The 111,053-nt window shown below is 53.9% G+C and overlaps 1 protein-coding gene across 5 annotated transcripts; it reads left to right on the forward strand.

Moving 5' to 3' along the window:
* Positions 1 to 11,615: 11,615 nt before the first annotated feature.
* On the forward strand, positions 11,616 to 105,986 carry PALD1 (phosphatase domain containing paladin 1). Of its 5 annotated transcripts, none has more exons than XM_035714952.2 (20): positions 11,616 to 11,639; positions 70,134 to 70,347; positions 73,211 to 73,313; positions 74,272 to 74,451; positions 75,795 to 75,959; positions 76,952 to 77,112; positions 77,335 to 77,410; positions 78,128 to 78,279; positions 78,624 to 78,723; positions 78,880 to 78,984; positions 81,120 to 81,215; positions 81,649 to 81,777; positions 82,455 to 82,571; positions 82,689 to 82,844; positions 83,161 to 83,343; positions 84,442 to 84,582; positions 84,704 to 84,775; positions 86,742 to 86,882; positions 102,105 to 102,260; positions 104,225 to 105,986. In XM_035714952.2, the coding sequence occupies exons 2-20, from the start codon at positions 70,163 to 70,165 to the stop codon at positions 104,375 to 104,377; spliced, it is 2,571 nt and encodes an 856-aa protein (XP_035570845.1). In that variant the 5' UTR covers positions 11,616 to 11,639; positions 70,134 to 70,162; the 3' UTR covers positions 104,378 to 105,986. The 5 variants fall into 5 exon arrangements, with proteins under 5 accessions (XP_035570845.1, XP_025290112.1, XP_025290109.1 ...); XM_025434327.3 differs by lacking the exon at positions 11,616 to 11,639 and adding an exon at positions 28,228 to 28,249; XM_025434324.3 differs by lacking the exon at positions 11,616 to 11,639 and adding an exon at positions 28,778 to 28,898.
* The last annotated feature ends 5,067 nt before the right edge of the window (positions 105,987 to 111,053 follow it).

Below are 111,053 nucleotides of genomic sequence, written 5' to 3' on the forward strand. Positions count from 1 at the left end.
TCCAAGTACAGTCAGATCAGAGCTGGAATTACCTTTAAAGAAATAGAAATCCCTGCCCCTTGTCAGGCCCGAGCTGTTTCCCTCAACACAGGAGGCCTCCTCCTGCCTCCTGTCCTTTCTTAGCCTCCCCAGGTACATGAGCAGCTGGCTGGCTGGCCTTTGCTGAAATGCTAGGTGCTGGGCCCACCTCAGCTCCTTCCACAGGTTGCTCCAGCTCCAAAGAACCAAGGCTCAGCCCAGAGCTGGTGGAGACAGAGGAAGCGGGCCCAGCAGGCTCAGCCTGGAGCTGCAGACTTGGGGTAGGGGGAGGCAGGGTGGGGCAGGCCCACCCAGCAGGAAGGGGCCTCTCCTAGGAGAGACCTGGGCTGCATACCCCAGAGGGCCATGGGACCTGGACGATCTGTTCAGCCTGCAGATTGTTAGTTCCTTAAAGTGGGGATTGCCTTGTTCATCGAGTTTTCCTCACAGTACACATTTTAGTTTGGACCCGAAAAATCTTAGCTAAGTAAATAAATCAGTGAATGGAAATGTGTCCGGACTTGCCCCAAGATAAGTAGCACCTTGGGTGTTTGTTAAACCTATTGATTCCTGAGCCCCAATCCAGACCTCTAAGATTTAGGATTTGGAGACAGGGCTTGGTAATCTACATATTTCACAAGGGACCGGTGGTCCTTACCAGACAACTTTGCCAACCTGGGTGGGCTGGGGTTCTAGGCGCAGTTTGGAAGCCACCTCTCTGGGTTCAGTTTCCTCTTCTGTAAAGTGTTCCTGCGGAGACCACCCTTCATACAGGTTATATGAAGCGAATGGCAAAGTGCTTCACAAACTCTAAAACCTGATGTATTTGGAGAGCTTTATGCATGTTGGGATATGATTATGGGTGCTCCGTGGTTGTCCTTCAACTTCCCCAGCCTGGGGGCTTGCTGGTTCGGGATCATCAGCCCCAGCCATCTGCACCAAACCTTTCCTCAGAGGCAGAAGGCACCCTCACCCAGGTTGTGAATATATACGTAAAAACCAGTGACAGATTGTGGTTAGTGCAGTGGGAGTCCTGATGAGGACCTGAGAACCAAGAATGGCACAACAGGGGAGGTGCAGATAGCTAGCCAGAGGTACAAGAGTCTCCCCCAAACCTGGATCTCCCCAAGTGACCTCGGATCCTCATAGCCCCTGTTTAAACAGGGACATTCAGCCCAGAGCAGTCTTATCCACCAGGATGGAAAGGAACGAGAAAGAAGATATTTCTACTTCTCACGGTGACCAGAAGCTTCTTGAAATTCAGGATAAAGCTTATTCATCCATGGGACACACAGGAGGCGCTTAATAAATGTCTTAGCTAAAATGAACGATTATGACAAATAGCTGACACTGAGTACTTAATGCAATTAGTGGTCTGTTCATCACTGCACTGATTTTATCATTAGGCCCACTTCAGAGATGAGAAAACGGAAGAAACAAGGCAATTTGCTCAAGGCCACAGATTTACAGGTGGGAACAGCCAGTTTGTGAAGGGCAGGTCTGCGTATGACCCAAACCTGTGCTTTTAGCCCTGTTGCTTCCCCACAGATGAGAGGGTGACAATGTATCAAGACTTAAACACTCTCAAAGTCTTGCCTTTCCTGGGCCCGGGAGCTGCAGACAGAGCTTCTTGTGATGTGTATTGGCCCAGAGCCCTGTAGGGGCCTGGAATCACTCTCTGACCAGCAAGAGCGACTCTGTCAAAGCCCATCCATCACTGCCCTTTCTGCAGCTCTGGCACCTAGAAGAAATCGAATCTCTGTCACTTCTGCAGGACCAAGGCTGATACCTTTCTTACTTTTGAAGGGTATTTGTTCATCCAGGATCTATTGCCTGCAAGAAGGATCCCGAGTGTCCTCTTCCCAGGTGAGGAATGACATCTTCTCACATCCCCTGCCCCAGACGGACTGACCAACAGATTACCTGACCTGCGAGATAACCTTTCAGGGCCATCCCAGCTGGCTGGAGGGTGGGGAGCAAAGTCCCTTGAAGTTCTTGAATGCTTTCCATCAGACCGTCCCAGACCCTCCCTCAACGTGAGCAACGGTGTGTGGCATGGTTAAGTGCTGGAGCTGGGAGGTCAGGCTGCCAGGAGCCAGAGTCAGGATCCTTCTCCGTCACTCCCTGGGCTCTTTACACCAGCCACTTACCATACTTCCTCATCTGTAAAATGGAAGTGAAGGACAGTATCTCCTTGACAGGGATGTTGTAAGTAGTGAGTGTGTGTAAAGCACATAGTGCCTGTAGCATCTGGCCATTTGTGTCTTCATTCCTTTTTTTTCCCCCCAAGATTTTATTTATTTATGAGACACACACACACACACACACACACACACACACACACAGAGAGAGAGAGAGAGAGAGAGAGAGAGAGAGGCAGAGACACAGGTGGAGAGAGAAGCAGACTTCATGCAGGGAGTCCGATGTGAGATTCGATCCCAGGTCTCCAGGATCACGGCCTGGGCCAAAGGCAGGCGCTCAACCACTGAGCCACCCGGGCATCCCTGTGTCTGTTCCTTGAAGGGACCTCCTTTCCTAGTGCGTCCACAGCAGCTTAAGGGCAAGAGCTAGACTGTCTCGGGGGCAAGGCAGGAAGGCATCTCAGTTCTGCACACATTTGATGAGCATCTCCCCTATCCCAGTGTGACCCTGGCTGTCTTCAGTTTCTCAGCAAACCTCTGCGTTTCATGTGCTCCTTCTTCCACAGGCACGTTTTCATCGATCCCCCAAGTGAACTCCTACTCAACTCTCAAGACACAGCTTGAAAGTTCCCTTCCTCCACAGACCTATCACCAGCTCCCCGGCAACGTGGCAGGGGCCTTTTCTAAGTACAGTGTGATAGAGCCGTCGTCCAAAGTCTTGGGTGGCTGCCATTGGACTGTGGCCTCCCAAGAAGCAGGGATGGCTCCCGATTCATTTCTCCTGAAGCCGCAGCCCCTGGGTCAGAGCTGACTGTTGCTTGCTGTGATCTTCAACCCCCATGAATGACCCCAGTCCTAGGAACAGTAGAGAGGCACCTGGGTGGCTCAGTCGATGAAGCGTCTGCCTTCGGCTCAGGTCATGATCCCAGGGTCCTGGGGTCCAGCTCTGCGTTGGGCTCCCTGTTCAGCGGGGAGCCTGCTTGTGTTCGCTCTCAAATGGATAAATAAAATCTTCTTTAAAAAAAAAGAAAAATAGAAATGGTAGTAAATATCCCAACGCTGCGGATCTTGGAGGCCAACACCCAGAGCTGAGAAGTACCATCGAGGCGCCTCTGCAGAGCACATGCAGCTCGTGTGATCCAGAGAGAGAGAGACCCAGCCCTCCCCCCGACAGTGCCCCTGTACCCCAAATGTGCACCAGCCCCGGGGGAGCACTTACCCATCCCCCAAAGTTCAAAGCCATTCTTCCTCTGTCCAGGGTAGTTGTCCCCTTTCCTTATTCACGCAAGACACTCCTATTTATTTCCATGTCCAGCTCAAGGGTCTCCTCTTTTTTTTTTTTAAATTTTTAAGAAGATTTTATTTTATTTCTTCATGAGAGACACAGAGAGGCAGAGACACAGGCAGAGGGAGAAGCAGACTCCCTGTGGGGAGCCCGATGCGAGACTCGATCCCTGGACTCTGGGATCACGACCTGAGCCAAAGGCAGATCCTCAAGCACCAGCCACCCAGACCCCTCAAGGGTCTCCTCTTCCACAAAGGCTTCCTACATGGGCTCTCTCCCGCTGCAGGCTCTGATGTGGGCCACTCTTCATTGAGGGTTGAGGTCCTCAAGCCCTCAGGAGTTTCCCACCAGCAAGCCAACTGCCTGGTTCGCTTTGCATTCTTCAGAGTGTTCAGCAGAGGGCTTGGCACTCTGTAAGTGGAGGTTGAAAACCATGCCTGCAGCTGGCCTTGGCGTATAGCAATGTTTTGTCTACCCCCAACAGTGTTTTGAAAGGTTTTTGTTTAAATCATCAACACTAAAAATGCTTTAGATTTTTAATAAAATAGTTTGGCATTTTTATTTTTTATTTTTTTTAGTTTGGCTTTTTTTTTTTTTTTTTTTTTTTTTAGTTTGGCATTTTTTAAGAGTAATCTCTACACCTGATATGGGGGCTCGAACTCATGACCCTGAGATCAGGAGTCACATGATCTACCAACTGAGACAGCAGGGCACCCCTGAATGATATGGTTTATTTCATCATTTGGGCAATAGAAAGATCTTTCCCCTCATCTCAACATAGCAAATGTTCCCTAGAGCGGAACAGCAGCCGCCTTCTTCCTGGCAGGGTTTGTTCTCTAGTGAGCCATGGTCCCCATCACTCCTTAACTTATCACACCCCTTTGCCTGGCCCCCCCGAGACAGATGAATTTGAGACCCGTGCTGTATGCTGGATGAGAGGAAGACACTCTGGAATCTGTTAGGAGACAGAGACTTAGTCAGGAGTGTCCTACATGGGGACCAGCCCACAGACTTCGGGTACCTGGCCCACGTGGGATGAACTATAAATAATCTATTAGTTCATAAGTGCTTACCACAATGGGCTTGCATGGTCTAATTTACCCCTCCTGCCCCTGTGAAGCAGATGGGATATTTACTCCCATTTTACAGGTGAAGAATCTGTGGCTCAGAGCTTGCTCAAGAAGGAACACCTAGCAAGTGCAAAAGCTCTGACGGATCCTGAGTTATTCTGGCTTTGGAAGTGAGGCTGGACACTGCTATGTCCCAACACAGTCATTTGCTACTCTGCTTGCACAGAGAAGCCCTTCCCCACTTACCCTGTCTCTGTCGGCCTCCTGTAGTCGATCCCATCACCGTGTTCATTTTTCTCACGGGCAGAAATGAACCTGTTTTCCTGGTACTGTTCAGTTTTTGTCTCTTCCCTCCTCCAGCACCGGGCTTTAAGCTGGATTCTCTGTCCAGTTCACCACTGAACCTCCTATGTTTAGCACAGACCTTGACACCTACAAGCGCTCAGTACATATTTGTTGAATGCATATGTTTAACCCAGTCCCTGGACTGGGGGACCCAGAGGTAAGATGAGGACAGGGAGATCCAGTGGCCACTGAAAGGATATATGTCCCATAGGTCACTAGCTTTCTCTGGTTTCAAGTTCTTTCACCTCACTGTCCTGAGCACTTGGGGGGGGGGGTACACAGTAGATGCTCAATAAATGCTTAGGACACCCATCTTAGCATGTTAATGTCTTGGCATCAGCAAGAGAGTGCCTCCTTAGTGCTCCTGACTTCTTATGACCATGATTCATGTGAAGGAGCCTTCATGCTACCTTCTTGCCTCCATTGCTGCTCCAGATCCTTGCAGGAGCTGTGTGACCTGAGCAGGCCTGGCGTCACCCTTGGAGAGGGGGACTAGCCTGAGATGGTAAAGGGGCCAGGCCTGTCTGACTTGGAATCTGATGCTCCCTCCAGCCCAGGCTCTCCTTCCAACCCCTCCTGGGTAGAGCCCAGGCTCGGCTTGTACTTCCCACAGGGTCAGGAGGTGAAGGCTCCAACTGCCCTGGGAAACAAACAAAGAGACCACCAGGAGAATCCCTGTCCTCCCACTGGGAAGCTTCTCAGAGATTCCCACAGCCTGCCAGCCACCTCCTGCTTCCCACCTTCCTATTTCCTGCCACTGAGTCTCACTGGTGCTGAAGTTGAGCTGGAGTTTGATGACACAACCTAGCCTGGGGTTGGAGAGCCTCCAATGTGCGTGTATGTGGATGCATGTGTGCATGCGTGTGTGTGCGTGCATGTGTGTGTATGTGTGTGTATGTGTGTGTAGGGCAAGGAAAAGAATCATAACTAAGGGCAAACACTCAAGGGAGCATGTACTGTGGGAATAAGGAGTGCTTAGGGAGTGCTACCTGTGTGCCAGGTACTGGCTCTGCCGAGAGACTTACATGCACTGTGACTTGGGGTCTCCTAAAACTACCTAACCACAGTAGTCCCAAAGGGGCACTTATTAAAGATAAAGGGAGCCCCAAAAGTCAGGGTACACTTTTAGTGCCCTTTGAAATGTTAACTATGTTAAAAGTACCAATGATAGAAACTTAAAAAAAAACACCCTTCAATGGTGCAATTATGTTTCTTTTGTACTTATTTTTTATTTTATTATTATTTTTTAAGATCTTTAAAATTTATTCTTGAGAGACACAGAGAGAGAGAGAGAGGCAGAGACACAGGCAGAGGGAGAAGCAGGCTCCATGCAGGGAGCCCGATGTGGGACTCAATCCCGGACTCCAGGATCACGCCGTGGGCCAAAGGCAGGTGCTAAACCGCTGAGCCACCCAGGGATCCCCTCTTTTGTATTTATTTATTTATTTATTTATTTATTTTATTTTTATTTATTTATGATAGTCACACAGAGAGAGAGAGAGAGAGAGAGAGGCAGAGACACAGGCAGAGGGAGAAGCAGGCTCCATGCACCGGGAGCCCGATGTGGGATTCGATCCCGGGTCTCCAGGATCGCGCCCTGGGCCAAAGGCAGGCGCTAAACCGCTGCGCCACCCAGAGATCCCCTCTTTTGTATTTATTTTATTTGTAAATTTTCAATAAGACATTTAAAAAATATTTTATTTATTTATTTGAGAGAGAGAGAGAGAGCGCACAAGCAGGGGGAAAGGGAGAAGCAGGCTCCCTGCTGAGCAGGGAGGCGGACTCAGGGCCCCATCCCATCCCATGACCCTGGGATCATGACCTGAGCTGAAGGCAGGTGCTTAACCAACTGAGTCACCCAGACGCCCCAATAAGACATTTTTAATTAAAATTTTTTTGTTCCAGTTGACTTTTGCTGTCTTCCAAAAAACATTAGATGAAATTTCATTATTTGAAATTTAAAACAAGCTGCATGCCCATTAGTGAGTGGGTGACTGGATACACAGACTGTAACGGGTATCTGAACATTGGAATACGACTTGACAAGTAACTGTTGGTAACGCAATGAGGATTACTCTCAACGTAATGACGCTGAGTTACAGAATCCAGTATATGCTGGATGATTCTATTTCTATCGAATTTTGGAAAATGCAAACTAGTGATTGCAGAGAAGCAGGGCACAGTGTGGTTCAGTGGTTGTCTGGAGGAGAGGGGAGAGGAAGAAATTATAAGGGGGCACAAGGAGGGATCCCTGGGTGGCGCAGCGGTTTGGCGCCTGCCTTTGGCCCAGGGCGCGATCCTGGAGACCCGGGATCGAGTCCCGCGTCGGGCTCCCGGTGCATGGAGCCTGCTTCTCCCTCTGCCTGTGTCTCTGCCTCTCTCTCTCTCTCTCTCTGTAACTATCATAAATAAATAAAAAAAAAAATTTAAAAAAAAAATAAGGGGGCACAAGGAAAGTTTTGGGGGTGATAAATACATTTATTGTCTTGATTGTAGCAATGGCTGTATAGCATGTCAAAGCTTACTAAAATGCACACTTCAGATATTTGTAGCTGTTGTGTGTCAATTATACTGTACTAAACTTGTAACAACGGGGACTCCTGGCTGGCTCAGTTGGTGGAGTGTGTAATTCTTGATCTCAGGGTTGTAAGTTCAAGCACCATGTTGGGCGTAGCAATTACTTAAAAAAAGAAGATCTTTTAAAAAAAAAACAGAAAATAAAGTTGTCACAATGAATGTAACTCTAATAAGCCTTCAAAATACAAAAATTATTTTTCAAAATCCATAAAACTAAATAAGCACAAAAGAAATTTAGAGGCGTGCCTCGGTGGCTCAGTTGGTCAAGCATCCACCTCTTTATTTCAGCTCAGGTCATGATCTCATGGTCGTGAAATTGAAACCCACGTCGGGCTCCGAGCTCAGTGGGTAGTCTGCTTGAGATTCTCTGTCCCACCTCTCTCTAGAATAAATAAATAAATATTAAGAAAAAAAGAAATTTAGATAAATAAGCTTCAGTGTTCTTTGTAATTTGTGGCATTTATGGTTCTGAAAAAGAAATCCATCTAATAGACTCTACTTCTGCTAAAGCTTCCAAGGACACTAAGACGTTTGGAATACCAAAGTCTGCTTTTTATCCATGGACACTGCTGAGTAAGCATCGTTAAAGTCTCCCGTCTAAGAGTCTCCCAAAGAGCCTGAGCAGCTGCGGAAGCTCTTCATGGGAAGTTTGAGCTTTGAAACAAGCGATGGAAGTCTGAGGAACCCTCTTGAGCAATGGGGGATGCTTACCGACTGCATGGTCGTGAGAGATCCGGACACCAAGTGCTCCAGAGGCTTTGGCTTTGTCACCTAAGCCACTGTGGAGGAGGTGGATGCAGCCATGAACGAAGGCAAGGTCACACAAGGTGGATGGAAGAGTTGTGGAACCAAAGAGGGCTGTCTCAAGAGAGGATTCTCAAAGACCTGGTGCCCACTTACCTGTGAAAAAGATTTTTGTTGGTGTCATGAAAGAAGACACTGAAGAACATCATCTAAGAGATTATTTTGAACAGTATAGGAAATTTGGAGTGATTGAGATCGTGACTGACCCAGGCTGGGGCAGAAAGAGAGGGTTGGCTTTTGTAACATTTGGAGACCATGATTCAGTAGACAAGACTGCCCTTCAAAAATCCCATACTGTGAATGGCCAGAGCTGTGAAGTAAGGAAAGCCCTATCTAAGCAAGAGTTGGCTAGTGCCTCATCCAGCCAAAGAGGTCCAAGTGGTTCTGGAAACTTCGGTGGTGGTCGTGAAGGTGGTTTTGGTGGGACTAACAACTTTGGTCGTGGAGGGAACTTCAGTGGGCGAGATGGCTTTGGTGACAGTTGAGGGGGTGGTGGATATAGTGGTAGTGGGGATGGCTATAACGGATTTGGCCAGAGAAGTGACAGGAAATCTACAGGTTACAACAGATTTTTGAACTCAGTCCAATACAGTGGTGGCAGGGCCTACCTGCTACAAAGAAGACATGTTTTAGGCAATGCTCATGTGTTTTGGCAAAAAACTCGAGGACTGTATTTGTGACTAATTGTATAACAGGTTATTTTAGTTTCTGTTCTGTGGAAAGTGTAAAGCATTCCCACAAAGGGTTTTAATGTAGATTTTTTTTTTTTTTTGCACCCATGGTGTTGATTGTAAATGTTATAGTCTGCTCATGACACTGAATAAATGTGTCTTAAAAAAAAAGGAATACCAAAGTCTTCTAGGTCTGTAGACTCACTGGAGGAGTATGGTGCAAAACAGCATCATCTCTTTCTCTTTTCTACTCTCTCTTCTGTCTTTCCACAAACCCACGAGGTAGCTGCTTCTGGGCCTGAGGCTCAGAGGGGCTGGGTAAATCGCCCCAGGTCATGCAGGTAGTTAAAAGCAGGGCTGGGATCCAGGCCCAGGTGGTCTGACTCCAAAGCCTGCACTCCGGGTAACTCAGGCAGGGTGGTGGTTGGGGGGTTGGGGGTGGGGGTGGTGACACACTCTTATTTCCAAACTCCACCAAGCCCCGTGCCCTGTTGGCTACTGACCACAAGGCTGGCAAGATCCCAGGCTGGTGCATCCCCCACTCACATCAAAGGGCCCCGGGCTTCAAAGGCAGATTGAGGGGAGATGCACATACCTGGCTAGGTATGCAGGAAAGCCCAGGAGAGCTAATATGATTAACCAGGGACCCGGTGGGGCAGGAAGAGTCTTCATGGAGCAGACCATTCAATGGAAGGAACTTGAATACATTCTCACCCACTCCCCCACCCTCAGGATCTTTCACTCTGTGGCTACTCACAGACGCTGTAGACACCTGGGGGTTAGGGGTGAGCTGGGGGCTGTGCCAAATGCATGTCCATTCCATAGATGGAAAAACATGTTGGAAAACAGTTGTTACCAAGTTTGTGCCAGGCACAGTGTTGAGTGCTTGGACGCATGCCTCGTGCACAACTCCAAGGAGCAACCTCCACGTTGTATTATTATTTTTTAAGATTTTATTTATTTATTTATTTGCTAGAGAGAAAGCACAGGCAGGCAGAGTGGCAGGTGGAGGGAGAGGGAGAAGCAGACTCCCCACGGAGCAGACCCCCCTATGCAGGGCTCCATGCCAGGACCCTGGGATCATGACCTGAGCCAAAGGCAGACACTTAACTGACTAAGCCACCCAGGCACCCCCTTCACATTGTATTCTATAGGTATAATTATTCCCATTTTACTGATAGAAAACCGAGGCTTGGATTGCTTAAAGACTTGGCCAAGGTCACGCTGATATTAAGCAGCTGAGCTGGAACTGGAGCCCAGGTCCCTTTTGACTCTAACTTCCATTCCCCATCCTATCATTTGTAAGGGGACAAACAGCTAAGACCCCAGGGTGTTCTTCTGGTCTTGCCTTCACTCTGGTGTGAGGGTGGCGGGCACAGGAGGTGGTGGCACTGTGCCTTGTTGCCCACTTACTACATTCGCATCTTTGGGGGACAGGGACTAGGTAATCCAATGCTGAGATAATGTCCCCAGGATTTGAGGTGTTATAAATCTTCAAGACTTCCCCACCCACATTATCCTGTGGCTCTCATATCCATCCCCTACACCCTGATCACTCCCCTGACAGCTGACACTCAGAGGCTGCAGCCTCAGAGTGCTGCTCTTTGCCCACGGGTAAGATTTAAGATCACAGGACCCTTTTTTTTGGTTAAGATTTTATTTATTTATTTGAGAGTGAGAGCCAGAGAGATGGCGGAAGCAGAAGCAGAGGGAGAAGCGCACTCGCTGCTGAGCAGAGAGCCTGATGCAGGGCTTGATCCCAGGGCACTGACATCGCGACCTGAGCTGAAGGCAGAGCCACCCAGACACCCACATCACAGGATCTTTCCCTGCCTGTCCCTGCCTCAGGTCCTCAGCTGCCCTAGCAGGGCTGGAGGGGCTGGTAATAGAGACTGACAGGGCTCTGCCCTGCTGGGGTATCTAGCCAAGAAACCCCACCCCCACCCCAGGTGGGGGGATCCCAGACAGGGAAGAAAGTATTGGTTTAAATTCATACCAGTGGGGACCCCTGGGTGGCTCAGCAGTTGAGTGCCTGCCTTCAGCTCACGGCGTAATCCTGGAGTCCCCGATTGAGTCCCACATCAGGATTCCTGTATGGGGCCTGCTTCTCTCTCTTCCTGTGTCTCTATCTCTCTCTGTGTCTCTCATGAATAAATAAATAAAATTTAAAAACCTCTTTCTAAAAAAAAAGAAAATTCATACCAGTGAGACTTGTGTGTATGTTGAGGGGAGGTGAAGGGAGCTGGGACTCCTAGGACCTCCTCTCCGCTCCACCCAGACCAGTCTGACCTTGGCCAAGGCACGTGGCCTCGTGGAGCCTGTTTGCGCATCTGGCGCCGTTCCAGGGCCCTTACATCATGCCCCCTATTGCCTACCTCCTCTTGGATCCTGAGCTTCCAGGGGGCAGACGTCTCCTTTGACCCCTGCGCTCAGCGCCCTGTGTACAGTAGGTGCTAATACGTGAGGCCCAAAAGGGTACTCTTCTTACCGAGGGCTCGCTTTCCCCAGGAAGGCCGGTGGCTGTCATTGGGAGGTGGTGGCCTCGGCGAGGGAGAGGAGGAGCCGGGGCCTTGGAGTCAAACCTTGCGTGCCTGCCCTGTTCCCCGAGAAGGGTCTGGAAGGGATGTGAGGGCGCGGGGGGCGCGGAGATCGAGGACCGGACAGCGGGTCGAGCGCGCCCCCTCCTCCGTGGGAAAGCGCCGGGCGGCGGGCCCGAGGCCGCGGGGCGGTGAGTGTCCCCCGCGGGCGGGAGGGCGGCGGGGCGTCCCCTCCCCTCCCCTCCCCTCCCCTCCCCTCCCCTCCCCGAGCCCCAGCCCCGAGCCCCAGCCCCGAGCCGGCCTGAGCGCCATCTGGCGCCGCCCGGGGGGGCAGCTCCCCGGCCCTGCGGTCCCAGACGGTCTCGCCAAACCAGGGGCCCTCGGATGTGAGCTCCCCCTCGGGCAGCCGGGTGGTCAGCGGGGGTCGGATGGTCCCCCTGCACCTGCCGCATCCCCACCCTGGGCTCTGTCCCTTGGCCTCTTTCTGCTGCTGCCGCTGGCCTCTAGGGTTCAGGGCCATCTGCAGAGCCCCCACTTGGTGCGGGGCTGGCTCTGCGGTGGGGTCCCACAGGCAGCCTGGGTCACACACACAACCCTCCCCCCCTTTTTAAAGATTTTATTTATTTATTCATGAGACAGAGAGAGAGGCAGAGGCACAGGCAGGGGGAGATGCAGGCTCCTCACAGGGATCCCAGGTCTCCAGGATCACGCCCCCCCTCCCGCTGAGCCACCAGGGCTGCCCTAATCCCCCTTTTTGTCTTCAGCGCTTCCTGCCCCCAGGAGCTCCTGCCACCACTGGGCTCCCTGAGATCAGGGCTCTCCCCACCATGGTCCAGCCCCGCAGGAGCCGGGCTACCCGAGCAGCTGCTGCGGTGTGTCACAGGGCACGTGCGCCTGAGCCAGACCCACGGTCAACACAGGGCACAGTTGTCTCATGGGGTGCTCAGAGCTCTACAGAGTGGGCACTGGGAGGTCCTGGGAGTCCCCCTGAAGCTCCTGAAGTGTAAGCTTCCAAGGTCGCCCACCCTATTTTGTATTTGTATTTTTGTATTTTCTTTTAATAGCTCCCTCCCCCGGCAGTACGAGGCTCAGGCCCTACAACAAGTGATTTCTCTTGGGTACCTCCTCAGTCTGCGGTCCTCTGCCACGTGGGTGGGGGAAAGGTGGGGGTGGGGGATGGGGGTGGGGGTGCGCAGGCCTGGCAGGAGGGCCGGGCATGCAGACCCGGTCAAGGGGCTCATGTGACCACCCACGTGATTCTTGGCTTCCCAGGACTCCAAAAGGCCTGGCCCCCCTGGTCACCCACCCCCTTTGCCACCTGTGGAAGGAGCCAGCTTGGGCAGAGCCCTCATGTGACCTGGAGCTTCTCTGTGGGGCTCAGTTTCCCTCATCAGAGGAAGGTGTGGTCCTTACAGGATTGACTACAGAACAGGGGGGTGGGGGGTGGAGCAGAAGGAAGAGGCTCTGGAAAGCTGCTGGGTCGTTTGCCTCCATGCCCCTCATCCCACCAGGACACACCACTGTGCCCTGACACCCCATCTTTACAGCCACCCACCCCGATTCCCTTCCAGCTGCTACATCTTCTCACCGCGGAGTTGTTGACGGGTTCTGGCTCCGCACAATCCCTGCCTCCCAGGGTCACTCCTCACCCCCTAGAGTGCCTCCTGCTGTCCCCACCCACCATGCTTGGGTTGTGGGCCACTTGCCAAATGGTCCTGGCCCTAGTTGACCTCACACCAGCCTGTGACACAATTGAAACACTTCCCTACCCCCTGGGTTGCGTGCCACTTAGCTTCCCTTCCACCTCCCTGGTGTTCCCGCTCAGTCCCTGTCCCCGTTCCCCCACCCCCACACTCTGCTCCCATGACTCTCCTCTCTTCGCACTACTCGCTTCTCCTCGAGGCTTTAAAGCCCCCCCATACCAGTGGTGCCCTGCCTTTCTCTGCCCCAGGCCTCTCCTCTGAGCCCGAGGGCCTTGATCCACCATCCCCTGCTCATCTCCCTTGGGCTCCCTGGAGGCAACCTGCGCTTCCGCACCCCATCCAAGACTGAGCTCTGTGTATCTTGCCCACTGTTCCCATCCACTCAAGCCCCTCCCTCCACCCAGTTACTCAACCCCCGATTCCCTCAACACCCCACATCCAATCCAATACCAACCCCGCTGATCCTGCTTCCAAAATGGTTCTCTAGAGCCTCCCTGTCCCTCTCCATCTTCTCTGCACCCTGGTCCCAGCCACCATGGTGTCTCACCTAGACAACTGCACTGGCCTTCTTGCTGGTCTTCCTGTGCTGCCCCCCATGATCTACTCCCACGGAGGCTGCTGTCATAGGTGGGACTGCAGCACTTTCCTGGTGTAGAATCTTCAGAGCCTCCCACCGCCTTTAGGAGCACATACAAGCTCCTGAAGCTCCCGCCTGTGGGCCTCATCGCTCCCTGCTACACCAGCCATCCTTCGGGTCCTAGACTTTGATGAGCTTGCTTCCACCCCAGGGCCTTTGTCCTTGCTGTCCTGTCTGCCTGGAATGCTCTTTCTCCCACTCTACCTGGCAGACACCTGTTCCACTTCCAAGTCTTTGCTTAGATAAGACCTCAGAGAAGCCTCCCTCGGCCACCCTGTCCAGTGATGCCCCCCTCACGCTCCCTCTGAATACCCTGTAGCTTCAAGAGCACTTATTGTCAGTTCTAGTTGTGTCTTTATTTGTGATTGGTTTACATCTGCCATTGGTTTATGTCTGCCTCCTCGACCAGACAGTGAGTGCCGCCGTGCTGTTGACTTTACTGTCTGTGTTGTTCGGCATCTCTACGCCTAGTACTGGGCTTAGCCAACACCGTGGGCACCCAGGAGCTACCTGTTGTGAGGGAGAGGACAGAGGCTGGCTGCTGAGGCTGTCCCGTTGCTATCTGTCCAGCAGGTGGCCTCCCAGGACAGAACATGGGTCCTTCCATTCCAGGGCCACTCCTCAGGTCCCAGGGCCTCCCAGTTGGAGATCTAAAAGACAGGTACAGGGCAGCCCCGGTGGCCCAGCAGTTTAGTGCCGCCTGCAGCCCAGGGTGTGATCCTGGAGACTTGGGATCGAGTCCCACGTCGGACTCCCTGCATGGAGCCTGCTTCTCCCTCTGCCTGTGTCTCTGCCTCTCTCTATATGTCTCTCATGCATAAATAAATAAAATCTTAAAAAAAAAAAAAGGCAGGTACAGCAGGGACGCCTGGGTGGCTCAGCAGTTGAGCAGTTGAGCGTAAATAAATAAATAAATAAATAAATAAATAAGGCAGGTACTGGAGCCAGTCTGCCCTCCCTCCACACTTCTTTGAGACTTGTGACTCCACATCATGGTTATTTTTATTTTTTTTAGATTTACTTATTTATTTGAGGGAGCGGAGAGAGGGGAAGAGGGAGAAAGAGAATCTCAAGCAGACTCCTCACTGAGCGTGGAGCCCCATGTGGCCCATCTCATGATCTTGAGATCATGACCTGAGCCAAAATCAAGAGCCGGGAGCCCCACTGACTGAGCCACCCAGGTACTCACTTCCCCCACTTTTTTTTAAGTATTGCGCCCTGGTTGTTTTTGCCCACATCTCCTGCAGGGGTTTTGTGGTAACTTAAGCCAGAGACCGGAGCTAACCCATTTTTCCCCTTGGCGACAGTGCAAAGCTCCGTCCCTAAACTAACGATTAGTGGAAAACAAGGTGACTTGGTCCCATGGAAAGGCTGTTCCCTGGGTGGTTAATGTTAAGGCTGCGGAGCCTAGTTGCCGGGCCTCTAATCCTGGCTCTGTTGTTATTAGTTGTGACATTTGGGGTAAGTCAGTTAACCGATCTGTGTCTTCTTTTCTTTTTTAAATATTTTATTTATTTATTCATGAGAGACACACAGAGAGAGGGAGAGACACAGGTAGAGGGAGAAGCAGGCTCCCTGCAGCGAGCTCCATACGGGGACTCGATCCCGGGACCCCAGGATCACGTCCTGGGCTGAGGGCAGATGCTCAACCACTGAGCCACCCGGGCACCTGCTTCTGTAAACGTGAGACTAGCACTTGCCTCCTAGGGTCATTGTGAGAGCAGAATGAGGAAATACGTGGAAAGTATTTAGAATGGTGTGAAATAAATGTCAGGGAACAAGGGCTCAATTGAACAATTCCTTTCCCCCCTGCCGGGCCCCCCGATGGCAGATGCGGGAGGGACTGCCCACCGTGGCACTGGGCAGCACCGTGTGTGCAGGTGCACAGCACGTGTGCACACAGCCATATAGGAAAAAGCCCAGGAACAGCACCCAGCTCTCCCAGCCACAGCTCAGGCAGACCGAGGTGCCTCCCTTGCCAGGAGAGGGGAGCCCAGCAGATGCCCTGTCACCTTCCTGGCACTGTGGCCCCGCCCCCTGCACTCAGTGCCACTGGCTTGACAGAACAGGTTGCCATGGCAGCAGGTGATGGGGCCTGTAGCGGGACAGGGGCTGGCCTTGGCTGAGCTGTCTGGGTTTTTAGAAGGCGGTGGCTTCCTGCCAAAGCACAGGCCCTCCTGCTGCCCAGACGTTCAGCTGGCTTCGGCAGCCGTGGCCACACCCGGAGCCCACCACAGTGTCCCGCCCTGGGAACTGGGAAGCTGAGCGTCGCCGCTCACTCTGGGTGTTCCCCCAGCCCTGGGCACAGGCCCCCTTTTGCCCATTCCCCACACTTTACTAGAAAGGTCTGGCATGGGCCTTTCTCCTCTGCTCCGTGGTGAACCCCTTAGGAATTTGGGTTGTGCCCAAATTCCATAGTGGCCTGTCTGGCATGTTTGTGGGATGGTTGAGAAAACAAAAAATGAATTTCCTCTCACTACCTTGAAGAGAGTCAAGATGCGAGACATAATCTAGCCTGCTCTAGAGATGGCCTGTTCATCCCACAAATATTTATTAAGTGGCTTCCACCGTCTGCCAGCCTTTCCTCCAGGTGGAGTTAAGATATGAACCCAGAGGGACAAGTTCCTGCTCTCATAGAGCAGACATTGTCACAGTGGGGGAAAGACTTGAACAAGCAAACCGAGCAAGGGAAACATCTGATGGTGATGGGTGCCATGCGGGGATCATCCCAGGGCTTGGAATGAGTGGTGGGGTGGCAGGAGAGGCTGCTCCAAGGAGGCCACATTTGATCAAAGGCCTACGCAGATGGAAGGAAGGTCTGGAGGAGGAAGAGCATTCTAGGAAGAGGAACCAGCAAGTGCAAAGGCCCTGAGGAGGTCTCGTAGTTGGGCAGTTTGAAGAACTCAAACAAGTTAGGCTGGAACTCGGGGGGTGAAGAGGCTGAGGAAAAGACCACAGTCCCGAGCTGATGGGCTTTCCCAGATGTGTACGTCCCCGTAACCCCTACCTAGAGCAACACGTGGAATGCCCAGTGCCCCAGAAGATTCCCTCAGGCCCCCTCCCAGTCAGTGTCGCCCCTCACAGAGGTGACCGCTGTCTGACCTCAACCTTCACAGGCTAGGACTTCAGTTCCATGGAGGACATCTTTTGCCACCTCTTCATCTGCCGTCCTCTTACTCACGGAGTCTGTGGTACTCATGCAGGATATTGTGTGCGTAGTTCATTCATTTTAGCTGCTGGGGCTCTTCCATTATGACATGACACCGTGATTTGTTTATCTACTCTCCCCTGATGGGTATCTGAGTTGTTCCCAGGACTTTCTCACTTGGGGTGGGGACTGGGGGTCTCCTGGCCTTCATTGTCCTGACAGGTACCCGTTGCTCCTGGGCTGCTACCAGGGAGAAGAGAGGGGAGAGAGGTGTTGGGACTTTAGGGTCGTGCCCCCCTACTTACCCCCGCAGCCCTGGGGCTGTGCGGGGTCTTCACCTCCCACATCCTACTAGTCTTCCTTCCTCAGAGCTGGACCTTGGGACCTTGGAGGCGTTTTGTGTGGATGTGGGTGTGGGTGTGGGTGACTGTTTCCTCCACTCCGTGGGTTGTCCTTTTTTAAAAAATTGTGGTAAAATACACATAAAATTGATCATTGGAACCACTTTTAAGTGTATGGTACAGTGGCAGCAAGTACATTTGCATTGTGCAACCATCGCCACCGTCCATCTCCAGAACGTTCTCATTATCCCCAAATGGAACTCTCTACTAACTCAAAGAGGCTTTTGGAATAGTGGTTTTCAGAGGGGCGGTGGGAGGTGGCCTGCCCTGAGTAATCTGGGGGGAAGCCGAGAGGAAGCGAGGGAAGATGGAACAAAGGGATTTGTGGGGAAACCAGGGCCCCTGAGTGGGACGCTCAGCACGCTCTCCTCCAAGACCCCGCTGGGGCTTTCCTGACTGCCTGCACTGGGCTCTTCATTTCCTTCCTGCCCCCATCCCGGCTGCTCCCTCTCTCTTCACACTGGAATGGAGGGCATTTTAACCCTTTCACTGCCTCGCCCAGCAGCAGCTCGGCACTGCACCCCCACGGGCTGGGAGGTGGCTGCTGGTCCCAGAAGCAGATTTGTCTAGAGGTTTCTAAATGTTGAACATCAGCTTGGTGTGAAGTCAGAGCCAGAAGAGCAGCTTCCTGGGGGGTAGGAGGCGTGCTGAGTGGTGAGAGAAAGAAGCGCTTCATTCTCTTCTTGACCCTCTTGGGAAGGAGCCTCCTGGGGGAGTCTGGAGGTACAATAATAGTTAAGGTTTCTTCTGGTTCTGGAAGTTTCCCACCAGCTTGGAAGCCCTGGGCGTGTTAACAGCTGAAGACATCTGAGGCCCGGCTATGAGATGGGTATTTTTTCAAATATTTGAAAGAAAGTGGTACTTAGTGAAATGTGATCTGGTGGTCCCGGAGGGGAGGGGATAGGACCAGCTGAGGACTGAGGGGAATGATGGGAAGTGGGTGTCAGATTCATGTGAGGAAAAAGAAGAAAGACGTCCTCATGCCCATGCCTGTTGCAGTTCTGCAGGGAAGACTCTCTGGGGAGTGAGCTCCCCGTGCCTGGGGAGGATTACAGTCAGGCGGCAGTTTACTGGCTGGACACAGGGCTCTGGAGTCAGAGAGGCCTGGGGGCCGTTGGGTGAGTTCCTCAATCTCACTCTTTCTTCATAAAATAATAAGAGTAATGGGATATCCTTTTCAAAAGTGAGGAATGAGGTTGTGGATATGACATCTAACACAGTGTGGAGCACCTAGAAACCACTCCGTGAGGGACAGGGCTATTGTGGGGAGCACTCTTGGGTGAGGTGGGGAGTTCCATTAAATCCTCACCCAGGGGATCCTTCAGCCCTGATGTCTCATGGAAGGGGAACCATGGGGCTCATCCTGACAGAGTTCAGAGTTGTCTGAAGCTTGTCACCTGCCACCAGATAGGCAGCTGTCCACCTACCCACCACAGATGGGTGTGAGGAGAGTAGGAGATTACCTCTTGTGCTTCTGTGTACGACAAGAATTACTTACTCCATTTTACAGACAAGGCTGGAGAGGTCCCTTGACTTGCCCCATGTGGACTTGGTGAGGCAGGAGCTGGGGCAGGGTCTTGGGTCTCCGGAAGCCTGGTCAGGGTCCTGAACACCCAGCTTGCCTGGGTGTTACCCCTTGGTTTTCCACTTAGCTGGAGGGGTTGCCTGATTGTCTTCCTGGGAACAAAACTGGATGAGGGGCACCAGGCAAGGTTTTGAAGGAAGCTCCCTTTGGGCCTTAGGTGTGGAGTTTTCTGTCTTTGTCCCAGGAGGAGCCCCTGCCCGGGGCCTCTGGTGGACCTGCTGTCTGGACAAGGTGTGGCCTCAGGAGAGCCATCCTCAGATGAGTGACATCACCATCAGAGCCTCATTGCTTTGGGAGGTGGGAGAGGCAGCTACTTCCCAGTTTGGCTGAGAATAACCAACATGATAAATTCGAGAAAGCCCTCTGTAACCCAAAAAGCATTTTATGGACCTTGATCCCAAGCTTGGCATATGGTAACTACTCCAGGCTTGATTTTGTTCCTTGTTTTCTCTGCCAAGAACACCTCTTACAGGGAAAGCAGCTGCTCTGCAGTGGTGGCAGGGTTGGTCTGGCCAATATACACGAATTCATTAAGCTCCTAGTATATGCCATGCCCTGGGCTGGAACGCAGTGATGAGCACTGCACAGTCCCTTGCCCTCCAGGAGGCCTGGCGGTGGAAGGGACAGGTAAGCCATGACCAATGAGTCATGCAGGGGGGCGGGTGGCAGCCTTGAGGTGTGCTGCTCTGAGCTCCCTTCCAGAGAACTTGCTGCAGGATGCCCTAAGCAGACTGCCCCACTCCCTCCGGCTGCCCTGCCTTCAGGATCGGCTGCTGCATTCACACGCGGGGCACCATCTCCCTGGGCTGCTCCTGGCCAGTGGCTGAGCCCAGCCAAGGTACTGGCAGGGCCACATTTGCCAGATGAGGACTGCTTTACTGGGCAATCTTTGCCTTGGCTGCCCCCTGGGCCTGGCAGTGGTGCATTCAGGGCTGTGCCAGGTCTTGGCTCTTCCTTCCCATCCTCCTTCCTGCCTGATCCCCCCCACAACCCATTCATAGATGTCAGGCCTGCAGTGCATTCCGAATGCTCTCCCTCCTACTCCTGCCTCTCCCCAGTCTCTCACATGCATTCTCCCCAGTAAGGCTCTTGCACAGCTCACTCTGCCTTGCTGTCTGCTTTCCTGTGGGTCATTACTGACACATGGTATAAAGTGGTGTCGCTTTTGGTGGCAGGCCGGAGGGGACCTCAGATGTCCCACTCAATTGCTGGAGTAAGAGGGCAGCCAAGTGTTATGGGGAGAGAAAGGTGAACTTTGAAGTCAGGTGGCCTGGTGAGATTCCAGCTGTGTACCCCGGGCAGGTTAATTCACTTCCCCAAGCCTCAGTTTCCTCGTCTGCTAAAGGAGACCAAGGACACTCCTGCATCATGGGATGGAGGCAAGCCTTCAGTGAGTTAATGCACACGAACCGTGACACAGTGAATGCTCAGTGTCTGTCCTTTCCTGGAGGAGAGAAGACTGTGCGGAGGAGGGAGCAGGATGCCGTCTCTGAATCTGTTGCCTCTAGCTCCAGAAAGCACTCTGGATCTGGGGCGCGGCATGGGCTCCTCTGAGCCTTGGCCTGCACACTCTTAAGAGGAACTGGCATCACCATGGGCCGTGTCAGCTGCAGGTGGGAATGTTGCATCGGTGCTGATGGGTGGGGAAGGTACGAGCATCCTCGTACAAGGGCAGGTGCTAGAGTTGGCATGGCCAGTTGCAGCTGGAAAAGCGCCTCGGAGTTACTGGCTCAGTGGTTCCCAAACACCAGACATGACTACAGCCTTAGCACCAGCCAGCCAGGGGGGCTTTCCCAGTCTCCGGCCCTGGGGATCCTGGCGTGGGAGGACTGGAGTGGAGCCTAGGGGTCTGAGGTTGAACCTTTCTCTACGGCAATTCAGATGCACACATAGGCAAGCCAGAGACCAACTCTCCAGTCCTGGCCCAGGATTTGGCCCTGACTGCCAGCACAGTGAATGCCTGTCTCAGATGGCCTGGGGGGTGCAGGCCGGGCCCTCCAAGCCAGCAGAGCTTCAGTGGCCTCCAGTTTCTGTGAATATGCATGGCGTGCCATTATGCTTCCGAGTTTGTTTTGGAGAGGAACAGCCCCTAATGAGCTGGCCTGTTTCCCTGTGGCTTGGAGCGGCCCAGGCCCACTGCTGGGTGCCTCTAAGACAGCAAAGGGACACTGGGGTGGTGTCTGTCCTTTCTGAGAGGCCTAGTTCTAGGCCATTAGGGACAAAAAAAGAGACTGGGTCAGTTAGTGAGCTCCTGGTCTCTGGGAACAGTCAAGCAGAGGCAGGGGTTTCATACAGGGAATCCTTCTATGCCTGGCGAAGTGCATGGACTCGCCCTCTCGGCCTTTGTTCCTTTAAACTGCATTTATTACATCCGTTGTATGCATCCTGATGCGGGTGGGGGTGAAACGGTGTGATGTCGAGGGATTGCCTTAACATACTCCAGCGAGGAAACCCAAAGAGAAAAAGAGACAACAGCAGGTGAAGCAGGCACGGCAAAACCATGATAGTTGTCGCATCCGGGTGATGGGTACGTAGAATCGACTGTACTGGTGTCTATTTTTGTGCGTATAGAAAATGTGTAGAATAAAAACTAAAAATGACTTAGTTAACAGAACGTGTCCTAGATGCACAGGGTAAAGAAGTCTACGGCACCAAAGGACAGTGAGTGGAAGGCAAGTTGGCTGCCGTTCCTGGGGCCCATGTCCCCTGTGGGGGCTGAGCCCCCTTCCCAGCATCCTCCGCAGCCCTGCTGGACACCGAACGTGTATATACAGACCTATGAGTTCACTTTCCCCCCACCCCATTATTTTAAGACATATTTTAAGAGATAACAAATCACAGAGGCAGAGACACAGTCAGAGGGAGAAGCAAGCTCCTTGCGGGGAGCCCACTGCAGGACTCGATCCTAGGACCCCAGCATCACGCCCTGACCAAAGGCAGATGCTCAACTGCTGAGCCACCCAGGCGTCCCTCATTCTTCTTTCTCACAAGCACCCATGGTACTGTGTTTGACAAATGTTTTCACATAATGTACACATCCTGACTTCAAAGGACTTTGGTATTTTTCTATAGATAAACGTCGTTCCTTCCTATCCGTGGTATTATGTGGCCGATCGAGTTCTGTTTATTAGTTTGTCCCAGAACACTGCATTTTCACCCTCGCTCCCCATTTCTGTGTGTACACCTGGATGGTTGGGTGGAGCTTGCACAGGATTCCCTGGTTGGGGTCCATGTGACTCAGCCACTCCTGTGGAGATGGGCCCTGAGGCTGCCTCCATCCCTGCACCGTCCCAGACAATGCTGCCCTGACCGTCCGTGGCCTCGTCCACGTCTAGACTTTGCTCCCGGCTCTAGACATCCTTTTCCATCAGCCCACATACACCCGCCTTGTGTGCTAAGAACTCTGCGTGGTATTTCCCGATTCTGGATGCTCCGGAGTTGATCTAGCCATCTAGCCATCTCTCCTTCTCCACAGACGTTTTGGTGGTTCCCGATCTTTCACCGTTGCAAAGCGTTGACTAGCCTTGTGCAGTCGCCAATCTGTGCGTGTGTACACACGTAGGCGAAACTCCCGGAGGTGGAGCTGCTGAAGCAGAGTCTGTACATTTGTCATTTGGATAGACGTTGTTGGAAAGTGTGACAGTGCTCCTTTTGTGCCCCCCACTGAAGCTGTCTTCTAGCGCTACGGTTCTTGGAGGCTCAGAGAGGGTGAGTGACTGGGCTGGGATGACACAGCTAGTGAGTGCTGACACCGAGACCAGAGCCCAGGAGGCTGAGCCTGGGCTGGCGATCTTTGCAAGGCACTTGGCTGGCTCCTGTGTGTCCCGAGCTGCTTGGGGCCTGGGACCTTCCCTGTAAGTCTGAAGGCCTCGGTCTCTCCTGGAATGTGTCTGGTAAGCAAGAACCGCCCACTGGCCTGGTGAGGGATCAGCCCAGGAGCTTGTCACACGGAGGCCCTGGGAAGACGCGGTGTCCAGCCTCTGTAGCTCCCTTCGCCCCTGCCCTGCCCCCACCTTCCCTACAGCATCTTCATAAACGGCTCTGTCACAGTGAGGCATCCTTGGGAGTCCGAGTGGTGTTGCTTGGAGACAACTGGGCAACAGATCTGGGTTATTTAAAGGAGGGAGAGGGTGGGAGGGAAGGGGTGACAGCCTGTTTATTCAGGAGTGGACGATCTCCCTGCCCCAGGGTTTGGCAGACGCTGTCTCAAGCTCCCCCCACCTCCTACCTCATTATTCCCAGTGTCCAGGGCCTGGGATTCTGCGGGGAGACCCAGCAGAAGGCCACTGGGAGCGCCTCTCTGATAGTGGGGGCGGCGGATTCGCTGCAGGTCCTGGGGAGGCACTGGACAAGTGCTGGCTGGGGAAGGCAGAGGAGGGAGGACGTTAAGGCGAGGAACAGGCCTCGGAGGGGCTCTTCTGATGATGATGGTAGCCACAGCTACTACTATGTATTGAGCTTCCTCTCAGACAATGCATTTTTAAGAGCTTTAATTACCCAGTTGAGGTAAATGTGTCTATTCTCTCCCTCTTTTTTTTTTTTTTTAATTTATTCATGAGAGACAGTGAGGCAGAGACACAGGCAGAGGGAGAAGCAGGCTCCCTACAGGGAGCCTGATGCGGGCCTCGATCCTGCGACCGCACGTTCATGACCTGAGCCGAAGGCAGATGCCCAACTACTGAGCCACCCAGGCGCCCCGTGACTATTCTCAATTTATAGATATGGAAAAAGAGACTCAGAGGGGCTCAGAGCCTCACCTGAGGCCACACAGCTAACAAGTGGCAGCGACTGAATTAAAACTCAGGTCCATCTGATGCCCAAGCTGGAATGAAGCACTGCACGTGGCTAGAGTTGGCAGGGCCCTTGCAGCGCACCCACTTGCATCCTGAGCTGACCTGGAAGGTCGTGCTGGGTGCCCCCCATCCCCGCTCCCTGCGCAGGAAACACCTGGCTGGGAAACTATCAGTTTCTTTGTCGGCCTCTCCCACAGGTCTGTGAGCACCTAGGGCAGGGTGAGGTCTTGTTTACCTCTGTGCCCTGAGCCCAGGGTCAGGTGTATTGTAGGTGCTTAGAGAACATTGTCACATGGAGCTGGGGTGCTTGAGCAGCTCTCCCTGAGACAGGGTCCTCATGGTCACCCTGATAGCCCTGCAGGGCTGAAAGGACCGTGTCCTCCCCTGGAGCTTTCTCTGCCCCAGCTGGATAGACCTGGGCCCTTCGGCATTTCCCTGGGGCTGGGTTTCAGATCTGCACCCTCTGGCTGTCTTGCTGAGATCCGGCACCCATGTTCCTGGGCAGGTGTGGTCCGATCAGCCGGGAGCCCTTCAAAGCACAGGGTAGAGCTGTGAGGGCTGCTGGGTATGGGAGCACGGGGTATCTGGCTCTGCATGGTCTGGGACGCCCCACTAGAAGGAAGTTAACTCCTCATTGCCCTAGCTTTTCGAGAGAGGACACGCAAACTGAGCTAGGGTGGATCGTGGTGAGGAGGGTTGGAATAGAGCAGTGGGGGCGGAATGGGGAGGGACGGGCCAGGCGGGTGTGCAGAGGGACAAGTCCATACATGCATAGGTCAGGGCAGCCCGGGTGGCTCAGCAGTTTAGCGCCGCCTTCGGCCCAGGGCCTGATCCTGGAGACCCGGGATCGAGTCTCACATCGGGCTCCCTGCATGGAGCCTGCTTCTCCCTCTGCCTGTGTCTCTCTTTCTCTCTCTCTCTCTGTCTCTCATGAATGGATAAATAAAATCTTAAGAAAAAAATACATGCTTAGGTCCTGGGCTTGTGCTGCGGCTGGCACTGTCCCCTCATCCACCTCTGAATCCCACTGCACTGCCTTGTGCAGCTCATCACGGCCTCCCTTCAAATCGGGCCTTGGTATCCATCTAAACACGGTGGTGATAAAGGCTGCTCTGTGCCAGGGTGGTGCCGCGGGGCAGTGCATTCATCACCCTGTTTAATGGTGACACTCACCTGCTCGGGTGTCAGTCATCCTTTTATAGATGCGTGCCCGGAGGCTCAGAGGCCTCCATCATTTCTCAAGTAGCCCTGTAGTACGCTCTTCCTTACTATTCTCTTGTGTTACTTCATAGCATGAGTCCCTCCAGAATGATCTCACTTCTGGTGGTCCCAATGTTAAACCTATTTCTTACCTGGAGTCTCGGTCAAAAAAGTTGGAACCAGGTGTGTGAATTTCAGTCACAGGAGATGTCATCCCTGAACCCAGACCCAAAAGAGGGTACAACCAATAACATTAATGATCCTGCTGATGACTATGATGCCAATTGTTGAACATGTATCCTGTGCCTGGTAGGAGTGCTCAGGTCCAGGGCCCTGTGCAGAGGTGAGGGGGAAAGAGTCCAGAGAGACAGAGATCCTGTCAGCAGGGAAGACTGCTTGGAGGAGGTAAAATGTGAATGCAGCCTTTGAAGAACACCTCTGCCCTGGCAGGTTCAGGGCTGGGTCAGAGTGCAAGCTCAGGTGGCAATAATAGTAACGCTAGCCATAGGTGCCATCAGTGAGCTCCAGCTGAGTGCCAGGCACCCCTTCAATCCTCCAGACATTCCTGGGAGGCAGGAACCACTCACATCATTTTACAAATGAAGAAAAGGAAACTCGAAAAATGTGGGGACTTTTAGGGTAGGGATCTCATGGTGGTAACATTAGGGAGGCTAGATCCAGAGCTCTGCTCAGAGTCCATGTCTGTAAGCCCCAGGCCGTACACGGAAGGGGCTTGAACCGAAGAGGGGTGCTGAGTCCTGGAAATGGGGCAGTGGGCCTGGAGAGCCAGACAGGCACAGCAGGACCCCAGGCGGCCAGGGCAGGTGGGAATTGGTCTGTGTTGGGACTCAGACAGCAGGTGTGTGATAGGGAGGCTCAGGGGCCATCTGGCTCAAGGGGAAGACCGCAGGCTCTGAGACACCCCCCCACCCTGGTGGGCCCACCAGAGCAATGCCATGGGGAGCGAGGCTGGGTCGGCTCCCTGTCCTGACTCCGTCCCTTCCTCCAGCCCAACCTCCTGCGGCCTGTGGTGGGCTTAGCTGGGAGCAAGGAGCCGAGAAGCACAGGAGGGCCTGTTTCTCATCTTCCGCCAAGTCTCATCTTTGCTGTTTGAACTCAGCTCCTCTGCCTTCCGGCGAGGCATTTGTGTGCCTGTCAGGAAATAATTCTTGGCTTGAGTGTTCCCATGAGGCAACTGGGGTTCCCACAGTTTGTGTTTCTGTGCGGGGACTGAACATGAGAGTTCTCTTCCAAGAGCACCAGCACCTTGCCTGCTTGGGCCAAGGGGGCTGTGGAGGCCACTGGCAATTCTGGAATTGTGAGTAGTGGGGCTATTGGCTACTCTCTGTAACTCTGGGCTGCAGTAGGTTGGTTTGTTGCACACACACACAGGCTCACTTGTACGTCCACACTCGCGCCCATTGGACATTTGTGCACACATGCATACCCCTTATTCACGTCTCTGCAAACATGAGCTCATACATGAGCAACACAAGCATGTATGTATACACACAGAAGTGCCCACCCATGGGGCCCTGGCATTCTTTTTTTTTTTTTTTTTCCTGGCATTCTTTAGATGATAGGGTGATGTCTTGGGTGCTTATGCTGGGGTGATGTCTTGGGTGCTTATGCATGTAGAATGTGGGGTGGTGGTAGAACTAGCTGGTGGGGGTGCCGGCAGAGTGGGCATAGGTCCTGAGCCCTCTAGTGTTTGAAATCCTATTCTGGGACCATTGATCCTCTCCCAGGGACCTTTGGGCTTCTGCTCCAAGCTTCCAGATGTCTCAGAAGCTTCTGGGGGCAATTTAGGCTCAAAGTATTGGCGTAGGGATTCTTGCCTCTTGCTTCAGGCAGGGGAGGGAGCAGAGTGCCTTCCCTTGGGCATACCTAGGAGTTGCTCTGTGTCCCTTCCTTGCTCTCTTCCTCCCAGGTCCAGGGTGGGGCCCATCTGGTCCTGGGCCTTTCTTGTGGTTGGGAGGACCCTCAGCCCCATGACCCGTGGGGACTTGGTGGAACCTCAGGAGCTGGGGGTGGGCTGGTGAGGCTGAGCACTGTGGTCTGGATGGAGTCTGGGATGTGACCCTGAAATAGCTTCAGGCCTCCGGTCCTTTACCTCTGGGTCTACCCGCTGAGCCTTGAGGCTGTCTGTTGGAGCTAGAAGGGCTGTGATTGCTGGCTGTCCTGGGGACACCTCTGCCTTGGGCTTTTCTGCTTGATTCAACAAGAATAGTAGGTGCACACCTACTGTGTCCATGGTGAAAACAAATGAGTGAGTTTGGCACTGCGCTGGAGACCAAAAGACAGGTCAGAGTCAGAAATTTGTCTTCCAGGGGCTCAGTCTAGAGAAACAGACGGATGCAGACGCAGCCCCCAGCATCTGCTGGAGAGTGAGGGAGAGGGAGCAGCATGTATGCACATGTGTGTATTTGTATGCACATGCATGCATGTATGTGTGCATGCACCCGTGTGTGCGTGCTCATGCTCGTGCAGGGTATACCCTTACTTTAGTCCTGCCTCAAGGGGGCATTGTCCAGGAATGCAGCATCCTCAGGATGGCAGGCAGGGATATCGTGGGGAATCTGGCAGGGGGTGGGGTGAGTTATGTGGTTGTGGCAAGAGGAGAAAGGAGGGGAACGGTGCCCAAGGATGGAGCCTACCATGTGCAGCATGCTACCCCAGGCATTAGGCACCCCAGCTCTGGGCTTCTCAGCACCCCCTGGAAGGAAGCCAGGCGGGCTTATGGATGAAGAACCTGGAGATCAGAGAGCTTGTATCACGCATCCCAGACCACACAGCCTGTAGACTGTGGGCCTGTTTGAGCCTAGCTCTGCCCGATTCTGAAGGCTGTCGGGTGTGCTTCTCTGGCGGCTCCTGGCACATCTTGGGTGGGCAGAGGCCGGCCTGCAGCTGAGGGCAGGCCTTCCGGGGGCCTCAGTTTCCTCATCCACTAAAATAGGGTCAGTGACAGTAGTTAGTTCACAAAATCATTCCAGGTGAATGAAGCACTTGAAACGTGGGTGCTGGAGACCTGGTAAGAGAACCCCCGGAGTACAACAGTTCCTTTTGTCTTCATTTATTCCCAGGGCTAAGGGGGGGGGGGGGTAATGCGGGAGCTGGGTACCCCCTCCCAGCCCAGCGCCCTCGGCCTGATGTTGGAAGGAGGTGAGGCCACCGTGCTGGGGAGAGCCGGCTCCACCGAGGCCCCCTCCGGCCCGCGTGGGGGCGAGACAGGTAGTGACAGGTGAGGAAGAAGGATTTCCGAGCGCGGAGAGAGGGAGGAAGTGACTCACTAACCACAACAAAGCCGGGCTCGGGAGAGGAGGCGGCGGCGAGAGTGAGCGCACGTGGGTGCGGGGGCGGGGGCGGCCACGGGCCCGCGTGGGCCGCTGGGCGCCGAAGGGGCGGGGTCGCGAGTGTCACCGCGGGCGGGCAGGGGGACGGGGGCCGAGGGTCCCCTCGCTCTCCCAAGTTTCTGCCGCGCTCTTTGCTTTAAGCCTCGGGCCGAGGGGCGTCCAGGGCTGGGCAGGGCAGTCCGCCCTGTGCACGTCGGAGTGGCCGCGGCCCGGAGAGCGCCGTCGCCCAGGCTCAGGGTGCACAGCACAGGGCGGCACTTCTCGGGCTCCCCGATGCTCGTCTCGCCCCGCCGAGGCCGGCCCGGCTTCAGGAAGCGGAGCGCGCGAGGGAGCCGCGGCCGCCGAGCTCCCGGGGAGCGGGCGCCTGGGGGGGGGGGGGGGGCGAGGCGCGCTTGCTTCCCTCTGCAGCCCGGGAGGCTGGGTGCAGGGTTTGGGCATCTTCCAGAACAAGCCGAACTAATGACAAGGGAAGAGGAACTGGCTTCACAGGCAGGCTCCCCCGCCCCAAACTTTTCCTCCCCGCGGAGGGTGGGCGGGCGGAGGGAGGAAGCGGGGCGGAGAGGGTGGGGCCAGCCGTGCGCTCCCCGCCCCGCGGCCGCGGCCCCGGGAGGCCGATCCGGACGCGGCCGGGTGAGTGTGTCTTTAAATCCGCGCCCCCCGCCCCCTCGGCGGCTGGGCGGGGTGGGGGGGCTCCGGCGGGCCGGGGGCGGGCGCGGGGATTGGCGGCCCTGCAGGGTCCGCCCCTCGGCGTGGGGGGCTCGGGCGCGGCGCGGCGCGCGGCCGCGGGGGTCGGGGCGCGCATCTCCCGCCCCGCGCGCGGGCTGCGGTTCTCCCGGCCTCGCCCGGCTGCGCCCGGCCTGCCCGGCCCCGGAGCCGCCTGTGCCCACGGATGGGCTGGGGAAGCGGGGAGGAGCGAGCCCGAGCCCGAGCCCGAGCCCGAGCCCGCGCGGGGCGCGCCCAGCCGCCGCCCGACTTGGCGCCCGCAGTCCGGGCGCAGCGCGCCAGCCGCAGGAGCGCGGATGCCCCCCGGAGCCGCGGGCTGGCAGGTACCCACGCGGCCGGACCGGGGCTGGCGACGGGAGGGCAGGCCCGGAGTCCCCGGGGCACCCCTGGCCTTGCGCGGGGCTGCTCGGACCACCCACGCGCGGCCCCGGGAGCGCACGCCTCCTGGGCTCCCCTCCACACCCGCCCGGGATTAGCGCCCGAGGGAGAAGCGGGACCTGGATAAAGCGCGGGCGGTTCTGGAGCCGTTCGCCGGTCCCGGGCTGGGTCCTGCCCCAAGGTGCCCCTCGCACTGGGGTGAACGTGGGCGGGCAGCACTTGCACCCTTGGGGCCAGGCCGGGGGCACTGCCCTGAGCCAGGTTCCCCGCGCCCGTTGGAGGGGGGAGCCGGCTCGTGATCCACACGTGGGGGGTCTCCGGGCGCATCTTTAAAGGACTTGAGGCCCATGGAACGGCTTCGAGTTACGAGGGCCCAGTGGGCTCCAGCTTTGATTCTGAGCTCCTCTGGCCCTGTCCCTCTGCAGACCTGGGTCTCCCAGGAGGATCCCTTTTCATCACCAGAGGTTTCTCCTGAAGAGCCAGGGACTTGTCAGAAAGCAGAGTGGGGTGTGGGAGGCCGGCTGCACCTGCCACTGTAGTGGCCAGGACGGTCGGAACCTGTTCTTATCCCTTGGGGACTGAGAAATGGAAGAAAGCTTCATGGCTTCAGGAAACTTCTGGGATTCTTGACTCTTCCAACCAAAGGTCTAGGCACCAACTCCTTGGCTTCTGCGCAGAGCAGCTGGACCCAGTGACGGAGCACCTCTTAAGTGCCTGGCCCTGGCCTCTGCTGGGGAGGGTGGGAGTGTGGGAGGACTCCCAGCGTGCGGTCCTCAGGTGGCTCAGGCCTGTGGAGAGTGCAAGACTCACATACAGAAAGTTTGCTGATACAGGCGTTCCATACCAGGCGCAGACTGATAATAGTGGAAGTGCCAAGAGGCTACATGTGATTAATTGCTAAATGAGTGATGTAGGCTGCCATCAATGGGGGGGGGGGCGGTGGGGCAGGGGTCCTGGGATCCCTTCCCAGGCAATCATATGTATGTTTAAATCTATACCATACCCATCCCTCCCTGTTACCCTGCTGGTAGTGAGGACCTCTCCACCTCTGTGGACAGGGAGCAGCAGGAGGGATTCTCTTGCGTGTTTGTGCCCCCATCCCAGTGTATGTGTCCCCAGCCCTACTCTCAGCCCCCCCCCCCCCCGGGTAGATTTCTATAGAAACCCATTTGGTTTTTGGAGTCAGGCCGAGCTCGGGACTCTCCCAGCTTCCCTGGGGCCTCTGAGGTTTAAGGTCTGGGTCCAACCCTATAGGAGGTTCAGAGGCCAGCAGGGAGGAAGTCCTCACTTCATTTCTGAAGAGCCTCTATTGCCCAGGGCTGGGGATGAGGCTGGAAGGCTGGAGGCCCTGAGCCAGAGTTTCCTGTGAGCACAGACTGGCGGGCGCTCTCCCCTTTGCTGGCCATCAGGTATTGATGTGGGTATTGATGGAATTGGGGGTGCCAAAGGACTGGGCTGGCTTGATGTGGGTGGTCCCGGGCCAGCACTGACCTCACTCTGAAGTTCTGCTGTGTCTGGGGCTCTGCTCCCTCCCCCATCGTCCCTGGCAGGTTTCTGCTTTTCTGGAACACTTGGTGGAGGTGGCATTGTGCTTGAGCTCATGGCCTTGGGCACTGTTCTGGGAGAGGGGGCTGCCGAGCTCGCCCCGCGGCCCATGGCTGGCATTGTGAGCACTTGTGTGAATATACCACCCGCCTCCAAAGAGTCGGCACATGCAGGGGCACCCGGGCACAGGTGGGGGATACTGGTGCGCATGCTGGGGTTTACGGCTGTGTGGGCAGAGGCAGAGGGGAACTGGATGCAGACAAGAATGAAGACAGATGCAGGAAGGCAGCAGAGGTGGACCAGGCAGCCCAAGGGTACAGATGTGTGCGGGGCAGACCATGTGGACACCTAAGCGTGGACCACAAATGGGCCACAGACATGAGATGGATTACACCTTGGTGGGGACTTGAGCCTCCCCACAAGAGGCATATGTGTCGTGGGCAGGCATAGGGATGATGGGCATGGATGTGACCTGACATCCACAGACTCGGGGCCTGGAGTCACATGGAAGGAGCTCAAGTACCTGGAGCCAGATGTGGAGTTGGCCGTGGGCTCCTGGGGGAAGTGGACACATATATGTCAGGCCAGGACATGGTCAGGTGGGTTCCAAAGTATAGCCTGCAGTGTGCACTGCTCAGTTGCCCTTGTGACTCCGTGTGGCAGCGGAAAGTTGTCCCATTTTGGGTGGTGGTGGTAGTACAGGTGATCTGTGGTGTGGCTTTGTTTCTAGGCCCCCACTGGGGTTTGAAGACCCCACAGGGCTTGCTCTTCTCTGTTTTACTCTGAGAGTCATTTGACCTCCCTACTTCCTAAGTTACATGGCTGGGTGCATGCCCTCAGCACCAGGAGGGGCTCCTTGAACCTTAAAGTCTCATCTATCCTAGGTTTCCAGAAGTTTCCTGAAGTGAGGCTGTATGGCCTGTGTAGGGAAGGAACCTGGCCGGGGACTCTCCTTTGGAGCCCAAGCCTGAGGCTTTCCAGTGGGGAAGGGATCATTTCTCTACACTCAATGTGGGGCTTGAACTCCTGACCCTGAGATCAAGAGTCACAGGCTGAGCCAGCCAGGTGCCCCAGGAAGGGACCCTTCTTAGGGAAGAGAAAAGTCAGACCTGTGGCAGCAGGGGGGCCGCGGGGGGTGTCTTTGTTGAGACTGTTGCTCTCAGGTATGGACTGCCCCTCTCTGAAACCCTGGGCTTGGACAGGGAAGGGCCCCCCCCCCCCACCTTCTGGCTGTGGTCACTTCTGTTCTGTCCAGCCTGGAGATTAGAGCCAACCCAGAGTCTAGACACAGCCTGACACTAACTCACTGCGTGACCCTGGGCAGGTTTCTTAATGTCCAAATTGATTTACCTTTAGCATGAAACTCCTCATCTTTAAAATGGGGCCAGTAAGTCCCTAGTCCTTGAGGGTGTTTTGAGGACTAAATGGGAGAAAAGAAGAAGAAGGCGTACGGCCCAGGGTATGGCACAGAGTGAGTGCGGCCAGTGGATCTTTGATAACGAGCCTTCCCCTGTGGCCAGGACCCCCCAGAGCTGTTCCAGCGGCCAGCTGCCTGGCCTTGGGAAGGCTGGGCAAGTAGACACCTCTCGTTTGAAAGCTGGAGGGCTTTGTCCTCACCCCTCGCCCACCAGCCACTCCACTCCTTAGTCCTGCGGGACTCCACATGCAGGGTCAGGAAGTGGCAGGCAGGGCGTTGGGAAGCTTAGGCCTGCTGCCTGCCAGGCCTCTGGGAGGGGAGCCAGTGGTTTGCTAAGAATAGCCCCGAATCATGGCTCTGCCTCCCAGCAGGCAGCCGTGTGCCTCCCTGGTGTGGGCCAAGGTGCTTGCGGGGCCTTTAACGTTTCTTACGACTGGGACTCAGCACAGGGATGGGCCTGGGAGCAGCGGGCTCGCTCTGGGAAGAGGCTCTGCGGCTCTTCTTGGGTCGTTGGCTGGGGCCTGGAGAGAGAGAAGGCCTGGGAGGCACTGGTCATTAAAATCTCTGAGTTCTCTTCCACTCAGAGCTTGTCGGCTGCTCCCTGACCATCTTCCTCCCCACCAGGGGGTCTGTAGTGGCTAAGAACACTGGTTCTGGAACCATACCACTAGAGTCTGAATTCCGGGTCCTGGTCTCATTAGCTGTGTGTACCCTCTCTGTGCCTGATTCCTGGTGTAACAGGGTTAATGACCGTAACTCCCTTATAGGGACGTTGCAACGATGAAAGGAGGTGGTGCGTGGAGAGCCCTTGGGGTAGCATGAGGCTCATAGTAAGTGCTCACTAAACACCGAGTGCTGCTGTTATTTCCACGATTGCTACTTTCTCCAAGAGGGAGAGATGTGTGAGGCCTGGGTGCTTGCACAGTGCCTCATGGCTGGAAAGCCCTGGCATGCCTCCCGACTGGGGCTCCTGGCTCTGGGTTCAGTAAGAGGTGCGGGGGACCAAAGGTGAGTGAGAATGAGTCCCTGCTGGGTGACGGGGACACATACATACATTGTACCACACCCGACTGGCACCTTCCCAGGGCCTGTGCTAGCTGTGATCGCAGCTGGAGGGAGGGGATGGCCTGCCTGGGGGTGGGGCGATGCTTCAGGTGGGCTTTAAGGATGGACCAGAGTTTGCAAGGGTGAGGAAAGCCTCCCCAAGCAGAAAGAGAGGCCTATGCAGATGTGTGACAGATTGGTCCATGCCCCTAGAGAGGGGACCCACACTTAGCCCCTCGCCCTGTCAAGAAAACCCTTGTCCCTCCCACTCTGGGCTTGAGGCAGCCCTGGTTTCCCTGTTAGGACACAAGCTGGAGGCCCACCAGAATTCTGAGCCTCTTACTTCCCTTTTAGGAATCCCATTTGCTGTACCGTCATTCTCCAGAGACCCTCCTGCCTCTTGGAAGTGCCTGCCAGCCCTCTCCAGGGGCCCTTGTTCTTGAGCTGGGGCTCCAGACTGCTCCTGCCCCAGGAACATGCCTGTTTTTTGCTCCTAGTTAAGAAACCCATGGGTGAATAGGTCTCCCATCTTGGGAATGAACTGAAGCCTTTGAAAACTCCTTAGCTTTTCCTAAGGAGTGAATGTCTAATGGTGGAATTCTGGGACCTTGGGAAGCATTTATATATGTATATGAGTTATATACATATATATATTATTTATATAATTTTATATAAATAATATTATATATATGTAACTGATGTGTGGACTGGCTTTAGCTCCGAGGGGTGTCCCTTCTTGGCTGGGGTACTCCAATGAGAGAGGCATGGGGCCTCTGGGGTTACCTACATGTCTGAGGCAGGCAGCAGGGAGCATCTGGGAACTGGGTGTGTCATGCTGACCCTGTGGGCTCCCAGAGAGCTAGGGCTTTTGGAAACTCCAGGGAGGGTGTGGTGCTCGGAGGGCTGTGGGTCTGCTGCTGGGCCTCCCGCCCTCGCCCCTGAGGAGCAGCCCCACTGCTAAGAGCCTGCGCTGGCCCCATGCAGGAGGAGAGAGGTGGGTGCCCCTGGCTGACCTTGGCCTTGCCAGCCTCTGCTGCCTGCCGAGCCCCAGTCACTGCCTGTCTGCAGGCTGTGTGGCCTCTGTCCAGGCCTTCTCCAGAGCGCAGGACAGGGACTCTTGGATGTTTTGAAGATTGTTGGATGTTTAGAAAGCACAGAGGGGAGTTTCCTCATCTTTTCTTTTCCTTTTCCTTTTCCGGGAACTGTGGATTCCATTGAAGAAGTTAACCCTTTCCTGCTGGTCACAAAGTGACTGCCAGGGGTGCCTGGGTGGCTCAGTCAGTTGAGCATCTGGCTTCAGCGCAGGTCATGATCCTGGGGTCCTATGATCGAGCCCCATGTCGGGCTCCCTGCTCGTTGGGGAGTCTGCTTCTCCCTCTTCCTCTGCCCCTCTCCTTGCTCCTTCTCTGTCACTCACTCTCTGTCTCTCAAATAAATAAAATCTTAAAAACAACAGCAACAACAAAAAACTTCCAAAGTGACTGCCAGACATGTCCCCTTTGACTGCTGCCCTGTGGTTACTGAGTCCTGCCTCCTGGGGTCCCTGACGTGGGTGCTGACCTCTTAACTCTCGGGGACAGCCCTCCGTCAGGGCCCTGCCATCCAGGGCCTGGAAGACCTCATCCAGGCTGGATCTGATGACCGCCCCCTCCCCACCTGCATCCTGGCCTAGCGGTTCAGCCTCGATGTGAGCACCTGCTTGGCAGCCCTGCCCTTGCATGGAATCTCATGGGCTTTGGAGGTCTCCTGCAGGGGCCGCTCTGCTGGCTCACCCCAAGGCCTGTTGGGAAGCTCTGGTTTCCAGATGTTCCAGGGAGAAGGGCCCTCCCTGGAGATGGCCCTCCCACCCCCCGAGGTACAGAGCCCTTGAGGGAGGTGCAGTGCAGGTCTCTCTTCTCCCAGGCCCTGAGTTGGGCCTGAGGTGGATAAGCCCTGGACTGGCATTTCACCGCTGCCTTGGAGCCCAATTTCCTCATCTGCAAAATGGGCATAATAATGTTTTACCTTCCCTACCTTAAAAGAATTTTTTTTGGGGGGACACCTGGGTGACTCAGTGGTCGAGCATCTGCCTTTCGACCCAGGGCCTGATCCTGGAGTCCCAAGATCGAGTCCCACATCGGGCTTCCTGCATGGAGCCTGCTTCTCTCTCTGCCTGTGTCTCTGCTTCTCTTTCTGTCTCTCTCATGAATAAATAAATAAGATCTTTAAAAAAATTTTTTTAGGTGACATTGACTTGATATAAAATTAATCATTTTCAATTGTACATTTCAGTGGACTGTGCATTTACATGTCATTCAACCACTGCCTCTGCCAAGGTCTAAAACATACTCATCACGGCAAAGGAAAGCCCGGACCCACTGAGGAGCTAATTTCCATTCCAACCTCTTGCCTTACCTTAAAACATTTTTTTAAAATTTTTATTTATTTCTGATAGTCACACACAGAGAGAGAGAGAGAGAGAGAGAGGCAGAGACACAGGCAGAGGGAGAAGCAGGCTCCATGCACCGGGAGCCCGACGCGGGACTCGATCCCAGGTCTCCAGGATCGCGCCCTGGGCCAAAGGCAGGCGCCAAACCGCTGCGCCACCCAGGGATCCCCACCTTAAAACATTTTTAAAAAAGATTTTATTTATTTATTGGAGAGAAAGAGAGAGAGAGCAAGCAAGAGCACGAGCATAGGGAGGGGCCGAAGGAGAGGGAGAAGCAGACATCGGGCTGACCAGGGATCCCCATATGGGGCTTGATCCCAGGACCCTGAGATCATGGCCTGAGCCACTCAACCGCTCGAGCCACCCAGGTGCCCCTAAAAAAGTTATATGGAAGCATATGAACCATAAAATCCATGTATTCTCAGTGCACAGCTGCATGAGTGCTGGTAAGTGCCAGGGACATGCAGCTACCACCTTGGTCAAGTCTGAGAGCACGTCACCATCTGGAAGGTTCCTCGAGCTCTGCTGCAGCCAGTCCACTCCCACCCCTGGCACTGGGCCCACTTATATCCTTTCTGTCCCTCTGGTTTTGCTTTTTTTAGATTGTCACGTAAATGGACTCACATCATAGGTAGTCTCCTGTCTGACGTCTTTGCTCCACGTGGTGTTGAGATGTGCCCACATTGCTGGACGTTTCGGCTGTGCCTGCCTTTTTGACTGCTGAGTAGAATTTCTGGGTGTGGGGGGACTGCTTATCAGGTTCCCAGGGGATGCCTGCCTCCCCTGCTTTTGAAATTTTTTTTTTAAGATTTTATTTATTTATTCATAAGAGGACACACAGAGAGAGGCAGAGACACAGGCAGAGGGAGAGGCAGGCTCCCCGCAGGGACCCCGAAGTGGGGACCCGATCCTGGGACCTTAGGACCAATCCCTGGGCTGAAGACAGATGCTCAACCACTGAGCCACCCAGGCATCCCTGAAAATGCTTTCTTTTTTCTTTTTTTTTTTAATTTTTAATTTAATTTTATTTATTTATGATAGCCACACAGTGAGAGAGAGAGAGAGAGGCAGAGACATAGGCAGAGGGAGAAGCAGGCTCCATGCACCGGGAGCCCGACGTGGGATTCGATCCCGGGTCTCCAGGATCGCGCCCTGGGCCAAAGGCAGGCGCTAAACCACTGCGCCACCCAGGCATCCCTGAAAATGCTTTCTAATAAAAAAGAATATAAAGTAATTTATGAAAGATTCAAGTAGCAGCTTCGTACAGAGAGAGTAAAACAGACCCCACCCCTGCCCCACTTCCTCTCTTCGCCGGAGATAACACCGTCAGCGGTTTGCTGAGTATCCATCCACTTTGCTTCCGTGCCTCTGTGACTTTGTGTAGTGTTGATTTGGGGGTGTCAGTCACACTGGTCCATGACCCTGGGGCCTGCTTTTTCACTCCTTAGCCATTGCTCTTAGGGAGGGTCCCAGCACTGCCATTGGTGCTTCACGTACCCTCCCTGGGAGCCGTACCCTGAGAGCCAGAGGGCCCAGAGATGGGGGCCTGGGCCACGGGAGCAGGTGTCCCTGCCCTCTGGCTCTGGCTGGGGCTCAGCCAGGCTTTGGGGAGACAGGATGCAGGCTTCCTGCAGGTGGTCCATTCAGATCAGGTTTCTGGAGGAGGGAGGCATTGGGACACAAGAGATCAGACTGTCCTGGGGTGGGTGCGTGGTAGTTGGGCATCTGGGTGGGTGTGCGTTCCTGCTGCCGTCACTACCGCCTCCCACTGGGGGCAGCCGCAGGGGCTCCCTTTTCCTGGCTCCGTGGCGTATCGCTGGAAGGAGTAGGCCCAAGGAGAGGGTGATTTGTTGGACGACCAAAAAGGGACCCTGGAGGCCTCCCTTCTTGTTGTGGTGAAAATGCACCTTGTTGAGGTGACAGGAGCCCTTGGGTGTGCGGGTGTGCGGGTACAGGGCGGGGATGTCTGTGGCCTCCTGAGGAAGAGCAGCCTCCTGTGCCCACATTTGCATGAGCCTGGCTCTACGACTCCCCGCCCCCCCAGATTGGGTCATGGAGGCTCTGCATCTGTTGTCCTGCTTCTTTCCTTGCTCATTGTCATCTGCATATAAATGATTGAATTTCTGTGCATATTCACTAACATAGATTGTTTTAAAATTTTTTAAAAAAATTTATTTATGATAGTCACAGAGAGAGAGAGAGAGAGAGAGAGAGAGAGAGAGAGAGACAGGCAGAGGGAGAAGCAGGCTCCATGCACCGGGAGCCCGACGTGGGATTTGATCCCGGGTCTCCAGGATCGCGCCCTGGGCCAAAGGCAGGCGCCAAACCGCTGCGCCACCCAGGGATCCCTAACATAGATTGTTTTAATCATTTTAAAGTTTCTCCTAGTTTAATAATTCAAAATTACTGTTATTGTATGAGGTGAGCTCCATGAGATGGGAGTTGTGTTCCAGGATGGGCTTGTCTTGTGACTTCAGGTTTCATGTCTCCTTCTCTGAGCCCTTGGGGATGGTTTTAGGAGGAGGGAGAGGGGAGTGAGCCTGGGAGGGAAGCTAGCAACAGGTGGGTTTCCTGATTTCCCTGTGATTTCTCCAGCTTAGTGCTGCTCAAACCTGGGTAACATGTGGACCCTTCCCCTTGTAAAAATAGCTTTTTGAGGGGTGCTTGGAGTGGCTCAGTTGATTAAGCATCTGCCTTTAGCTCAGGTCATGATCTCAGGGTCTTGGGATCAAGTCCTTGCATTGGGCTCCCTGCTCAGTGGGGAGCCTGCTTCCTCCTCTTCCTCTGCTGCTCCCCACCATTTGTGCTCTCTTGCTTTCTCTCTCAAATAAATAAAATCTTTAAAAAATTAAAATAGTGTTTTGAGATACAATTCACATGCCATACAATTCACGAATTTAAAGCACAGGATTTGGGACGCCTCGGTGGCTCAGTGGTTGAGCGTCTGCCTTCAGCTCAGGTCATGATCCTGGGGTCCTGGGATTGAGTCCCGCATCAGGCTCCCCACAGGGAGCCTGCTTCTCCCTCTGCCTGTGTCTCTGCTTCTCTCTCTGTGTCTCTCATGAATAAATACAATCTTAAAACCCACAGAATTTAGTAGCTTTTAGTATATTCAGAGTCCTGCCTCAGTCACCGCTGTCTGATTATATTTTCATGGACCCCAGAAAGATATTCTGTGTACGTTGTCACTCCACACCCCAGCCCACTGGTCTGCTTTCTGTGTCTGTAGAATTGCTTCTTCTGGACATTTTGCATGGAATCATACAGTGTATGGGTTTTTTTTGTGGCCTCCCGTTTAAAGTTTTTATTATTTTATTATTTTATTTATTTTTTGAAAGATTTTATCTATCCATTTGAGAAAGAGAGCAAGCATGATGAGGGGAGGGGTGGAGAGAGGGAGAAGCAGACTCCCCACTGAGCAGGGAGCCCAACTCCACTCTGGGCTCCATCCCCGAGCCCTGGATCATGACCTGAGTCAAACAAAGGCAGATGCTTAACCCACCGAGCCACCCAAGTGCCCCTTGTGCACTCTTTTTTTAAAAGAAAAAAAAAGGGAATCCCTTTTTGGGGACCTGAGCCAGGATCCCAAGACCCTGACTCAGTCGGTTAAGTATCTGCCTTTGGCTCAGGTCATGATCCCGGGGTCCTGGGATCAAGTCCTGCCTGGGAATCCCTGCTCAGCGGGGGAGTCTGCTTCTCCCTCTCCTGCTCCCTCTATGCTTTCTCGTTCGCACGCTCCCAAATAAAATCTTAAAAAAAAAAAAAGAAAGTAAAAAACCTCACTTGTTGATTTAAGTTTTCTTATTAGAGTAACTGAAATGTGTACAAATATAAAACTAGATGTAAATGCCTTAGAGTTATGTAGTTTCTCCATAACCATGAAATAAATGTGAAATACCAATAAGAGGAGAAAGCCAACCCATTGCAAAGGAACAATGTTAATGTTTTGGAAGGATGTAAGCTGCACCCGAATTGCCAATGGTGGGTTGATGGTAAAGAGCTGGGTCTCTTCCCCTGCTTCTGTCACCTGAGCTTGCTGTACAGAGTGACATTAATGATGTTGGCTGGTTGGATGGTTTGGAGTGAATTCTGATCACTCACGTTAGAGCCAGCCTGCCAGTGAGTAATGTTTCGGTAGTGCCCCACTTGGTATCTGGGAAGCTGGCTTGTTGGAAGATAAGAGCGGAATAGTGGTGTTATGGAACTCTGCATCTAGTGGCTCTTAAACCCGCTTCCTGTGGGAATCAGGCATTTGGCATAGACAGAGGTGGACTTTGCTCAGTTCACGCAGATGCTGTCAACACGAACATGGTCCTGACTCCTGAGAGGAGGGCCTTTGAACTGGCCACATCCAGGCTTCCATGGGCTAGCTACCCGGTGGCTCAGCCTCCACCCCACCCCTCCTCTGTTTGGACCACCACCTTTGTTTGTACCATGTGCAATGATGTCATTTGGCCTTCACAGAAAAGGAACTCGATTGTAAACACGGAGACCGACTTCAGCCCCAAATTGCATGGTGGTGCTTGCTTATGAGGTCATTTAGACAACCCAGGGGATGTGCTCATTTTTTTTTTTTTTTTACAAATTGAAGTAAAATTCACATTAGCCCAAATTAACTGTTTTATAAACTTTTAAAAAAAATTTATTCATTTATTCATGAGAGACACAGACGGAGAGAGAGAGGGCAGAGACACAGGCAGAGGGAGAAGCAGGCCCCATGCAGGGAGCCCGACGTGGGACTCCATCCCCGGTCTCCAGGATCACGCCCTGGACTGCAGGCGGCACTAAACCGCTGAGCCTCCCGGGCTGCCCCCAAATTAACTGTTTTAAAATGCGGAGTTAAATCAGTGGCATTTTGTACATTCACAATGTTGTGCAACCAACCGTCACCTCTGTGTTAAGTCCAAAACATTTCTCACAATTTTATTTTCTTGTGGTAAGAGCACTTACCATGTGATCTACCTTCTTAATAAAAATTTAAGTGTACAGTACAGGATGACTATAGAGACAATGTTGTTCAGCAGATCTCTAGACTTACTCATATTTGCTTCACTGAAACTATGCCTGTGGATGACTAGCCCCGTTTCCCCTCCCGCTGGCCCCTGGTACCACCATTCCACTCTGCGAGTGTATGAATTTGTCTACTTTAGGTACCTCATATAAATGGAATCTGTAGCATTCGTCTGTCTGTGACTGGCTTATTTTACTTTGCATAATGTTCTCAAGGTTCATCTACCTTGTGGCACATTGCAGAATTTCCTTCTTTCTTAAGACTGAATGATACTCTGTTGTACGTACAGACCACATCTTTATCCGTTCATCCGTCAGTGAGCATCTGGGTTGCTTCCACCTCTTGGCTATTGTGAATTGTCCACAGTGAACGTGGGTATGTGAATATCTGTTTGCGATCCTGGTTTTAATTCTTTTGGGTAAATGTCCACAGAAGTGTGATTGTTGGATCTTATGGTAAATTCTATTTAAATTTTTTGAGGGACTTCGGTACCCTTTTCCAGAGCGGCTGCATCATTTTACATCCCTGCTGACCACGTGTGTGGATTCCAGTTTCTCTTCATCCTGCTAATAAAACTTGTGGCTTTTTTTTTTTTTTAAATAATAGCTGTCCTGATGGACGTTAGGTAGTTTTGATATGTATTTCCTTGATTGATGATGTCAAACATCTAAAACATTGTCTTTGCCCCAAAAGGAAACCCCCTGTCTTGTAAGCAGTCACTGGGGATCACCCTGCCCTCCACCCCTCTTCCCAGCTTCTGGTAACCGCTAATCTGCATTTTGCCTCTGTGGGTTCACCTGTTGGATTATATAATATGTGACTTTTTGTGTCTGGCTTCTTTCCCTTGGAATCATGTTATCAAGCAAGGTGCACATGTGCTATAGCATGTAGCCATGCTTCCTTTTTTTTTTTTTTTTTTTTTTTTAATAGCTGAATAAGAAAGCCATTGTATGGAGAGACCACATTTTGTTTATCCACGTATCAGTTCAGGGACACTTGGATTGTTTCCACCTTTCGCCAGCTGTGAATGGGGCTTCTGTGAACATGGGTGTGCAAGCATTTGTTTGGATACCTCTTTTCAGTTCTCTTGGGTATATACCTCGAATGGCATTTCTGGGTCATATGGTAACTGTGTGTTTAACTTTTTGGGTTTGATATTTGCAGTCAGACAGCGGTGATGGTTGCGCAACATTTTGTGAATGTATGAAATGCCACCAAATTGTACTTCAAAAGGGTGAATTTTATGGTATGTGAATTAAATCCCGATTAAAAAAAAAAGAGAGAGAGAGAGAGAGCTCACAGATCCCAGAGCACACATCGTGGAGTCTGGATTAAGTTGTGTTGCCAATGCCTGAAAACCCACAGCCCTGCATTGCCTCGTGGGTCCTGCAGACTTCCTGCGTGGTGCAGATGTGGGGCCTGAGCCCCATGGTCCTTGCTTGGGGTGGTAGGTGGGAACTACAGGAACCAAATGGGCTAGCTTCCCACCCGCCCTCCTCCTCAGCTCATTCCGTGTCTTTCTGGCGTCTAAATGACAGGTGTCCACTGTAGAATCTGCTTCTCTCAGTTTCCCTACCTTGGCCGTGGCCCAGGCTCTGTGGGCAGTGAAGCCTGTAGGCATGCTGTGCTGGCTTCTCCACATTGGCCTTAAAACCAGTTTGTCCTTCTTCACGGGTCTCCAGGGCCTGCTGCAGGATTTTGTTCTGCATCTTCCGCTCCTAGAATAATTCCTCCTGCATGGTAGGTGCTCCAGGGGCATCCGTCGAATGTCTGCAGGAAGCACGTATGAGTTAGCCCATTTTATAGATGAAGAAGCTGAGTCTCAGGTTGCCCTGACTAGTCTCTGGACTCCCACCCAGCCAGTTCACTGCTGTATGCTGAGCCATGATTTCAGCCTCCTTCTCCCTCTGTCCCTGTTTCCAGGGAACGCCAAGCCACATCATGGGGGTTGAGCCTTCACAGCTCCCCTTAGCAAGTTGGCCTGATTGGTATGGTGATTATGGAGGTGACACTTGTGTCTCCTGGCATTTGTGCAGAAATGGTGGTAACAGGCTGTCCCCGCTTGTTGAGTGCTCCCTCTGTGCAAACCGAGCTTAGCAAATTAGGTGAATTTATTTCTCTCTTAAATCTCACAGTAGCATCCTGAGGCCGGGAGCAGAGGCACTGTCATCGACCCCACTCCACAGACAAGGACGTGGAGAGATTTTATATGGTCGGAAAGGACAAAGATTGATGACTTCTTGAACTGGTGAAGATGGGAGGAAACCGGCTCTTTTCAGCCATGCTGGCTGCTGGGCAAAATGCTACTGCCTTTTGGAAAAATAAGACTACAGAGTCTACTGTGGTTTTATTTTTTTATTTTTATTTTTTAAAGATTTTATTTATTCATGAGAGACAGAGAGAGAGAGAGAGGCAGAGACACAGGCAGAGGGAGGAGCAAGCTCCATGCAAGGAGCCCGATGCAGGACTCGAACCCAGGACTCCAGGATCACGCCCTGGGCCGAAGGCAGGCGCTAAACCACTGAGCCACCCAGGGATCCCCCTACTGTGGTTTTAAATGCACAGGCCTTTCTATCTCAGCAATATGAGTTTCGGTGGCCTGTGCTACAGATGTGCACTATCAGGATGGAAGGCCGTGTGCACGGGGATTTTGCAGCAGTTCGCTGGAGACCACATGCTCTTCCTTTCAGTTCCGAGTTACCCCTGCCCCAGGGCATTTGCCCGTGCTGTTCTGTCTGCCTGGAGTGCTTGCCCCTGTGGCTGGAACCTTCCCTGTCTTCGGATCTCATAGCATAGACCTTCCGTGACCGTGGTCCTTTCCCTCATTTTCCATCTGAGCTTCTCAGTCCCTTGGCGTCCACGTCATGATGCATATAACGTATACACGTGTCATCATTGTATTTCTTGGTTGACTCCTTCGTCCTTCCATCCCTCTCGCCCTCTCTTTTCTCTCTCTTGTGGGAATGTCGGTTCCGTGAAGGGACAGGACTGTGTCTGGCTGATTGACATGGTCGATGCTTAGTAGCTGTTACTTGAATGAGCAGTACCGCAGTCAGTGGCCTGCCCTGTCAGCAGACAGGGTGGGAGGTCTGTGTATGAACCGGAGGGGTGTTCGTGTTGTCTACTTAAGGGTTTGAGAAGCCTTGTTGCAGGAGGATGTTTTTAAGAGGTGGCCTCAAGGAGGATGGGAAGGGCATAAACCTTTTCTTTATGCGTCTTCACCTGGTTTGGACAGTAAATACAAATACACCCGTAATAAAAAATCTGGCCAACACCACCAAAAATAAACCGAGCAAGGAAAAAAAAATGGACCCAGTCAGAGGGAGCCTTAGGATTTGAACCCTGGTCCTTCTGTCTCACAGCCCATGTTCTTATCGCCACCCAACCCTGTCCACATGCGCACTCAGCAGAGCCTCACCGTGGTCCTCAGAGGAAGACAGAGTAGGAGTTATCGCTGTTGGCATTTTTATTTATTTATTTATTTATTTATTTATTTATTTTTTATTTATTTTTTATTTATTTATTTATTTATTTAGGCATTTTATTTTAAATTGAGGTCTCATTTACAGACGGTAAATTGGGCACAGTTTGAGAAGGATGCAGGTGTATTTCACCTGTGTGACCCCTACCCTGACCAAGATAGAGAACGTTTTCAGTGCCCTGGAAGGTTCCCTGGGGCCTCTTCCCAGTCCGTTACCTGAGCCCCACTCTCAAGTGTCTGTGCTTTGGAGTGCCTACCAAGGGTTAGTCTTACTTGCTCTTGAACTTTCTGTAAATGGCACCAGAGAAAATGAGCTGTTTTTTGTTAAAAAGATTTTATTTATTTATTCATCAGAGACACAGAGAGAGAGGCAGAGGGAGAAGCAGGCTCCATGCAGGGAGCCCGATGTGGGACTCGATCCTGGAACCCCAGGATCACACCCTGAGCCAAAGGCAGACGCTCAACCGCTGAGCCACCCAGGTGCCCCAGAATGTGAACTGTTTTTATCTGGATTTTTCTGGCTTCTTTCTGTTGGCATCAACTCTATAAGATTCATCTGTGATCCTGTAGGCCTCGGCGGGTTGTCCCTTTCCGTTGCTCTGTAGTGTTCCGTTGTAGAGGCGTTACCACCTCACATTGGTTTTTCCCTGTAGATGGACTTTCAGTGTGTTTCCAGCTTCTAGTGATGGCGAGAAAAGCTGCTGAACACTCCTGCTCGTCTTGTGGTGGACGCACACACTTCTGTAGGATGTATGGCCATTGGGTGGTGGGATAGAGGCTCATTCTACCAAGAAGGAAGCTAAGGAGTCTTCAAAAGACCCAGAGGGGAAGTGACTTGCCCAGGGTCACACAGTGACTCACGATGGACCTCAGCCAGTCTACCCCTCCCCCCACCGGCCCTCTCACTCCTGTTCTTACCCACCTACTACTCCCTAGAGGTGGCCTGCTTCTCACCCAAGCCCTATGAGTAGGGTTGTCAGGCAGAGGTCAGGGGGCTTCTGGAGGGTCATATTTCTAGGTCTTCTTACACGGGGTGTGTCCAGTAAGCAGTTCTTGTTCACACCCCTCCTTCCCCATTGCTGGCCCTGGAGATGGTGGGCAGGCTGCAGTTTACCTTCCAGGGTGGTGGGTGCTGGGGTTCATAAGGAGCCATTGTTACTGGATGTTGGTGCCTGGGCTGGCCAGACACAGGTGGGATTGGCCTGTGAGGGCTGCTCTGGTGTCTTTGGCCTTGGGAGTGTGTGTGTGTGTGTGTGTGTGTGTGTGTGTGCCAGTGTGTGCACACACAGGCACGAGGTGTGAGAGGGGCCCTGCATCTCTCACACTTACTGTGCTCCTGGTGGGTGCAGGAGCCTGGGGCTGCCTCGCCCAGACCCCATCATGTCCTGGGAGGAGCCTGGCTGAGTGGGCTCAGGGGCTGCCTCCCCTCCCAGCCCAGCCGGGTCCAGGAGGCAATGCGTGCCCCTCTTTCCTCAGCACCCAGCACTCGGGTCTCTGATGGCACCAGCTCCCTGGGAGGTGGCACCTTCTGCTTTTTGCATGCCTGTCCTGCCTCTTGACCCTGGACTATCCAAGGACAGGGACAAATCTTAATATGGGCATCACAACCCCCCCCCCTTTTTTTTGGAATGAGCCCTTTTTAAAAAATTGAGATGAAATATATGTACCATAAAATGTACCCCTTTAATCATTTTTAATTGTACAGATCAATAGCATTACGTACATTCACGCCGTTGTATAGCCATTATCGTCATGTCCAGAACTTTTTCCTCTTCTGAAGCTGAAACTTTGTGCCTTCTAAACACTAACTTCCCATTACCCTCCCTACCCCGACCCCTGGCAGCCACCCTTCTAACTTTCTATCTCTGTGCTTTGACTATGCTAAGTCCCTCATGTAGGTGGAATTATACAATGTTTGTCCTTTCGTGTCTGGCTTATTTAAACATTTAGCATAATATCTTCAAGGCTCATCTGTGTTGTAGCATGTGTCAGAATTTCATTCTTTTTTTTTTTTTGAGGCTATAATTGTTCTTTTGAGCTCATTTTATTTATTTAATTTTATTTAAAAAATATTTTATTGATTTATTTGAGAGACAGCACAAGCAGGTGGGAGAGTGGGCTGGGGCAGAGGGAGAGGGAGAAGCAGACTCCCTACAATGAGCAGGGAGCCCAGGGTGGGGCTTGATCCTGACTGAGATCCTGAGATCATGACCGGAGCTGAAGCCATCCAGGTACCCCTGAGTTTATTTGAAACATACCTCGGAGCTTTTAATCTGCTAAGCCACCCAGGTACCCCTGAGCTTATTTGAAACGTAGCTCGGAGCTTCAGGACTGAGCGAGGGGGTCAGCTTGATGGTAGGAGTGGGAATTGATAATATTTGTTCACATTTCCCAGGTGCCAGCCCTTTCCCCACATTGTCTCCTGTAATCCTCAGCACATCCTTATGAAGCAGGTTCCAATATTATCCTCATTTTACACATCAGGGGGTTAGGCTCCGAGAAGTTCGGTACCTTGGGCAAGGTCACACAGCAAGTCGGGGGTCAGCCAGGATCGGACACCAGGTCAGCCTGGCTGCACAACCTGTGCTCTGCATTCCCACCCCCGTTGCAGCACCCAGGCCAGGCTCGGCCTCATTTCCTTGAATCCTTCTCATCACCTCTCTGCAGCTGAGTGTGGAGCTGATTGGTGCCAGCTGGAGCTGAGCAGGGGGTGGCAGCGGCCTCCCCTCCCTGGCCGGGTCCTCAGTCCTGGGCCCCAGCATCGGTCGAGAGCCCAGCTCTGCAGCAGCCCCCCTGGCGAGGCAGGGTCTGCAGGGAAGTGGTCCCCGCTGCCCCCAGTGCAGGCCGGGCAGGGGCTGCTGGGCCTAGGGCGGCGGATGGCAGGATGTCACTCTTGGCAGGACTTTCCCTGGACAAACAGCTACCAGAAGCTTCTGGATCAAGAGGATAGATAAACAGGAAGAGGGAGAAACTTGAAAATATTTTTCTTCCCCTGCCGTGCCCTACTGTTTTCTCCCTGCCCTTCCCTTGGTTCCTGGAGGTTTGGGGTGGGAAGACTCTTCCCCCGCCAGAAACCGCCCAGAGGCCTGGAGAGCCCCAGCTTTTGGGTTTCAGGTTTTGTTTTGCTTGAAGGGCTGGGAGAAGCCTGGGTGTGAGGGCCAGGTGGGCCCGAGTTTGAATCCTGGCTCTGCTGCTGCTTTGCCATGTGACCCAGGCCAGCTCACTCCGCCTGCCCGTGGGTCAGTGTGGCCGTGACACACCGTCTGCATCCGATGGATGCGGAGGCACAGAGAAGTGAAGTGTTTCTGTCAAGATCACGCAGCCGGTGGTCATGGCGCTGAGGCTGGCGCCTTCGGTGTCGTCGGCGCCCTGCTGTGTCACGGTCTGGCATGCGATGCACACCTCGGCTCACAGTGTGTGGGTACTATGGATTTCCTTCCCTCTCCTTTACAGAGAAGCCCAGTGTAGCTGGGGATCCTGGGTGGAGGTGGGGGGCACGGTGAGGCCTGCTGAGCTGTGGGCCTCAGGGGTCCCAGAGTAATAACAAGCCCTTGCTGAGGTGGTTCCCTGGGTGTTGCCTCTTCCGTGCAGCCCTCTTAGGCTGACACACGGGCACCATCGTGCAGCTCTACTCACACCCCAGTCTGCATAGCACATCTCACCCCATAGAGCAATATCCTGACTCTCTGGCACGGTCTCCAAGGCAGTTGGGGTTCAGCCCAACCCCACCCCATCCTGTATTCTGGCCTCACAAGTACCATAATACTTGGACTTAATACTCTGTACAGCGCCAAGCATCTCTTTTTCTCTGTGCAGTTTCCTCCCTGCAGAATGCTTTTCTTGTCCGTCAAATGTTGCTCCTCTTTTAAGTAGCAGCTCAGTGGTCTCCTCTTCCAGGAAGTCTTCCCTGAGTTCCTGACCTTGAATTAACATCTCCCTTCTCCGTGCAGCTCAGTGTAGTGGGGAAGGTCCTGGAGTCCCTGTCTCGTGGACAGCCTCTCTGAGCCTCAGTTTCCTCATCCGTGGATTGGGGATACCAGGAGTGGGGGAGAGGAGAAAGCCTGGATTCTCCTGCCCTGGCTCGTGTGGAGTTGGCAAGAGCCCAGGGAAGCATGGCCCTCTCAGGGTTAACTCCTTGCCACGTGAGGGACGGAAGTGAGGGCGACACTGTGAAATGAAGTCACTTCCCTGCCTGGGGAAGTGTGCCATGTGGCTGGCCTTCTGCAGTAAATCCTGTTTCCTCCTTGGCCTCCGTGTGCCCACCCACTCCTGGCTCCCATGACCCCGAAGGTCCCCAGCAGGTGGGGCTCCCGGTGGAATGTTGGCCTGTCATTCATCCGGCGAGGTCACTTCCTGTCTGGATCCGCCACCCACCTTTCCTGCCGTGGCCCTCCACGTGGAGGTTTCATGGGGATGATGGGTGTGGATTCCAAGGGAGGCTACCCGAGGTCAAATCCAGTGTGTGGCACGCACCGTCTGGTGGGGGCACTGATGGCCGGGGAGGCTCTCTGGGCATCTCCCAGGGCTGTCACTCAGCCTCCTGGGCCCCCATTTCTTCTTCTGTGGAAACTGGGAGAACCTGTGTGTCAGATGTGCTCTGGGCCCTGACTGGGTCAGGCTGGGACATCTGTAACCTCATTTAACCCTTTTTCCACTACAGGGAAACTGAGGCTAAGGAGGTGGCCCAGGCCTCTGGTAGGGGGACAGGGCTGGGGTCTACCCAGGGCTTTCTGATTCCTATATCCGAATGATTTCCGTGGGCAAGTGTTTAGCAAAAGCCGTTGGCGGCAATTCAGGACCACCCTCAGTTGCCTGAGCTTTTCCAGTGGGGTCAGGGGCTCTTCAGGCTGTAGGGTTGACACACAAACCGGATTGCGGTTGTCAGCGGCCATACTGTGCAGTTCTTGGGCTTGTCTCTTTTTTCTTTTTTTAAAGATTTTAATTTTTTAAGATAATATTTATTTATTTGACAGAGAGAGAGAGAGAGAGAGAACACAAATAAGGGCAGTGGCAAGTAGAGGCAGAGGGAGAAGCAGACCCCCTGCTGGGCAGGGAGCCCAATGGACATGGGACTCGATCTCAGGACTCCAGAATCATGACCTGAGCTGAAGGCAGATGCTTAACTGACTGAGCCACCCAGGTGCCCCATTCCTTCTTTTTTTCTATTAATAATATATGTTCATTCATCATAGAAACATCAGAGAGGGGTTCCTGAATGCCACAGTCAGTCAAGCATCCGACTCTTGGTTTTAGCTCAGGTCATGATCTTGGGTCCTGGGATTAAGACCTGTGGTAGGCTCCATGCTCAGTGGGGGGGTCTGGTTGACACTCTCTCTCAAATAAATAAATAAATAAATAAATAAATAAATAAATAAATAAATAAATAAATCTTAAAAAAAGAAACGTCAGAGAAAATAAAGATATGCAGGAAGATTAGAAGAACCATCTGTGACTCCACTTTGCAGCGATAACCACAGCTCGCCATGGACAGTTCACCATGCACGTTTTGAGATGTATCTTTCTGGAGATTTTTCCTCTCTGTGTGTGTGTGTGTGTGTGTGTACACTTTGCCTTTTTTTGGTGACTAAACATACAATAGACATTTTCCTATGTAAGTAAACTGTTACTTCTTATTTTTGAAACTTCTAAGTTGGAGTTTCACATGCCCAGAAAAGGACGCCCATCGCAAGTACATGCTCTGATTACACAAAATGAGCACAGCCTTCAGAGCCTCCCCCCAAGTCAAGGAACAGAAGTGTTCCAGAACCCTGGATCCCCACACCTCACCGCCGTCCCTTCCTTCCTGCTCCAGATGGGACATCTTGTCTGACTTCCAACACCATAGATTAGTTCGGCCTGTGTTTGAGTTTTAGATGAAGGGAATCAGACAGTGTTTGTTGATGTTGGCTTCTTTCCCTCCACATTCTGTTAAGTGACGGCCATCTGACACTCTATCCATTTTAATGACTGCGTGATGACGTCTGCGATACATTGGACTTTGACCACTGTTCATGTGAAAGATGTTCTCAGTCTTTGGCTAAACTAGGCAAAGCTGTGTCGAACATTTTTGTGGCCATATCTCTGATTATTTGCATTGACTCAACGGATAGGAAACTTGGCTGGATCAAAGAGTTGCGTGCTCTTAAGGTATTTTAGAATTATTGCCGGATTAGCTGCTAGGGAGCAGTGCCAGGTTGCATCCTGCCTGGTGCTTCAGGGAGAGCCCACCCATCCTGGCACCCATGCTGACACAGGGTGTGTCCTGCTGTTGTACCTGTGACACCATGATAGGCAAGACGTGGCGTTTCGTCGTTTCCAGTTTTCAAATTACAAGTAAGGTTGAACATCTTTTTCTGACATTCATTGTCCATTTGTATTTCTGGATTGGGCTTTTGGGGTTTCTTGGGTCTGTTACAGTCTCAAGATATACTTGGTTTCTGGTTTGGAAAAAAAGCTGTATTGAATATGATAAATAATAAAAAACTGTCAAAAATATCTTTATCCAGTTTGCCATTTGCCTTTCAGCTTCGTGGTTTTTCTGTGTTGGTTAAAAGCTGGTCATTTTATTTATTTATTTTTTTTAAGATTTTTAAAAAATTTTTTATTTATTTATGATAGAGAGAGAGAGGCAGAGACACAGGCAGAGGGAGAAGCAGGCTCCATGCACCGGGAGCCCAATGTGGGATTCGATCCCGGGTCTCCAGGATCGTGCCCTGGGCCAAAGGCAGGCGCCAAACCACTGCGCCACCCAGGGATCCCAAAAGCTGGTCATTTTAAAAAAGATTTTTATTTTTCCAGTAATCAACGTGGGGCTTGAACTCACAACCTTGAGATCAAGAGCTCCACCGACTGAGCCAGCCAGGCACCCCAAAGCTGACCATGTTTTATGTAGTCTGATCTACTGATGTTTACCTGTATGTCTTCCCTAGCATTTTGTATAGAAAGTTCTTTTCTGCCCCCAAACTGTCTTCTTTCACTTATGTGTGTGTGTTTTTTTTTTTTTTTTTTTTTTTTTTTTTTTTTTTTTTTTTTAGTAAGTCATTATTCATCCTTCTACACTTCCTTCGGGAGCATGGTATTAGGGGAGGGATAATTTGGAGGGTGAAAGCATGTACTTGGAAGCTCTCTGCCACCTGTGTGCCCTTGGGAGGTCACCCAGACTCTCTGTGCCTCAGGGTCTGTACTTACAAAATGGGACCAGCTCATACATGATCATCAAAGGGTTACTATGGGAGTTAAATCATAGCTATTTGGAAACTTCTTAGTTTCAGGACACCTTCCTTTACACTCTTAAAATTTGAAGACTCCAAAGCATTTCTGTTTATGTGGGTTATATACATAAGTTGATATTTACCATATTAGAAATTAAAACTGAATATATTTTAAAACATATATGTATACATTTACTTAAAAAATAATAGCAAACCCATTACATGTTAACATAAACAATTTTTTTTTTCCTGAAAACTGAGCTGTTTTCCCAAATAAACTACATTGGAAAGAGTGGCATTGTTTTGCAGTTTACAAATCACTATAAAGATTAAAAAAATTTTTTTTTGAAGTAATCTCCCCACCAAGGCGGAGCTCAAACTCATGCTCCTGGATCAAGAGTTGCATGCTCTGCTAACTGAGCCAGCCTGGTGCCTCTGCAGATCACTTTAATGTCTGGTTTAATAACAGACACTTGGGTTCCTGTATTCAATTGTTGTGATATGTTGTTTTGATTGAAGTATATGAAGAAAATCTAGCTTTTTTGTTTTTTAAGATTTTTAAAAACATTTATTTATTCATGAGAGACACACACACAGAGAGAGGCAGAGACACAGGCAGAGGGAGAAGCAGGCTCCATGCAGGGGTCCCAATGTGGGACTCGATCCTGAGACCCCAGGATCACGTCCTGGGCCGAAGGCATGTGCTAAACTGCCGAGCCACCCAGGGATCCCCAAGAAAATCTAGCTTTACCCAGATAAGTGATTGGAAAAGGGAGGAATATTTTATTAGCCTCTGGATATTTTCTTTTGAGACTACATAAAAATTCAACATGTGATAGTTTCTTAAAGGCCATTTGAAATGTAGAATCTGTAAACATATTAATGAATTTTTCATAGTTTGTTGCATTAAAATCCATCAGACCGTCCTGCCTGGATGGATCTTTGACACAGGTGTGATTTTGTGACATTTACATATTAGTCATCGGGAAGATGCTGATTCATGGAATTACACAGATCTTCCAAATGTGGACACATTTCATTTCAGCAATATCCAGAAATTATGTATGTTAACATCATCACCCATATCATTGCAAAGTCTTTATGTTTGGGGAAGTGGTCAGACTCACAACGGCTGATGCCAGTTTTCCAAAGTTCTGATGTTTCCCTTAAAGCTCGAACTTGATCGTTGGCAACAAATGTCGTCAATTGTTTTCCTTGAAAGGACAGGCTCACCTTGTTCATTTTTAAGAAAATGTCTGCCAGCTAACCAATTCTGAGTAACTGGTGTTTGTCTGTCTGCTGGCTGTTCTTTCTGTGAACAAAGATGCTAGTTGAGCTGACAGCTCAGCCTGGCTCACAGGTGCCTTTCCCTCAGACACCTGCCCAGGTACATGCTCGGTCATCTCACAGAGTAGTAAAAAGACATGTACTCAAGGCCTTTGCTTCAGTGAAATTAATTTTACTGATTCATTAAAGACTTTTTAAAAGCTATTTTATTTTTAAGCAATCTCTACACCCAATGTGGGTCTTGAACTCATAACTCTGAGATGGAGAGTTGTGTGTTCTATTGATTGAGCCAGCCTGGTGCCCTCATCAAAGGCCTTTTTTTTTTTTTTTAAGATTTTATTTATTTATTCACAAGAGACATACAGAGAGAGAGAGAGAGAGGTAGAGACACAGGCAGAGGGAGAAGTAGTCTCCATGCAGGGAGCCCGATGTGGGACTCGATCCCAGGACCCCGGGATCATGACCCAAGCCAAAGGCAGATGCTCAACCACTGAGCCACCCAGGTGCCCCTCATCAAAGACCTTCTTAAGTGATAGTGGCATCTTTTGTTACATGAGTGACGGGTAGCCTTGTTGGGGGCCAGTGCCATGCCTCTTGCTGAGTGTCCCCCACTGCTGTGGCTTTGCTCCATCAGCATGCTCATTCGTGGCGAGAAGGCAGTGATACTTGGTATTGTCCTGAGAATAGTCTGGACCTTGTGGACACTGGAAGGCACTGGGGACCTGGGCTCTGCGGAGACTGCCGTTAGAACTGTGATCCGGTGGTAGCCTCCCTCGGGCTCCAGCCCGCTACGCATACCTGGAAGTGCAACTTGGGGTGAGGGGGTGGGGCTGTAAGCCCTTTGGGGTTAGAAGTTCATCATTTGTGATTTTATTTTTTTTAAGATTTTATTTATTTATTCGTAAGACACACACACACACACACACACACACACACACAGAGGCAGAGACACAGGCAGAGGGAGAAGCAGGCTCCATGCAGGGAGCCCAACACGGGACTTGATCCCGGGACCCCAGGATCAGGCCCTGGGCTGAAGGCAGCGCTAAATTGCTGAGCCACCTGGGCTGCCCTCATTTGTGATTTTAAATTCTGGTCAAGCTACTAATGTGTTCAATCCTGTGTTCAATCCTCAGGAGTGAGTGAGGAGCCCAGGGGACTTTTTAGATGCCGCATTTTTTTTGTCCCCCTGGGAGTGTGAGTCAACGCGAGAGACCAGGGGTCTCAGCGAGGCAATTCTACAGGGGAGGGTCTGTTTCTCAAACGGGGCCCTCAGAGTTACCTTCGCCCTTTCCTGGCCGGAAGGGGCCTCCACAGCCTCTGGCCTTCACGTCCCTTCCTCATTAACCTTCTCTGCCAGATGGGACCCAGGGGTCAGTGTCTCCCCCTACCCCAGCCCCATTTTCTTATGGCACTTGAAACAGGGCTGCATTTATAGAGTGCCTTTTGTGTTCTGGGCCCCGGGCTAAAACCCACCTGTTTTGTCTAATTTGTGCTCACAGCATGGACACCCACAGAGCTCATCGGTTTTTTTGTTTAAAAATCTGTCCAATTTTGCTCATTCAAGTGGCTACTTTGTGCCAAACACTGGGATGCCATCGAAGGCCAGCCCCAGCCCCAGCCCAGTGGGCTTCAGGGAGGCTACGGCCATGGTGCGATGTGGCCTGGGGGACGTGGAGGAGGCTCCTGGTTCAGGGGATGGGAGTCAGCTAGGCTGAGGGAGCAAGTGGGGCAGGAAGATGTGCAGCAGGTGAGCAGAGGCCGGTGCGTGGCTCTCCAACCTCATTTGCCACTCGCTGGAGGAAAACTGTGTTGGACCAACTGAGAGATGGCCCAGCCTTGTCCTTTATGGGTTATATTAAGATTTTTTAAAAAAGATTTATTTATTTACTCATGAGAGACACAGAGAAAGAGGCAGAGGCACAGGCAGAGGGAGAAGCAGGCTCCCCATGGAGTGCCTGATATGGGACTCGATCCCAGGACCCTGGGTCACGACCTGAGCCAAAGGCAGGTGCTCAACCACTGAGCCACCCGGGCGCCCCTGAGCTGAAGTTTTTTGTGCTAATCTGTCTCCTGTGCTTGGTGTGCTTCATTCTGCGGAGCGGGAAGGCCCTTCCTGGTCAGGGTCTTTCCCGGCCCTGGATGGACATGCTCCGGGAAGCAGATGGCCAGGGAGTTGCAGAGGAGAGGGGTATGGAACCCCGGCTCCTCACCCTGCTGTCCACTGTCTCCATGACTGTGGGCAGTTGTTTGGTCTACTCTGGACCTCAGTTTCCTCTTCTGTAAAATGAGAGGAAGAGACTGGGGTCTCAAAGGCGCATCTGACTCTGACTCGGAGATACATGTTGGTGCACAAGGTGTAACGTGTGTGTCTATAGCGTGTGTGGGGAGGGATGGGGCCCAGGGCGGGTGGGGGCTGGTCTGAGCCCCTGCCCAGGGTGCAGACCTGAAGGTTTGACTTTCCCCTCCCCCACCCCCAGCTGTCCCCTGCCCCACGGTAGGGACCCTGCAGCATGGTGACTTCCCTCATGTTTGTTCTGCAGCAGAGGCAGATGTTTCCGGCAGCTGGCCACTTAGCCTCCTGCCCTATTTTTAGCTCCATTGTTACCCGCCCGGGCATCTGGCTGCCTGGGGTGCATGAGAGCCTGTGGCCCTGGAAGGAGTCCTCTTTTCTGGGACCAGCTTGTTCTGTGCCTCCAGGTCCCTGGTTTAACCTTCCCATCGTGTCTTGGGAAAGTGAGAGTCGTGTCAGGAGGAATGGGAGAGGGTGCGTGGGTGCTGATGCAGTAGAACCAGGCTGTGGAACCAGAGGCCGGCTTCTGTTGTTATGTCACCCAGTGAACTCTCAGAGGCCTCAGTGTTTCCATCTGCAGAACGGCACAGTGGCCTGGGCTTCTGGCTCTCTCAGAGGATTGTTCCGAAGCAGAAATGAGGTCATGAGCGTGAAATTTGTTTAGGGAAATGACATTTGTGGATTCTGCTCTGTGGGGGCTCTGGAGGAGCGCTGGATCCCGGGTGGGGAGATGGAGCATGTACTTACCAAACACCAGGCCAGTGAGCTCAGGCTGGGGTCGTGTGGGGCACAGGCTGCGCGCTGCAAACCCTGGAGGAAGAGGGAGTGAGGGGGTGAGGGTGCGGATGGTGTTCCTGGTTATGGGACCAGGGAGGACAGATGCATGGGGACAGGGAAGGGCTGGATGTGTCCTGGGAGATTGGAGCAAGGGAGGGCTTTGAGCATCTCTGGCCAGTGGCCTTGGAGCTGTTTGTCCCTGGGAGCAGGCCCCGGGTGGGGCTGGGGCAGGACACGCTGCATCTCCCTTCCTAAGCTGGCAGCCAGCGGAGTGGCTCTGCGGCTGGCTGTATTGCACATCGGGCTGCATTACACATTGGACTTTCATCAAGGATTGAAAGGGCTCAGCTGCTAAAATGTTTGAAAGCCTCCCATCCTGTCCAGCCCCCTCACTTTCCAGATGGCAATGAAGTGTGGCCCAAGGAGGGATATGCTGAACTTGAGACCTGTCCGAAAGCCCATGCTGGCGAGAAACACTTACTGGAGCTTTTTCTGCTCTGTACCATAGGGTATCTGGGACCAGGGCTTGCCTGGAATGTTGGGGATGTGGAAGGCAGTGGGGCTGCTGAAGACGGGAAGGGGGTTCTTGAGTGCCAGGCAGGAGAGTCTAGACTGGAAGCCACAGAAGTGGAAGGATGGGGACAGACCCCAGAAGTGGGCTGTGGATTTTCTTTTTTTTCTCTTTTAAAAATTTTATTTGGGATCCCTGGGTATCTTGGCGGTTTAGCGCCTGCCTTTGGCCCAGGGCACGATCCTGGAGTCCCAGGATCAAGTCCCACATCGGGCTCCCTGCATGGAGCCTGCTTCTCCCTCTGCCTGTGTCTCTGCCGCTCTCTTTCTTTGTGTGTCTCTCGTGAATAAATAAATAAATAAAATCTTTAAATTTTATTTATTTATTCACGAGAGACACAGAGAGAGGCAGAGACAGGCAGAGGGAGAAGCAAGCTCCCCACAAGGAGCCTGATGTGGGACTTTGATCCCGGACCCTGGGATCACGCCCTGCCAAAGGCAGATGGACCCTCAATCGCTGAGCCACCCAGGTGTCCTTGGGCCGTGGATTTTCCAGGCTCTTTGAAAGGAAGCCTCTGGCCCCCATGACATTACTGGAGGTCAGAAGTGGGGTCCAGCCTAAGTTCTCACTGGCCCTTTGGGGCCCAGTTCCAGGAAGCAGCCAGATGAGTATCAGCAGGCCCAGGGCCCTGAGTGGGGTCTCAGGAAACTCTAGGTTTCCTCCCCAGGGTCCTCCCCGCCTGAGTTTTGGCCTCCCCTCTCCCAGTCCCTGGTGCATGGATCCTGGAGATGGACGGTGCCTCAGACTCTTTCAGGAGCAGGATGACTGCCTCCCAGAGCAGACTGGGCCCTCCCTGGGAAGTGCTACATCCCCTCCTCTTGCTCCTCCCTGAAAAAGCCAACCAGCAGGGCCCTTCCTATCCAGATAACACCTTCTTGTTTTCCAGAATGGCCAAGAGGGCCACAGAGAGACTCCCGGTGGTGGGGAGACACTTGTAGTCTCTCTCTGCGTTTTTGGAGCAATGGAGGCCAAGCCTCTCTCTATAGCATGGAACAGACATTTAGCTGCTTGGAACTTTCTAGACCTCTGCGGCTGACCTGGGGGAGCTGCTGGACCACCATCTAGCAGTGGCTGGTGCTGTAATCATGTCCTGCGTGCGTTTCCTTAGTGACCCCATGGGCCCTGGGGGCCCGAGACGATGTCTTCTATATTCTGTGAACCCCCACACCCCCGCGTGGGCTGGGCTCACAGGATCCTGGTGTCGCTCTGCCTGACTCTTACCAGCAGGGAAACTTGACATTCTCCTGCAAGAAGGGAGAGAAGTAAGTTCTGTCTTGTTGCCATGTGGCCTGTCGGTCACTGAGGGTCAAACCTAAAAATAATGGAGTGCATTAGTCAGGATTAGATTTGGCTGCGAGTAATAGGACAAGCCAAACAGCAGTGGTTTACACAAGATGGAAGTTTATTTCTATGTCCTGTCCAAACCCAGAGCCTCGCAGCCCACGCCTGGCGCGGTGGTTCCACGCCACTGATTCCTTGGGGAACTTGACCTCCACCATTCCGAGGGTGTGGCTTCATGTGCTCGTGGTTCAAGATGGCTGTGAAGCTTCAGTCATCCCATCTGTGTTCCAGACAGCAGGGTGGAGGAAGGGGGGGAGAGGGAGGGCTCGTAGGGAAGATTCTGGAACTTGCTGCGCGACACTGCCCCTCATGTTCCATTAGCTGGGTCTGGTCACAGGTAGCTGCAGGGAAGGAAGGGGGTGTGTTCCTGCCCCCTCACCTGGCTTATTAATACACATGGCAGGAAGGGAGGGGCTGGAGGCCTGGGGGCACTTTGGTCAAACTGAGGATGCCCCCAGGCTAAGAAGTTGGACCAGCACTTCGGGGACCGGGAAGTCTCCCCGACACGGAGGTCAGTTTTATCCAGGGACCAGAAAGCCACATGTCCCAGACCAGCCAGAGGATGCAGAGAAGCTGTGTAGGGTTAGGAGGCAGCCCAGTGGTCAGAACAAGGGAGGTGGGCCAGCCTCTCCGGAGGGGCTCAGAGTCCGGGCTGCTGGGGCCAGGGGAAAGGACAAGCTTCGCCACTGGAGGGTGGCCGCGAGGCCAGGGGACTCCCAGAAGGGCTGCAGGTGCTGTGACAGAGGCAGACAGGATGCAGCGATTGCAGGGCTGCCCCTGGGAACCTCGCCCTCCCCCTCGAGGCCCCAGGACTGCCTCCCTGCCTCGGTGCCTTCAAGAGAAACCAGAGATCTGCACTTTTATTGGAAACCCCTTGATTCTTCAGTACTTGCTGCTAATTAGAGCGGAAAAATAACAGAACTGCAGGGGTCCTACAGACCTCCTCCCTCTAGATGAGATGCTTCCTGTGTCTCTTCGTCTCTTTGGAGGGGAGAACTGGGGTGAGGGGGGCAGTGTGTGGAAGACCAGCTTCTCATAGGGCAGCTTACCTTCTTAAAATTTTTATTTTAAACATATTTTCATCTGCAGTTTTTAAAAAAGATTTTATTCATTTGTTCATGAGAGACACACAGAGAGAGGCAGAGACACAGGCAGAGGGAGAAGCAGGCTCCCTGCAAGGAGCCCGATGCAGGACTTGATCCCGGATCTTGGGATCACACCCTGAGCCAAAGGTAGATGCTCAACTGCTGAGCCAACCAGGTGTCCCTCATCCTCGGTTTTTTGTTTGGAAAACTTTCAAGCCTCCAGAAGAGTTGGGGGGAGAATATAGTTAGTGTCTGAGCTCACCAGTGGCTAACATTTGCTCCATTTGCTTGTGCCCTCTGTGTCTCTGTGTCTCTGTGACTCTGTCTCTCGGCCATCTGCAAGTGACAGACATCAAGGTGTCTCATCTCATCTCTAGACACTTCAGCCTGGATCTCCCAAGAACACGGCATCCACAACATCATCACACCCCAGGAGTTAACGTACTGATCCAGCACGTAGTCTGTATTCAAAATTTCCCACCTGTCCCCAAATTCATTCTAATCTTTCCCCCTTCCCCAATCCAAGCTCCTGTAGAGACAGAACTTTCTTTCTTTCCTTTTATTAAAAAAGATTTTATTTATTTATTTGACAGAGAAAGAGAGAGAGAGAGAGAGAGAGCGCGAGCGAGCGAGCGCGCTCGTGCTTGTGCACAAGCAGTGGGGCCAAAGTCAGATGCTCAACTGAGTGATCCACCCAGGCGCCCTGAGACAGAGCTTTTAGTCAAGCAGAGCTAACCTGCAGGGGAGCATCAGAGGTGGGGGGCTCCCCAGGATGGAGGCAGGCACCTAAAGGTGCTGGAAGGGACCCTTTTCCTTCCTGAGGGTTCCAAATTCCAGGAGCCTCGGGGGCCATGCAGGAGCATGTGGTGACAAGTGCCAAGGTCTTGGCTGGAGGAAGAGCAGGTGGGAGCTCCTTCTCTGTCCTCCACCTGTTAGGGGAGCTGAACTGGAGGTGTGTTCTCCCCCTCGCCAAAGGCAGGGGCTGGCGCTCCCCCTGCAGCTTCTCCCAGCCTGGGTGCTCCATCCTCGGTGGGACCTGCTGCCCCTTGCTGGCCCCCCCTTGCCACAGCTCCTTGGTTGGCCCCTCACGCACTATGCCCACTCTGTCCACTCCTGGCTCCAAGGCCACCCCAACACATCATCTTAGGGGGTGACAAGGATGGCTTGTCCCTGCCAGACCTGGGATCCTCAAAGGCTCCCTGTAGTTTGCAGGCTGAAGCCCAGACCTCCAGGCCCATTCCACAGTGGCTGTCCGCCTGCTGAGTATGTGGTAATATTTCCAAACATTCCTCCACCTTCTGGTTTTAACTTTCAGATCTATCTTTTTTTTTTTTTTTTAAAGATTTTATCTTATTTATTCATAGAGACACACAGAGAGAGGGGCAGAGACACAGGCAGAGGGAGAAGCAGGCTCCACGCAGGGAGCCTGACGTGGGACTCGATCCCCGGTCTCCGGGATCACGGCCTGGACTGAAGGCGGCGTTAAACCACTGAGCCACCTGGGCTGCCCAACTTTCAGATCTTTTTTTTTCCTTCAATTTAGAAGACATTTCAGAAACATACAGTTTAGCAGATGAAGATTTCCTGCGATTCCAGAGTCCTGGTGGCTTTATTTTTATTTTTTATTATTTTTAAAAGATTTTACTTATTTATTCATGAGAGAGAGAGAGAGAGGCAGAGACACAGGCAGAGGGAGAAGCAGGCTCCCCATGGGGGGCCTGATGTGGGACTCGATCCTGGGACCCTGGGATCCCACCCTGAGCCAAAGGCGGACGCTCAACCACTGAGCCACCCGGCATCCCAGCCCTGGTGGCTTTATTTCATATTTGGATCTTCAAGTTTTCAAAAGAAGGAGGCTTGAGGGTTGGAGGTTGTGGAGGGATGGGGTCGGGTGACCCTCAGAGATGCACATGGCCGAAACCATGTGACTCTGCCTCCAATCCAGCAGTGGAACCTGGGAGGAATTCATGTCTTTGGCTCTGCTTAGCTGGAGGCTCTTCTATAAAGTGGGGGTCATAAACCTTGTCTCACCTCCTCTTAAGGTTGTTGACATTAGCAAAGAAGAAAAACCTCACAAAGACATGAAATATCCCACCAGGCTGTGCACGGAGTGATTATGGAAACGTGGATGGCAGTGGGCAGAGGGCATGGGGGGCGGTGGATACAGAGCTAGGAGCATCGTTGGGGCCTCGGGGGCACCCTAGATGAGGAGCTGGGACCTTTGTCCAACTTTTAAACTATTACAAATAATACTGAAAAAAAAAAAGGTTCCTGGAGTAATCATGTCCATTGTAGGAGACTGAGAAGCGATGATGAGCAAAAGGAAAGTAAATACCTCTCTCTGTCCCTCCCACTCAGGATTAAGTACCACAGTGTTTAAGTAAACATCCTTCCTGTTCTTTTGTGCCTACGTGTTGCTGAGTGCCACCCCTGTTCCCATCCTCGGTGAGCCCGGCAGGGTGGGGAGGTAAAGAGATGGAGCTGATTTGTTCTGTGATTATGTGTGCAGCTCCTCCCCTGAGCCAGGCAGCTGACAGGAGCCAGGAAGGACACAGGATGGCCCCCGCCAGGAAAAACGTGCCGTGGAAGGGAATGGAGTGTCCCATCTTGTGATGATCACAATGGGCCGTGCGTGTGGAGAGGCGCGGGTGGGTGTGTAGTCTGGGAGGGCTTCCTGGAGGAGCTGGGCTTTAACCTCTAGGGGAGGGTGGAATGTGGGAGGCTGGAGGGAGGAGGGCAGTCCGGGGCAAGAGGAGGATTGGGTGGGAGCAGCTTCCCCCTCCCCGTCTTGTGAAGGATTGAGACCTGCTCCTTGGGGCCAGGTGCCCGCTCCTTTGTGCGTCTTTAGAAGCTGCAGGTGCCTGAGGCTGGTCATATGTTCATCTCATTAATATTTCCTGAGCATCTGCCGGGCGCTGTCCTGATTCTGGGGCCGCGGTGTGGATCAGTCAGGCACTGTCCCAGCTTGTTGAGGGACTGGGGGAGACTGAGGTGACAGGGACAGCCCCATAGTGAGGCAGCCGGGAAATGAAAGGGCTCGTGGATGGACAGAGGCTGTGGTGGGGGGTGCTGTGGGCAGACAGCGTCACCGGCGGCTCCGAGAGGAGGGACATTTGAGCCAAGACTGCAAGAAGGGGCAGCCCTGTGAATAAGCCGAAGAATGTTCCTGGCAGAGGGGCGGTAGGTGCGCAGCCTTGGTGAGGGGGAGTGGGCCTGGGGCGCTGGAAGCAGGAGGGGCCTGTGGCCAGTGGCGGGAGCATGGAGGCCAGGTCACGCAGGGTGAGTGAGGTCAGGGAGGTGGGGCCTCCTCGGCACAGGGGGCTGGATGTTGCGGTGTGACCAGATAAGGAAGTCATGTGACCTGATTCAGGGTTTTAAAGATCCTCTGGCTGTCGCATGGCAGATGGATGTCGGGAGGCCCAGGTGGGGGGAAGGAGAGGCCTGCTGGGGGCTGCAGCAGTTGGCCTCGTGAGGAGCTGGTGGCCTGGACTGGGTGGTGGCAGAGGTTGGAGGAGGTTGGAGGGGACACCCCAGTCTTCTGTGGGGAGAGTTCTGGAACGGGCAGAGGGCTTGCCCGGGGCCACCCGGAGCAGGGCTGTCCTGGTTCTTGGTTCGGGCCAGGAGCGGATGGCAACCTCCCTGGGCGGCCCAGCAGACCGAGCGAAATGGGGAGCTGTACCTGTGGTACCCAGGTAGGGCAGCTGCTGTGGCCTCGCCCGCTCTGCCCTGGTGCTTGCCCCGGATGGCAGCGGACTGCCGAGCCCGCTCACTCCTCCTGACCCTTCCCTCCAGAGGCCTTGTCTGGGTCAGGCCCCGGCCGTGTCAGGGAGGTTCCCATCCAGCCGTGGCAGGGGGGGGACATGGGAAGCGGGGAGAGGGAGGGAAGTGCATGAGGAGGGGGCCCCTGGGAGGGGAAGAGGGGCTGAGGGGTCAGAGGCCCTGCTGGGTGTCAGGCTGGCTAGCCCTTGCTTTCTACACACTTAGGCCACCCAACCCAGGTGGCATAGGGATGCTCCTCAGTTTAGAGGGGAAACTGACACCCAGAGAAGGTGAGCCACACACCCAGGGGCCCCGAGGAGTGGTGGAGATGCGAGTCAGCAGACTTGGGCCCCCGAGCCCGTGCTTCCCGGAGTCAGAGCCACTGTGTCCCCGACTGGGTGCCAGGCCATCAGAGAGTCACCGACAGCTTCCTTGAGTTCCCAGCATCCTGGGAATGCTGGCGCTGGTTCCTGGGAGTCCTTGGGCCTGGAACAGGCTTCTTCAGTTTTCACCCAAGGCAAGGGTTGGGGGTTAACCCTGACCGACCCCCCACAGCGGGCCGCGGGATGCCCCCTGGACTGCGGAGCCCTGAGACTCCGCAGCACTGTCCATTCAGATGTCACCTGGACCACCTGCCTCATTCTAAATGGTCACGTTAAGAATGTGAGAGGATATAGATGAATGTAATTTTAATGACGTTGATTAACCCAATATATCAGCCCATATTATCATTTTGACATGACTCGACACAATACATTACATTGTTAATGGGATTCCCTTTTTTTTTTGTACGAATTCCTTGAAATGTGTGCGCACATTTACACCTGCAGCACATCCCACTGGAATTGCTGGACCGTGAGAGACTGTAAAGCTCTCTTCCAGAGAGGGTGCACGATCGTACACTCCAGCAGCCGTGTCTGGGATCCACTTTGTTCCACATCCTCACCAGCGCTTAATGGTGTTGGTCTTTTTTTTTTTCAAAGATTTTATTTATTTATTCATGAGAGAGAGAGAGAGGCAGAGCCACAGACAGAGGGAGAAGGAGGCTCCACGCAGGGATCCGGGTCTCCAGGATCATGCCCTGGGCTGAAGGCAGCGCTAAACTGCTGGGCCACCCGGGCTGCCCTGGAGTTGGTCTTTAGTATTTGTTACTCTAATGTATTTCCCTGATGATGAATGATGCTAGGTGTGTGTTTATGTACTTATTTGGCTCCCACACATACTGTCAAATCTTTCGCCTGTTTAAAAAAAAAGATTTTATCTTATTCTTAAAAGATTTTATTCATTTATTTGAGACACACACACACACACACACACACACACACACACACAGCAGGGGGAGGATCAGAGGGAGAGGGAGAAGCAGATGCCTCGCTGAGCAGGTAGCCTGACCTGGGGCTTGATCCCAGGACCCCGAGATCATGACCTGAGCCACAGGCAGATGCTTCACCAACTGAGCCACCCAGGTGCCCCCAAAGATTTTATTTTTAAGTAATCTCTGTACCCAGTGTGAGGCTCAAAACTACAACCCCAAGATCAAGAGTCATATACTCCACCTGCTGAGCCAGCCGGATGCCCCATCTTTTGTTCATTTTTCATTGGCTTTCTTGTTAACTTGGGACCATGTTGTAAGAGTTGGTGCCTCTTTTGGTCAGGCTTAGATGAGATATTCTTTTTTTTTTTTTAAAAAAGATCTATTTATTTATTCATGATAGACACAGAGAGAGGCAGAGACACAGGCAGAGGGAGAAGCAGGCTCCATGCAGGGAGCTGGACGTGAGACTCGATCCCAGGACTCCAGGATCGTGCCCTGGGCCAAAGGCAGGCGCCAAACCGCTGAGCCACCCAGGGATCCCCTTAGATGAGATATTCTATGTCGAGTGCTCTGCACGCGGAGATCTGCCCATCGGCCCTCCCGTTGAGACCCTCCCCTTGCCCCCCAGATGCAGGCACGGAACTCACACACTTTGGAGCACACCCCGTGCTTTGGCTAGTGTCGTTACACACTCGGTCAGTATCAGCTCGGCACCGTCTCCCTGTGCTCACAGCAGACTCTCCCCCTTTGCTCGGGCCAGAGTGGGCATGGCCCAGCCCAGGAGCCTCGGCTTGGGAGGCAGCTGCTCTCGGCTTCGGCCTCGTCCTTGTGACCCGAGCACATCGCTCTCCCTCTCTGGGCCTCTGTTTCCTCACCTGTGGAGGCAGAGGGCTGGACTCGCTGGCCTCCAGCGGCGTAGCCAGCTCTGAAGCTGCTGCTGGGGGCCCGTGGTGACAGCTGTGGCCTGTAGTCACATCTTTCCCCGAGGTGGGACTTGGGATTTTGCGTCAGGGCCTGGGGTCCATCCCGGTGGGGAGGGAGGGCAGAGGAAGGAACGGGGATGGGCAGCTCTCCACTTCAGTCTCAAGAGCCAGACTCTGCTTCGGAAAAGCCCACGGGATTTGCCAGGCCCGGAGGTCATGGCTACTGCACCACGACAGGGACAAAGAAGGTAGGGGACGTGTGAGTTTTGATTACAGATGGGGAAACTGAGGCCAGAATGGAGACAGTGTAGTCCTACCAAGAACCGCCTGAAAATAAACGGACTTGGGCAGCCCGGGTGGCTCAGTGGTTTAGCGCCGCCTTCGGTCCAGGGTGTGATCCTGGAGACCTGGGATCGGGTCCTGCGTCGGGATCCCCGCATGGAGCCTGCTTCTGCCTGTGTCTCTGCCTGTGTCTCTGCCTGTGTCTCTGCCTGTGTCTCTGCCTCTGCCTGTGTCTCTGCCTCTTTCTCTCTCTGTGTCTCTCATGAATAAATAAATAAAATATTTTTTAAAAACTGGACTTCGACTCATGAGGTGTTTGGGGGCCAAGACCTTAGGAGTCTGCTTTTGAACCTCTTGTCTGTCCCCCATACGCCAGCACCTCCTCGGCTTGAATGCTGCCATTGACGAGAAAGCTCATCCCTCTGCAGCCCGGGCACTTGTGCTGTGGCATCAGGCAGTTAGTGGATGAGCTAGAACTAATGTTCCAGCTCCTGAAGTTGAATTGTTCCTGGGGAAACAAGGTCACCTCTCTGCCACCAATTCCATAGTGCAGTTTCTTTTGTCTCAGGAATGACTGCGTGTGGAGGCAGGAGGATGCGTGTCTGTCCATGTGGGGGACTTTCTCACATGCCATGGTAGTGTAGTCCAGATGATTCTGTGGCTTCCTAGCTGATCACTGAGGGTCTCTGTGGGGGAAATGGGGCCTGGAGTCCTTGATCCCTCCGTGGGAAACCGTGCATCTCTCTCCCCGTCTGGGAGGCCGTGTCTGGGATGCTCTGGCAGAGAGTGGAGTGGATGAATGGGGATCCAAGAGCAAGGGAGGGAGAGCGTGGGGCATGCTCTGGCTCTCAGGGCAGCTGTGAAGAGGCAGGAAGGCAAACTGATGAGGAGCACATGTCAACTGCTGTCACTTAGCAGAGGTCAACCATTCTCCCTGGAAATGGATGCGGTAAGGCCTGGATCTTTTTTTTTTTTTTTAAGATTTTATTTATTCATGAAAGACACGGGGGGGGGGGGGCAGAGACACAGGCAGAGGGAGAAGCAGGCTCCATACAGGGAGCCCGACGTGGGACTCGATCCCAGGTCTCCAGGATCACGCGCTGGGCCGAAGGCAGCACTAAACCGCTGAGCCACCCGGGCTGCCCTGGGCCTGGATCTCAGGGGCTTGATGGGTGCCTACTGCCTCAGGGGTGCTTTGAAATGTTAACAAGCAGCAGCAAAGGAGAAGGTGAAAGAGGACCTATGTTTGGTGGGGAATATTCTTCCCTCAAATTAGGGTTTTCTTTTTTAATTTTCCTCCAAGAGCCACTCTCACACTCTGGCAGAAACTTATGGAGCACCTTTCCAGAATGTTTTCAGGTGCACAAACTATGGGATTACAGAGGAAGTGAGTCGTATTCGGAGAGCTGAAACACTACAAAACAAGTTGGTGGTGTAGTAACACGTGTCATCGGTTATTATTTTATTAACAAGATAACCTATGACCTTGTTAGGGAGATCTCAAGGATGATGAGGCAGGGCTGGAGGGAGAGAGGGAGCCCTTTCCAGACCCGAGGTTAAATTTTATTTTGTAAAGACACAACAGTGACAGGGCTGCTGTTGCTCTGCTTGGATGGGGGCATTGAGCTGGAGTGTGCCTTTGATGGGCACCCGTCCGCACCATGGACACCCAGCCAATCCTGATTGTCCTTTTGGTCTCTGGTGTCGAGAACCCCAGTTTGCAAATGGCACAGCAGCATCTTTATAGCTCGCTTTGCACAGTGAGGTTACGCTTTGTTCTCATGTCCTCGAAATTCACTGGCTCATAAGGTCACTTGTGAGAGCCTGGGGGGCTCAGGACCACTGGGCACACAGTTGCCCAAAGTTGGTCAGTCATGTCACCCCAGTGCCTGTGGGCAGGGCCCCGGGTCCCTGTGGTTTCAGAGGAGGGATGTGTGCAAGCCATGTTTCCAGACATCTGCACAACAGCAGTGTGAAAAAGGGGCCTGTGAGCTCTAGGGACCATGTCCCAGGCCCTGGGGTGCAATGGGGATGATGGCCTTCACTTGTGATCGAAGGAAGTTCTGGACCAGCATAATTGCTTACAAACCATCCAGGTTCCATGGACCCCTTTTTTCAGTCTCCCCACCTCCCACCCCGCTCTCCCCACCCTCCCCTCAAGCAGAGGTTTGAGCACTAGGGACATTGGGCATTGACCGCCAGGACCTCTAGTCTTAGGAGTCAGATCCGATTGAATCGGGAAGAAGCTGTTGGACCGTCCCATCCCTACTGCCATTTTATGGCTGCAGATGTGGGGAGGATGAGGCCCCTGTGCTGGCGAGACTTACTCCATGCAGGGTGGAGAGAGGTTTTCAGGATGGGGGGAGATCTGCAGAGTGGGAGGCCTGGGGATCCCGGGGCTTCACCCTCTAGACAGTTTGGAAGCTGGTCAACTTTCAAAGGAGATTGTCCTTCCCCCACCCTTGTAGCCTGCAGCTGTGCACATGTGTATTGTCTCCCAGCTGTCCTTACAGGGCCCAGCTGGGGCCTGTTGTCGCCTGTGGAGCCCGTGAGAAATGGGGGTGGCTGGAGCTGGAGCTGTGGGGGTGTCAGCCGCAGCTCGATCCGGGGGCGGGGGCAGGACGTGGCCAGGGCTGGGCAGCTGTGATCAACTGCTGCCTTCTGTAGGCCCTTCCCACGTCCTGTCCTTCCTACCCTCACTTGGGGTGGCTTCCCGTGCTCCTGTTCATGGAGGAGACTGTAGTCGTCCATTCCTCCTTGGGCCAGGCTGCTAAGAGGGGTCTGGGGAACTTTGGTGAGCTGTGTTGGGAGCCCGCCAAAGCCAGTGAAGTGGAGAAAAGTTTCTGGCTCTGCTGTGGCAGGCTGGGGCCCACTGTGGAGCCCTTCGTGCTATCTGAGCAGCCTGTGTTTCTGTTTGGGAACAGAGGCTCATTCCCTTCACCTTTGTCAGAGATGGAGAGGGGGAGGGAGGGAGAAATTGGATGGGCTATGGTGGGGCTCTTATAAACACAAGGTGTGCATGTTGACAGAGCTGTCACATGGCTGCTGGGAGATCTCAAGGATGATGAGGCAGGGCTGGAGGGAGAGAGGGAGCCGTTTCCAGACCTGAGAAAGACAGGGACAGGTGGTGGTTGGGGAAGGTTCGAGGAGGGATGGGTAAGTCTAGTCATCTGTCTCAGCGGCTCTGGGGAGAGGGATCCCGGGTCCTCAGGGCCTGGGGGAGAGAAGGCACAGTGTGCTCAGCCTTCACACTAACACGCTGTCCCTGCCTCTGCCACCCACTTCCCAAGGTGCTGCTGCTGGTGTGGAGAGGGAGGGCTGGGGAGCGTGGCTGGAGCAGACCGTCCCCAGCACACGGAGCAGCTCACACCGGGCCAGTGACCACTGACGGATGGTCACGTCCTGGTGCTTCTGCAGTGCAGAGATGTCAGGGTGCAGATGGGGCTGGGGATGGGCGGGCCGGGTGGCCCCCTCCTGTCCTGATCCTAGATCATCAGGGTCGACTGGGGCCAAGGGCTGCTAAACCCTCAGAGCCCTGGAGCCTGTCTCTGCCCATCGTCACCCTTCCCTTGGGGCCCGAGGAACTCCCAGCCCCTTCCCTCCTCCCCAGGGCTGGTCCTCCAACCCCGGCCAGTCCTCCTCACGCCCTCCAGCAGCTCCTCACTGGTCTCTGGCTATTTCCCTAGATGTTCTCTTATTTGTCCTCAGTAGGCTTTAACTTTATTACCCAGTGTTCAGGGGAGAAAAAGCAAAAGGAGAAGTTAGAAATACACTCTTCACATGGTGATAACTCACATTAGCCTCTTGTGTCCCCCAGACTTTTCTCTGATATGTTTCCATGAATTAAAAAGGGACTGTAGCCTCTTCTTGCCTTGCAACCTGTTCCTTCTAGCCCTGTGTCCTCGAGGTCTTTTCAAATCCATCACTGTGGTATTTTTAATGGCTGTTTAGCCTTTCTTTCTTTTTTTTTTTTTTTTTTGTTTAGCCTTTCACCTTAGTGATGCCCCCTCCTTTATTCAGCAAAGCCCCTGTTGTTGGCTGGAGGTTGTTCCCGGGGTTTTGCCATCCTAAATAACACTTCCATTAACCACACACCCCGGAAGCCTGATTTCTGCGTGCATCCTTAAGTATTTCTCTGGGAGGGGAGACCACTGTGGGGTGGGGATCACTGCGTCCACCAGGGTGCCCAGCCTGCCTCACATGGGTGGAAGGTTCGGCTGTTGGTGATATTGATGATGGTGATGGCAAGTTCGGGGGCCTGGTGCTTTCACTGAACCCTTGGATGTCTCTGGCCTCATTTCGTGAGATTTGTGGCTAGCATGTCATCCAGCATCCTGTTCCCATCCACATTCTCTCTCTCTTTTTTTGAAGATTTATTTATTTTAGAGCAAGAGAGAGAGGCAACAGGCAGAGAGAGAGGAGAGCAAGGATCTCAAGCAGACTCCCTGCTGAGTGCAGAGTCTGACCCTGGACTCAGTCTCATGACCCTGAAATCATGACCTGTGTTTGAAATCGAGTCGGACACTTAACCACCTGAGCCACCCAGGCACCCCACATCCACACTCTTCAGAGCCAAGCCTGACTTCCCTTTGCACCTGCCCTAGGTCTTTGCACTCCTCCCCGTCAGCGGGGTTTGGTTTCTGGGTGGCCTGACCCAGTCACTTACAGCCCTAGGTCCTGACCAGGTGTGGAGGGTTAACCCCTTTCTGACAGTCATATTTTTGCCGGGGGAGTATGACTATAAGGGGTCAGGGGCTGTGTCTTTGTGTCTCTTCATATCCATGACCCTCCGAAAACAGCAGCAAAGGGCCAGGCCCATAGCAGGCCCTCATGAACACGTGGTAGGCCACATACCTGCCCTGTCTCCAGCTACAGGCCAGCTGGCCCTTTCTGGGTCTCAGACTTGGTATCTGTGCAGCGGAGGTGGAGGGGGCCAGGTCCCTTCCTGCCCTGGATTTTCCTACCCCTTCCTCTACCACATGCTTCTTGTTCCACAGGTTTGGGGTCCTGAGGCTGCCGGCAGACTATGGGTACAACGGCCAGTACCGCCCAGCAGACAGTTTCGGCGGGCGCCCCCTTTGAGGGCCTCCAGGGCGGAGGCACGATGGACGGTCCGCACTCACTCAGCGTCCACTCCTTCCAGAGCACAGGCTTGCACAACAGTAAGGCCAAGTCCATCATCCCCAACAAAGTGGCCCCCGTCGTGATCACGTGAGTGGCGGGGGTGGGGTGGGGCTGTGACCATGTCCCTAGAAGACAGGGTTGGGGCAGCGGCCTGGAGGAGGGGTAGCACCCAGCACTTAGTCTGCAAACTGCTTTCCTAGATGAAGATCCTGAGGCCCAGAAAGGTTAAACAGTTTGTCTGGAGTAACACAGCAAGCGAGTGGCTGAGTGGGTCTCTAGGCTCATATTACTTATGGGCATGAGGACATGAGGCACGGAGAGGGAGGAGTGGCTGGTGGGGGGACGCCCTTTTGAAAATAATTTTTGGCCCAACATTTTCAAAGGGAGTTTATATACTTGGATGTATAAAGCTTAGATTTTTATTTTTCACAACCAGTAATTATGGCTCGAAAGTGAGGTTAATACCAGGTCGTTAAAGAGCTGTGAGCTAAAAAGCTGGAAGCTGTTGGTCACCTCTCTTAATTAAGTCCTTGAGGGACATTCCTGGAGGAGGCTGAGGGTTTGTTCTGACACTGTATTTGAGACAGTGCACTACATGCACCCAGAGGAAAGGGGTCTGGAAGGGGGCTCTGCAACCCTGTCTGCCCTTATGGGGTCAGTCAAGGAGGGGCTGCTGGGAGCCAGAGGCCAAGAGGACAAAAGAAGCATTGGCTGTGTCTCCTGGTGAATGGAGAAGCCTTATCTTCTGTTGAATCTGCCTCTGGGCCCCTCCTGGACGCAGGAAGTAGGACACAGTGAGCTAAGAATGAACTGTGTTCCACACATGCAAGTTTGGCAGAGACCTAGTAGATGGGACTTTCTGTGTAAGGAGACCTGAGGGCCGGGAATGATAAATCCGCCTTTTGGCTTTGAGGCCTGGCAGGAAAATTAGAGTCCTAATCCATTACTGTGCTCCTGATAAGGGGAAGAGAAGAGACCTGATCTGTATTCCCTCTCCCAGGGGTGACACATCTAGGTTTGGCCCCCCGAGAGCAGTGTTGAAGACACTGGTCCTGGGCCTTGCTTTGTGACCTGGGGCAAATCCTCTTCCCTCTCTGGGTCTCATTTTTCTTAGCAGATTATGTGGGGATGACATGCAAGATATTTAACCAAGTGCTGTGGCTCAGAACAGTCACGGGGCTGCTGAAGAAATCTGCCACAGTGGGACTGTGTGTCTTTCCTGGATCCAGCATGAGTACAGTACCCCTGGGGTTGCAGCATGGCTGGGGGGAAGAGACCTTAGAGATCACCCAACACGGGGTTTGGCAAACTGTATCCTACAGACCCAATCCCGCCTGGCATCTGTTTTTGTAAATAAAGTTTTATTGGGACACTGCCAGTCCTATTCACTTATATGCTATCCGTGGATACTTAACACCTCAGTAGCAGACTTGTAGTTGCAACAGAAACTGTATGGCTCCCCAGCCAAAATTATTTACTATCCAGTTCTTGTTATCAAAGGTTTGCTGACTCCTCATCTTATACGTTTTAGATCAGGTGTGAAAACTGGATCTAAGAGCACAAACTGGAACTCCTGGGGGTAGAGGGATTTGCGCACCACGTGGCGAGATGGAGGCAGAGCTGATAGCGGGACCCCAAGTCTCTTGACTCCTCGCCTAGTGCTCCCCTGTCCCACTCATTCCACCGCCCAGCCATCCCTAGATGCAGGGAGCAGAGGAGCAGACACCAGAGAAGCGCGAGTGTCTTCTCCATTTGTTATAATCGGCACGGAAGCTTGTCGTGTCTTGAGCGCACAGACCCACCCTGGTTTAGCATCTGCAGAACTCTAGTTTTGTACGTCTTAGTTTTGTTTGAAATGGCCCTGTGTAGAGGTAGCATTGCTACTAGTAAAAGTAATTCTATTAATAAACCCTGTGCCCAAGGCCCTTGGCTAAGCGCTTACGTTCAGCCGTGCCTTGAATTCTCACAGCCGCCCTGGGAGGTGAGGATTACTGGAAACGGAGCCACAGAGAGTTGAGTAACTCCAAAGCCACAGGGTTGCTGAGCGGTGGAGCTGGGTTCGTGCCCAGGTCACACACCCCCAAAGCCTGTGTCCTGAGCCACCTCACTGTGCTGTGGGATTGTCAGTGTGGCGTTGTTCTGAGAGACAATATGATGGAAGGGTCACCTGGGACCCAAGTAACCCTTGAATAGGAGGCCTTAAACAAGACCAAAGCTTCTCTCTACACTAGAGTCCAGGAGGTGCTCCAGCCTGGAATGGTGGCTCTGGGTCAGCCAGGCCCCTCCTCTCTTGTCTCCCCACCATCATCAGCATCAACTTCTTGCCATCACTTCTGGGTGCTAGCCAGGGAGAAGGAGAGAAGAAGGCACCCACCTTTTCTTTAGCGAATGGCCCAAAAGTTGTACACATAGCACTTTTCCTCATATCCCATTGGCTAGAACTTTTTTCTTTTTAGAGATTTTAATATATTTGAGAGAGAGCAATAGAGGGAGAGGGAGAGAGAGAAAAAGGGGGAGAGAGAGAGAGAGAGAGAGAGAGAGAGAGAAAGGGTATACAGAGGGAGAGGGAGAAGCAGACATTCTGCTGAGCGGAGAGCCCTGTAGGGGCTTGATTCCAGGACCCTGAGATCATGACCTGAGCCCAAGGCAGATGCTTAACTGACTGAGCCACCCAGGTGTCCCTCCATTGGCCAAAACGTAACCATATGACCATCCTATAGCTGCAAGGGAGGCTGGGAAATATAGTTCCCCGCTGGATGGCCCAGTCACAATTGCAGGGTTCTGTTCTTGAAGGAGAGGGTGGATGTTGAGGACAGCAGGCCATCTCTGCCACAGAGGGGTGGCCCAGGGCCTGGGAAGGGTGGGGTGGCCCTGTTGTGGGGTCTGGTGAGGATGGGGGTTAGTCAGATCGTGAAGATTTCCTGACTTGGGCTCTGTTCTGCCCTGGCAGGTATAATTGCAAGGAGGAGTTCCAGATCCATGATGAGCTGCTCAAGGCCCATTACACGCTGGGCCGCCTGTCAGACGCCACCCCTGAGCACTACCTGGTGCAGGTGAGGTCAGCCCGGGCCCTCCCCCTTCAGCCTCTCCCATCCCTTCCCACCCTCCTGCCTCCCAGTGTCCCTCCCTCCTGCTTTCCCCGCTGGCTCCTCCCTTCTCTGCTTCTGTCCTCACCCCACCCTCTGGGGCCCTTATCCACTTCCTCCCACACCCTGGTTTCTGGGGGCCGCTCCCCCTGCCCCGTGGAGCCCCCAGCTCTTCTCTTCTGGCAGGACCCTGCCTGGCCCCAGCCTGCCCCCACCACACCCTCTGAGCAGCAGGAAGAACAGAGACAGGGTCCCAGCCTGCTCCCCCCAGCCTGGGGATCTCCATCCCAGTCTCTGAGTCCCAGAACTTCTCTGGCTTAGCTGTTTTTTCCCCTCACCTCTACCCTAGAAAGTGAGGTCTCCAAGCGCAGATGACTTTTACTCTGTGGTCAGTGCATCCATCCACGCCAGCCGGGGAGGGAGGAGCCCCGTCCGTCGTCAGAGCTCCAGGGCCTCAGGAAGGGGCTAGTGCAGGATTCCTCTAGCTGTTTCCTGGGGCCTTAGTTGTGATCACTACTTGGCCCTTTCTCCAAGCCCTTTCTCTGGCCAAGGGAGACATTTGCCTTCTTCGTGGAGAGCTTTGGGCCCCACACTAGGGCCAGCCTCAGTCTCCTTCCTCTGGAGTGCCTCTCCCTGGTCTCTCCTCAAGGCCTGGCTCTGATGCTGCCTCCTGTGTGAAGCCTTCTCTGATTCCCCACCAGGAGGAATTGTTTTTCCCTTTCCCATGCTAAATGACACCTTTCTTGGGATCACAGATGGTCATGTATTTTGTTTGTTTTTTTTGAAAAGCCTACAGACAGTTTGAAGAGCATGTCCCCTGCCCCATCTCCCTGCTCCCCATCCTCTGGGGCCTGGGATAGAACTCCACCTACGGAAGATGTCCCTGAGCCATCTGAATAACCCCCTGTGGCTCTCCCCCTGCCAGGGACGCTACTTCCTGGTGCGGGATGTTGCTGAGAAGATGGATGTGCTGGGCACTCTGCGGGGCTGTGGGGCCCCCAACTTTCGGCAGGTGCGGGGTGGGCTCACCGTGTTTGGCATGGGACAACCCAGCCTCTCTGGATTCAGGCAGGTTCTCCAGAAACTCCAGAAGGATGGACACAGGGTAAGTAGCGCCGCTTCCAGGCAGGATCCGGCCCCCCAAATCTGGCACAGGGGCTTCCGGGAGGGCCCTGGCCACATGATAGGGAGGGTGGCTGGGGACGCAGACTGGGCTCTGCTGGGCATTGAATGCCATGATGATCATTGTGGTCGGCATGGTTGAGATTCTGGGCCAATATTTATTGCCATGTCATTTGTGGCTATGGGGGCCCTAAGGTCAGGAGCCCTTATACACCTAACTTTGAGAACCTCAGAGAAGTCAGAAGGGTGACAGGGTGACAAGAGGGGACAGGTGATAATGAGAGAGCCACAGCATGATGACCAGAGCTGACATATGCTTGTGTCAACCCTATGAAGGCAGGGCAGTTCCTCCCATTTCAGAGGAAGAACGTAGGCCCAGAGAGGATGAATGAGTGGTGTCAGCTTATGAGGCCCAGCTTATGAATGGTGTCCCAAGACCCAAACTAGGCATCTGGACTCTAAATGCGTATTTTTTTAAAAAATTTATTTATTCATGAGAGAGACAGAGAGAGAGGCAGAGACACAGGCAGAGGGAGAAACAGGATCCCTGTGGGGAGTCCGATGTGGGACTCTATCCCAGGATATCCCAGGATCATGCCCTGAGCCCTGAGCCAAAGGCAAACGCTCAACCATTGAGTGCCCCGGGCATCCCTAAATGCCTGCTTTTAATGTCTGCTCTTTCCTGCCTGATGCTGAGGTGGGGTTTTGAGTGTCTGCAGGGTGGAGGCTGAGGGCCCGCTGTGATTGCAGGCTCAGTGTGGGCAGCCCACGCCTGATTTGACCTGAGGTTTAGCTGGAGAGTTCTTAAGTGAACCAGAGTGGGGTGGGGTGTTAGCTCTGTGCAGGTCCCGTCTTCTCAGCCCGACAGCAAGTTCTACAGGGAAGGGTCTGCCCACATACCTCTCTGGGTGTAAGGTGCTCAGTGAATGAATGATTGCATCATGGTGGTGGACATTCATTTCTTCACCTGGTGTCTGTCAAGCACTTGATTGATCCAGTGTTTCGTGCTAGGACTAGTGGGATGTGTAAGGAACCTGTAGTCCATGAAGGGAGATGTACTCACTGATCATGTTAGTATGAAGTAGGAGTTACCACCATGAGCTTCGGACAAAGGGCTGTTGGCCCGAGAAGAGGGAGAGTCGGGGGCAGGTGGCATTTGGACTGAGCTTTGCTTATTGGGCAGGATTCATGTTGCAGGGACTGGGGCGGGGGGGTGACAGGCGCTCAACGAGCGGGGAGCAGCCTGCACAAAGGCCCAGAGCTAAGAAGGTCGAGCGTCCGTGCTGGACAGTGGTGACAGCTTCTTCCGCCTTGGGCTCCTGGCAGGGGTGCATCATCTTCTGTGTGCGGGAGGAGCCCGTGCTCTTTCTGCGCGCCGACGAGGACTTCGTGCCCTACACACCCCGAGATAAGCAGAATCTTCACGAGAACCTCCAGGGCCTTGGACCTGGGATCCAAGTAGAGAGCTTAGAGCTGGCCATCCGGAAAGAGGTGAGGGTCACTGATGTGGGTGGGGGGGCCCCCCTTTGCTGGCAGGCCGCGGGCAGCTCATCGGCCCTCACTGGCCTATGCCCACTCACATCCCTCCCCGGCTTGGGCGAGCAGCTGGCTGGAAGGCAGGCTCATGGGAAGCCAGAGGAAGGACTTTTTTTTTTTTAAGATTTTATTTATTTATTTGACAGGGAAGTATAAGCAGGGGGTCGTGGCAGAGGCAGAGATAGAAGCAGTCTCCCCTCTGAGCAGGGAGCCCGACATGGGGGTCGATCCCAGGACCCCGGGATCATGACCTGAGCTTAACCGACCAAGCCACCCAGCACCCCAGGAAGGACTTTTTTTTGCCTCTGTTTGGCCCAGCTCTGTTTGCCTCTGCCCCTTTCCCTCCCTGCACACCTCCTTCACACTCAGCACCCTTGTCTAGGAGGGAGTGGAAGTAGCATCAGACGAGGAGCCCCAACACTGAGGGTCAGCCCTCTATGAGCCGCCACTGCTCCCGATGGGCCTCTGTCTGTTTCTGAGGTGCCTCTCTTCTCCTCCCCCACAACATGGGAGGCCTGCCAAGTTCCTGAGGCCGTTGACACACCGTGGGGGTGTGTACCTGGAGTGTGTGGTCACGGGGCCCCCAGAGACTCCCCGGGCAGGAACCTCCTCGTCTCCTCTGGTGCCCAGATGAAGGAGCTTCCCCTGTCCTTCGGCCTGATGGCTTAGTTGGCTCCTGCTGTCCACAGGGCGGGGCACTTCCTCCGTGGCCCCAGTGTGGGCCATGTCATTTTGTATATGGGTGGCTGCCCTCAGGCCATGGGCCACCTCCGTCCTGTCAGGACTCCCAGGGCACAGAGTACTTCCCTGTGGCCAGGTGCTTCCCCCTGGAGGCAGAGCGGCCCATCCGTGGCCTCTGTGGGGTCCAGTCCCTCTAGAGCTCAGCCAGGAAGGCCAGGAGGGGCCTGAAGGTCAGTCATGGCCCCCCACCCCAACTCCTCCTGTAGATCCACGACTTTGCCCAGCTGAGTGAGAACATGTATCACGTCTACCACAACATTGAGGACCTGCTGGGGGAGCCCCACGCTGTCACCATCCGGGGCGAGGACGACGTGCTCGTGACCAAGGAGGTGTTCCAGCGGCCCCTCTTCCTGCAACCCACCTACAGGTACTGAGCGCCAGTCCCACCCGGGGTCACCAGGTGACTTGGGCCACACGGGATGCCAGTGTGCTGGGCATGGGTGCTCTCTGGCCCTGCTCTCCAGCTGTGGCCTCAGTTTCACTGTGTGCAGGGTGGGCTAGTTCCCCACACCCTCTTCCCCCACAGGAATGCAGGGGTGGGGGGGATGCCTGGGCTGTGCCTGATGGGTCTCTCCCCCTTGCCTGGCAGGTATCACCGCCTGCCCCTGCCAGAGCAAGGGGCCCCCCTGGAAGCCGAGTTTGATGCCTTTGTGAGTGTCCTCCGGGTAAGTCAGGGCAGGAGGGGCTGGTGGGAGCACAGAGTAGGGACAGGTGCCTGCAGAGCGGGTCTGGGTCTGGGCCCTGTCTCCATGGTGAAGCTCAGGGCAAGTGTGGCCTCTGGCTTTCCTCAGAGCAAAGTGTTGTGTAGGAGGTGGAATGTCCGTATCTCTGTGGGAGTGTGTATTTGTACATTCTCCGCTGCCAGAGCCCAGCGCTGACGGTCTGAAGGCCTGGGTTCTGGGCAGGCTCAGTTGTTAACTTGCTGTGTGATCTTTGGACAAATCACCTGTCTAGACACCAAGTTACTGGAGCTAAAAAATTCTTATCCGTAGACTCCTGGGCTGGTGTTTCCTGAGTGCGGGTGGTATTTCTTTGCCAGCCCCTGTGGAAGAGCCACCTTATTTAATTTGTATTTCGGGGCTTGGGGGGTGTTAATACGAGCCTGTCCCCTCTGAGCAGTCTCACTTCTCAGACCAACTCCTTGAGCTCCGCCAGGGCCTGGGAAGGAGGCAGGGCCGTGCTCCTTGGTGCGAATAGGGCAGATTAGGCTTTGAAGTTTGGTAAGAGAGACTGAGCCACCTGTCTAGGCACCCCCCCCCATCCTTGCCAAAGACTGCAGGGTACAGGTAGGCCCACGTCGTGATCCCCCCGACCTCCACGGCTTGGTCCCAGCAGAGGGGTTTCCAGGTCATGCTGTTGCTGATGGTTCTGGTCTTTCCCAGGAAACCCCCAGCCTGCTGCTGCTCCGAGATGCCCACGGGCCTCCCCCTGCTCTCCTCTTCAGCTGCCAGACGGGCGTGGGCAGGACCAACCTGGGAATGACCCTGGGTACCCTCGTCCTGTTTCACCACAGTGGGGCTGCCTCGAGGCCCGAGTGAGTGTGAGGATGAGGAGCGGAGGGGGCAGGGCTGGAAGGAGTCTGGGGACGTGGCAGGAGCCCAGTGCCGGCGCTGGGGGTGGGGCAGGTGGCGTTCATCTCCTGGGTTGCCACAGACTTGCTGAGTAACATGGAAAAAGTCTCTTGACCTCTCTGGGCCTCAGTTTCCCCAGTGGGGAGCATGCCCCTTGCTTCCCCCAACTTGAATGGGAAGGAAGACTTGGACCCTGTAGTCCAGGGCTTCTCGGCAGCCGTGTGAATGGGAAGTGTCAGTGTGGTGGGGGGACAGAGGTAGAGGCCTTTGGGGGTATTGCCTATGCTACTGACCCCTTCCTTGTCAGGGCTGTCCCCCTGCAGACCAAGCCACTGCCCCTGGAGCAGCTCCAGGTGATCCAGAGCTTTCTCCACATGGTGCCTCAGGGGAGGAAGATGGTGGAGGAGGTGAGCCAGGGGTCTGGGGGCGGGGGTCCTCAGTGGGCTTCGCTTCCTCCCCGTAGCTGCAGCTTCTTGACAAACCTTTCTTCCCTTCCACCTCCCGCCATCCTCCCCCGGCCCTGCTCCCTCCCTGCTGCCCTCCTGCCCTGGTCGGGGCACCAGGTGGACAGAGCCCTCACCGCTTGCGCAGAGCTGCATGACCTGAAGGAGGTAGTCTTGGAACGCCAGAAGAAGCTGGAAGGCACCCGGCCAGAGGGCCCAGCCCAGGTGAGGCCCGGACGGTCTGCGGTTGCTGAGTCCTGCGACCTCACTCCGTGAGGCCTGCTGGCTGCTTTCTGTCCGACAGACTCTTCTGGTTGCTGCTTCTCCCGGAGGAGAGAGGTGTTCAGAGGAAGGGGCGATGCAGGAGCGAGGCCTGCAGGAAGGACAGGACAGGGAAGAGGGGAAGTTTACTTTCCCTGGCCGGGTCCCCTTGCTGCAGAATAAACAGGATGGAGGAAGGGGCTGCTGGCAGGGGTGCTGGGGGGCCTCTGGGTCCAGAGACTTCCCAGATCGCTCCTGGCTCCCCTCCTCCTGCCAATCAGTGCTTTGCTGTTGCTTTGGGTCGGCTGGGGTTTGGTCCAGTCCGCTGCGTCTGGAAGAGTGATGGGCTCTGGGCTGTCTCAGCGCCCTGTCCCTGCGCTCTGGGGAGAGGCGGTTGTCTTGACAGTGTTTGCGCATGACAGTGCATGGAAGGAATCTAAGGCCGGCAGAGACTTTTTCTTCTTTAACACTTAAAAAAAATAACTTTGAAAAGTCTGGTATGGAAAAATGAGAAATTGGAGAGGGAAGAAAGTCACCCATAATGCCAGTGTAGCTGCTGTGAGCATCCGGGGCTGGCTTCCTCCTACGTGCTTTGTGACGATCTTGTGTCGGGTGCTCCAGGGCATGTTTGCGGCCTGCTGGTAGCCCTTCTCTTCAGCTTCCCATGCCACCCCTGCTTTCGTCATGGCCATGCTTGCTAGCTCTGTGACGTCAGCCGTCGTTGGCCTGCTAGGTTAAGAGCATGGGCTCTGGCCTGACCACCTGGGGTCCGGTCCTGCCTCTGCCACCTATATAGGTGAGTGGACGTGGGCAACCTGCTTCACGACTCCGTGCCTCAGTTTCCCCACTTGTAAAACAGGGCCAGTAACAGTAGCCACCCCGTAGAATTGTTGTGAGGATCAGCTGAGATATGAGCCATGAAGCCCTTCGATGGGAGCCTGGCTCAGAGCAGGTGTCCTTGGAATGTCACCTGCCATGATTCACTCACTAATCACGGTTCCCTTGGATGGGCCTTGGACAGTTGAGTTGCTTCCAGTTTCTCATCTGTGTAAATTCCTTTGCCTCAAGATAATTTCATGAAAGCAAAGCTGTTTTATATTTAGGATTTTTTTTTTCTCTTAGCTAGATTAGAGGTTGGCAAACTATGACCCATGGGCCAAATCCAGCCCGGCCACCTTGTTTTCGTAAAGAAGTTTTCCTAGAACATGGCCTTGCCCATTCATTTCAGTCCCGTCTGTGGCTCTCTCAGGCTGCAGTGGCAGAGTGAGGCAGGTACAGCAGAAGCCCTGGAATATTTACTACGTGGCCTTTGAAAGAAGTAGAAGTTTGCCGAGCTCTAGCCTGGATTCCCAACGATGGGGTTAAATGTAATCAAAGAGCATAACCTTCCTTTCAGGCCTGTATGAGCCTCACTTGCCCTCCAGAAGGTGGTTGTGACCCCACAGGAGAACCCTGAGATGCGAAGGTGGAGAGAGGGAGCTTGGGATCCTCTCTGATGGCTCCTTACCCCCAGAGCACACTGGGCTGGGGTTAGGACATTTGTCTGGGGACCCAGCTCTCCTTGCCATCAGAGGCCTGATTGAGCAAGTCACTTCATTTCTCAGAAGTGAGGGTGAAAATAATGGCCCTCTTGGAGCACCGTGAGGAGGGTCTTTTTGTTTCCTTGTGGTGGGGTCACAGTTCTGGGTGGGGGGCCTCTGGCTCAGAGGTGGGTGTTTATAGACTTGCTTCCTCACCTTGATTATACAAGCGCACGACCTGCTGCACAGAGTGGGCGTGGAGGTGAGGGGGTCCCAGCCTATCTCTGGGCTCAGAACCTATGGGCGAGGTGGTCCCCAATCCGATAGCAGTAGTGCTGGGGTAGCCACCAACGCTTTCGGTGTGCCACAGACTAATCACAGCCAAGGGGATAGCGTGAGCCACTTGGGAGAATTTCCAGCCTCGCAGGACTGCGTTATGAAGGAGGGGTAGACTGTGTTCCGGGGGATTTCTGAGGCTTACCTCCTGCCCGTCCGGGGATGGGCACGGGGACGGGATGGGGATGGGGTGGTGCCAGGAGCCCTTTACCACCAGTGTCCCTCCCTGTCACCTCCTCGCAGGGCCGCAGCAGCCAGCACGGTGTCCGGCAGAGGGCACTGCAGAGCCTGGAGCAATACTTTTACCTGATCCTGTTTAATTACTATCTGCATGAACAGGTGGGGCTGGGGGAAGGGGAGGGCCACAGCCATCCTCCTGGGGTCCCTCCGGCCTTGTCCCCCGTGGTGACTGGCATGGGGCTGCCAGCGTCCCCCGTGGAGCTGGGGAGGGGAGTGGGGACATCTGTGTTGGTTCCAGAGGAAGGTGGGTGTGGGGGGCGCATGGAGAGACCCAGTTAGAGTGGTGGTCCCAGAGCCGTGGGTCAGGCCGAGGGAGCACCCAGCTCTCTCTCCCCTGGCCCCAGGCTCTGTACCCTTTGCCGGGGCTTTGGGGCCTGGAAGGATCTTGCTTCAGACCTCCTGGCCCTCTTTCCTCATCCCTGCCCTGGACCGTGATGGGTGTCTCTGGGGGCTCCCCCGCCACAGGGCAGGCTGGGAGAGTTTGGGATGGCCTCGTGCCCCTGAACTCCCGTCTCTCTGCCTCGGGCTGCAGTACCCGCTGGCCTTTGCCCTCAGTTTCAGCCGCTGGCTGTGTGCCCATCCTGAGCTGTACCGCCTGCCTGTGACGCTGAACTCCGCGGGCCCTGTGGCCCCAGGGGACCTCATCACGAAGGGCTCTCTGGTGAGTGTGGCTGGCTGGCTGGGGGAGTGGCAATGGGTGTGGGCCCGGGGCTGGCGGGCCCTTGACGCCTGATGGGTCGGGTTAGGCATTGCCCTCCTTCACAGAAGGCAAAGGGGCGATGGCCTTTGGGGCGGCAGGGTCTTCCTCTGAGTGATGTGGAGTTGATATCAGGCCCCCAGGAGCGTTTGTAGCTTTGGCCACTGGTGTAGTCGCTCTCCTCATTCTCAAACCCGTGTGCTCTGGGCAAGGAGGCGGGAAGCCTGGTTCTGTTTTTTTTTTTTTTTTTGTAAAGGTTTTATTTTTATTTATTCATGAAAGACACAGAGAGAGAGAGAGAGAGGCAGAGCCACAGGCAGAGGGAGAAGCAGGCTCCATGCAGGGAGCCCGATGCGAGAATCGATCCCGACACCCCGGGGTTGTGACCTGAGCCCAAGGCAGACCCTCAACCGCAGAGCCACCCAGGTGCCCTGGGAGTCCTGGTTCTGATGTTTTTGTCACCAGCCTCTCATTTTTGAGCGTCAGGTTCCTCATCTGGAGAGTGGGCGCTGTCGCTTTTCTCCTCGCCAGCACAGTGATGAAGTTGCAAGAGTGCAAGTGTAACTTTGTAAACTGTAAAGCGCCTCCTCTGCCCCACCTTGGGCCAGGCTCTGAACCTCAGTCAGCTGCTCTCCCCACAGGTGGCAGACGACCTTGTCTCCCCAGATGCACTCAGCACCATCAGAGAGATGGATGTGGCCAACTTTCGACGGGTGCCCCGCATGCCCATCTATGGCACGGCCCAGCCCAGCACCAAGGTGACCACCCTAGGGGCCCTAGGTCCACTCGTAGTGTCGGGGCAGGGCGGGGGGTGGGGGGGAAGGTTGAGCCTGAGTGAGCCCTGTCACTCACTGATGGCCCTCCTGTCCCCCCAGGCCCTGGGGAGTGTCCTGGCCTACCTGACTGATGCCAAGAGGAAGCTACGGCATGTTGTATGGGTCAACCTGAGGGAGGAGGCCGTGCTGGAGTGTGACGGGCACACCCACAGCCTGCGGTGTCCTGGGCCCCCCATGGCCTCTGACCAGCTTGAGGTGAGGCACCCCCCCTCTGCCTTCTGTACATGCCTGCCTCGGAGGCCTTCTGGGAAACTGGCCTGGGAGGATCTTCAGAAGGTCCCATGCCCCTCTTGTAAGTTGGAGAAACTGAGGCCTCAAGAGGAGCAGACTCAGGGAGTGACCGAATCAGGACTCCCACTTTGGCTGTCTCCCTGGCTCTCGGTCGGACCCCTGAGGCTCAGGAAGGGGCAGGGGTGCACCCAGTAGCCAAGACTGGTCCTGGTCATGTCAGGCTCTTGTCAGCCTGGCGGCTACCTCAGTGGCCTGAGCCCTCTGTCCCACCCTCCTCTAGCACCTGGAGTCCCAGCTGAAGGCCCACCTGAGCACGCCTCTCTCGGGCACGGGCGGTCCACCGACCCGCAGGTTCCAGACATGCCTGACCATGCAGGAGGTCTTCGGCCAGCACCGGGGGACCTACCCCGGCCTCACGTACCACCGCATCCCTGTGCCAGACTTCTGTGCCCCCTGCGAGAAGGTGAGGGGGCTGTGCAGGCCGGGCCTCTGGGGAGGGGGAGGAGGCCTTCTCCTGCCGTCCCCTGCTCTGGCCTGGGCCTTGGTCCTGGGCGCAGCTCCCCCGAGGGACTGGGAGCCTGTTCCACGAACCTTCCGATTCGACCGAGTGGGTTATTCACAGCACTCCTAGCTTCGTGTCTGCAGGGCACGTATGCACCTGTGTGTTCATTACGTGTGGTAGGTGTGTGTGTGTGTGTGGGAAGCACGTCCCTGGTGTTTGAGTGAATGTGTGTTTGTTGGGGAAACATGTTTGGAGGGTGTGTGGGGTCCCTGTGGAGCGTGTACGTGTGTGTGGTGGGTGTACTGGTGTGGAGTCTGTGATGCACGTCTTGTCTTTACCAGGGGAAAGGTGCGTGGCTGGGGAACCATGTGGTGTGGTGTGTGTGTGGAGGGAGCCGTGGAGTGCTTGCGTATGACCAAGGTCGTTGGTGTGTTATGTGTGTGGTCTCTGGAGGCCCGTGCCTCTGTGGGAGTCTGGGCTGTTTGGGTGTCTCAAGGTCCATGGATACGTCCGTGGTGTGTGTGTCCTCACTTACGGCATGTGGGTCACTGTGTGCCTGTGTGATGCCTCGGTTGTTTGGGTGGTGTGTCTACGCGGGTGTGGTTCTGTGCGGGCGCCTGTGGGGACTTGCCAGGTGCAGGGGGTGATCCTCTGGTTGCCGGTTGTTTGTCGCCCCCTGGTGGACCTGTGCTGCAGCGATCGGCTGTGTGTGTGTGTGGGGGGGGGGCTTGGGTCCCTTACAGGCACCATCACCGCCAGGGGTCCCCTGGGGACGCGGCACATGGGAGTGGCATACGCACGTTTCGTGTCCTGCCCGGTGGAGTGTGCCGGCGTGTGTGCGTGCGCGCTCACGTGTGTGACCGGGGCCTGGAGGCAGGTGACAGTTCACTACAAGCACGCGGTCTGGCGTGACCTGCGGGACTTGGGCCGTGAGCGTGACCCAGCCGGGGCCCTGGCCGGCCCAGGACAGCTGCGCTGGGGTTGCCGTTGGGAGCGGCAGGTGCGTGGGGGCCGCCCGGGGTCCCGCTGCCCGACGCACACCCTGGTCTCCCCACCCAGGATTTTGACCGACTGCTCGAGGCTCTGCGGGCCGCCCTCGCCCTGGACGCGGGCACCGGCTTCGTGTTCAGCTGCCTCAGCGGCCAGGGCCGGACCACGACAGCCATGGTGGTGGCCGTGCTCGCCTTCTGGCACATGCAGGTGTGTGTGGACAGGGCAGGGGGCACCCGGGCCCGGGACGCCGCTGGGACAGAGGTGGTGTGCAGGGGAGGGCGCGACCTGGACGGAGGTGCTCCCGGTCCCAGCCGCTGTCCTCCCTCAGGGCTTCCCCGAGGTGGGCGAGGAGGAGCTCGTGAGTGTGCCCGATGCCAAGTTCACCAAGGGCGAGTTTGAGGTGAGCGTGCCCCTTGGGGCCCTGCGGGGATAGCTGGGTGAGGGGAGAGGGCAAGTGTTGCTGCAGGTCTGGGGGGTCTTCAGAGCTCTTCTTACTCATATCACCATCTTCCTCCTTGTCCTCTGAGTGCTCCCCTGCTCCCATTTCACAGATGAGCAAACCGCAGCCGGGTGAGCGTGGCCCTGGGCCCTGGCAGATGGCTATTGGAGAAGGGGGGGCTCGACTGACCCCCCTGCCTGGCCCTGCCCTTGGCTGCCCCTTGCCCTGGAGGAGGCCTCTGGCCACGTTTTGTCTGGGTAACGCTGACGACTGCCCAACAGGTGCCTGGGCCCCAGCTGTGGCTGGTGACCTTGATGTGGGGCTGTGGCGTGTCCCACTCCACCCTCATTTCAGTCCAGGGCACTGGATGGACGGCCACTGACACTTCCTGTACTATGCGCCTGCCACACGCCATCATCCCAGACACCCTGCAAGTGGGCGGCAGGGACCCTATCCTACGGCCGGGGGATGTGGAGCTCAGAGCTGGCATGTGGCTCTCTGGTGTCGAGGCCGTGGTCGGCTCCCGCCTAGATGGCTGGCCTCATCACATTCCCTTCCCCTGCTGTCCCTGCCGTCCTATCACCCTGGCCTCTGCGCTCTCCCTCAACCTTGCCAAGTTTCCTCGGCTTCTTGGCCTTCGCATATGCTCTTCCCTCCCCTGAAACTCCTCTCTTCCTAATCCCTGCTGATTGGCTGATTCTTAGATTTTTATTTTTTAAATTGTGGTAAAATACGCATACCATGTAATTTACCATTTTAACCATTTTTTAAGTGTATGGTTCTGTGGCATTGAGTACGTTCACTTTGTCGTGCAACCGTTACCACCCTCCAGCCCTCCAGAACTTTCTCTTCATTGCAAACTGATCATACCCATAAAACAGTAACTCCTCATCCCTCCCTGCCCCCAGTCGCTGGTGACCACGGTTCTATTTTCTGCCACTATGGGCTTGACCGTTCCACATACCTCATATAAGTAGAATCATACAGTATTTGTCCTTCTGTGTCTGGTTTATTTCACTCAACATCATGTCCTCAGGATTCATCCATGTTGAGTGTCTATTAGAGTTCACTCCTTTGGAAGGCTGAGTAAGACTCTGTTGTGTTGGACATACCACATTTTGTTTATCCACTCATCTGCCAGTGGACACTTGGGTTATTGTTGCCTCCTGGCGATTGTGAATCATGCTGCCGTGAACAAGGGAGTACACATGCCTGTTCAAATATCTCCTTGCACTTTTGGAAGTGGAATTGCTGGATCGTATGATAATCTGCTTCATTTTTTAAAAAAAGATTTTATTTATTTATTCATGAGAGATGCAGAGAGAGAGAGAGAGAGGCAGAGACACAGGCAGAAGGAGAAGCAGGTTCCACGCAGGGAGCCCGACGTGGGACTCGATCCCCAGACTGCGGGATCATGCCCTGGGCTGAAGGCAGGCACTAAACTGCTGAGCCACCCAGGGATCCCAAAATTTTAAAATATTATTATGTTTTCTGTTCAAGTTCTTTGCCCAGTTTTGATTCAGTTTTTTGTTGTTGAGTTATGGGAATTTTTAAATATATTCTGGAAATTGATGCCTTATTAGATAATGTGATTTGCAAATAATTCCATTCCTTCTGTTGGTTGCCTTTTTATACTGTGGACGGTGTCCTTTCTCTTGTTACCTGTCTTTCTGATGTCATATCCAAGAAGTCGTTGCCAAATGCAATGTCATAAGGTTTCCCTCTATTTTCTTCTGTAAGTTTTATGGTTTTAGCTCTGTGTTTAGGTCTTTGATCTGGTTTGAGTTAAATTTGCATGTGAAGATCCAGTTTTCCCAGCACCACTTGTTGAAATGGGCCTTGAGGTGGCCTTTAGTGTGGGGTGAGCCTGTTGCTGGGATTGGGGGTCCAACCTACCCCCCACTTTTCTCTGCTCCTCGGGCCCCAGGTGGTGATGAAGGTGGTGCAGCTGCTGCCCGACGGGCACCATGTGAAGAAGGAGGTAGACGCAGCCCTGGACACGGTCAGTGAGACCATGACGCCCATGCACTACCACCTGCGCGAAATCATCATCTGCACCTACCGCCAGGTGAGCCTTGCCCCGACCCAGGTGCCCCTCCCCTAGTGCACAGCGAGCTTGTGGCTGACTGGATGTGAGGTGGCCAGGGGTCCCTCATCGGTTCTGTTACTTCTGCACCTTCTGGAAGTGATCTGTGAAATGGAAACACGCCCAGCCTCAACTCATCCTGGCTTGATTTGGGAGTGCTTGATGAGCTGCATGCTCTGGTGACAGTGATGTTCAGAGTGTTTGACAGCTGTGGCAGCCCTGGGACCGGCCAGCCATGTGGCCAGTCAGAATGAACACACCCTGTCCTAGACTCCAGTGCTGCCCTGTGTTAACCCTTCAGTTTCTGGGTCATGGGGGTGCTGAGGGTCCCTGGCAGGAGTCATATTGGCCTTGGCCACTCCAAGGTCTTGGCAGGTGACTGTTTAATGACTGGCAGGGCAGCCGTTCAGTGTTTTAATGGCTGATGATTGATCCATGCCTACCACTCAGGACCTACACGTATGTCTATGCTGCCTGGGGGCTGGGGCTGGCCCCCAGATTGACCTCTTCTGTTAAAAATTGTGTTTGGATAACTCATTTAATTATAAACATTAAAAGGTTTCCATAAAAGTACAAATTTTGTGTAAAAATCCATAATTTCATCCTGTGTAGGAAAAAAATGTGCCTTTCTTTTAGTTGTCAGCAGAGCACTGTCATACACAGTTCCCCTGGCCCCGTCATATGACTTTCTGGGAAAAGTTCACCCACCCCCATTCCAGAGGCCAGGATGTTGCTGACCTCAGGGGTGAGAGGAGAGGGATCCCTGGAACCGGTGGGTCCAGCGCTCCCTGGTGGTGGGGGTGGCAGGTGGGGTGGGGGTGGAGCAGAAGCAAAATTCAGTCATTCCTCCGTATGGCCACCAGGTGGCCTTAGTGAGCTGGGCCTGGGACAAACTCTCCAAGAGGCTGAAGAGCAGAAGGCCTTCACTCTCTCTGCCTTTTTAACCCGGGTTGCACCCTAGTTTCACACAGGAGCTTTGAAACATAACCATGCCTGAGTTCTATCCCTAAAGACTTTGGTAGGTCTACTTGGGGGCTAAGGTGTGGGTCTTTTTTTAAAAGTTCCTTAGGTGATTGCAATGCAGTGTCAAAGTTGAGAACCATCTAGTCTAAGCAGGAGTCCCCAGCTGTGGTGAGTTTCAAGGTCACCTGGAGGGCCCCCGTTGCTGGGCTCCAGGTCTGAGTTTCTGATTCCATAGGTCAGGATGTTGGGTGAGCTCTTAGATGACACGGATGCTCCTGGTGGGGGGCCATACTGGGGGATCTGTGCAGTCCTGTCTCACCCTCTTGCTGTCTTCTTAATAACAGCTTTATGCAAATAGAATTCACATACCATACAATCCAGTTATTTAAGGTATGCAAGTCAGTGGTTTTTAGTACATTCACAGAGCTGTGTGGCCGTCACCACAGCCAGATACAGAACGTTTTCATCACCCCGTTTCCCCCTCCCCCAGCCCTAGGCAACCGTGCATCTACTTTCTGCCTCTATGGAATTGCCTGTTCTGGACATTTCATAAAAATGGAATCATACAATATATGGTCCTTGTGATCAGCTTCTTTTACCTCAGTGTGACGTTTTCAAGTTACATCTGTGTTCTAGCAGGGATCATTATTTCACTCCTTTTTATGACCTGTATCCTGTTATATGGCTATATCACTTTCTGGTTTTGATGTCGTGCCTCATCTAAGGTCCTGAGAATTTACCTCTAAGAAGTAAGTAGTTTTCTTCTAAGAGTTTTATAGTGTAACTCTTGCATTTAGTCTTTGATTCATCTTGAGTTAATTTTTATATATGGTGTGAGGTAGAGATCCGACTTCATTCTCTTGCATGTAGATATCCAGTTGTCCCAGCACATGTGTTGAGAAGACTGTTCTTTCCTCATGGAGTTGTTTTGACTCCTCTAAAAAAATCCATTGACTGTAAATGTGAGGGTTTGTTTCTGAGATCTCAATCCTGTTCCATTGATCTATTTGTCTATTCTAGGCCAGTAGCATACTGTCTTAGTTACTGTGATATTGTAGTGAATTTTGAAATTAGGAAATGAGTTCTCCCAACTCTTTCTTTTTCAGAATTTATTTTGGCTATCCTGGGTCCCTTGTGTTTCCATATGAAATTTAGGATTAGCTTGCTAATTTCTGAAAGAAAAAAAAAGCCAGCTGAGAGTTGATAGGTATTACATTGACTATGCAGATCAATTTAGGGAGTGTTGCCATCTTAACAATAGTTATTCTTTTTTTTTTTTTTTTTTTACAATACTTACTCTTTTGATCCATGAACAGGAGATGTCTTGACATTTCCGTAGATCTTCTTTACTTTTTTTTTTTTTTAAGATTTTATTTATTTATTCATGAGAGACAGAGAGAGAGAGAGAGAGAGAAGCAGAGACACAGGCAGAGGGAGAAGCAGGCTCCATGCCAGGAGCTTGATGCGGGACTCGATCCCGGGACTCCAGGATCACGCCCTGGGCTGAAGGCAGGTGCTAAACCACTGAGCCACCCAGGGATCCCCTTTTGTTTACTTTTTTACAAGATATTTGAGAGTTGCCAGAGTGTAAGTTTTATATTTCTTATGTTAAATTTATTCGTAAGCAGCTTACTGCTTTTGTGCTTTTGTAAATAGAGTTGATTTCTCAATTTAATCCTTTTAAATTTAATGCCTTTTATTTGATTTTCTTGCTTAATCACCCTAGCTAGATCCTCTAGTGGAATGTTAAGTAAAAGTAGCTGGCACAGATATCCTTGACTTGTTCCTGATCTTAGAGGCAAAGCCTTCAGCCTTTCACATTAAGTATGATATTAACTGTGGCTAGATGTTCTTTGTCAGCTTGAGAAAGTTCCTTTCCATTCTTAGTTTATTGAATTTTTTTTTCTGTGAGGAGATGTTGAATATTGCCAAATGCCTCTTCATGTCTGTTGAGATGATTATATGGTTTTTGTCCGTTATTCTATTGATATGGTGTATTACTTTCATTGAACTTTGGGTGTTTTATTTTTTTAAAGATTTTATTAGTTTATTCAAGAGAGACAGAGACAGAGAGGCAGAGACACAGGCAGAGGGAGAAGCAGGGTCCATGTAGGGAGCCTGATGTGGGACTCGATCCCAGAACCCTGGGATCACATCCTGAGCCAAAGGCAGACACTCAACCACTTGAGCCACCCAGGTGTCCCTGAATTTTGGGTGTTAAACCAACCTTGCATTTATCCGAGTGGGATAAATCCTACTTGGTCATGGTGTGTATCTTTTTACATTGCTAGATTCAGTTTGTTGAGGATTTTTACATTGGATTCTTAAGAGACCTTGCCCTGGTCTGTAGTTCTCTTTTTCCTTTGATATCTTTGGTTTGGTGTTAGGGTCTTGCTGGCCTCACAGAATGTGACTGGCTCACTTTTTTGCAGATGAAACCAAAACCTCGAGAGGAGAGAGGTCATCATTAAGTGCAATAGTCAGCTCGGGCTACCACAACAAAATACCGCCACCGCATAGCTTAAACAGCAGAAATTTATTTTCTCATATAGTGGGGGCTGGAAAGTCCAAGGCAAATGTTCTGACTGGCTTGGTTTCTAGTGAGTGCTGTCATCCTGCTTGCATATGGCCACCTTCTCACTGTGTCCTCTCAGGGCCTTTCCTCAGTGCCTATATGTGGACAGATAGTGGGGAGGGAGAGAAGGAAGGAAGGGGCCCTCTGGTATCTTTTCTTCTAAGGACACTAATCTTAGAAGTCTTGGAACTGCTGATAGAAAACAAAGAAAGAGGTAAAAGCAACCTTAAGCCCAGTAGTTGGGATGTCACAGGCCAGTTTTTAAAAAGGGGAAGGACCTTCCTAGCATTGCTAGTGTATAACCTTGTTCAGTGTGTCCATTTTAGAGAAAGGAAGGAAAGAAAGAAAGAAAGAAGCAAACATTTAAACACCTCACTACTAGGACACCTGGGTGGCTCAGTGGTTGAGCGTCTGCCTTTGGCTCAGGGTGTGATCCTGAGGTCCTGGGATCAAGTCCCACATCAGGCTCCCCAGAGGGAGCCTGCTTCTCCCTCTGCCTGTGTCTTTGCCTTTTCTCTCTGTCTCTCTCATGAATAAATAATAAATAAAAGAAAGGATGTCTTAGTACCAGAAAAGTAGAATGGACATTATCTCAGGGTAGAGTTCTTGAGTAGATTAATGTTTCTAATCCCAACTACTGGCCTGCTCGGTGTGGGTGTGTGGACTCTGGGAATGGTTGGATTGTTGTGGGCTGACAGGCAGAAGGAATGCGGACGTGGGAGTTGGAGGAGCCTGGGTTCGGACAGCAGCCTTCATCCTCTCTGACTGCCCATGTCCCCACCTGCTAGGCTAGACCAGTACTGCTCCTGGGCAGGGCTGTGTGTGGGAAGGACATGAGGGACAGGAAACATGGGGTTGGCCTATGACACATGTTAAACTAATGGGAGAGCTCTGAGGGTCACTGTAGGGCCAGGTGTCCTGTGATGTTCTCCGTAGAGACCCTCAGATTTTGGTGCTCAAGGGCTTACTGGGCATTTGTCCCCTCTGTTTACAGAGGAGCCAGAGAGCTGGTTGTCTTGAGTCCCATGTGAGTTGCTATCAGAGCAGGGATGAGAGGCAACGATCCTCACTCCCAGCCCCAAACCTCTTCCCTGACCATGTCACCCTTTACCTGAGGGTCTTGATCCCTGTCGTCTGGTGGGTTGTGGGCCTCATTTCCTGAGGCTCCAGAAAGGCACCTGCTTTCCCTCCAGTGAACTGACTTCTCTTGAAATTGTCAGCTGTTTCTCGCCCTTGGTACCTGGCTATTTATTTAAACCCCTGCCCTCTAACCAGAGGGCTGGAAGTCTCCACTCGGTGCCCAATGGAGCCTGTAGCTGTCTGCCCAGAGCAGGCCGGGCAGGGATTTATCACCCACATCGGCTCTGTTTGCTTGGGAACATTCTAGGTCCTGTCCACATTCTGCCCATCTCAAGTTTTCCTCCTGGGAGCCCACAGCCGTGGGATTCTGAAACCCTCGTCAGTATGTGGTACCTCAGATTCCTGGCCCGCAACCCCCCAGGTTCCCCAAATACTGAATTTCCCTTCCCCGGCCCCTGCCAGGTCCAGCGGGGAACTTAAACTTTAATAATTAGCAGTTAAGCAAACAGTTCCTGGAACTCGACGTGTGTGCTTCTTCCAGCAATAAAATGATTTCAGGGTCCCTGGCAGAGAAGAGTGGGAGCATTTGAGGTCCCTTCCCTGTTGTGGAAGAGAAAGGAGGGCTCGGAGTGCAGGAGCCTCTGCCTGTGGGCTTGCACGGTGAGGTTGGGGGCTGTTTTGAGCTTGTTGGTTGTTATAAAGACAACATCGGACCATAGTTTCAGCTCAGGGACACTTTATCCTGTTTGCCAAAGAGCCTTCCATCATCCTATTTACCGGTCACGGCGTCTGCCGAGCAGAAGTGCCCGTGGCCATGTGCTGTTCCTACAGAGGCGGCCCAATGGCTCGCTGTCATTCTCTGGCCAGGTGATGCGTGGTGAGCATCATACTGCATGTTGCTCTGTCTCTGGTGCAGACAATTTCTGTAGGCTGATGCATGGAATTAGGATTATTGACAATGTTGAAAGGTCAGATCTTACTTTTCTTTTAAATTATTTTGGAAAATTTCGAACAGAAGCCTTCAAACTTGGAAGAATAATTTCACGAACCTTTGTGTGCCTGCCTCCCAGCTTCTGGAATGACCAATCAGAGCTAGACTTAGTTCATCTAAAGCCTATCCAGCCCCCAGCCCCACCCTCTGGATCATTTTGAAGCAAGTTCCAGGCCTCAGTTCCTTCCTCTGTCAGTATTTCAGTACATACCTTAAGGTGGAGGAAACCTTTTAAAAAAAGAGAATTATCAGCCATTATTGTCCCTGAAACCTAGAAGTTATTTCTTACCACTCAATACCTGGGCAGTGTTTAGATTTTCTCAGTGGTCTCACAAAGTCTTTGCAGTTGGATCAGGATCCAAACAAGAGCCACAGATCACATTTGGCTGGTGTGGCCCGTGGAGTCTAGAACAGCTCTTCTTCTGACACATAGCCCCTGAGGTGATCGGGTTGCTCACTAGGCATCCTATAGTCTGGACCTGGCTAATTGCACCCCTGAGTTTTTTTTAAAAGATTTTATTTATTTATTTATTCATAAGAGGCACAGAGAGAGGCAGAGACACAGGCAAAGGGAGAAGCAGGCTCCATGCAGGGAGCCCGACGTGGGACTCGATCCCAGGATGCCAGGATCACGACCTGAGCCAAAGCCAGGCACTCATCCACCATGTCACCCAGGCATCCCACATCCCTGGGTTTAACTGCGCTGTGCCACAGCTCCTGTGTTTCCTGTCAATGGGTAGAGCCGGAGGCTTGATCAGATCCAGCTTGGTATTTGGCTGGTATAGACACGGTGATGCTGTGTGCTGCCACAGGGGTACAGAAGGCCCTGCAGTCTCGCAGCTGCTGGCGTCCCTCCCCTGGATCCTTTATTTCATTGAGGGTTTGCATAAATGGTGATATGTTGGCGCTTTCATTCCCTCTCCATTAATTCCAGAAAGGTACTTCCCCGAGGTGTGATGGAGGAAGGAAGGCAGGCGCAGGGCTTGGTTTTTCATTTGACTTGCTCATGTTCAAAGGAGGTGTGGGAGGTGCTTCCTAAAGCCCAGGGGGAGCGTGTTTGATGTGGTGAGCCCTGCGTCTCCTCCAGACTTGGATGGACTTGGGGTCTGTGAGGCGGGTCTGGGTGACCAGGGTGGGCTGGGGGAAGGAGGACACAGGGGCTCCCGAAGGGAAGCTGGGACTTGCTGGCAGCCAGTGCTGGAGGCCAGGGGACCCAGCCCCCACACCCAGCCCTAACTCAGAACCAGCGTGGGAGATGCCCCCAGCAGGCTGACTGTGCATTTTCACATCCCTGGTCTGGCTCCCTCCTTACTCCGTACCTGTGCCTGGTGAAGGGCAGGTTGTAACATCATTTTTGCATTTGAGGAAGGGGAGGTACTGGGTTTGCCCAACAGCCCACAGCTGGTGGAGGGCAGAAGGAGAGTGGGACCCCAGAGTGTGACACCCAGATCAGGGCCTCTGTGCTTCCCTGGATAGAGGAGGCAGTTTCACTGCCCTCCCACCTTGAGCCCTTGCTGCTGTGGGAGAAAATGAGAACTAGAAGCCACAATCTGTGCTCCTTGTCTTCCCAGCCTGAGGAGGCCAGAGGTCAAGAGCACATCCCAGACTCGAGTCGTAGGTAGAGACGGGGGGGATGGGACCCAACGTGCACACACGTCTTCCACAGAGACAGGCCTTCCCTGGTAGGACAGTCTTGGCTCCTCTGTCTGCCTGGGCCCGTCCCAGGCTGCCTGGCCTCTGAGCTGCAGCCCAGGGTTGTGTCCTCCACTCTCTGGAGCGTCAGTGAGACTGGGCCAGGACCTGATCAACCCTGCGTGTGCGAGGGCGCCAGCATGCTCAGGGCATTTTAAAAAACCACCTCAAAAGGGAAAAAGAAAGAGAAAGCTCTTTGAACTAAGCCACTCGGTGAGGTTGTGATAGAGATGACAAGGTTGGGCCCCAGGCTGAGGAGAATCTGGGATGGCCACCAGCCCACAGTGGTGACACCATCTGGTGGATTAGTTGTTTCCTGCTGGGCCTGGAGGGGGAAAAATTTTGTGACACAAACCAAGGTCAGAGCTCCTGGAGGAAGGCCTGCTAGAGTCATTAATGCCAGGAGCCTTTCCCTTAGCCTGGGCTGGTGACGCTCATCCTTAGTGTTCTGTGTTTAAAACAGTCTGATGGGTCTCCCGTCTGTCCCTTCAGAAAGCGTTTGAAGAAAAACTGAGATAAACGTAGCCACACCGAGAGAAATGAAATGTCCTTTGGTCTCAAATGGAGATTTTTTTCCGAGACAATCTTGAACTTTGAGCAGTGCTTTTAGAGTTTTAGTCTCCTCTGGTCCTCAGAGTGGCTGGTAAGGAGATGTTGGTGGGCTTTACTAGACCATTTTACTGAGGAAGGCGCAGAGGCCCAATGACATCATGACCAGCTTGAGGCAGGACCAGAACTTCCCTTCCAGCTCCTCGGCCAGTTCCTTTTCTCTCTGACGGCCACGACCCAGGGGGCCAGTTTTGTTGTGGTGGAAAAAGGAAGGGGCCAGTGAGGAAGCCAGGGGGCCTCTACTGCTCACACCGGTCTGGCTTGGTGCAGAGTTGCCAAAGGTCAGAGATTCAGCTCGGTGCCCCCAAAGGCTAAGGTTATTATTTTAAGAAAAATATAGAGTGAGACAGCGCTGGCTCTGAGCCCCAGGCGGGGTCCCTGTCAGTCTCTCCACAGCTCTGGCTGGGCCAAAGTCATTCCCTGGAGACCTCATTCCAGTAGGTAATGTGTCTCCAGGGCCTGCGTCATGCAATTAGAGCAGCCCTGGGGCTCTGTGAGCTGTCACATAAAATATGACGGGAGGAAAGGGTTGCTTCCCGAGGCTCTTTCACACCCAGCCCAAAATAGAGCTAGTGGGTGGACGAGTGGCTGTCAGAACAGTGTATGTGTGTGTATGTGTGTGTGTGTGTGCATACGTGTGTGCATGTATGCATATATGCACACACGTGTGTATGTTGTGTGCCTGTGTTGTGCTCATGCACATCCATGCACATGTGCATGCATGTGCACGTTGTGTGCACGCATGTATGTGCGTATGTTGTGTGCATGCTTGTGCATGCATATGTGTGTGCACGCATCTGTGTGTAGAGCACATGTTGGCAGTGGCTGAGACCTCTTGCTTTCCTCTCCTTCCCTTTGTGTGGCTGAGCTGAAACAATTTCCACCCTCCAGGGGGACCTTCTGGTTTATTCCACAGCAGACATCCACTGAGCACCTGCAGTGGGCCAGGCTTGTTTCTAAGTGTGCAGCATCAGGCTTGGGAGTCTCAGTGGTTGGGGAGGGGTATAGATCTCTGCCGCGGCACACCGCCCGTCAGCGAGACCCTGCCTGTGTGCTCACTGCTGACCTTGTTAGGGTTGTGGTTGTCAGCGGGGGTGCCTCTGTCTGCTGCTCATCTCTCTTCTGCTGTGCAAGGGCTCCTCTCTGGAACCCTGACTCCCAGGCCCTGCCTGGCACAAGTAGGGCTCTACAGACGTCTGTCTGGTGAGTGGATGAATGGACAGAAGGTTGAATAAGTCACCATATGATGAAACAGGAAAACTGACTCCTACCTTCCTTAGGCCTTTTTGTTCTTGGGCCACGTTGTTGGTCTGCCAGGAGAGGGCGCGCTTGTCCAGCAACCAAAAATGCCCACGGTCTGGGATGGAAACCCCCGCGTTCTAGCCTTGGCTCTGCTAGTAACTGACTCCCCGCACAACCCTGGGCGAATTGCTTTGGCCTGTGTGGGCCTTTTCTTGCCCATCTAGCACCTGGGGTCACTGATGCTCTCCACCTGGCTTGAAGGGTGGTGGTGAGCACAGCCTGGGCACCAGGTGAGATGGGAGTGGGTGTCGGTGCGGTGGGCGGGGGCACTGGGACACCTGGCTGGCTCACCGGGTTATGTGCTGGGCAGTGGGCTCCTGAGGCCCATGTCTTGGCACTGAATTCCAGAGCCTGGCCTACGGGTAAACAACGTTTGTTGGATGAATGGCACACAGAGAAGCCCGTGGTGCCAGCCTTAGTCCCTTCATGCTTTGACAGTACTGAATGAGATGTGTTCTTTGGAAAACTGGTTACTTTTCTATGGGCCAAGGGCCATTTTTTCTCCTCTGGGGATGAGGTACAGAAAGCTTCCTTGTGCTGGAGGCCCCAGGACAGGCCCCAGGACAGGGTTTGCGGGGACTTGTAGGAAGCCCCCGGAAGCAGCTGGCCCTGATTGGTTGGGTCTGACAAGGAGGGGGTGGCACTGCGCTTTGGGAAGGATGGTGAGGTCGATGCTCCAGAGACTGGCCCTAGAGATTGGCCCCTCACCCCTAGAGACTGGCCATCTCCGAGGGCTGTCAGCTGCCTCCCCAGCTGGACAGCAGAGACCGCCGGGCCCTGTTCCTTCCTACTGAGCGGGTCAGGGAGAGGGCAGCAGGCAGGCTCCAGTAATGGGGGTGTCATCTGGCTTGGACGGACTCACACCCTGAGCCTGGCCTCACCTACTCTTCTTGTTTCTCTCCTTGGGTTCTCTTTCCGCACAGCCTGTGCTGCGTCCAGCTCTCCATGGGACCCTGGTGGGTTGGCTCACCTCTTTGACCTCAGTCTCCCCTTCTGGAAAGCAGAGGGTTGATCTGAGTAACCCCAGGCAGTCTGTGATGCAGGGCTTAACAGAAATGGGAGACAGAAGTATTAGTCACCAATTTGGCTAATATTTACCGTGTCCCTCCTAAGTGCCAGGCACTGTGCTAGTTCTGGAGATGCCTCATGAGCGGAACAGGGAAGTTCCTGCCCCCATGGATCCCACACTGCAGTGAGGGAGACACACAAGAAACAATACAGAAGTCAAAGTCATGTCGTGTCACATCAAGATACATCTGTGGGGATAGCAAGATTGCAGTTTTACAAATGGTCTGGGTCAGGAAGGGGCTTGGTGAAAAGGTAGCATTTGAACACAGACCTGAGGAGGCGAATGGGGGAGCCATGCTCACATCCAGATAGAGGGATACAGCATGTGCAAAGGCCCTGAGATGGGGGGGGGCTGGGCTTCCTGGTATGTTTGAGGGGCAGGGAGAGGCAGGAGAGGAGGTCAGAGGCTACAGAGGTCAGGGGTCAGGCAGGCGGGATGGGGCCCGGTCTGGGATTGCCCGAATGATTTCACAGACGTCGGCTTCTACTCTGAGTGCCAGTGGGGGCCTGTGCAGTGGGTTGAGCAGAGGAGCCAGGTTCTAGCAGGCTCCCTCTGGGGCTCTGTTGAGAATAGGCTGCACGAATTGGGGATGAAGGTGGCCTGGGAGGCCAGCCAGGGGCTGTCACTGAGGTGAGGTGGCTTGGCCTGAGGTGGTAAGAGGTGAGCGGCCTCTGGGAATGTTTGAAGTGGTTGACGAGATGCCCTGACTGGTTGGCTGTGGGGCTGAGGAAGGGCAAAGTCAGGGAGGAGGGCCGGGTTTTGGCCTGAGCAACGGGAAGGAGGGACATTCAGATGGGCAGACACGGGGGTGGGCAGGTTTGGGGAGAGTTCAGGAGGTTCTCCTGGGACGTGTTTTGTGAGTTTGAGGAGCTGGATCGATACCTACCAGGAGCCCTTAGGCAGGCAGTAGCACGTCATAGTCTGGATTCCCCAGGGGTGGAGGTACCATGTGGGGTCCCCAGTGTCCCGTCTGGAATCTAGATTCCAGATGGCATTGGAAGCATGGACCTGCTGAGTGGCCTGGGGGGACCGTGCTCATCCACCAGCCGGGTGCCTGCCACATACCTAGTCCGCGCCCTGGCGCTGACATTGGGGGGGTGGGGAGGAGGGAAGATGTAAACCTCCTTATAATCTGAGCCTGACCCCAGGCTTGTTTTCAAGACTGATCACTCTTTGGGGAGCAGAAGAGGCCGAGAAGAGGCTGGAGCGCTCAGAGCAGGTTTCAGGAAAGCTAGGGCTCAGCCTGGGTCTGGAGGGACAAGTGGAGCAGAGCCCGACCTGGCGAAGGGGAAGGGCTTTCCAGGCAGGAGGAGGGCTGGGGGGAAGGGTATAGAGGCAAGAGTGAGGCAGGGTGTGGTTGAGCTTGACTGAGGCGAAAGGGCCCAGGGTGTCAGCAAGCTGGGCACTTGGAATTTGTGTCTTACCTGGGGACTCTGACACTGGGCAGTAACAACCTTGTCTAGCCTCATCTGCAAACTGGGTGTCCCTCTTCTGCATAGGGTTGCCAGGAGAGCATGTTGGGATCTAACAGTCAGTCCTGGATGTGACATGCTCACTCTGGCACGTGGCATGTGCTAGGCCCTGGACACACCTGGGGAGGTGCATCAGCCCTGCCTCAGTGGGTATCTTCCATGTGGCCAAGAAAGAGCAGCGCTTCCGGAGAGCCACCGCCGGCGATGCTCGGCCCACGTTGACGCCGGCTGACCGCAGGCTTCTCAAGCTGAAATGCCCAGCACCCTGGCCACCTTTCCTAGGCCCCTTCTATTTTAGGGCCCAGTCCCAATGGATGAACAAGGCTTGTCCAGCTCCACCACAGCTAATGACAGCCTAGCCTGCCAGGCCATTTAAAAACAGCTCCACTATTTTTATCAACAGGAGGAGGCTGGCCTAGCCTCCTCCCCAGACAGTGCCCACATGGGGTGATTTTAAGGAAACCAGGGCCTTGATAGGAAGATGGGCCATCATCTCAAATCACAGACTATGATCGTGCAGGATGTGTCCACGGAACCTTCTAGGGGGTGTCAGGTGTCACCTTTACTTGGGGTCCGAATTTAGAGATAATTCTATCCTACCTTGCCGGTAGGGCTCTGAAGGAATTACCCAGCCTCTCTGCCCTGAATATTCCTCAGACCCAGTCCTCTCTGGTGTCTCTGGGAGGAGCAGGCCCCTGTCCCCATGGGAGCTGGGGCTTGGAGAGGACAAGGCTGAGGTGGTTGTGCTCTTGGGCCAGCCCCAGAGCCCTCACCTGCTGCGACCCTCATGGGCTGGGGGAGGGGGGTGGCACAGAGGACAACTGCAGAGCACCCACAGTAGCTGGGCCAGGGGATTGAGACAGGGCGGGTAACCGGACCAGGATGGGCATCAAAGAGGCGGTGGTATTTGAGGTGCGGTGGGAAGAGGGAGGGGGCAGAAAGGTGATCTGAGGAGGGGAGGGGAGGAAGGGGCCAAGAGTGGGTGTATCCAAGGTAGACTGACAGGAGAGGGGGCACAGAGGAGGAGGCAATGGGGGGGAGACCGGGGCCCAGGACAGGGTATGGAAGGCAAGTGAGGCCCTGATCCTACAGGCAAAGGAGCCAGTGAGGGCTTCTGGCAGAGGTGAGGGTGGCAATGGCCCCATGGCTGCTGTAGGAGATGACTGGAGCAGGACCAGGTGCCTCTTGTCTTAAGGATCAACCAACCAGGTGCTCAAAAAAAATTTTTTTTTTGTTTAGAAATTAGGCAATGGACAAAAACAAAAGGTTTTACTGAGAGACAAAGTATGGCCAGTACACCACCGCTCCGCTATCCCTAAGGAGGGCAATGCTGCCCTGCACGAGGCCCTTCCACCCCCTTCCCTTCCACTGCCTGCTTATTGAACAGTCTCCATCCCTGGAGCTTATTGAACATTTTTCTTGGAAGAAGGAGGGAATCTCCCCCACAGTTTGGCCAGGAAAGAGCCATTTTAAACTACTTTCAATTAGCGCTCAAGAAACATCCCGTGGACATGGGGCCTGTGCCCTCTTCGTCCTCGTGTTGTAGCTCTCCCTGCTGTTCCGTGGCTTGCTGTGACTCTTCGTGGTTTATAGGTGCTTCCTCGTACCTTCTGCACCTGAGCAGTCCTACCTCCGGGAACATGGGAGCTGAGAGTTTAAATGGCAGAACCAGGCCCAGAGCCCAGTTGGGGAGCCCTCCGACTGGGCCCCATCGCTGCCCACCTTCCACCCCCGCCCCATCCCCAGTGCTCCAGAGCCCCTTCTGGATGGTGTGGGTGGGCCGGCTGTGCAGGTTCCCGTGCACTTACTCAAACCCCAGGAAGGCTCTTACCTGAGGCAGAAGACAGAGGGGGGACCACGGGCCCTGCAGACAGTCCCAGTACGGCTCCTGGCTCTTGGGGCTGTGGGTCGTGTCATGTCGGGGGCAGTGGCCCAGAGGAGATGCACTGGGCTGAGGTGTGCCCATCCAGGTAGGCTTTCAGCTGTGGCCTAGCTTGGGGTGGGGGCAAGAGTGGGGTCCTTCCTGGTTCTGGGAGGCCCAGGGCTGGCTGTTAGCCCTCCTGAGGATGTTCCGGGTGCCTGAGGGAGCAGCCCCTGTGCTCTGTCTTCTTCCTGGAGTACAGAGAGCTGCTGGGGGCCCGGATGGAGGCCTGGAGGGTGTGCGGTGAGAAGGGGTGAGGTGAAGTGTGGCGTTCCTTCTCCTGGGCTCCCCGTCTGGGTGAGCTGCACATCTGTGTTGGGTCAGAGGAGCATCTCGGGCATGGTGCAGGGACACCCGTGCAGCAGGGAAGCTGACTCTGTGCGTCTTGGGGTGCCTATGATGTCCACACTGAGAAAGCCCCAAGAGGACCCCATCTAAATCCCTTTCCTCTTGAGCATTAGCTTCCTGTGAGCCTTCTATTAACCGGTCACTCCTACCCCTAAACCTTCAATGGTTCTCAGAAGCTAATGCCATGCTGCTGCACCCTGGCTGCACAGAGTCACCCCTGGCTGCACACAGTCTCCCCAGGAGCATCCCGTGTCTCACGGGCTCCCCTCTGATTGGTTTGGGCTGGGGCCTGGCATCTGTGTGCCGGGGTGGGAAGCCGGGCTAGGGCAGAGGGTGGGCTTCCTCAGCTGGCTGCCAGCCCAGGCCCCTTTCTTGTCTCTTCCCAGCCTCGTTCCGGCCAGACCAGCCCCTTCCAGTTCCCCGCCTGCTGGGCACCGTCCTCATGTCTGCACTGGCCCGTGGGCTGCTTGCTCTCTGCCCCCAAACCCCGGGCCCACACTGCCCCGCCAAATCCCACCCTCTCTGGGAAGCCTGTCTTTAATCATGTGGCAGTCCTTTATCTCTCTAGTGTGTCACCTGGCACCAGTCTCCTAGAAGGTGCCCAAGATGGCTTGTTAAAAAGATTGATGCCTTCCTCCTCACCCCAACACCCGCCCCCCCCATCTTTCTTCCTCAGCCACTGTATCTCTTGTTGATCCCCTGCCCTGGTGACCTTTCTAGGATCTATTCCAGCCTTGGGGGAGGAGGGCCAGGGCCGGAGGGCTGTATTCATTCACCCCCTCCTGCCCCTGCCCCTGAGCCATTTGAGAAAAGGGCAATGAAGTCAGTGAAGGACCAGTCGGGGTCAGAGGCCAAGATGAGGGTCCCCCTCCTGGCAGAGACACACTGCCCTGCCTGTGAGCAGCTGGAAGCCTGGGAGCCCAGGCCGCGGGGGTGGCGGGGAGGCCATGCTGTGCCCCCAGTTGGAGCCCCGATGGCTTCTCCTTGCCATCCGCTGGGCTCCCCTGTAACCTGAGCCAGGGCGATGCCCTTGACTGTGCTGTCCCAATCCCTGCCTCCTGTCCCGGCCTCGTGCCGAGGGCGGTGGGGGTGTGAGTGTGTCGGTGTGTAGAGCGTGTGTGGTGTGTCCTTGCCTGTTTGGTGGGGAGGACCCCCCGACTCCCACCCCGTGCCGTCCTGCAGGCGAGAGCGGCCAAATCGGAGCAGGAGGCCAGGAGGCTGCAGCTGCGGAGTCTGCAGTACCTGGAGCGTTACGTGTACCTGGTGCTCTTCAACGCTTACCTCCACCTGGAGAAGGAGGACTCCTGGCGGAGGCCCTTCAGCTCGTGGATGCGGGAGGTGAGAGGCGCAGGCTCCCGGTGGCCGGAGCGATCGTTTCTCTCCACAGGAGGCTTCCCCGACGAGGTCTTGTCTCGTTCAGCTGTGGGTGTCCGGTCCGGCGTCCGCACCTGGCCGGCGGCTGGGCAAAGTGGGATGAGTGGACAAAGGGAGAGGGAGGGTGTGGGGAGCAGCACGGGGCAGGGCGTCAGGCTGGGCCCTGCTCTGGGCACCCCCACCCCGGGACTGACGTTCTCTGGGTGCTTCCTGTGATCGCTGTGTTCACCCCTCACTGTGCCCTGCGAGGCGCAAGGTGGCGTGGTGGCCTGTCCCCTGCCGCCTTCCAGCTATGACCTTGGACCAGCTGACCCTCAGCGCTAGGGGGGAGATCCTCTTGACTCTGTAGGTGCCACCCCCGAGCGATGTGATGGGGATTCCATGAGATACGTGGGGGGCCGTCTGCCAGGCCCCGTGTGAGCCCGTCTGCCTCACGTGGAGGAGACTGAGCACAGACCGGTGAGGCACTTGTCCTCGGTCAGCAGCAGAGCCAGGCCCTCCGCTCCGAGCCCACCACGTCTGGCCTGAGATGTGGCCTTTTGTTCCACACCCACCCCACATTGCCTCCTGGTTCTTCTAGTTCTTCTCTGGCTCAGCTGGTGGTTACAGGGGCAGAGCTGCTGCCTTAGCACCTCCAGGTCAGGAGACAGGCCTCCTTCCCCCCTTGGCAGAGCGGCCTATAATTGCCCCTCCACCAGGATGCTGGCGTCTCCTGGCCTTGCCAGCCTGCCCTGATAGTTCTAATCTGCACTCAAGGCTGGAGTTAGCTCCTGTGGGGCAGGTGGGTGGGAGGGTGGGACTGGTGACCCCAGCCAGAGTGGATAAGGAGGGGCACTGGGCCTAGGCAGTGTGCGGGTGGGGTCAGAGCTGCCAGGGAACAGAGGCGGGGCGGGGGGCCACTGCAGTGCCTGGCGGCTGCTGGGTGGTTTATAGTGAGGACCAGCCTTGAGGGTGGTCTCTGGGCAGATGAGTGTAAAGTCAGGAAGCCTGTTAGGGGCTGGATCCCACCAAGGCCACATTGGGGCCATCCTCTTGAGCAGGCCTGGGCTTAGCTTCCTCTTTGGACCCCTGGGTATTGGGGGGAGCTTAGGACACTTATGCTTGGGTTCTGTTTGGAGAGTGGAAATTGGGGGAACCAGAGGCTGGGCAGGAGTGCGATGCCCTCCCCAGCTGAGCCTGGGTGGTGCATGTTGGGGGATGTCAAGGAAGGAGAGAGCTGGTTCAGCCAGGAGCATGGGCTCCAGCCTCAGGGGCTCTCAGTCCCTCCCTCCTGGGGATGAATGGAGGGTGGGGGTGAGGGTTGCCTTGGGACCTCTGGTCTGAGTGGAGCACATCCTCCCCATCTTCTAGGATGCTGGAGAGAGAAGGGGGCTGATTGTTGAATGGGTTGCATCTAGTGCCAGGCCTGGGGCCACCGGGCAACAGGGCTGATGGAGAATGTCCAGGGAGCCCCTGCCTGCCTGCCTGGTCCCCAACTGCAACAGCCAGCCACAGGGCTCTTGCTGGCTCCCATGCCCATGCCGCCTTCGCTAGCCCTCTGTGGGGTCCTGGCTGTAATGCCCAGAGCAGCCGGGCCTGCGACCCTGAGCATCTCAGTGGGAATACCCGGGCTTCATGGGCACAGGGGTACTTGGCCTCCTGTGCCACTCTTCTTCCTTACTGTCTGCTGGGTGCTTTCTGGGCTTCTGGAGCCCTCCATCATCGTCCTGGGGCATAGACACTGTTGTCCCCGTTATAAAGAAGCTGAAGCTCCTGGTCACCAAAAGGCAAACTTGCTCAGGTTGCAGAGCTGGTAGAAGGCCGTGCGGGGCCCCAGGCTCACCTGTGTGTTCGGCAGCCCGTTGAGGGGAAGAGGGTGTGGTGACGTGGCAGGGGGCAGGTGACCTCTCCCCGAGAGTACCGCCCCCATCTCTGTTGTCTTCCCCCAGGTGGCATCAAAGGCCGGTGTCTATGAGATCCTCAATCAGCTGGGCTTCCCGGAGCTGGAGAGCGTGCAGGCCCAGCCCTTCTCCAGACTGCGCTGCAGGTGGCAGGAGCAGAGCCGCAGCCCCGAGCCCTCAGCTGCCGGAGACTTCCTGTAGGACGTGCTGCCCCAGGCCCTGCCGCCCCCTCTTACAGGGCCCCGTGCAGGCTGGGGGTGCACCAGGTGCTCTTCAGGGGGAGTGGTCCCGAGGAGCCCATTCCTCAGCTTCCCAGAGAGCCTGGGGTGGGGTGGGCACCCTTTATTAAAACCAGCTTTTTATAGGACAAGTAGCGCACAGTTATACTTGTAAACAGCAGCCGCGTGGACCTCTGGGAAGGCCTCGTGTGTGCCTTGCAGGCTGCAGACGGTTTCCAAGGAGCTCAGTGCCAGCCAAAGCTCTCGCCATGTCCATGCACGCCCTCCTCTCCCGCCTCAGTGAGGTCCTCACAGCCTTGGGTGCAGAGCTGCTTTCCCCATCTTGTGTTCTCTTGCTGCCCTCCCCACTCGGCCTCTCCCCACTTGCTGCCTCAGCCCTGCCCTGGGGCCCCTGGCTCCCCAGTGAGTGGACAGGCTCTGGTGGATTTGTCACCTCACCGGCAGCTGTACCAGTTTCCTTGCCTCTCATGCCCTGTCTCCAACCTGGAGATTCCAAGAAGCACAACTACTGTCCTGCTGGGTCTGGCGGAGGCTCTGCCTCTTGTTCCCTTCCCCCTGTCCCTCCCCTGGGGCCGGCGGGACCGAGGAGGTCCCCAAGGAGCTAGAAGGGAGGAGTCCCTGTCGGGGGTAAGGCCTTTCTAGGTGGATGCAGCCCCGTGGAAGAGGCCTGCTCCATTTCCCTGGGAGCCAGGGTGGGAGGTGCAGAGAGAGCCCAAGCCCCCAGAGGCAGGTCCCTGTGCACGTCTTCCCTGCCTTGGAGCCCCGCTGGGCCCCAGGTCCCCCGCCGCTACAGCAGGAGCCCCGAGGACTGCTGGGTGACCCTGAGTGAACAGTGGAGTATGTGAGTCTCCAGGCCAAGGGAAGTTCCAGGCCATTCTTGCTGAGGACCCCTGAGCTTCACTCCAGAGGGAGCAGAGGGGCCGAGGCATGGTGAGCGGGAAGCCTCGGGAACAGCTCTGTCCCCACAGTGGGAAGGCTGCTGGGCCTTGAGTCTTGCGCTTCTTCCTCTGGGGCCCACTGTCCACCAAAGCCCTGGGGGCTGTGGCCGGTGCAGAGGCCGCCCTCCTGGCCTGGCTCGTGGTGGCCCGGGAGCCCTCCCTGGGTGGGTGCGTGCACTTCTGCAGAAAAACAGGTGGGTGGACGTGTCTCTGGTCACGGGAGAAGAGGCCAGAGTTGTTCACATCTACCCACTATTGGAAAACATTTGGCCTTCTTGGCTGAAGTCTTCTGCAAAACTACTGTATGTTTGTTCACTACCTTTTCCCATTTGTTTTTGTTTTTATTTTTGCATCTATTAGAGAGTTTTCATTTCTTTGCAGACAAGGTCTAGATGAGGGGTCAGAGATTAGGCTGAACTGGGAGGGATCCTCTGTGTTCTCACGGGTGGCCCTGACTTTCAGCGGTGCTGGGACCACTGGCCGGTTGCTGCGCCTCTTTGCCTCAGTTTCCCCGTTTGTAAAATGGGAGAATAATACTTGCCTACCTACCTCACAGGGGTGTTGTGAGGATTCATTTGTGATTTTTTTTTTTTTGTACAGAGCTTTTGAGCATTAAAAATGGCTAAATGTGAAGTGTGCCTGTCTGCTCTAATATCTGTAGTACGTTCTAGAACTGATGCTCCTTCAGAGTAATGGGTGGGCAAGGTGAGTTGAAAGCACCAGTTCTCAGAGAAGGTGGGTTTTTCCAGACATCCCTCTTTTTCTTCACATCCTTAATGTATGACTGTCTCACTCTGGATGCCCGGGGCTGAGCCTCTCCTTGAAGAAAGCCATGTAACAGGCTAATTCATGCTGAAGTGTGAAGGACTGTCGTGTTGTTCAGGGACATGGAGCAACATGGAAATTCAGGGGCTGTGACAGAGGGTGAACCTCAGGCTCTACTCCCTCCTCTCACTCTTGCAGGCTTTGCTTGGCCTCTTTTAGCCCCCAAATTCTTGGACACAATGGCATCGAGAGGTTGGTGTGTAAAGAGGCAGAGAGCACCGACCCCAGGCTCCTCTCCATGCTCTCCCAGCGTTAGGGGAATAAGACCCCCTGGGTTGTATTTCCACGGTCAGCTGGAGGTGGTCAGAATGGAACCCAAAGCTCCATGTGCTAGGGTTGGTGATCTTCCCAGCCTGGGAGGGGAGGCCTCCTGGGGTTATTTCCCAGCACGACAGAGCCTAAGGATGCTCCACGTGGCTTCTGAATGGGAACGTAGAGACATGCATACCGGCGTGTGTGCGTAGGTGTGCGTGGTGTTGGAGGGGACGCTTCTTGGCCCAGTGTCAGAAGGTCTGGGTAGGGATATAGCAGTGCGGATGCTGTGTTCACGGGTGTGTCCCCTCAGGCTCCCTGGGCCTGTCCAGCCCGTGGGAGGGCATCTGGCAGGTAGGTGGCAGTACTGGATCCCATGCCCGTAGCTCCTATGGTCCAGGGCATCGGAAGCCTCTGTTAAATGAGTGAATACAAAAAATAATAACTAAATGAGTGAATACACGTGAGACCTCAGAACAGCCCCTGACATGCCGTAAGCTTGCAGTCAGTTTTAGCCAACTTTGCAAAGTCTCCCTGCAGATCCTTTTGGGGTGCTCAGGAGTAGTCTCTCACTTATCCTGTGTCTGGTCATCGCTGTGGGGGCATCCCTACTGCTTCCGGAACTTCAGACATCGCTGAGGCCCTCCCTTGCTCAAGTGCCCAGGTTAGGTGGTGTCATGTGGGACAGGGCCTGGGGTCTGCGTTTACTTGTAGTTGAGGAACTTGCCTAGGTCCCTTGGCTGAGCTGTCGCCCTATCCTCCGCCAGCCCCTTGAGGGCCCAGCACCTAGGCCAGCAGCCTCGATGTGCCCAGCTGCCACTCTCTTACCCTGTGTTCTTTCCCAAAGGCTTCTGAGTCTTCTGGGGACCTTGCCACATCAGTTTGCCCCTGGGCCCAGACCAGATGGGCCTTCCCTGGGACCCTACCCGACTTAGGGGCGTACCTGTGGGTGCTAATGAGCACATGTAGGCTTCTGTATCTAAGGGTGTAGGTTGGAGACGGCACGTAGGTGGGCTGTGGGCAGTGATTCAACTGGGCTGTGACGGACAGCCCCGCCTTCCAGGGCCTGTGGTATTTCGGGGAAGACAGTCAACAAGTCATCCACACTGGGTATGGCGAGAACTGAGATGGCGCAGGCTGCCCGTACGCAGAGCAGTGAGTACGGTTCAAGGTCAGAGTTCAGCCCGGGGTCCTGGCTTCCATTGCTGTTGTCTGATGGAGCTTCTAGAACAAAGAAACACCAAGGACATGGACCTTGGGGCCTGGAGTCAGGCCACCTCACCCCAGGACCCCCACAGCACAAATGATCAGCGTTCTTTCTGACCCTGCTTACTCTCCCTGCCTGGACCAGACTCCAGGAATTGGCCATATTCTGGGACCCCTCAGAGGGCCTTTGGCTTCTCTGCTCATCCCAAGAACCAGTTTAGGATGAGCTGGAAAAATGGAGCGCCCACCCAGATGTTACCTGACAGGTCTTCCTTGCCAGGTCCAACCTCGGGTCCCACAGCCTCACCCCCAGCAGAACCCGCACCATCAGATCTTCACATTGGTTTTACCTTACAATGGGCTGTTTGTCTGTTTCTCACATAAGTAAGGCATGGTCAGCAGCCAGTTATGAAAATTCAACCAGTCTCTTTATCCCCCCCAGCCCCCACCCCCGCTCCACCCTCTGGCTGTTGAAGCACACCCCTCTCTGCTCCGGGAGCCAGAATGCTTTCAGCCTGCGTACCCTGACATTTGAGATTGTGGGTGAGTCACCTTGTCTCTCTGAGTCTCAAGCGTCCCCACTATAAGTGAGATTAAAATACTTATTCTGTAGGGGAAGATCAAACCTGATGTAGGGGCCCAGTGCCGTGCCTTAGCGCAGGGGAGTTCCTGCAGGAATGGTCTCTGCTGAGTTTGTTGATATGAGACCCGGAGCAAAGGAGTCCGGCTGAGGTGTCACCACAGTAGTGACGTGGACATGGGAGACTCCCTGGAAGTCGGGGAAGCTTGAGCCAGTAGGCGGGTAATGCTGGGGAGCCAGAGGCCCTTGGGTGCCCCCAGCTCCCCGGGAGGCTGAGCTCCCCCCAGGTCTCCTTCCCTCCCGGAGGAGCCAGTTCGAGGGGACGAAGGCACTCCTCAGTGTCTCAGGTGGCTGTTAGGGAAGCCATGCTGACGTCTCTAACAACCAGCGCAGGTGTGGGGCAGCCTGGCCCAGAGGGAGCCGGCATCAGGGCGGATCCCTGGGTGAGCTGACCAGAGAGTGTTTCTTAAATTTGTTGGCAGTTGGATGAGGGCAGACAACCCGGCTTCCAGAAAATTGCCCTGCCCTCCCTTCTCCAGGAGGGGCCACGGGTCGTACGGACTGTGGCCAGGACACCGCTGCTCTGTCTGCCTTGTGGATAAGAGGGGTGGAGAAGAGACGAGGACAGAAAGAGTCGATACCCCCAAATCTGCATGTGGCAGTGCAAACCTCCGATTATTTCTAAATAAAGGGAATACCCCATTTTAAAGGTTTTCAATATGCACCTCCCGTGTGTGCTCTAGAAAGGTCCTTTTTTGCTGTCCTATGTGAACATGCTGTTTCCCACTCTTGCCAGCACTGCTTGCTACACTTTTAAAGTTTTTGCCATTTTGTGGCTCAAAATAGAATCTCATAATTTTGTTTACTTTTGTGTTTTTTTTAATATGAACTTAATTTCGTGTGTATTGGCCACTTGTGTTTTTTTATGAATTGTCTGTGTCCTTTGCTGACTTTTTCTTTGGGGCGTTTGTCTTTTCCTTCTTGATTTATAAAGATGGTAACGCTTGCTTTCCCATATATGTTTCATTATTTTTAGCCTCACAATGTCATCAGACACATGCGTTCCCTTAGAGCCTGTCCCCTTCGTCCTTCTATGCCCTCAGCCTATTGGTTCTTAGATCAATAACCTTTGCTTATTTTATTAGGTTCTCTATGACTTAGTCAGGTGCTGTATTTGGCTTTGTTTATAGTCACATCCCATTTGGTACTCCAACAAGACCCCAAGGTAGTTTTAGGATTCCCATTTTACAGATAGGGATACTGAGGCCCAGAGAGTGTCTGATTCCAGGCCCAGCTCATTTCAGAGGTGGGTGTCGGAGCTAGCAATATTGGGATTCTCTTTGGTAGTGGAATCCTCTTTGACATTTTCAAGGATTGGAATCCTTCTGGAGGAGTGCCCTAGCTCTCTCTGGTTGGGTGGGGCAGGCGTTGTGGGGGACAGATGATTTCTCTGAAAACCCTCCCTCAAGGTCTTGCGGTTCTCGGACTCGATGTTGTTCAAACCCGTATGTTCTTTCAAGAGGTTCCCCTCAACGCCCACAAGAAATGCTTGTTTCCTATGAGTCACAGTGACAGATTTTCTAAGACTTGGACCTTTTAAGTGTGACTTCATATCTCCTCTTAGTGGATTCCTTCCTTTTCCTACCATCTGCTCACGTCACCCATGCGCAGAGCCTATGGGACAGCATGTCTACACTCTCCTGAAGGAACTGTCATTCTCTTTGAACTATGTGAGGCCGTCTTCTGGGCTGAATTAAATACCACCGGTTTATGACAATACCCACTTCCCCCTTCTTACTCTGACATTTGAGGTCACCCATCTTTTTAACTTTTCCAATCTGATGAGGAAAACAGTAGTCTTATTTTTATGTTAATGTGACTTTTCCAATTACTATTGAGATGGAACGTCTTTTCATATGTTTATTGGCCCTTTGAATTTATTCTCTTATGGGTTTATTTTTCCATCAGGTTGTCTTTCTTAGGTTAATAGGCCTAGGGACGCCTGGATGGCTTAGCGCCTTGATGGCTTAGCGGTTCAGCATCTGCCTTCAGCTCGGGGTGTGGTCCTGAGGTCCAAGGATGAGTCCCACATCGCACTCCCTGCGAGTGAGCCTGCTTCTCCCTCTGCCTGTGTCTCTGCCTCTCTCTCTGTGTGTCTCATGAATAAATGAACAAAATCTTTTAAAAAAAGATTAATAGGTATATAAATGTTTAATATGATCTATTTAGTTCATAGATAGGTAGTTGGCTAGATGTACAGCAAGTTCTTTCACTCAGTCTACCTGGTCTTAGTCACTATTTTATTTTAAAAATACTTTATTTATATGTTTGAGAGGGAGAGAGCACAGGTCAGGGAAGGGGTGGAAGGAGAGGGAGAAGCAGGTTTCCTGCTGAGCAGGGAGCCTGATGCAGGCCTTGATCCCAGGACCCTGAGATCATAATCTGAGCTAAAGGTAGATGCTTAACTGACTGAGCCACCCAGGCGCACCCTGGGCATATGCTCTCATTTCTCTTGGTTAGATACCTAGGAGGAGAGTGACGCACACGCCAGGTGTGTGTTAGACCTTTTAAGAGATTGCCACACTGATGAGCAGTTTCATCTCCACCAACAGAGTGTGAGGGTTCCAGTACCTCTACATCTTTACCAACACTTGGTATCATCTGTATCTGTAACGTTAGCCGTTCTGAGAGGTATGTAGTGGATCTAGTCCCATCCCCGCCCTCCGGTCACATTTTAAATGTATAACATTTCTAGTTCATTCTTTTATGGGGTTGGATAAAGCCTCATCTCTTTGAAGATCTTGTTATCTGAAGGCTGATTTGGTTAGTCCTGGTTC

The sequence above is a fragment of the Canis lupus genome, chromosome 4 (assembly GCF_003254725.2).
Source record: "Canis lupus dingo isolate Sandy chromosome 4, ASM325472v2, whole genome shotgun sequence".
Classification (NCBI taxonomy): domain Eukaryota; kingdom Metazoa; phylum Chordata; class Mammalia; order Carnivora; family Canidae; genus Canis; species Canis lupus.

Coding starts and splice junctions, on each gene's coding strand:
- PALD1 (XM_035714952.2), top strand. CDS start 70,163: ATGGGTACAACGGCCAGTACCGCCCAGCAGACAGTTTCGGCGGGCGCC. Junction 77,113..77,334: donor TTCCTGCAACCCACCTACAG/GTACTGAGCGCC, acceptor CTTGCCTGGCAG/GTATCACCGCCTGCCCCTGC. Junction 81,778..82,454: donor TCATCACGAAGGGCTCTCTG/GTGAGTGTGGCT, acceptor CTCTCCCCACAG/GTGGCAGACGACCTTGTCTC.